Below are 131,617 nucleotides of genomic sequence, written 5' to 3'. Positions count from 1 at the left end.
ATTTCAGTGCCTGGCAGGATGCTGGAGATCCTGGCGTGATTTTCCCCTGCCCTGGCTCACGAGGCCGAGTGTCTCTTGGAGTCTGGGAGTTCCTAAGGAGAGGAAGCACAGAGCACTCAAGGCTCTTGAGGCTCTCTCCAGCATACTCCCTGCAGCCCTTTGACTTTAAAAGACCAGGACTTCTCATGCTGGAGCCTGCTCAGCAGTCTCCCCCAGAGAGGGGCTGGCAGCAGGCAGGCAAAGAGCCCTGTGCAGCTGTGGGGGATGTGTGGAGCTGTCTGATGCCAGCTCCTAACTGGTGTCGGGGGGTCTTTCCAGAATGCCCTGGCTTGGGACACCAGTGCTGCAGGAGCTCTGGGCAGGTACCTGGGCAGTGCCTGCTGTGTATCCCTCGTGTTTGTGTGGATGATCAGCTCCCTGGTGCCGGAGAGTGCTTTCAAAGCAAGCAGCACTCCTCATCCTCAAAGGAGATTCCACTCTTATTGTTCTTCCTAATTTCATTTTTTTTTTTTTGTGAGCGCTCTCATGTCACAGCTCGATCCATATGGTCTTTTCTGGCAGTGAAAGGGAACCATGTTTGTGTCCTGATGGCTCTGTGCCTCCAGCAGCACAGCTGAGGGAAATGGTTTAAATGTGGAACAAGGACAGCATGGTCTACCCTGCTGAGGGAGGATGAGTTTCCAGGCCCTGCCTGTCACATCTGAGGACAGGACAGGCATCACCATATGTGGAACTCTTTTCCCCCTTGCTACATGCTGTGTCTCTAGGGTAACTAAGCTAGGGTCATGCTCAGCATTCCCAAAACTCTGCTTTTCACTCCTAATCCTCCACACTCTGCCTGGCTTTGCCTCCTCTCTAGTCCTGACAGGGTCCTGCTGGGAGTGGGTGCTGTAGACTCCTTCCCAAGGAGCTGAGCAAGCAGCAGGGACAGGAAAAACTTTCTCACACCTTCCTGGTCCCCAGGGCTCCCCCAGCCTGAGGAGGGTACACAGTGGCCTGGGAAGCAATAGCAGCAGCTCATTTCCAGCTGCAGGAATTGTAATTTCGTGAGAGCAGCCGACGCCAAAGGGAGCAGGACAGATCAAGGCAGGGACGGAGCAGTGCAGCCTTGGCTCCCCAAAGGCCTCCTGCCATGCAGGGACTGCCCAGCTGTGGGGAAAGGCAGCACAGAGCAGCTGAGGTCGAGCCGTGGCCTTCCCTGGGGTCCCTGTCGCAATGTCACCTCTGTGCTCACTCCACTGCGGAGGCCAGCTGTGCACCACGTTGGTGGGACTGCTCTGTGGCTGGCCAGCACTGTGCAGCACCCAGGGCACTGCAGGGTCTGAACACCCCCTGTGAGAGTGTGTGTGCCTAGAGGCAGCAGCCCTGACACCAGCTCCCAGTGAGGCCAAGATACGGTCCTACTCCCTCCCTCATCCACTCACCAGCACTCCTCACTACAATTCCATGCCCAAGACTTTCTGTCTAAGCTTTGTGCATCTCCTTTCTCTCCACACAGCCCTGTGGTCCCTGGAAAGGAGCAGGGGCTTTGTGCTTGGAGCCATCTCTGCAGTCACCGCTTGGGAATGCAACGTGGGGGCCACACTCAGCCACCCTGCGTGGCCATGCTGACTCTGCCCTCCTCTCTCTTTTGCAGATGTTCATGAGGGCACAGTTTGACTACGACCCCAAGAAGGACAACCTGATCCCCTGCAAGGAAGCAGGACTGAAGTTTCAGATCGGTGATGTGATTCAGATCATAAACAAGGACGACAGCAACTGGTGGCAGGGCCGGGTGGAGGGCTCCTGCACCGAGTCAGCAGGACTCATCCCTTCTCCAGAGCTGCAGGAGTGGTAGGTCCCTGGATGTGCCCAGAGGGACTGGATCTGGGAGTGGAGGTGGGAGCAGTGACCGTGAGCCATCAGGAGTTTGGGTGTTGGGTAACACCAGTGTCACTGCTGGGACAAGGAGGAAAATGTTCCCTTTGTGTGCTGCAGGGTGAGCCTTTGCCTGTCCCAGCAGCCAGCCCGTTTCTCTTGCGTGTCTGAGGGACAATCCTGCTGCTGTCCCAGGGCTTGGGGTGACAGCTGGGCCATGGTGGTGTCCTCCTCTCTCGGCAGGCGTGTGGCGAGCGTCACCCAGCCCAGCCAGAGTGAATCCCCGAGCTGCAGCCCCTTTGGGAAGAAGAAGAAGTGCAAAGATAAATACCTGGCCAAGCACAGCTCAAGTAAGTGCGAGCAGGGCAGTGGGCTCAATCCCCAGCCCTGGCCATCCCCCTGCCTCCATGGGAGGACACAAAGAGCCCGGCTGCGTCAGCAGTGCAATCTCAGGATACCCCACAGCTGTCAGCTTTTTTTTTGACTCTCTTCTTGATGTTCCTCACGTGGCCACAGCTGTGTCCTCATGTAGGGCACGAGGCCAGGGCTGGCTCAGCACTGAGCTCCTGTGCTCTCCCCTGGTGACAATCCCTTGAACTCCTGGCCCTGTGAGCTCAGACTCCCCAGCCTCAACCCCCCCAGGCTGCTGAACACAGGGCAGGCAGTGGCAGTGCTGCTGCTCAGCAGTCAGGGAGCAGCCTGAACTGCTCTCCACAGCTGCCTGTGCCTGGTGAGGCAGGGGACTGCCCCTCAGCCATCCGTGCAGGCACCCCATGCTAAACTGAGCAAAGAGCTGGCAGAGGTGAGTGCCTGGGGACTGCTGGCTCCTGGCCCGGCCTGCAGCTCCAACCGGCAACAAACAAGGCTGTAAATCACTTTATATAAAGCTCCTCCAGCAGCAAGCTCCCTGCAGCATCCTGCTGTCTCCACCCCGGCTCCCAGGTCCTACTGTCCTGAGCAGAATCACTGAGAAGAAGCAGCTCTGGCTTCTTTGGCAGCTCCCCAGCACCCCCTCTGCCCCTCACCTGCCATTGGATGAGCTCCCAGCCCAGTCCTGAGCACTCCTGCCCATTGCCCTGGCTTTGGACTGACACAAACACACACGTGGGTCATGCTGGTGTGGCCAAGCCACTTCTGACCCCTCCATGTCTTGTTTCTCCTCCACCCCAGTTTTTGACCAGCTGGATGTCGTTTCCTACGAGGAGGTGGTGAGGCTGCCTGCCTTCAAGAGGAAGACTCTGGTGCTCATTGGTAGGTCCTGTGCCAGGCACCCTCTGCAGCACGGGGGCTGTGTGCTGGGAGCCAGGGGGAACAAGAACTTCACAGGGGCAGCACGGCCCTTCAAGACCTAGTAAGGTCTGGGGAGCGTTTCTTCGGCCTGCAGCAGTCATCCCATAGGCTGACCCCCTCCACGCAGCGTTGTGCATGGTCTGGCATCTGTGCTGCAGTGCTGGGGAAGAGTTAATTCAGGCATTTGCAACTCCTGAGTATCTTCATGGAAAATCTCCATTGAAAGCAGCTCTGCAGTTGCACCAAAGCACGCACTCCCACACTGTGGGGACTGCAGGGGCATGGGCAGTCCAGCCAGGCTGGTTGCTCTGTGGCAGCAGTCCTGTCTTCAGCTGGGGCTGGAGATGAGCAGGGCACCAAGGGCCTCTTCCAGGGCTGGAAGACATCACAGACCAGCCCCGAAAGCACATCTTGGGCGGGAACCAGGCCAAGCTCTGCACTTTCTGTCAGACCCAGAGCTGTGGAGGGGCCCCAGCATGTCCCACCAGGCTGCTCTGAGTCCATCTCTCTCTCTCCCCAGGGGCCAGCGGCGTGGGCCGCAGCCACATCAAGAATGCTCTGCTCAGCAACAACCCAGAGAAGTTCATGTACCCACCTCCATGTAAGTACCAGCACAGGCTGCATTTCCTCTCACCTCTTTGATCCAGGACCTTCTGACAGCAGGTGGGAGGTGGGGAGACGTTCCACCCTGAAGTCAGAGGTCCCCACGTGCAGGGCCTCCCTGTCTGCAGTCCCACATGCACCCACCTTTACCCAGAGAGCCTGCAGGGCTGCTGCCACCCTCACACAGACACCTCGCTCTTTTCCATCCGCTGCTTGTCCCCAGCTGGCTGAGGTCTCTGCCTGCCCAGAGCAGGAAGCAGTTAACGGGATTAATACAGCTTAGCCTTGATGCCTGCTCCTCTCTCCCCCTCCCCAGACACCACACGCCCCCAGAAGAAGAATGAGGTGGATGGGAAGGACTATTACTTTGTTTCCACCGAGGAGATGACCCGAGACATCTCAGCCAATGAGTTCTTGGAGTTTGGAAGCTACCAGGGAAACATGTTTGGCACCAAGTTTGAAACAGTGCACAAGATCCACCAGCAGGACAAAGTGGCTATTCTGGACATCGAGCCCCAGGTAGGGAGCAGGGGAAGGGGTGGGGGACAGGGGCTGCCACAGATTGAACTACCTGGCTGCTGGCTGTCCCTGCCTTTTCTCCCCAGAGGAAAAAGACAGCAAGCCCTGGGGTGGCATTTCCATTCCCACCACATGGGAATGTGTCACCAAGGCCATGGCCAGGCTGCTGTGGGAGTGGATTGCAGGGACCCTTTTGCAGGAGTCCACCCAGTGAGCTCACGGCCCCAGAGAGGGGCGTCCCCTCCGGCCCCACCGCACCACGGGCAGCACGGCAGCTGTGCTTGCTCCCAGCCTGGGGAAGGGCCTCTCTGGTAACTGCAGCCCTCTCTCCCCTCTCCACAGACCCTCAAGATCGTGCGCACGGCCGAGCTCTCCCCGTTCATAGTCTTCATCGCCCCCACAGACAAGGCAGAGGAGGTGAGTGGCAGGGTGTCCCCTCCTGTCCCCCTCTGGCTGGGTTTCTCGGTCCCTGGCAGCACCTGCTGCAGCCACCCAGGGCTCCCCATCAGCACACTGCTGTCTGCTTGGCTTTTGGTGGTGCAGAGCTCAGCCCGGACCTGAGAACAGGAGCTGCCAATTCCTGCGGCTGTCAGCGAGCACAGCCTAGCAGTCGGGGCAGGACCATTCATCCTGCCACCAGCTACGAAAATAGACACACAAACAGCTCCTTTCATTCTCTGCCTCATTAGGATGCTGATCCCTTTAACGTGAGGATGGAAGCAGCGCTGATAGCGCAGTTAACTCGTTCAGTGCCGAGCGTGGGCTGGCAGCCACAGGCTGTCACTCCCCTGGAAGCCCCCTGGGTGCAGGGGTGCTGCGTGTCCTGCCCTACACCCCAGCGGGGCAGGGAGGCAGAGGCCAACAAGAAAACCCAGAGCTCTGCTGCTCCTGGATTCAGTGGCAACAAGGCCACCTCTTCCAACCCTACTGAGTTTGTGTTTGTAAAGCTTAAGCTACAGATAATTTTTGGAGAGGATATTTATGCAGCCTTCAGAGCAAGCGTTGTGCGGGTATTAAGAGGCACATTAACTGCCTGATGCAGCAGGCTAGGGAGGGGGGAAGGGGACAGATCTCAGAACAGAAAGGGCCACTCTGTCACCCACAGCTGCCTCCATCCAGAGAGGAATCACATCCTGCTGCAGTGGGCAGGGCTGCCAGGCACTAAATATAACCCTGCAGCTCGGCCCACTCTGAGCAGGGATGCGGCAGAGTTGATGTGACCCCGCAGAGCTCACAGGAGCAAAAACTGCTGCTTGCCCTCCCTCCCCTCTCCACCCCCAACAGCTGCTGGCTTCATCCACAATACAGGAAACATTAATTTTACAAGAATAGATTAATATTGTCAGTAACTTTCAATATGAAGGTAGCTAAGTAGTATCTTTTTTATTTTTTTTTTTTCCTCTAGGGTAATAATTATAATTTGAGTTTTTCAGTGTTGAACTGAGCACCTTAAAGACAGAAGCCCTGAGGGTGGGTGTGGTATTATAAATAATACTGTGCCATCTGTAATATGTTTTTAGTGCTGACCACTAAAGGTATCAGCACTGTGATACAGACCCAGGTGGTCTAACAAAAAAGGCCATAAAGACTGGTCTGATTTAGTCTATTAATATATTTTTAGGTCTGCTTCATCTATTGATAATAGATATAATTATATCATAGACATGATAATTAATATAATCTAATGATACCCGTTTAGGTCTATTAATATCTGCAGAGAGCAGAGCTCAGCGAGCACTGCACCCCAAGCTCTCCCTCCTCCCCTGTCTTTCAAGCTCCATTAGGGGAAGATGTGGAAATGGTCTGGACCTCATTGCCAGGGGCAGAGCTGCCCAGGGATGCACCCCTGGGTGCCCCTACAAGCCACACTGGCACGAGAGAAGAGGCAGCTTTGCTTTTATTGCAGAAGTACAGCACTAAAAACACAGCCAAAACCAGTGCAGAGGCTGGTAAAGCTCTGCCAGCTGGGGCTGTTCTGGTCCAAAGCCAGTGTGAAGGGAGCATCCTGCAGGAATCCACCTCCAGCCCAGCCTGGAGCTGGTGACAATGCCCACCAGAGCACTGAGCAGCTTGCTCTTTGTGAACCTTCTCCCTGGGAGCTGCCACAGAGCATTTTAAAGGTAAAGACGAGAGCCAGCAGGTCTGGCCTCACTCCTGATGCTCCCAGCACCGCACAAAGTCCAGCACCAGCCCCAGACACGAGCCCAGAGATCACACAACAGCTCCCGGCCCATCTGCCAAGCTCCAAGGATTCTCTGTGCTCTGCTGCTTCACGGCCACTGGAGCCGTTTCGGTGTTGTGGGGGCGTTTCCTGGCTGGGGTGTGCTGTGCAGTTCCTCTCCTGAGCGCTGTCCTGTCCCTTGCAGTCGGAGGCTCTGCAGCAGCTGCGCAAGGACTCGGAGAGCATCCGCAGCCGCTACGCGCACTACTTCGACCTGTCCCTGGTCAACAACGGCGTGGAAGAGAGCCTCCAGCTGCTGCAGGAAGCCTTTGAGCAGGCCTGCAGCTCTCCACAGTGGGTGCCTGTCTCCTGGGTCTACTGAGAGGGCACTCTGAGCCCAGCTGCTTCCCATCAACCGTCCTGCAGGCACTGGGAAACACCTCCTCAGCTTCCCCTGCCCCACACAGCACAACTCCCCTCCTCTGCTGCTCCACGGACACCGTCTCGGTTCACAGGCTCTCACAGGGTGCCCACAGCTCCTCTCCTGGGGGAACAGACACACCACAGAGGCTGCCTGGGGGCCAGACAGCTCCTGTGGCACTGCAGGGCAGGGCAGTGGCTACAGCAGAGGCCAGGTTAGCTCAGAGCACAGCTCCCTGCCCTCCCTGGGCAAGGGAAAGCACAATCCTGCTGTAGCAGCCAGCTGATCTTCCCTGCAGCAGTCAGTCCCTAGTGGCAGAACGGGGTTTTTTCCAGGCAGATGTCTCCTGAGATGGCAGGAATGCTCACAGCTCAAACCCTTCCTGGTGTCCACGAGGCCTCAAGGAAGGCCACAGCTTCAGAGGCTTCTCCCAGACCACACCAGAGCTCCTCCATCCAAGGGTTTCCTCTCACAAATGGGGAAGATGATGAATGTGGCATGGAGCAGCCCCAGGCAGGCCTCACCCCACGTTCCCAGGTTGGAGTTTCTCATTCACCCTGTGCAGCCATAGGTGTAAAAACTCACTGTACTGGAATTCTCACCGTGCAGCTTGGATTGTGACCGCCTGAGAAACTGGGCAGCAGCTGAGCCAGTCCCACAGACCAAACCCCAGAGGGATCTTCAACGGGTAAATGACATCCAGCCACAACTCTCTGTTGCATGCAGTAGAAAAGTGTCTACAAAGATCATCCAGGCATGTTTTCCAGTCCAGGGTGTCTCTCACACTGTATGCAAACGTGAAAGCCATGCTCACCCTGGGGTTTGCATCACTATGTCTGGGAAATATCACCACATCCACCGTGTAGGTGAAAAAAAAAAATCTCATTTGTGTGTTCAGTCAGCTACAGGGGCAAGGGAAAGTCTGTTAAAAAGTCTTGTGCAATTTTTTTTTTTTTTTAAGGATGCCAAAAATAAATAATAAAAAAAAAATCTATGTGCAATAGGGACCTTCGTTCTGATCCACTGCAGGGAAACAATGAGCAGCAATAAATGTGCGCTGAAACGTTGCCATGGCTGGTGTTTTACCTCTCAGGCTGGGCACTAAGCAATGACAAAGGCTCTTCTAGTGCTGGTCCTCATCAACACAACCATTTCTCTGCTCCAGCAGCTTCTTCAGGAGAGGAGCAGAGGCTGGGCACGTGGTAAAATCTGCCCCATGAGCGCCACTGACCTTTTGGGAGGAGCCAGAGGAGCAAGAAGATCACCCATTCAAAACCAGTTTTATTTCATTTTTTGTAAAAAAAGAGTAAATAAAAAAGGACCTTTTTTTTTTTTTTTTTTCCCTGCTCAGGTTGTAACACCCACCAGCTGCTGTCCTCAGTGCCTGCATCTGCAGCACTGGAGGGGAGGATAGACCATTAAGACCAAAGCAATGCACGAGGTAAAACCAACAGTTAATAGCATCTCTGCAGGGATGAAGCTCAGAATAAAACAGCCTGAAGTCCTTTCCCATTAAAAAGAGCTAAATCCTGGCTCAGCACTACCCCTGTGACAGAGGAGAGACCTTTTGCCCCCTGATGGGTTAGCAACAAATTCATCTGAAACCGTTCAAGCCCACAGCCGGTGCCCCTTGGCAGAGCTGCCCCTGACCAAGCTTTTCCTCAGCAGGACTCCAGTCCCCAGCAGCACGAAGAACACGTTGGTCAGTCACCTCCTGCCCTCCAGCCTTCAGAGCACATTGGCCATCAGAACCAGGCAAGGCAACCAAAGCTTTGCAGTCCAACAAGTGAGGAGAGAAGAGCGAAGAGCCAGCAGAAGGGACACACTGTGTGCCCAGGGCACCGAGGCATCTGGGCTTGGGAATCGGCACACGGTGAAGAAGCAAGCCCTTTGTGCCGTAAGCAAAGAGGGGGAATTGATTTTCTAATCCTTTCATGATAAAGGTTAAAAAGAGGAGTGAAAGATAATCTGGGTGGACTATTTGTTCTCATTTAACTGAAGGTCAAGCCAAGCATGTGGCCAGGTTAAAACAAAACACAGACCTTCAGAAATTACTGATCTGACTGTCCCCATGCAAACCCATTCACATGGGCTGCGACAAAGCCACTCCTCCAGGCAGCAATACATTCTTCTTTTAACTGTCAGGTAACAGCTTCAGCCTTGGGAGAAAAGGAGCAAAGAGGCAGTACATGAGGGGAGAGAAAGGTTATTCCACCCTCTCTGGGTGAAAACGGACCAAGGAAGAGCCAGAAGCTACAGCTTCCCTGAAGATACCACTTCTGTTGGCATCATGGTGCTCAGCTTTAGAGATCAATCCAGTGCAGGGACAGTGAGGCACCCTGCTCCTCTGGCAACCCTTAAAACAGGATGAAGAGGGGCACCTGAGCAGGGCAAACACCCACTCACTCATATAAACAGCAGAAAAGAACTTGGAACTTGCTGGCTCCTCTGCCATGCAGCCAGTCCTCCTCTTCTCCAGGCCTAAAACTCTTCCCTCCTTACTGATGAGGTTGCCTGCTTTGGACCCAGTTGCTTACTCCGAGCTCTCTTCTACCTCCTTTTGTTTCTTCTTCTTCTTCTTCTTGCTGCTGGTCTCACTGGTCTGTGGAGAGGTTGGAAAGGTCAGGAAGCCACCAAAAAGGAACCCCTCCCTGCTCATTTCAGGAGGAACAGCTCCACCCCAGAAGCAGTGCAGGCTCCCCACGGCACACTCCAGCACCGTCCTCCACGGGGACCCCTGACAGGGCACCAGAGCACAGAGGTGACCTGGCAGGAACCCACCACCTGCCCTATCTCCCACCACCAGTTCAGCGTAAAATGCAGCTCTAACAGATCCCTTTGCTGTGGAAAAGCCTGGCACTCTGTGGACACGCACTGCAGCCTGCTGCTCCCTTAATCCTGGCGGTAATTAGGGACAGACAGCAATCCTACCATGCTGGACCATACCACAGCAGTACCCAGTTACACACCCTCTCTATTTGTTCTTTACACACCCTCTCTATTTGTTCTTTACATACCCTCTCTATTTGTTCTTCTCCACTCTCAGCTGCCTCTTTGGCTTTCTTCTCCTTCTTCCTCTTTTTCTTTTCCTTTTTGCTCAGCTCCTCTGGTGGTGGGGTGGCAGGGGACGGTGGGGTCACAGCTTCCTCGTTTTCACTCTCCGAGTCTCGCTTTCTCTGTTGGGGGAACACATTGTCAGACACACCAACGCCTTCCAACAGAGCTCAGGTGAGGGGAAAACTGATTGCCTGATTAAATATCATTTAATTTAACAACAGGATGGCTTGCAGACTCTCCAGCATACACTGTCTAGGATTTCCTTCTGCCAGAATTACCCCCTGCATTTTTCAGTGTTTCCTGTGTACCAGATATTAGTTTAAAACGTTGCTGCACCTTTCCAAGGGCAGGCAAAAGCCCTGAGTTAGGCAATTTTAGGGGCAACTCTTGCATGGACATTTCTGCAGCTCTCTATAGGCTCCAGAGAGGTTCTCTGGTTCAACACATCTTCATTGTGGCTTCATACAATGTATTTTCTTGTGTTGAATATGGTCAGGACCACGAGCTGCAAATTGTGCCCTGGGTGGTGGGAAATTGCTGGAGCCCCAGGCAAGGAACAGTGAATGGGCACTGACCTTGTGCCTAACAAAAGGCATGGGAAAACCCTGGACTAAAAATCGTCATTGCATCAAAATGCAGGTGTCCAGGTATGTGCAGATAATGGGAATAACAGGGGCATAAAGTAAGAGCCAGACAGCACTGGCAATACTCACTTTTGCAGCTCTGTCCACCTCTGAAACAGCTTGGTGATCAGCAGCTGCTTCTTTCTTGGAAGTATCCCTGGAAGAAGAGATCCCAAGGCTGCACAGGACAGTGGTACAAATCCCTGTCCCCTGACAAGGGCTCTGTCTGTGAGCACCCCAGGAGCTGCCCGGGGCAGTGGGTGTGGGGGAGACCTGCAGCCTGCACAGGGCCAGCTGGGCTGGGCAACAGCACGGCCTCCCCCGTTTACTCTGGCAGACTGACTCCCTCTAGAACCACAGCAGGCTAAAAAGGGATAACTGTCTGCTCCAGGGCCTTTCCTTCCGACACTGCCCAAGAGCAACACACTCCCAAGAAATGAAACTGCATCCCAACAGGTCCGGACAGCTTTGGGCCCAACATGATCCATGCACAAATAGCAGCATCCAGCCCTCGCTGCACAGAGCTCCCCTCTGAACGACCCTGTGGGAGCCACACACCTGTAATCCACGTATTCCTTCTTCCAGGACTCTGGTGTGCTCTCATTGGGCTTTCCATGCTTGTCCAGCAGACCCTTCTGGATCATCATCTTCTTCTGACTGGCCTGCAAGCAAAGTGCAACAAGTCAAACTGCAGCTCCAGGTAGGAAAAATCCTCCCTCAAGCTAAGAGGAGGGAATCCAGCAACAAGCCAAGCCGACAGCATTACCTATTTACCACTGTTCCAAGGACCTTAAAACTAATGAGACAAAACTTCCCCTGCACAGAAGCCTTTATCTCAGCCAGGAGGCATTTTTATCATTAAATAATGGCTAATTTGATGGGGGAGTCACAGCAGTAGTAACACGACTGCACATCATGGAGTCTGGCTCTTTGGGTTATTCCAGCTTAATGACCTGCAGCATTTGAGCTGGACCACTTGTTTGTGAGGTTTTGCAAAGGATTCCAAAATGCTTGAACTGTCCTGCATTACCCCACCTTTGCTGTGAGACAGGTGTGTAGGCAGCCCCAAAGCTTTCCCCTGAACCACAGCAATGGGGTGAGCCACAGGAACTCAGCACTGAGTTCTGAGTCCAACCTGCATCAGGCCAGCCTGGCTGCTGTTGAGCTGCTACCACATGCCAGGGGTGGGAGAGGAACCCAGCACTGTGTGCTCCCACTGCTCCTGTCCTTCAGGCACAGTTGTGTCTCACAGTGTGCATTTAGAGCAGTGTTGCACCAGAAGGAAAAAAACCTCCTGCCCAGCCCCTCCAGAGCCATCAGCATGGGGTGATGGATGAAGGTCATCTTTGCACAGAGTGCTAATGCCATCCACTTCACATCATTTGGCTCTTCACCAGAGGAGGGCTGGTGCTGTACACATCTCAGGAGCCCATGCCTGAACACCAGCATTGGCCCCCAGGCTCTTTGGGGAGGGAAAGCCTCACTCCCACCAGCACTGGGCTGCCACTGGCACTGGGAATTGCCACCAACACAGAATTACAGCAAGGCCCTGAAGAAGATACAGGCACAGCTCTGCTCAAGAGTCCCAGATCCCCGTAGCCGGGCTCCCACCACTGCCCTGGGACTGACCCCAGGCCCACAGCAGCACTCACCTTGGGACCCAGCCCCCATTTCCGGGGATAGGTGTCTCTCTCCATGATCACTCTCTTGATCTTTGCCACGATGCCATGGTCACACGTAGAAATGACTGCTGTGGTCATCAAGGCAATGGCTGCAGAAGCAGGCATGGAGGTCAGTAACTCCTCAAGAGCAGAACTGTGGCAGCCTGTTCTGCCTCTGTCAGCACAAAGGTGACCAACACCTCCCACCAGTGTCACCCCAAGGACTCTGCCTGTCACACAGCTGCTCTGAAGCCCCTGGTGAGAACTGGGCACCCTTTCAAGTCAAGCTGGCAGTTGCTGGAGTCCCTTTGCACTGATCTACCAGGAGGTGTGATGTGCCTGGTGGCAGCACGTGATCAGACACCATGGCTCGTCCCAGTGAGGATGGAGCCCCCAGAGAGGGGCTCCAACCCTGCCAGCATTGCTCCCCTCCTGCAGGCAGCCAGCCACACAGCACAGCAGCCCCCAGCACACACTGGGACACTGCGGGATGTCTGGAGGCTGCACAGCACCCAGACCCTAGAACAGGAGCTGGGGTGCTGCAGGAGGGCAGCTCCACTGCACTCAGAGAATGGATAAACTGTGTCATCACCTCACACACAGCACACCTGAGCATCACACAGCTCCTGAAAACCCCTCACACCTTGCCAGCACTGATGCAGCCACTGCTGCTTGACATCCTGCCCAAAAACAGCTGCCTTGGGCCCACATTCCCTATCAGGGAGCACTAATTAAACCTTCTGCAGACTGGAAATAATTTGTGGTGCCTTTACTGTCACACAGTGTTATTCCTGCAGTTAGCTGGACACAAGGAGAAGGAGGCATTTCCTACCTAGGCAGATGGCTTCTCCTTTCGTGGTGATGACAACAATCTCCTGGTTAAGCTCAATCCCATCCTCATAGCGCAGAACACCTGGCAGCATGATCTTGGCTCCATAGCAAATGGCATTAACCTGAGAATGCAGGCAATGGGAGGGTTTACAAGCTATTATGAGTTACCAGTCTCTAATTTTTAGCTTCCCACTGCCACTACCACCCCAGCAATACCATCCCAAAGTAACTACTGATTTTTGGCCACTACATGAAACTTGGGAGCTTTGGAAGGAGAAAGCAAAGCACCTATCACAGCAAACAAGATTTGAGGCAGATCTCTCATAACCATCAGCATCCTCTGTCATTTAATTCACGGCTCCTGCATCTCAGTGCTGCTCTGGCAGCAGCCCATATGAGGTTCTACATGAACCATCATCAGGACAGCACTGCACATCGCACAGCTCCTGTTCCCCTGTGCATTCTGTCAGCTGCACAAGTCAGGAGGACACTTTGCAGTCTGTCTGTGCCCTGGCACTGCCTCAGGAACTCACAGCGCTGTCTTTCATGACGAGCCTCTTGTGTGAAGTCAGCAGCTTCTCCAGGGGCAGGATGACCCTCCGCAGGTAGCTGTCATCCTTGTTGTTGTCGTACTGCCACTGGGCATCCAGCACGTCGTGCATGGTCACCATGTTGTCCTGCAAAGACAAAACCCTTCGAAACTCTCCCACCAGCCACCAGCTTGAAACAAGCACAACAGCACAGCTGAAGTCCAACAGCAAATAGTGTTTGAGGAAGGGAGTAAAACCAGATGCCCACCATAAGCATGAAAACACAAGAGAGGAAAGGATACTTTCCATCAGCCTGGCTTAAGCTACCAGACTTTGACCTTCCTAATCTCAGACAGCATTTGGATCTACGGTCTAAGGTCTGCCCACATGAAACTTTTAAATATGACCTAACTTAAATTCCTGAGGCTCTTAGACAAAAGGTAGCGACCAGAAGTCTAAATTAACCAGCTCTTTAATCTGTGACATGGAATAAATTCTGAGGCAGCTCTGAGCACCCAACACCCGGAATTCAGAATGACCCAGTGATTATAGCTGTGCTAAGAGCACAGATGGGTGGGGAAGCACTTGCACTCTGATACTGCTGCTTTACAAGAAAAGAAATTAGTTCTGGAGTTTGGACCAACAGCAGGATCTGTCTAAGACCAGAGTGAAAACACTGTATGAGAGTCCAAGATCACACAAGACTATCTCCCAGGCTCATTCCAATGAACCACATTCCCTGAGCTGTGCTGACTCCAGGCAGTCACTTCACACTCCTGACCTCATGGGACACTGGGGTCTGTAGGCTGAGAAACACAGGTGACATAAAACAAACTTTCAGCCACCACAGTGCACTTCCCAGTCACTCACTGTCCCAAAGTTTAATTACCAGAACAGGAGCAACATCCTGAACTGAACTCAACGCTTTGGTTACAAACCACCTACAGCAAGAGCTCTCACTGCCTGGGGGCTATCCACAAAACTCCTCCCAGAGCCTAAACCTGCTCCTAACGCTGTAGAACTCACACAGTCCTAAGAACTCGTGCAACTGTGACTGTTTCAGATGGGCTGTTCTAGTTTGAGGTGCCACTGTACCGTCTCTCCCAGGATGCCGGAGCGGACTCTGCGCAGCTCCTGCATCTGGCCCCCCACGCCCAGCAGCAAGCCCAGGTGAACGCAGAGGGTTCGGATGTAGGTGCCTGCTTCACAGCTCACCCAGAAGATACCTGAGAGGCGTGACAGGATGGAGAGGTTTTAGGCAGACAATAAATAAACCACATCCTTCAAGAGATGCTGTACACCCAGCCCTTCCCAGAGCCATCAGCATGGGGTGATAGATGAAGGTCATCTTTGCCCTGAGAGCTAATGCCATCTAATTGACATCATGTGGCTCTTCTGTGAAGGGTGCAGCAGTACAAGAGATGGGATTTGCTTCCCAGCACACCAAAGCAATTACTGCTGGACAATGGGAGGATTTCGGTCTTACGACATCTGCCCAAAGCAGCCCACTTCACAGAAAATTTTATCAGTTGTCAGTTTTGTAAGAAGAAGGCAGGAAAGCCCTGGTTTACCTAATCTTCTCTCAGGATCATACTCCACCAGCTTGCTCTCGTAGATGGTTCTGACTCGCAGCTGTCGTTTGACAGCAGCAATGAGGGGTGGCCGCTGGAACAGGGCACCTGTCAGGGTTTCTATGGCCTGAGAGGGGAAAGAGAAGTGAGAGTTTACACCTGTGCCCTAACGCAGGAGCACCCTGGAGTCCACAGCAATTGTGTCCACTTCCAGGAGTGAGAAACCACAAGGTTTATCCTGACTTGGTGATGCCAAATAAAGCAAATCCAAGCCAGTGATGTGGCTAAGATGCCAGTGAGCAGAGCCAGGATTTTTCCATGAGATGGCAGCATGTGATCAGACACCACGGCTCGTCCCAGTGAGGATGGAGCCCCCAGAGAGGGGCTCCAACCCTGCCAGCATTGCTCCCCTCCTGCAGGCAGCCAGCCACACAGCACAGCAGCCCCCAGCACACACTGGGACACTGCGGGATGTCTGGAGGCTGCACAGCACCCAGACCCTAGAACAGGAGCTGGGGTGCTGCAGGAGGGCAGCTCCACTGCACTCAGAGAATGGATAAACTGTGTCATCACCTCACACACAGCACACCTGAGCATCACACAGCTCCTGAAAACCCCTCACACCTTGCCAGGACCAGTGCCCAGCACTCTGCATGCCAGATGCCAGCGTGGCTAAGAGCACGTGAGACTTACCCTGGCCAGCTGAGCCTCACTTTCAATGGCATTGTGCAGCCGAACAATTCCCACATACTCTTTGCCTGAAAGAATGACAAGAGCAGTCAGGAGTGGCCGCTTGCATTTGATGTTGACCTCAAGGTCCATCCTGCTTCGTAGGCACACGTCCCCAGAACCCTGAAATCCTACCACCTCTCCTAGGAAATGGGCATGGTTTATTACAGAGTTGGTTATTCTTCCAGGGAAAGGAATCTAAGCTACATTTATTTCTTCTCTGGATGGGTAGAGGCTGAGGCAGTAGGTTCAACTGGTGCATAAAACCACATCAGAGGTGTTTTCACTGACTTACAACAATGAAAAAAACCACCTGAAACAACATGGATGTGGACTCAGCGGCTCGGAATAACCTGCAACCCTTAAAGTCAAGGCACTGAAAAGCAAGATTGGCCTTTTCAAGTTTTAGGAATCTCCATTTTGTCTCCAAAAGCACTTCACACATCCCTACTCGCTGCTAATGGCCCTGGGCATCAAACCAACCTGCGCTCTGCTGGGATTTGACCAGCCGTGTCGCCCTCTCGATGCACACAATGAGGCACCCAGTCACCTTGGGGTCCAGGGTGCCACTGTGCCCCGTCTTCTCCACCCGCAGGATGCGCCGGATCCACGCAACCACCTCGTGAGAGGATGGGTTGGAGGGTTTGTCGAGGTTAATAAAGCCAGACCTGCAGTGCAAAATGGCAGGGAATGGGGGCTAAGCATCAGGGCAGACATGGCAACAGTGCAGTAAGTTTGAAATACTGTCCTGGCTGCAAAGAAATGTATTTTTATACAGCCAGATAAGCAACGAGCCTCCCAGCAGCTCTCAGTGAGCCCATGCTGACCTGCTCCATGCACAGCAGGTGATATAAGCCACAGTCAAGGAATTCTCCCCCGCCTTATGACCACTCTTCACTTTAAAAAAACCCCAAATTCTATAAACTCCAAACACTTTCAAAGCCCAGCAGGCCAAGGGACTTTTCTGAAGACCCCAGAGAATTTTGCACGTTCACCCACAGACCTGCTACAACCTCAGGATAAAGAAAACTTTATAGGGAGAGATCAGTGGATCCTATTTAAATGTTTACTGATTATGGCAAGGCACTGAGTGAAGAAGAAAGGTAAAAGGGGAATCCAGACAGAAGATATTTTGAAGGTATTAACTGTGAAAGAAAAATAAACCCCTATGGCCTGTATTGCACTCACCTAACATAGTCAGAAATCTCTCTCTTCAGGGGATTAGCACCAGAAGGAAGAGGTGTGTAGTGTGCTGTCCTCACATTTAACTTGTCAAAGTGCTACAAAATCCAAGCAGAAGGTACAAGTCTTTTTAAGCTCCCTTGATTTCAGTATTGCTGTGCTGCAGTACATCTCCCCAGATTTACCAGGTGTGATTTGTACATTTAAGTGACAGAGCCGCTTCCAAAATGAAAATGACACGACAATGAAACCACGATAATATTTTTAAAAATCGAGGAAAATAGAAATCCTGGACTGAGAGATGGGAAAGTAGCACAATGCCCTGCATTGACAATGCAGGAAAAACTGAACATTCCCCAGAAACTCAGCAGAACCAACCTGGAAGTCTACACACACCACAGGCCAGGGTCAGACCCAAAAATTAAAAACTCAAGAAATATGGGTGGGATCTTTCCAAGGCACAGGAAACTCACAAAAACGTGGAACTATACTTCAGGGAGAGACTCCGTAACCCGATTTCCGCAGGCAGAGCACCACGTGCGCCGCTCCCCGCAGCGCGGGCTTGTCCTCCAGGGGCAGAGGACAAAAGGAGCGGGAGCACGAGTTGAGCAGAGCCCGCCTCACCTTCAGCAGCAAGGGCCACTGCGACGTGTCCAGCTGGGCCACCCGCGACTCGGGCTTGATGAGGAAGTCCTCGGTGTGCTGAATGTCCTGGGGGGGTGAAGCGAAGCGGGATCATCGAGGGGGAACCGGCGGGCCGCGCTCCCGCCCTCTCCACGTGGCCCGAGAGGCTCCGCTGCCAACCACGCGGTGCGGCCCGGAGCGGGGCGAGCCCGTCCCAGCCCAACCCACGGTGCCCGGAACGCTTCTCCACGGATGGGGCTGGGGGAGCTCACCCGGCACGCCGAGCACGGCCCCGTAACACCCCCCCCGCTCCGCTCTCACCGCTACATCTTCATCGGCGAGCGCCCGCTTCTCCTTCTTCCGCCGCCTCTTAACGCTGGAATCTGCGGGAGCGACACGCCGGGAGTGAGCGCGGCAAAGGCCCGGGGGGGGCAAAGCTGCTCGGGGGGGGCAAAGCTGCTCGGGGGGGGCAAAGCCGCCCGCGGATCCTTCCCCGAACCCTTCCCGCGGATCCTTCCCCCGAACCCTTCCCGCGGACCCTTCCCGCGGATCCTTCCCCCGAACCCTTCCCGCGGATCCTTCCCCGCGGACCCTTCCCGCGGATCCTCCCCCGCGGATCCTTCCCCGAGCCCTTCCCGCCGCCCTCCCCGCGGCCCCGCCGGTCCCCACCGCTGCGCACCGTCCCCGTCCGCCATGGCCGTGCCGCGTGCCGTCCCCGCCGCTCGCAGCGCCCCGTCCCGCCGCGCCCCGCGCCGCCGCGTCACCGGCACCGCCCCGCGCCCCTTCCGCCGCCCTCGGAACGCCCGCCCCCGCCGCGGAGGCACGGTTCTGCTGACCAGTTTCGTCGATTGGAATTGTCAGAAGGACGCGGATCTAAAGGAATTTCGCCGCGTGGGTGTGGTATATTTCTGTTTGTTGTTGTTTTTTTTTTCTTGTCGGTTTTGTTTTTGTCTGCCGGCCTGGCGCATCCACGGCTAACTTAGCTATAAAATAACATCCAGTTCGGGTCCGAGCCTTTCTCAACTATCATTTTTACCTTCTCAAAAAGAGGCTTGTGGTATTTAAGGCTTCTTAAAATTACCGGCTTCTCTTGTTTGCGTTTCAGAGGGGAAAATGGCAACTTCTTCATTATTTGAGTGTGGAAGGTGAAAAACACTTGAAGAACACACTGGAAAAGCCCTTGAAAAAATTGCTGGCTCCAGACACAAATATTAAAATTAGATGCAATACTTCTGTTTAACAGAATTACATTTTACCTCTGGCTTCAGGTGTACGAACGGGATTGCCCTTTTTCCAAAAGCCTCTGCCAGGTCTCTGGAAGTGCTGACTGAGAGTGTTTCACTGACCAGTAGCTGGGTACCTTAGAATTGCTCTTTTTCCACCCAACATGCACATCCTTGGGCCATCTCCAGCTTCCAGGATAAAGCCTGCCCTGCTTGAGGTTGTACACTAGCACTGGAATTTAGCAAGGCCTGTACCCAACAGCTGAGTGCACCAAAGACAGCAGGGTCTTTTCTCCTTTAAAGACCAGCTGCCTTCACCTAAATGTCCCAAGAAGCGGAAAACAAGAGACAGAAGCAGGTGGAAAACAGCTGAAAAGAAATAAGCGAACAGTCCACATTCCAATAACTCCTGTAACTTCACCACCTCCACCATTAATTCCGTTCCCAAATTCCCTCAGCCGAAGTGGACTTGCCGCTGTGCAGGCTCAGTTCTCTGGGTTAACAGCAGCTACAGAGACTGGAGTCAGGCCACCATCACCCCAGGAACCACTTGCAGGTCAGTGACCAACTCCTTTCACCCACCACAAAACTCAGGGCCTCGTGTTAGCTGCAGTGTCAGTTGTTTTCAGGAGGGGGAAAAATGAAAATCTTATTTTTACACGGGGTTTCTGTGTGTTTGGTTGGTTTTTTAGAACAAGCAACTCTAACATTTGATTCCTAGATACCCAAATCCTCCAACACACGCAAATTGCAGCCAGTCTTTTAATGAACAGTTTCCTTCTGCCCTGAAATGGCCTTTCTGCTTTAGGGCTACACTTTTTCCAAGCGTGACAGCTTTCAGTTCATACAGGGAGCAGTTTACCATGACACAAGGCAAACGCGTAGATGAACGCGCTCTCTCATCGACCGCTACTTCACTGCGTTACAGAACTCGTATTAAAAATAAAGAACGGCATAGAGTCTGTGCTGGCACCGGCTGAAGCGACCAGTCCGACCTGTCCCCGCGGGCGGCGGCGCTCAGAGCCCCTGTCCGGCGGGGCTCAGCATCTCCTGCAGCACCAGGTGCAGAAGATGGTTCTGCTCGGCGCTCAGCAGCGGCCACAGCTCGGCCTGCAGCGCCTTCAGCGCCTCCGCGTCCTTCTCCTGGCACGCCAGCACTGCCGACTGCAGCAGCAGGAACAGCTCGGCCGGCAGGTAGCTGGCGGCCGGCGGCAGCCCCCCGCCCGTCCCGGTGCCGCTGCCGGTGCCCGGTCCGCCGTCGGGCGCTTCCCAGCAGTACTGCTCCAGCGTGCGGGCGTGCTCGGGCAGCAGCTTGGCGGGCGGCGGCTGCAGCAGGAGCAGCAGCAGCACCCGCGACACCTCGCAGCGCGCCAGCACGTCCAGGAAGGCGCCGCCGGACGCGGCCCCGATCCCGGCCGCGCCTCCCAGCCCGGCCCCGGCCAGCGCCTGCGCCCGCGTCAGCGTGGCCAGCGCCCCGGCGTAGTCGCGGGCCAGCAGCAGGCAGGACGCGCGCTCGGCCAGGCAGCGCAGAGCCTGCAGCGGCAGCCGCGCCGCCGTCAGCAGCTCCGCCGCCCGCTGCAGGGGCGCGGCGGCGCGGGCGGGCTGTCCCGTGTCGCGGAGCGCCGCCGCCAGCTCCAGGCACGGCCCGGCCGCCAGCGCGGGCTGCCCCCGCTCCAGGTGCAGGCGGGCGGCGAAGGCCCCGCAGCTCTGCGCCGCCGCCACGTGCTCGCCGAAGCCACCGCGCAACCCCAGGCGCTGCCGCAGGTCCCGCTCCTGGCGCAGGAAGAGCCGCGCGGCCTCGGCCAGCGCGGCCGCCTCGGCGGGGCCGTGGAACAGGCTCTGCGCGCACCGCGCCACGGCCAGCTGGCACCAGGCGGCGTAGGGCAGGCTCTCCTGGGCGCGCAGCTCCCGCGCCAGCGCCGCGAACTGCTCCGCCGCCTCCGCCACGTTCGGCTTCCTCAGGAACCGCCGCCGCAGCTTGGCCGACACCAGCCGGTACCGCGACAGGAAATCGCCGTCGCTGCCGAGCCCCGGGCCGGAGCCGCCCGCCCCGCCGGGGCCGGAGCCGCCGCCCGCCGACAGCATCGCGGGCCCAGCGCGGAACTGACGCGCCGCGCCGGCCGGCGCTCCGCCGCGCGCCGCCGCCCAATCGGCGTCCGCCCCGCCTCTCGCCGCCGGCCAATCAGCGTCTCGTGGCAGCGGGGCGTGGCGGGGGCGCGGCTACGGAGCAGCGCATCCCAGGGGTCACCGCCCGCGGTGGGCGTGGCCGTGTGGCACAGGCCTCGCCCATGGCGCGCGGGTAACGGAGGCGAGTCCCGCCTCAGGCACGCAGCGGGCCTGGACCGTGTTGTGCCGCCTTGCGGCGTGGAGGACCTCCGCTCCTGCCCATGCTCCCGCCTCACCGGGACAAGATGGAGCGGGAGCGGGCGGGGAGAGAGCGAAGCTCTGGAGCTCTTGGGGGGAGCCGCAGCAGCTGGGTTCACAGAAGAACAATTCACCCAAAGGGTGAGCCTCTTGGCCAAAGGAAGTTTGGCGGCAGGAATTTTAGGTGACATCAAAGGGTGGCAGGTAAACACTTGGACAAGAGAACTCCTGGGGGTCCCTAAACAGCTAAACCACGTCTGACCTGGAAAAATCTCCAGCGCTGAAAATATTTCGTGATGGAGAGATTAAGTGAGCAGAGGACCACGTGTGCTTGCGTGCTCCTCGCTTTTCCCTGAGCACCTGCTGGAAGCACGGGAGAGGCTGTTCTTGCACTCCTGTCCATACGATCACATGCACCCGCCTGCACCCACCCTGCGTGCCCGGCTGACACGGCAGACAGACCCCCCTGCTGCTCTCTCCGCAGTCCCGAGTACCCCATCGCACCGGCTCGGTGGCAGGCGGCACTGAGCTGTCAGTCTGTCCCAGGCCAGTCCCGCAGCTGCCGTGACACCTCGCCACCCGTGTGTGCTCAGCACGGGGTGAAAGCGCGGCCCTCCGCAGCAGCCGGGGGCGGGGAGCACGGGGCGGGCTCCGCGCTCTCACCGCGCCCCTTCCGCTCGCCGATGCCGCTGCCGGAGCGGGTCCCTGTGGCTGCCCGGAGCGGAGCCGGTTCTCCAGCCCGTGCCCGTGGGCTGGACAGAGCCCCTCGCACCCCGCCATGGCTCTGTCCTGCGTGCTGAGGCCACCGCGCTGCCACCTCCGCCCTCCGCCGCTCGCCCTGCCCTGCCTGCCCGCTCCGCACCGCAGCCTGGTCACGGCCACAGCAGCGACCCGGGGAGGGAGGAGAAAGGCCAGGGTGAGCTGCAGCCTGCCTGAGCCTTCCTGGGAGGAGAGGTACGGCTTTTTGAAAATGACCAAGCGTTCTTTCAAAGCAGCGAGCGCCTAAAGCTGTGAACGTGGTGGCTTGGGGGTTTACTTCCACGCAGTAGGAATAGACGAGACAGGGCTCGGAATGTTTCCCTGGAGGCTGGGCTCGGGGATAGTGGAGGAGACAAATGAAAAGTTCTGAGAGGAAAGGAGCAGATAAGTTGCCATATTGGCAAGCAAAAGGTCTGATTTGCAGTCCTGGGCCTCAGAGTAGTTGGCACTGGGTTCTTTGGAAGCAATTCCAAAAATCCTAGGTGAGCAATAGCTGCAACTTACCCAGCTGCAGGGTGGTGTTCCCCATGGGCTCAGGGAATCAATTATGAGTGCTTGAATCATGTCAGACTCACCTCTTTTTTGGGTGTCTTTTTAGGGTGTATATATATATATATATGTATATATATTTATATATATATTTATATATATATATATATTTTTTTTTTTTTTTAATCACCTTTTATGTGTTTTGTTCTTGCTTGTTCTGCTTTGGCTGTGAGTAGTGGCAAGTTCTGAGGTTTATCTCTAAACTACTTCTGTGCGGGTGGCTGGGTCAGTGAAAATGGGCAGCCTGAAATTCCCTCCTTCTACACACAAGCTGTGCATTTCCCTGTGGTTCCCTGGGAGTCTGGGTGTTCACAGGCAGCCCTGGTGCAGAGCCCACACCAGAACAGTCCTGCCCATGAAGGAACTGACAGGATGACACAGGAATCAGGAGTCAAGTCGCTCTGGGCACTGCCTTGCTGTTGTGCTTTCCAGGTTAGCAAATGCAGTGACGCCACTGTGGAGACTTCCCTACCAAGAGCAGCTGCAGGTAAGATGTGTTTACACAGACTTTTCTCTGCTGTGTCGCCCCAGCTGTCCCTCCTATGCCCTTAGCATCTTAATGCAGCAAACTGTTCATTTACTGCTGTTTTAATCCTGTGAAGGATGGAACTGGGAGGTTCCTTGTACAGAGGATGGGCATTTGCACAGTGATCCTGTCCTCTGTGGGACTGCTTCAGCTTAGACAAAGTGTTCCAGGCCAGCATTTGGGGACCACAGACACAGGATTTTTCTTTCTTGCTGTTTCTCCAGGCAGCTGTAGTTAGGAAAAGGGCAGAGTTCCTCTGGGGCTATATTTTCACTTGCAGTTTTTCCTCCTGTTGGACTCCTCAGAGGTGGGTGATGAAGATCTGCCCACCATCGTGTGGTCCTGTGAGAGTGTTTCTGCCTTGGAACTCCTCTGCAGGTAAAGTATGAAAGCCAGAGGAAGGTTTTGCAGACACTGGCATCTCGTCTTGAGGAGCTGGGCATAGATGCACAGAAACCTGGTGGGCTCTGCTGTCCTCTGCAGCCTGTAGTCCCTTCGGTGAGTGTCCCATGGGAATTCTCTCCCCTCTGAGCCATGAACAGTCTCTCACTCAACAGCTCTAGAGTCTCATGGGGGGCATCATTTGGTTGCAGAGAGTATGTCTGATTCAGTCCTTGCTAACTTGTGCTTTGCGGCTTGTGGCTGCCCAAGAGTGAAATAAGCCCAGTGCTTAGGAATCCTTTTTTTGTGCCTAAGGCCTCCCTGTTAAACCTGTCACCATTCTGTCACAGAGAGCCACTTCTTGTCCCCAAGGGGCAGAACTGGGGTTCTTGTGCACAAGCTCTGTTTCTGTGTTTTGCCCATTCACATACATCTTCCCATGTTGGCAGCAGAATAACCAGGCTGGGGTTTGGCTTTCCTCCATTGCTTTTTCTTCCAGTCCAAGGCTTTGCTTTCCCTTCTTTTCTCCCTCAGCCCATCATTAATGGCTACCGAAACAAATCGACTTTCTCTGTGAACCGAGGACCAGATGGGAACCCCAAAACTGTGGGGTTGTATGTAGGAACAGGCAAAGGTGAGTGCAGGACAAGAAATTCATAGAAAACTGCTGGCATGGGCTGTGGAAATGGGGAAAGGACTCCACAGTTTATCATGTCAGATGCTACAGTGCTACACGCCCTGAACCAGAGCAATTCAATTCCTGCCCATCTCTCTGCAGGAAGAAATATTGTCTGTGTGAAAGCCAACCATGTGGAGAACATACCCTCAAAACACAAACAAGTAGCCCAGGTAAATAAATAAGTCATGTCTGTCCCTTCACTGTTGAATAGAGAGACTGGGAGAGCACTGTAATTTTAATTATGCTGTGTTTTCAAGTCCATTTTCATGTTCTGAAAATTTTCATGCCCGATTCTTGTTGGTGGAGAAATACTTTTGTAAAAAACTCACGTGTTAATATTGCAGCCCATAAATTAATGTCCCGAGTAATGAAGTTAAACAAGCGACAATCAATTCCTGCCAATCTATGAAAATGCATAAGAACTGCAAATTGAAATTATTACAATGTGTTGTCTTTCAAGAGCCTGGAGGGAGCTTTCACCCAGGGTATTGAAATCAAACAGAAAAAGCAGACCACAGTGGTGGAAGGGCTGCCTGTCTTGGGGGGCTAAGAGCAGGGCAGTTGTCTTCATGGTACTAAAGGTGCCCCTTCCCCTCCCCTCAGTGCTATGAGGAGTTCATCTGTCGCTCCCCCCTGGACTCCTGCATCCTCTTCCATGAGGGCGGGCACTGGCGAGAGCTCGTGGTTCGTACCACCAGCCATGGCCACACCATGGCTATCATCACCTTCCACCCCCAGCAGCTGGGCCAGGTGAGGACAGGGCGAGGGCACAGCAGGTATCTGGCTGAGCTGAGCCTGCTGGGCGTGTTGCTGGGGAGAGGGGTCTCATCAGGTTACCCAGAGAGGCAGCTTTTCCTTTCTCACCCTTCACAGGAGGCACTGGCTACTCAGAAAGCGTTGCTGAAGGAGTTCTTCACATGTGGGCCCGGAGCAGTCTGTGCCTTGACTTCACTTTATTTCCAAGAGAGGTAAATGCCTCGACAGGGGGAATGAGTGGAAACAAAGCTGGCTCCTTCTTCTACCCCCTTTCTGACCAAATTCAAATTCCACCAGTTCAGGGAGTGCTGGAAGAGAATGACAGATGTTTGGATCCCTCTTGAAGATGTGGCTTTAGGATGGCCCCGCCTTTTATTTTTCCAGACTCATTTGAACACACTATGGCCCTACTTCATGGGTATTATGAGTCTAGGAAACTTGAAAAACTTCCAGTGACTGTCCCAAGACAGTAAATCACATTAGCAGCAAAACTGGGGAATAGACCTGAGGAATGCTGCCTTCTGCTAAGTCATTTTGATCTTTTTAATGATATTTAGGCTGTGCAAGTCACAGATCCCTTACAAAGAATCAAAATGCTTCAACCTTGTTGAAAGGCTCACACGAAATATAAGTTCCTGGGGGGAAGAACCATCTTCCACTGCCTGGAAACCACTGGAATGGAAACCAGCTCCTCTGGAGTAGAACCATCTTCCACTGGAATGGAAACCAGTTCTTCCCTGCTGCCTTCTAACAGCTGTTTTTTGTGTGGTCTTCCAGCACGATGACACGCTGCTCCCACGAGCAGTCCCCTTACCAGCTCCTCCACGGAGCACCGCACATCTTCGAGGAACTGCTCGGCCTGAAGTTCCGCATCTCCCCAGACGCCTTTTTCCAAGTCAACACGGCTGGAGCAGAAGTTCTGTACCAGGCAGTCGGGGAGCTCTGCCAGGCTACTGGGGACACTGTCCTCCTTGACATCTGCTGCGGAACAGGTGGGTTCCTGGGCTCCCAGAGCTCTGCATTCCAGAGCTGATCCTCGCTGTGTAAAGGTCTGTTTCTTCAGCATGAGTGCTTGGAGCAGTTTTGTTTCCTGTGTTTCCAGGCACAATCGGTCTCTCTCTGGCTCACCGAGTGTCCAAGGTTATTGGTGTCGAGGTGGTGGAGAAGGCAATAGAGGATGCTGAGTGGAATGCAGCATCCAATGGTGAGTTCAAACTCGCTGTGGCAAAAAGTTTCGAACTAAATGCCGAAAAATCGGAGTAGGAGTGAGCAGATGGACCCTAACCAGTTACCTTCACACAGCAAAGGGTGGTTCACGTTATACCCAGCTCTTGGTGAGACTCGGTTCATGTGGTTCCTTTTTTGTTTCACAGGGATCTCAAACTGTGAGTTTCACAGTGGAAAGGCAGAGGCTGTGTTACCACAGCTCTGGCATCGTGGGAGGATGCCCGACCGCTTGTTGCTGTGGTGAACCCTTCTCGGGCTGGCCTACGTGAGAGAAAATGCTATTTATTTTCATCTTGTAAACAGAGAGTTTTGAAAAAGTTCTGTGAGACCTGTTATACTGGCTCCAAACCCTTACCTCGCTTAGTCTCTTGTTTCTTGTTGCTGACAGCAGCTAAAATCCCATAAAATCTGCTGTTTTCAGTGCCTTCATCATGCCTTCTCTTTATCTCTGATCTTTTGTCCATCTTTCACAGGCTCACACAATTATTTAAGAGAAAATGGACTATAAAGCCTAGCTGAGTTTTGAATGCGTCCAAGGGTGTATCCCCTCTCCTGACAATATTTTCCCTAACATATTTAATCAGAATTTTCCCTTGCTGGCATACATCTATTGCTTCTCATCCTCTTCCAATGCCCCTCTGAGAAGATTCTGCTATCTGTAATCTCTCAAGAGGTCCCTGGAGATAGCAGATGGATCCTTGCTTACCTTCTCTTTCCCAGGATGAACAGCCCAGCCCTCAAACTGTCTCAGTGGTCTCCCCTGGAGTGTGTACTGGGAAGTCACACACTGGTCCTGGTGCCCAGATGTGCTCTCACAAATGTGTGTGGAAGGTTTTGCCTTTGCTTAATTGAGTAACATTTTTTCTCTTCCTTCCTCCATCCCCCTGGGAAGCAGAGGGACTTCTCCCATTGCCCTGTGCCCTGCCTGCCAAATTGGCTAAGCTGTCAGCAGCGTGGGTTCACACCCTTGGCCTCCTGAGAGACTGCATCTGAGAGAGAACGTGGCAAAATACACAGCTGTATTTTTGACAGTTCTGTGATGCCGTGCAGTCATTCCTTCTGGAGAGCTCAGGGGGGTGGTGGGAAAGCAGGCTGTCTGTTTTTTGCAGATTACAGGGTTGTGCGAGCCATCCGGAACTGCCGGTCCATCCGCAGGCTGCTCTACATCTCCTGCAAGCCAGAGGGTGAAGCCATGAGGAACTTCCTTGAGTGAGCACTCTCCTCCTTTCTGTTGTGACAGACCCTGCTAAGCCCAGACAAGGCATCAGTGAGGAATAGAAAACAATTCAAATGTTGCACAATGACATTGTGCATCCCTCTAAAAAAAAAAAAAAAAAAAAAGTGCATCAGGATGTGAGGTAGAGTCCATCGAGTTCAGTGCAGGAAGGTTGGCCCCTCCCAGGAAAGTGAAGCCAAGGGGATTTGTCACCTGCTTAGGGGTTAAGCATGTAGCTTTATCTGGACAGCCTTTAGCTGGGGTAGACCCAGGTGATAAATCTGTCTGCAGGCAGCCATGAGGGCAGTGCAGAACTGAAACTGAGCTCAGTTCAGCTGGGATGGCTTCTGAGAAAAGCAGCTTTAAACTTGCCACTGACTGCTCAGCTTGTCCCTGAGGCTGTCAGAGCTGGTTTGGGGTTCAGTATTGATGGTTCCACACCTCAGCCAGTGTCAGGTGCAGACTCTGAGGAATGTTAGCCAAACACATGATACCTCCTTTGTGGGCCCCCCTTGGATTGTGATACCAGTGGTGGGAAGGCTTCTGCTACTGCTCTGAAGGATGTTCTTTGCTTTCCACAGGCTGTGCTGCCCACCTGACCCACGGAAGAAGCTGGCAGGGGAGCCATTTACCCCTGTGTTGGCTGTTCCTTTTGACATGTTTCCTCACACTGTTCATTGTGAGCTGGTGCTGCTCTTCACCCGCTGACAAGGAGGCAAGGATGAGCTCTGAGAGCCTGGGAAGCAACCTCCTCCTGTCCCAAAGAGCCAACGTAGTTAGGATTTTAACTTATTTTCTATGAAGTTGTATAAAAATAAATAATTTTGCTTTTTCTCTTACTTTGGGTTGCCTAGCAATACCGTTCCGTAAAGAACTTCTTGGATTTCTGGGGTGAAAAGGTTCTCTGTAGCATTTCATCACCCTTCCTTCCCCTGCAAACCTTGGGTTGCTCGTTATAGCAGCCTGGAAAAGTCTCTCTCCCTGTGCTGAGGAATATGAAGCTCGATGTTCAGGGCTCAAGCCATGGAGGCTCAAAATACATGTGTTTAGGACTTGAAAATTACTACACCATAAAGGGAGTGATGATGAGATTCCTGACAGGCATAGGAAATATCACTCTTGCACTCTCCTGTGAGTGCAGGTTTTTACGCACAGTTGCAGCCTCTTGTTTTCATTTTATACCAAAGGATGCAATATTCCAGCAGCTCTGTTTCGTGTAATTATACCTTGGTTTCTCACTGCGAGATCTGAATAGATTTCTGCTAGGTTTTGGTCAAAAGGAAATTTGTTGCATTAATTGTAGGGGAAACAATGACTTTAAATCAGAAAATACCAGAGGATCATAAAACTTTTCCCCTAGCCTCTGGCGAGCTGAACATGCAGGATAGGTTTTATATCTGCAGTGGGGGCGGGTTACACAAGTGGCCTCACATTCCCTTTTGGGCATCAGGTTCCAGGACAGCCACGGGGGCAAAACATTTCTTTTTCTTTCCTGCCGCAAATAAATGAAGCAATATATTGTTTGCTATGTACGAGCGTCTGAAGATCTGAAACAGAGCTCTCTATGTACGAGAGACCCCTGCGCACTTCTCCTCCACAGCACGTTACTCCTGTACCCTCTGCTAACGTGTCCTTGTTTTCCCACTAATGAATAACTGTGCTCTGCCTTTGGCTGCCATCCCGCATCCCTAAAATTGACTCCGTTTCGGCTTTCCGTGGGCGATTTACGGGACACGCAAGGTAACCAGAGGATGCGCTCGAGTGCCGGAGCTGCCAGGCTCTGGCTGCAGGGCTTTAGGACCCAGGGGTTGCCGAGTGGAGGAGGCTGAATCCCCTCCCGCTGTCATCCTCCTGCCTCTGCAGCTTTATTCCTACAGCCTTCAATGGTGACGGGCTCCCTCCCGCCCGGGCTGGCAGCCAGAGCCACAAGGCCTCGCTAGGAGCGGATCCCCGCGGCCCTATGGCATCCCCCAGGACCATCACCATCGTCGCCCTCTCCGTGGCCCTGGGGCTCTTCTTCGTCTTTATGGGGACCATCAAACTGACCCCCCGGCTCAGCAGGGATGCCTACAATGAGATGGTGAGTCTCGGGCAGCACGGAGGGAGGTGCTTTAGGGCTCTCCCTCCCTGCAGCAGGAGCGGTGCGGGATGCAGGGGGTGACTGCCCCGGAGCCCCGAGCGAGCGGCAGGAGAGGGAAGAAGCCGATCCGACTCCTCACTTGATAGGCACGGAGAGAAGCCAATAATACGCAGTGCCCAGGGTATCCTGGCAGCCCTCTCCTGGGCTCCAGCTGAGCCTATCCACGGAGAAACCTCTGGTGGATAAGGATGGGGAGGGGAGGCGAGGAGGACGGGGTGGCACAGCACACACAGCCTGCAGAAGATGGGGACACAAAGGTCTGGAAAAGCCAGGCCTGCAGAAGTGCCAGACACGCAGCAGGCAGGGACAGCTGATCCCCGAGGGGAAATCTAGCCACTGGATGGGGGTAGGAAGAGCAGATGCCTGCTCTGGCAGATGTTCATCCTCAAAATTCGATGCTTTAAAGCAAGGATAATTATACTGACTGTCCCTACTTCACCAGACTTGTGCAGGGATTAATTAATGCTTGTGAAATGCTTTGAGATTCTTAGCTGGCAGAGGAAGGTATTATTAATAGTCTTCTTATTATTCTCTTTGGCCTGGGAAATGAGGCTCTCCCCCTGTTGCCTGGAGAGGAAAGGGGTGAGGAGAGGACGGAGGAGTCGCTGTGTGCATTTCTCACCTGGTGGACTGGTTTATCTCTCTGCTCAGGGCCAGCCCTGCTGCAGAGCTTTGTGAGCTGCAGGCAGGTGGGGGACTGGCTGCCACATTTTGCTTCCTCATCTGTGTTTATTTATTCTCCTGCCCCTTCCCCCCCCTGCTTCCCAGTTATTTATTGTGGTGGTTGAAAAGATTAGTATGATTTTTGTGCCCCTAAAAAAAAAAAAAAAAAAAAAAAAAAAAAAAAAAGAAAAAGTGCTGGAAGTTTCCAGCACATTCTGTTCTCTCCCTTTGCTCCACCTGCCCAGCTGCTTTTCCTTAGCTCTCAAATAACATCTGAATTGCAGTGCTTAGTCTGCAGCCCAGCACAGGGATCTCACAGAGGAAAATCCCCGAGAAGTAAGTCGTGGGCAAGAGACACATGAGGTAAAACCCCTAGAAAACAAAGCTCTTAAGCTTCTGCTACAGGAAAAAAAAAAAAAAAAAAAAGACACAGAGACTTTAGGAGCATTGCAAAATGCTTGCTCTCTAAAATATTTCACTTCTGTGTCCCCTTCTGCTTTATCAAGAGTCAGGCCTACAGGTAGGAATGATCTCTGGTTTTATCATTATTTTTCATAGTCCATCTTGTTACATATTCATGGCTCATTAGGCTCTCCTGCCGTTGCTGTGCTATGTACTGTGGTGGTCTGTCAGGTCATGCAGACAGGAAAATCCTGACCTTGCTAATCCATAACGAAGGCTTTTTGCCCCCCGCAAACAGAGTTATCTACCTAAAACACCAAACTTGTAGTTTTTCATTCAACAAAAACCACATTAGCTTGCCTATTAAAATACCTAAAATACCAGAGTACTCTAGGAAATGCTTATAGTACATTTCTTAAAAATGTACTTTTCACAGCTGTTTAAAAATACTCTGCTCTGAGGTTTTAGTCACTGAAGGTTTAAAATACATCCTTACAATGCAAACACTTGGAGTAAATGTGTCATAATCTTCAATTATTTTTGTAGCAAAAATGACAATGCTGGATATTCTTTAACCACCTGTGAAGCGTCAGATCCTCTCAGAAGGAAGCATCAAAATCCATGGAGATGTGGGAAAGTTCTGTATGCCTATAATGTAGGTTTCCAAAATTGTGTGGAAGCAAATCCACAGTCTGATCAGTGCATGTGGGAGCTGAACAATCCTGTACCTGAGATTTGGCTTCCATTTCCCTCACGCTGATTGGAAAACAGAGAACACAGTGGCAAGAATGTCTTCAGGGGTATTATTCTCAAGTATAAGTGGAAATAATTTCAGTGTCTCGCATGGAATGTAGGAGCCTTATTAATATATATATATGAAAGGAAATATTTGATTGCAAAACAAAAAGAAGAAAAAACCACAAACAAAACAGTAAGGCCACCAGCACCTAATGTTCAAATGCAAGAACCTGGACATGTGTAAGGACAAAGGTGGTTTCTTTCCCCAAAAGAATGAGGCAGCTGTATGAGCAGGCTGAGTCTTGCAACTTGCACTGCTTCTAAATACAGCATAAACCAAGGAGAAAATAATGTCAAATGTCAGCTTGATTTCACCTGAGGAAAGAAAGAATCATAAAAGTATACAAGCACAGGATAAGACTGGTGATTTTCAGCTTTTATGTTTAGTCCCACCCTAAGCCTGCACTGCCTGTAACTACTCTAAGTTGTTTTGGAGTATTGTAAGATGCTTTGGAGTAGAAAGAGACTTGTATTTACTTGCTGTGCTTTGGCTTTGCAGGGATTGGGTGTATTAGTCAATTTTAAAGCACAAGGTACTCTTAGAAAGAGGTTTGTTTGTTTTAACATGGTTCTGCACTGCCAGTTCCAGCAATCACAACCTCAGATTGCAGGGTAAGGTACACCTGGCCTGGTTGTAGTTCCAAAGATGGATGGGAGGTTGCAGAGCTGTTTTCCAGTGAAGAGACAACAGCTTAGAAAGGGAAAATTGCAGATTGATGGTTTAATATATCCCCAAACAGAAGCTTTACAGATTGGGTAATTTGCCAGAGGGGTCTGTGACAATTGAAACAATTTTTAGGTAGTGTTGCACATCAGTCCATTTCAATGGAAGTCGCCTTTGCCTTCAGTTTCTCACACGATGTCCTTGGCTGCTTGGTTCCAGAAACGAGCATACAAAAGCTACGTGCGGGCCCTGCCCATGCTCAAGAAGATGGGAGTCAGCTCCATCCTCCTCCGCAAGAGCATCGGCGCCCTGGAAGTGGCGTGCGGCATTGTCATGACACTGGTGCCCGGTCGCCCCAAGGACGTGGCCAACTTCCTGCTCCTGCTCCTCGTGCTGGCTGTGCTCTTTTTCCACCAGCTCGTGGGGGACCCCCTCAAGCGTTACGCCCACGCCCTGGTCTTTGGGATCCTGCTCACCTGCCGCCTGCTGATCGCTCGCCAGCCCGAGGAGCTGCCGCCGGAGAAGAGGATGCTGTCGGTGAACGGGGATGAGCAGCCGCTCATCCATGAAGCAGCTCCCGAGAAAGGCAAAATGAAGGTATCCTAGCTGAGTGCATGTGAGGAAACACGGACCCTCGAGGCAGCTCTCTCCAAAATCACCCAGAAAATTTGGTTTTTATTTACCTACTTGCATTTCTTTTTTTTCTTTTTTTTTTTTTTTAATTGGTCTGTCTAAATAAAGTTGCACTTGGGGTCTGAGAGATACAAGGTATGTCTACACTGTAGTCTTGCTTTTGCTGCTGCCCTGTAATGTAGAAAAACACAAGCTAGCTTCCACAGGGACAGCTTGGAGGCAGTCAGCAACCCAGCTGGAGCAGTGCTGGCCTCAGCAGGAGCTGCAAAACCAGCCTGAGACCCTGGGCAGGGACCTGGGTGGGCAGGGAGGCCACCCTGGCACTGCTGCAGTGGGGAGATCGGTCCTGAGCACCAGCCCTGAGCACCACGACAGCAGAGCTGGCCTGGGTGCGCTGCTGCTGCCTGGAACAGGGGCTGGGCAGGACATGGCCAGTGTCCCTGTGCAGCCCCACACACACCTCTGCATTTCCCTTTCCATGGTCGAGAGGTAAAAGGGACCCCGTTACCAAAAAAGTGCTGTCTGTTGTGCTGGAGAGAGGGATTCCTTGGGCTTTGCTGCCTCTGGGCCCTGTCCTTTCTGTGGAATGGCTATCCAGAGAAAACGTGGGGTGCTCTGTTTACATCTTCTTTGATTTCGGTGCAGAGGCTCCAAAACTGGGACAATGGCCTGATAACAGCAGTTTTTTGCCTGCTTCACATGAGGCAGTGGCATCTCTTTACCCTTCTTGGTGGAGAGTAAGGGTGCCTGGAGAGGGGATGGGGAGCAGAACTGCCCAAAGAACTCCAAAATATCTCTCTGATGTTCACAAGTAGCATTGTGCTCCCCAGTTCCCTGCAAGTTCCATTTTTTTTTTTTTTTTGTCCCTCCCAAAGCTACTGTGACTTTATAGAATTGTTGTTTATTTCTGGTAGATGAGGGTCTGAACAATTGCAGGTACCTCACTGCTCATCCCACACACAGCCTCAGTGGGCTGGGATAAGTCCTGTTACCAGAGCCTGAATCCCTGTGTTGTATCTGAAATCCTAGAGTGTCATTAAGGAGCATGTGTTACCTCTGAAATTTGTCTGGTTTTCTTAATGTTTGTCTGTTTTCAGTTTTTCCTTCTTTTTTATTTTATTTTTTTTTAATTAGTCACAAAAATAAACTTTTTGAAATTTGGAGAAAAATGTCTTTACAGAAACAAATTTCTTATTTGAGAGACGTGTTGGAAAACATTTCCCTCTGGTCAAACACTCCACCTAAAATGGGCAGAATCATGTCAGGCAACTTGAGAGTGGAAGGTAGATAAACTCTACTTGGTTATATATTAATAACCACAGATATTTAAAAGAGACATTTGAGTATTTTACTGAAACAGTCTCAAATTTCTGCTACAATCCAATGTAGCAGTGAGAAAAGGGAACTCCAGTAAACTGTCAGCTTGTATCTCTATAAAAATTAATGATGGATGTGCATATGAAGTTTTCTCCTGAAGTTTGCTTCTAAAACAGATGCAGCCCTGTATATATGTATACATATATATATATTGAAAAAGCCTCCTCCCAGAGCTCCAGATGGACTAAATCTCTCTCATCAGATGTGCACCCTGAGCAAAGGAACCAGCAGGTCACCTCTGTTAGACAATCTCATCTTCACAGACTATCTCAAGGTCATCCAAAAGACAGAGTTCCCTTTACTTCTCGAAAGACACTTTAACTACCATGCCTCAACTGGGGTTATTAATTGTGTTTTAATTCAAAACCAAATAAAAATACCACCAACTCAAACCCGCACCATGCTGTGCATTCCTGCACAACTGAACTGCTGCAGCCCTTTCACCTGGGCATCCAACCCAGGAAACCTTTGGGAACAATTGTTGTGTGTATCTTTTGTACCATTCCTCACCGAAGCTTGTAGAGATATTAGTAATAAAGCATCCCGTGGAGCAAAGCCTGTCTCTGTAAAAGCTTCAGACTGTTCAGTGAACACTAAAAAAACCCCCGTTTTTTCACATTTGCAGGGATATGAACAACTGACCCGCAGCGGTGGTTGCGTGTTCTTTATTACAGAGCGAGACAACTCATCTTGGAGCCCAGAAACAAGAATTCTGTATTTATCTTAGTGGGCTGACCTCTATCACTTCCCCCCAGCGTTAAACAGCTAATTTTGGACACTTCCAGCCATCTGTGCTCGCTGGAAGTGACAAGAACAGATCCACTCCTTCTGTAAGACCTCGATGCTAATTTACTCTTCCTTTTGAAGATCTTTAATTCATCCTATTTTTTCCCCCGTGCGCTTTTCTATTTTATCTCCACGCCCCTCATTCCATTCCGGTCGGCCTCAGGCTTACTGCCTCGCTGTATATGTGCCTTTTTTCCCCTGTCCATTCTCTTTTTTTACAAGGTAATTTTATGCCGCCGTTCCCAGCCCCATAGACAAGGAAACACCTGAGGGGAGGGAATTGTTCCCCTCACGGGGAATTCCCGCCCAGCACAGACCGCGCATGCGCAGCAGCGCCCGGCGCAGGGAGGGCGGAAGCGCCGCCGTCATTCCCGCCCGCGGCGCGCTGTGGCGGCGCTGCGCATGCGCGGCTGGGAGGGCGGGAGGGACACGCCTGTCACGCGGAGGGGCAGGGTGCGGCCAGTGCGCATGCGCGGGGCGGTGGCGGCGGGGTTTGAACGCGGGGACGGTTGGAGGCGGCGGGTGGCGATCGTTGAGCGGTCAGTGGCCGTGGCAGGGTCAGTTGTCCCGGAATGGTCAGTGGCCGTGGGAAGGGGGTGGACAGTGACTCCCTCCTTCCCCCAGCTCGCCTCCCCACTGAGGGCCGGGGGGTCCCGCCGCCTCTCTGAGGACCCCGGGGCCTCCGTGCTGGGCTGGGCCTGGAAGCCCTCACCCCCTCCGTCCCCTCGGGATGCTCCCCTCGGGGGAGTCGCGGTGGGGGCTGCAGGGGAAGGGGTTGTGGGGAGCAGGGTGAGGAGTGCTGGTGCCACGCTCCCCGTGTCGGCACCGAGGGGATGCGCAGGGCTGGGCTCGCTGTCAGCCAGAGCTGCCCTTCCAGCTGCTCTCTTCTTCACCAAACCCTTCTGGAAGAGCTCCTGTAGGACAAAAGGAAACAAAACACGTCTAGAGAAAGTGCTGAGGGAGCTGGGAGAAAGCTGTTGCTGTACTTCGGAGTGTGGTCACTGAGATTTGTTGCACTGGCAAGCAACAAACAAGCCTATAGAGAAATAGTGATGATTTTAACCTTGTGAGGAAGTGGGAGGTGGAGAGGGAGTATGAATTGAATGTAATTCTCTTTATTGTGTCAGGAAAGACAGGTTCCAGCAATCCAGGAACAGGGGTGCTCACTCTACCAAGTTCAGGAAACTGTAGCAAAATTTCCTATTTTGTGGGTAAAAGGTTGATCTCTCCAGCATACTGAGGAGAAAATGCCGCTTTTTGTGGCTGTGTTTCACACACTGCTGTGCAGTTTGGCACTGTTGGTAGCTCTTGTGCCTCATTTGGAAGTTTACCCAAGTTTCTCAATTTTTCCAATCCAAGATGGTTGGTAGGAAGGCTGCAGAAGAATCTGATTTTTGTGGAATAGGAGGAAAAGCATTGTCATGATCCTCTAACATCTGTACATAACCTTGCAGAGAGTCGTGACTTGTTGGCTGGCTGTATTGGCATATGCAATACAAGGAAAAGAATTGTGTACAAAAGTAGCTCAGCAGAAAACTTGGTTGTGTTTTGTTAACTTTCTTGTTACGTTGATTTTTTTTTATCAAAATGCTATGTAAGATTGTATCAGATAATGTTTAACTTGAAAGGAGCTCATGGTAATTTTTACTCTAAGATTTTTTTCTTTTTTAATGTAAGATGAGAGTTTTGATATGCTGTTGTCTGTGCATCTTTGAGGATCTTGACTGATCTTTTGGGGAGCAGTCAGCCCTAAACTATTCCTTCTGAATTTACTCTCGTGTTATGCAGTATGCCTCGAAAAAGCTGCTTGTCAGGAAAATGCACGTTTCTTTTCCTTGCAGGGAACCAGCTCTCCGACGTTCCTCAGCTGATCTCTTTTCTTGCCTAATGAAGGACTGGCTCTCTCGTGACAAATGAATAGAATTCTCCAGTCTCAGCTGGGAGTGTGAAAAGATGCAGCGAACGCGGGGTTCCAGGATCCCAAAGCAGCCTCGGCACGCTGACCAAACAAGCCAAACTGATCTCTCTGCCTGGCGAAAAGGAGGGAGAGTTGACTCTGAAAAAAGTCTGCAGAATCATCAGTCTGTTGATAATGATCAGAAATATGATAGCCAGGAGGGGTCTCTAGAGGAAGCTTTGAGCTACTTGGAGGAAAGTAAGAGGATTTTTGGGTGGCTGTCTAGGATTGGGAAGATAATAACTATATTCTTAATTAAGAAAAAAAAAAGAATTTTTATCTGTTTTCCCTCTTTAATGCCTGAGCTATACATTATTTCTTTAATGTTTTGGAAGCTTTGTGTTACTACTGTATTAAAAAAAAAAAGAGGAATAGCACAGAATGGTTTGGACTGGAAGGACCAAACCCCTCTGCCATGGGCAGGGACACCTTCCAGTAGATCAAATTGCTCAGGGCCCCATCCAGCCTGGCTTTGGACACTTCCAGGGGATGGGGCAGCCTGTGCCAGGGCCTCACTGCTCTCTCTGTTGCTGTACTCCAGAGTATATCAAATTTTATTCCAATATCCCATCTAAACCTCCTTCAGTTTGAAGCCATTCCTCTCCTCCTGTCACTATGTGCTCTTTTAAGATGTCTCTCTACATATTTATTTAATATTAATAATTATAGAATAATTTTACTTCTGTGTTCCCTCTTTAATGCCTGAGCTATGTAATGTTTCTTTAACGTCTTAAAAGTTTTTCTGCCGTTACTATGTCAGAAAAAGGAATATGTACAGGAACATACAAGCTTTAAGTTAATTTCTGTTCATATAATGAAGTTGTTTCATCCTGTGCTTGTCCTGTTTGTTTTTCTTAGTTCAAGACGATGCTGCACTGAAGAAGAACAGTGTTCTGCAGAAACACTTGGATGCTGTGGAAAGCACTGCCCTGAAACAAGGGCTGCCCCCTGAAGTGTTTGAGACACTGCTGAACGTGGCGCTCAGTGGCAAATTTGGTACAGCATTTCTCTTCTGCTGGTGTATCTTCTGTGAATGTGCCCTTCCCCTCTACTCAAACCTGCTGAGATAATGTGTTTGTGGTACTGTAGCATAAAATTAACTTTTCTGGCATGCTTCAGTGTAGTTTCCATTTTCTTTTGTTAAGCTGGAATGAATTATTTGTCATCATTTTTAGTCATTGGTAGGTCCTTACTAAATTCTTATGCACCATTACTTTGAGCAAAGAAGCTCTACATAATTTTGTTGAGGGAATTTTGACCTAAGCTGCAAAACAATACTGAAGAACCTGATACATGAGTGCCATCTTAATTGAAATAGGGTTTTTTTTTCCCAGCTGATACAGTGAATACTCGTATATTGAAGAGCCTGATTCCTGCCTCAGTGGTACCAGAAAGTTCAGTGGTTACAGCTGTGTCTTGGCTCTGTGTTGGTCAATGCTCAGGCAACGTCCAGGTAACGTAGTAAATGTTTACAGTAGTTATTGCTTCTGCACAGGAACCATAAGAACAGGGTATTTTGAGGAGTCAAAAATCCGGAAGTTTTAATGTACAAGCTGTCACACAAGACACTGTCATTTACCAAGACTGGCAGAGATGCCCATTGCTGGAATGGCAAAACACATTAAAGAAACACATTGGAAGTGTCAGTGGAGATTTGGTTCCTGCTTGTCTTGTGTCTCTGGACTCCTCAGGAATGGTGTCTCCACCAACATTTCTGTGAAATACGTCTGCTGTGTGAGGCATCCTTTAATTTCAGTGAGGTATCCCATAGGTTATGTGCACCTTGGTTGTGGCAACATGACTTAACATTAGGAAAAGAGTCTTTTTTTATGTTCACGTGGTCTGCTCAAAGGTTTTGGTGATAGAATCATTAAGACCACAGAATCCAGCCATTAACCTACTGCTGCCAAGCCAGCCATGTCCCCAAGAGCCACAGCTGCACATCTTTTAAATCCCTCCAGGGATGGTGATTCAGCCACTTCCCTGGGCAGTCTGTTCCAGTGCTTGACACCTCTTTCAGTAATGAAATTTCTCCTATTATCCAATCTCAACCTCCCTGGCAGAACTTGTTCCTTATTTCTTCTTGACCTATCGCTTTTGTACTTGGGAGAGGAGAGCGGCCCCTGCCTTGCCTCAGCCTCCTTTCAGGGAGCTGTACAGAGTGGGAAGGTCCCCCTGAGCCTCCTTTTCTCCAGGCTGAGCCCACGTGTGTCCCATTTCTTGGATTCCCTCTCTCTCAGTCACCACTGCTACACAAATAGGATCCCATGGTTATGGAAACAAAAACCCAGTTGCCAACAGCAGTGATGGGGCCAGTTGTTTACCTGGTGAATCCCTTGTCAGACTTTCTTCATCTGAATTACCCCTGAGCTGTTTGTCTGCGCCTCTCCTTGAGAAGGGTGTGTATCCTTACTGATCATGTCTCTGGAGCTAGCTTCTGATTCCTCTGCCTTGCTTTTGCCCATCTCTTAAAGTAATGTGTTGGGTTTTTTTTTCCCCTGTCTGCAGCTGCTTTTTTTAAAGTGGCTGATCACAGTGTTTGACCTCATCGATCAAAAGGAACAACTTAATGCCCTCTATGGTTTCTTCTTCTCCTTCCTGCAAGATGAGAAGGTGGTAAGTAGAGCTGAAGAACATACGGAACTGACAAAAGAAACCTAAATGTTCATTAGTATGCATATTAATGCTAGAATTAGTCTGGAGTGGGTGTTGGTTAGAGATCATTTTCCGATGGTTGGATTTCCTTTTTTATTTTCTCTTTGCATTACAAGATTGCTGGGTAATTAAGATCCATAAACAGGCAAGTACTGTAAGATTGCTGTGCTCTGTCTGATTAAGCATGCTTCCAAGAATTGCTGTGCTGTATCACAGAGAGTGTGACCATTTATTCCAAATTCCCAAGAGTGTCAGTGATCTCTGGGATTGTCAGACATCAGCAGGTAAAATCTCCGGCTCCTGGGCAGAAACTGACTTGTATACCTTGGGCAAAAAGAAAAAAACATCCAACATTTTAGAGCAGTGTTTATATAAGATGAGAAACTAATTGCTGTTCTACTTAATTAATTTGAAATATGGCTTAAAAGAGAACAAGCATTCAGGCAATTTCTGCCATATGGCATCTGTAAAATCAAGGCATTTCAAAGTGTTTGGATGCAGAGTAGATCTTGGCAGTCATGCTAGATATGAAATTTTGTTAATCTTCTTTCAGTTTAGGATATTTTATGGCTAAAACAAGTTCCCAAAGCTCTGAGTTATATTTCTTGTGATGTTTTTAATGGTTTTAGATTAACTTTAGTTATAAACTTTCCATAAAACTGGATTTCTTAATGTTTAAATAGCTTTTTTCAGACATGATGGGTCAGTTGGAAAGTGCACCAGAGTTGGTTTGAAACTAATTTAAGACGCTTTACAGCCTCAACTGCGGTTAAAAGCTCTGAAAAAGTCTGTTGGTTCAAAGGTGCCTTTCCTTTTGAAAATGTAATTGCACTTTCACTGCTGACTCTTGTAATTCCTAGACCACTTTCCAAAAAGAAACGATCCAAGTTAATTAAATAGTTTGGTTCCTGTCAGGACTGCTCACAGTGCAGATGAAGTTTTAGATGAAGTTGATACACGGGGCTGTCTCCTGTGCTGCTTTTTTGTGTGGCTGCAGCGGCAGGACAGCTCATGGCTGCCTTTGCTTTGCAGTGCCCCTACGTCTGCCACCTGCTCTACCTGCTGACCAGGAAAGAAAATGGTGAGTCTCATCTCTGGGAGCTGAAACACCATTTTATGTTTTTTTAAATTCTGTTTGCTGATACTGCCTTTTCTTCCAATGCAGCTGATACAATGATTAGCCAATATTGTGCTTTTAGTGCAAGGAAGAATGAGTGGTAGTTCAGGCAAAACTTTGTGTAACACTTGCTGAATTGGAAACCTCTCTATTACCCTAGAAATAAGAATTATTGGTTCTGCTCCTTTCGTCATGATTTTATAATAAAAATGTTGCTTATATAACTTTTGCTTAAATGACTGATACTTTTTTTTTTTTAAATCCTTTATGTTCTTAATTGTATTTCCAGTCAAGCCTTTTCGGATTAGGAGACTGCTTGACCTCCAAGCAAAAATGGTGAGTTTATTTCAGATCTTGTAGGGTTTGAACTGTGGTTGATTATGCACTTTGTAAGACTAATGTCCTTATGGAGTGGAGAAGAGTGGCTGGACTTGGAATTTTAAGTTTTACTCTTTGTAGCATCAAAGTTTCCCTCTTGCACGTGCATCCCTAATTTTCAGGTGTGTTTTGTGAGCACATGCAGGGACACATGCAAAGCTGAATGTTTTGTGACCAGATATGGTGAAATCTCTGAAGCAAGGGACAGCTTCATTTATCTATTACAGTCTTTAATTTTCTATTCATCCTCCTTTTTCAAGTGGTACCAAAAATGACTGAAAAATGTATGATTGTAGAGGACCTTGCTCCCTTTTTTTAAAGAAAAACTCGTTGCTATAATAATATATTTTTTAAACAGCAGAAGACTATTTTTTATCACTTTGACTGTTAAATTCCTTTTTATCAGTTATGACATCATAAAGGTCTTCACTCCTCTTCCTACAGTTATTTCATTGACCCAGTTTCTGTTGTTTCTGTCACTGTTACTTGGTGAGGTGTAGATCCAGAAATTTTGCTTTTGCTGCTCACTGGGGTTTTTTGCTTCTAAAATGCAGCATTCAGTTTCTATATTAAAAACACACCCTGTATGTTTTCCCTCTTGTTTTGTTATTTGACAGGGAGTGCAGTCTCATCTGCAAGCTCTGCTGTCACTTTACAAGCTTTTCTGCCCAGAACAGGTGTCCATAACCCTTCCTGGGAAAACAAAGGTAAGGAATTAGATTTAGTCAATTCAAAACCAGGATTTACTGCAGTATTTGTATGGAGCTTTCTATCTAAGCTATAGTAGATTTACTGGTGAAGATTAATTCTATTTTCTCTTTTCACTGAGTAAAATCAGGTTTAGATGAGGATTCCTTGCCTTGTTTCCTTTTCAGCATAATGAGATGGTTTGGTAAGGAATGACATCTACCTTTTTATTTTAAGGATTACTTTAATCCTTCTTTTGGTGTTCCTGCTGGGTTTGACTAGTTTCGCACAATATTAGAGTCTGCAGGAAACAAGCTGTCTAATTTGTCAAGGCTTTGTTCTAATTGCTGCCAGTCTCAAGTACACATGATGGTGGAAGTCAATAAGTAGCTCTGCACTTGGAAAGTCTGTGTCATAGGAGAGGGGAAAAAAGCAGGTAAAAAACACAGGGAACTGATTTGTCAGAGCTGTGAGGAACAGCAGAAAATTATTCCCCTTTTTGAGAGGCCTGTGTGTGTGCTCAGCCCTTTGACCAAGTAGAAACACGTAGCAGAACCAGATCTATAAGAGAAAACAGCAGCTGGTGAGACCTAAATTGTGCAACAAAATTTTCTTTCGGTGGGATAGACTTAAACGTTTAATATTTTTGTTGTTTTTTTTAGAACAGACATTTTAATTTATATGCAGGCAAGTTGACTTTCTATAAAATAAAACTTGTTTTATTTCAATCTGCTTATATATTTACATTGTTCTCTAAATTTATACTTTGCATTGTGCTGCACAGTCATCTGTTGAAAAAAGATTTTTGTGCAGAAAAGGTGTTAGCTTTTCCAATTTCCTATAGGAATATCTACATTAATTTGAGTATTTGGCATTGTTCTGTTATTTGGGTGTCACTGATGCTGAATTCAGGAAACTAACTGCATGAGCATACCTCAGTCATGTTTAATTTAAATGTATACTTGAGATTTAATCTAAGAACTGATGATTGGTTTGAATTAAGATAAGATAGAAGTGTTGGAGATCCCTTCTGAAAAGGGGGATATTTTTTCCCACAGGAAATAAAAGCCCAGCTGTTGAATTGTAGACCAAAGATGATGAAACTGAGGAAGGATGAGAATTCTGTGCTGTGGGAATCTGTCAAGTAGAGTTTAGTGTCTCTACATGATTGTGATGTTTATCAGAATAGAAACCGATCTTTCTGTTGCTTTGTCTTAGCTTGGCTTCTTGCATGGATGTCTGATTTCTGTTTCCAGACTTACTTCAAGAATTCAGAGGGCCCATGGAAAGCAGCAATCACTGCAGTAAGGCAGAGAAACCAGGGAATCTCTCCCCTGTCCCAGGCAAAGTTTTTAGGCACACTTCAACCTCGGTCGAAACCTACCCGAAAAAGGGTATGTTATGGGCCTAAGGCACACCCTAGGAGGTGCCAAGTAGTGGTTTTCATAGTGAATATTGGCAAATAATGGGACTATGGCTTTATTTTGGCACTGGAAAGGGGGGAGAAACTACAGAGAAATGCAACAATCCATTATAATGAAAGCCTGGATACCTTTTTTGTAAAACTGGGTCTTTCTGGGAATGCTGTTTATGAGTGCAGCCAGTTACATTGGAAGCTGAGTCACTTGTGTTTCCTTTCTACAGAAATGGAACGCCCAGTTGGTTATACCTGCAAGCAGTTCAAACACAAGTAATTTAGAAGAGGCTGGGGAAGAGGACAGTGTTTGTTTGTACAGTACAGATGTGTCTCTTCCAGTGGAGCAGCTGCAGACCTTCCCTCAGCTCCTACAAAATATCCACCGGCTAGAGGTGAGTTTCAGGAAGGTCTTGGTGGATGTTTTGGGAGAGCAAAGGATGTTCCCTTATGCCCTGTTTATATCTGAGTAGTGTGTGGGCTATCTAATTCTAGCAGAGCATCTAGTCCTAACTGAGGATGCTGGATGAGTCCTGGCAGTGATCTTGTTGCTGGTAAAAAGATTGGATGTGAGATCCTCTGGCAGTTTATTGATGTAAATACTGAATAACTCTTTCTGTTCTTTTTTTCTTGCAGTTTCCTGCCCAGATGGGTTCAGTGCTAACAAGCCCCTTATTGCTTCATTACATGAATTGTGCACAAGAGGAATCTATTTACCTGAGGCTCTACTATTGGATGGGCCAGATGCTCCAGGAAGGTAGGAACTTTAGTGTTACCTTGTGAGGTAGGGAGCTAAAGGATTTCTGAGGCTTTTCACTTTTCAGTAATGGTACTTTGCTATTCAGATTTACAGTGATAACCACAGAGTGTTAAAACAGCTACTGGAGGAGAACTGAATTTGGTTTCTCATTGTGCTCATTCTTGCTGTGCTCATATTCAAGTACATTATTCTCTCCTGTTCAGAATGCACCTGGTGTGTGGTTGATAACCCAAATGAAGAAGAATTCAAGAGCTTCCTGGAAACTATCTACAAGGCAGAATGTTTCTTGCAGGTAAGTGCATGTTTTTTCACAAAGTCTTCCCTTAACTTCTGGCGCTTACCTATTTCCTGTAGTATTTCTGAGACAATGACCCAAGTGATAAAAATACCTTTACCGGTGGCAAGTCTGGAAATGGCCTTACTTTCTGCAGGAAAAATAATGTAAGAAAGATAATTTGAATATCCTGGCAAGGATGGCAGGAAGGATATGTAAGCCTCTTGCTTTCTCCAGAGTGATGTGAGCGTGCCAAGCTGCAGTCAGATGAATTTTTGAATGCTTCTCTTCCGCCTCTGCAGGAGGGATTTTCTGCCTGTGAAGAGTTCCTGTATAAGACCCTTCCTCTCTGGGATGGCTTCTGCTGCCGCTCAGAAATCCTCAGACTCGTGAGCTGGATCCCCCTCAGCAGTTTCTCTGGTATGTGCTGCTGATCCTTTGGCTGAGCTTGGACAGTGGGGGTATCTTGGGGCATAGAATTTGTGCACTGATATCATGCTGCTTTCTCATTTTTTTTTAGATATTAAGTCATATCTCTATGATCCCCTGGCACAGCTCTTTTTCACATCATCTATTTACTTTAAGGTAATTTAAATGAATACAATGGCTGTTAACTTCTAGCTGATACTGCTCTCTGTACTTGTGTTGGGTGTAGCAGTCTGAGGGGTTGTATAAGAAACATCTTTTTGAGAAGTCTGTGCCCAAACAGGACAAAATATATACTTACAGTTCAACTTCTTTAGGAAACTGGTGCCTTTAAGATATCTTCCTTTTTTTTAGTAAAAGCTTAATTTTTTATTAAATTAAGCTGGGGCACTGGACTTAAAAAGAACTGATAGCACACAACAGTTCATTTGTTTTATTGCAGTTTCAACTACTTGTTAAAACTGTTTGATTAAAATTCACATTCTCCAGGAAAGGCTATATACACCACATTCATTCAGCTCTAGGGGCCATGCAACTATGTCACTGCCCCTGAGAAACTCCTGGTACCTTTCCTTGGATATGCCAATTCTCCGGGCGTTCTTTGTTCTGAATTATTAATTTGTATAAACTGTCATCAACCTGATTTCTTTTTGCCTATTGCAGTGCAGTGTTCTTGAGTGCCTGAAAGAGCTGTTGCAGAACTGGTTAAATTGCAATGTGATTCAAGTGGATTCGGAGTTTTCTTCTTCGTAAGTTTGTCTTTAAAGGATGTCAGCCATGTTCTGTGCACTGCTCTCCAGTGTATTTAGATCTATAGTCTAGCCCTAACAGCCAGCTTAAAGACCAACCAGAAGCTTGATAATGCTGTTATGATTCTGCTATATTGTAAGCTACCTTGTCAGGCCTGTTCTTTGTCTTTCTTTAGAGGTGTTTCTGCTGACACTGGAAATTAAAGTGTCCAGAATTCAAAATCCTCCTAACACTGACATCTGGCTGTTTATAATGGTGCTGATAACTGTCTTACTGGCTGCATTGAAGAACAAGTGTCTGTTGTTGAGGATTTGCCGGGGCAAAAGCATAAACTTCAATTTCGCTTTACCGTTTTCCACGCTGCTGTTTGCAAAGAGGTGTCTGTAACATTGTGCCGTGTCATTGCTGCAGGAGCACCACCCTCTCTGGACTAGTGAACATGGTGGCTGAACTGGTTCACTTTGTGGGGTGGATCTCCACTGTTGCACTGCGTTTGGAGAACAATTCCACGTTCTTGCTGTACTTCATTCTGAATTTCTATGGGACGGTGTGTATCCCGGTCATCTTGTCTTTCTTTGCAAGTACTCCTAAGGCTGTTGGCATTTTTAAGCTAGAGCACCAGAACTTTGTGATTAAGTGCCAGAATATTCCAAATACTTGGTAGATCTACAGGTGGAAGCTGCTGTTGTTGCATCCACAGGCAGGACTAAATATGCTGCTAGAAAGTGGTTGCTCTAAATTCAGAGGTGAGCTGAGGAAGAAGTAACATTAGGCCATAGCCTGCTTTTTAATGTGGACTTAAAAGAGCAGTGATCAGTTCAATTTCAAACAACATACTTTATTTTTTTTTTTCCTTAAATGCTTCCTTAGAAATGTGGGTTTTTTTCCTAGTTTGTGCTGTAGGCAATCTAAACAGCATCAAATAGCCTTAAGTCTGTTCTCCATCCTCCTCATGTCCTCTCTGTAGTTGTGCTTATTGTGAATTCCAGCCATGCTGTAACAACAGCAACAGCTCCTACAATTTAGGCTGGGAATAGCTGAAAAAACAATGATACTTCTGGGATCTATTTGTAAGTGAATTGTCCATTAAAAACTCACAAAACTAATGGATAACAACATTTGCATAAGACACCCTGGCCTTCCCTTCTGGGTGAAGTTGGTGGATCAGGCTGGAATTCAGTGTTGTGCTCTCTGTTGCTCTTACCTCCTTGGGAGTTTGTAATAATGATTACTTTGGCAGTAATAATCAGCCTGGATGTGCTCCGCTCCTGCAGGTGTGTGACATGTACCTGAAGTACAACCTGCCTTTGCTGATAATGCCTCCTGCTGGGGTTTTCTACCCAGCACTGCTCAGCATGGATTCTGTCAACTTGAATAAGCTCTGCCACATCATGTACAGGTACTACAACAGCTGTGGGCTGCAGGGACTCCTTGTCTTGTCTTTTAGTCTTTTGGAAATGAAATGACTTTGTTGTAAGAACCTGGGATCTGCTTCTTGCTGTGCAAGGGAAAGGTGAAAATTCCACTTGTGTCCAGCTTTCATGATAAAGGATTTTATAACTGTAGTTCCTACTCTTTTTTTTTTTTTTCAGTCTGTTATCCAAAACAGCAGGTTTCTGACCTCTTTCCTGGTATTATTTCCATCTCTTTGATATGTGAAGGGAGAAGTTCCCTTGTTGTTTTGAGAGAACTAAAGTCAGCCAGCTGGAATTAACAGTAGCAACTATACAACTTCTCACTCCTCCTGTACTTTGGCTACGACACTTGAGCTTTTCCTTACAAATCCTGTCATGTACTGAGTAGGAAGCAATTCTTCCACCTCCAAACTCCAGGAATTTGGGACTGCCTCGTGCTGCTGGTGAGGCCAAGACAGCACCGGTTATTGCTCTGCAGGATCCACCACCAGCACTTCTTGGCCTTGTTAGTTCCAGTGGCTGCATCTGAGGAGAAGAGGGGCCAATTGCTGACAGCTGGTGCAGGGCTCTCCATGTGGCTTTTTCTCTAAGGAGTCTGCAGGGTAATTAACATGACAGGAAGGTCTCTAGGAAATAAGAGGAGCTAGTGCTTATTATATAGAACAACTGTCAAGTTGCATTACTTCCAGTGGCTTCTGTTTCTTTTCTTACTGAATGAAAGTCTCCCTTCTTAAAAACACACTGAATTTCTCTGCTGATTTGAAGGCTGGATGTCCATTCTTGTGTGTTGCATTTATGAGGGTGACTTGTCCCAGGCAAACTGGTCATGTGTGAATCATTTAAGAGTAATATTAGATATGTCCTTACTCTGCCAAGTGATAAAATCCCTTTGGATTCTTTTTCATGCCTCTTTCCTTCACCAATAAAGCTCGATGATCTTTCTCATGGCAGAAATAAGTTTTCTTGATACATTCCTCCAGCTTTTTTCAACACAGGCATGTAGTAAAAATTTACAGGCCTCTAACTTTCTTTTGTTTTTCTTTTCCTCAGGTATCGAACCAACTTGGTGGCTGCAAAAGAAAATGAGCTGAGTAAAAAGGTATTGTGGACACATCTGTCATGTGCTGGAACAGACTTTAGCAAGGAATTGGGTTGAGTGGAGGGGAGTTGTACTAATGGGCATCTTTGAGGATGTTTTTTATTGATTTTTCTTTCCTCCGCTCAGAATATACTGCAGTTCAAGTTCAGCAACCAGACATACCAAGAGTACAACCAGTACATAATAGCCATGGTGGGCTGCCTGTGGACATCCAGTGCATTCCAGAAGGATATTCATCCTCAAGGTCTTTGTATGGATGATAAACTGCTGCGTAAAACTGCGGTGAAGGAATTAAAAAACAGCTTTAACATTGTCTATCATCCAGCCATGATGGGCTACTCTGTTCAATTCCTGCAGCAGGTAATGGTGTAGGGCCAAGATTTGGATCTTTCATGGCAGTTAAATGTATGAATGTAGCAGGTTAGGATGTGAATTTGTGCTTATGACAGTTACAAGACAGAACTAAAATAGCTGAATAATGAAATAAGTGACACTTCAGTAAAACCTTACCAAAGGTGCATTCTGCCCCACGAAATGGGCAGTGTGATTTAAATATGTAAACTCTAAAAAGTCAAGAAATACGTGGTTAAACGATATACAGCTGTTCATGATGGAATTTGTCAGCAGTGCTTTCTGGCTCTTGTGGTAGCTTTTTTGGCTTATTAAAATAGAAATACACATAGCTGCTTCAAGCACAGAGGTAAGATAACACGGAGCTGTCCTGTCTGGTGTGAGTTCTGCCAGCAGTTCTCTTGAACTGTGGGTGCCCTCATGTGTTCAGTGCAGCTGCTGAAGAACAGAAGGAGCAGTTTGCCCGAGCTGTTACTGTCCCAGGATGTGTGTGCTGCTCCAAGAAGCCAGGTTTTGTAGGCTCTCCAAGGGCTGCACAAAGATGTTTGTTGTGAGAAACCCTGGCAGGCTTGAGGCCAAGCGTAGGTGTGACTCCTGGAATGCAGCAAGGGGCAACCTGAGAAGTTGAAGCAAAGAATTCTGGTTAGGAACACTTGGCAAATTTGCCTTTGTTAGGTGCTAGGTGCCCTGAATCAAGCTAGTTTGTGTCTTACTGCTGATTAAACTCAGGTTTTGTCTTTGCTCAAGAAAGATTGGTTTTGTTAGGCCAAGGAAAGAAGTTGTATGTATCTCATATTTTGTCCACGTAATTTTTGTTCTGAGGCTTCCTAAAATCATGGAATGTCCTGCAGTGGAAGTGACCCACAGAAATCAAAGTCTGACTCCTGCCTCTGCAGAGGACAGCCCAAGACTCCCACCCTGTGCCTGGGAGTGTTTTCCAGACACTTCTTGTGTTCTGTCTGCCTAGGTGCTGTCACCACTTCCATGGGGAGCCTGTTCCAGTGCCCAATCCCTCAGTGGGAAGAAACTTTTCCTAATATCCAGCCTAAACTTTCCCTGACACAGGTTCCTCATTCTTTGTAGGTTTTGCACCTTTAAAAAACACCCCAAACTACAAACCAACCACCATAACAACAACAAAAAAACAAACATCAAAGCCCAACCTCAAAATCCCTTTAAAAAAAACCCCAAAACCTCATGGGGAATTCTTGCATTCTCTCCCTGCTGTAGAACTAGGAGAAATTTTGCTTAGCAGCTATGACAGATGTGTTTTAAGGCAGGAGGATGTAATGCTGAGCTGCAGGGACACGTTTTCCTCAGCAGTGCTGAGCACCAGAGGGCACTGCTCTGCAGCACTGGGGGAACACAAGTATTGATCTCAGTGTCAGTTCTCTCCTCTTGCTCTTGTTGTGAATTTCTAACGTTTTGGAAGGGAAACTTTTACACTGTGGAGAGACAGTGGTAAAGATAGCTGTGAATATTTCCTGTTGCTATCCTGTAATGCTGCAGCACAGGGCCCAGATGTTACCAGCAACCCTGGACACACTTTTTATCTGACTTGATATTGTTTTGTTCCCTTTCCTTAAGATTCGTCCTGATGATGTCACCTTCAACTTCAAATCAATTAAGGTAAGATTTCTTGTTTTAGTAAATAAAGCAGGCAGTTTTCAGCAGCTGTGTGGAAGAGGATGAGGTTATAATATTCAACAAAGTCACAAATGCTCTAGAAAAAATTTGGAAGGGGAAAAATTCCAGCTGTAAGTTTTGATTCAGTCTCTTAACGGGGCCAAACAAGAGGACATCAGCACCTGAGAAATCCTGTATCCGGCTAGTGGCTTGAGATTTTATGTATTTCCTCCATGAGTCAGTGCAGTGTCGGGACAAGGCTGTTCATTGTTCTCTGCAGCTCCAGAAAAAGTTACATTCTTGGTGCACTTAGAGCTCATCGATAATAGAAATTCTGCCTGATAATATATTTCTGAGACAGATGTGTAGCTTTGAACAGGAATCCTCCACTGAGCAAATGCAGTGGCAGTTGGTTTCCTTCCTATATCACAGTGCACTTCAAACCTGATCTGGAGGAATCACCACCAGTGATGGAAGGAAGCCTTTAATATCCATCTTCATTTAGCTCCTGACATATTCCCTGGTGATCCAATAGACTTTTCTTTTTCTAGAGGTGGGGTTTATAAAAAACTTTCAGTATTAAAGACCATGATTCAGTCTAAGAGTGTGTATTGTGTGATTGTGGGCATTTGGGAACAGCAGGTGACCCAGTGCACCTGTGGGTATTTACAGATGTCACACAACGTGTGGATGTTGTCCCACAGGAAGGCAGAGCTGGCAGATCTTTTCAAATTGGCTTTGGAAAGGTAAAGCTTTGTTCTGCACTCCTGACCCTTCTTTCTGGTTTGCAGGGGAAGAAGTGGGACTGGTACCTGGAATATCTCTACTCCCAAGGTTTGAAGGGGCTGAAGGTCTTTATTGAGAGCAGCATCAGCCGTGTTTCCCAGGCCTCCCGCAGCAAAGCAGGGAATGTGGAAACGTGACCCTGGCACTCACTGGGATTCTTCTGTCATCTGGAGCAGACTGGCAGACTCTAAAGGACTGTGTCACTAATTCTTCCTTCCTTAGAAGAGAGGAACAGAGCAATATACTCTTACCTGCACTTTTGTACTGACATCTCTCTGATGGAAGTGAAGACGCAGATGTTGAGGCTGGCTTCACTAACACTGAGCCCCCTCTTGTCCCTGCTAAACTTCTCTGGCCTGAAGCTAGTGAGCTCCATGTTATGTAGCATCCACATTTTTCACCCTGGTGTTTCTCTTTTGATTGAGAAACAAACGTTTTCCATCTCAAAACCACAGTGAGCAGCAGTGGTGGTTCATTTATAAGTAATGTTGACCCCTGACCTGCTCTGCCTTCCTCAGCAGCAGGTAACAAGAAGAAACTTCCTCAGCCTTTCAGAGGTGCTGTGTGTGTCTTGGATTGGAGCAATGTGAGTTTCCCAGTCCCCTGTTGTACCCTGTATGATTTTTAACGGGCTGACCAAGCTGACCTTCCTGAAATGGATTTTCATTTTGAGGCCTACAGAACGGGGGGTTTTTCTATGCCAGCTTTGGGTATAATGATCTAGTACAGCTGGAAATCTTGGTGTTCAGTTGATGGTTTATTGATTTGAGCACTTATACAGTTACACAGTTGCCACCAGCTCACAGTTTTCTATATTGATAATAAGTGCAAATGTAATTTTCCTTTGTCTGTAGGTGCTGTATATTATTTGCGTACATATGTATAATTTATGTTCTGTAAAATATTCCTAATGTGTTATTTTTTTGAAAATCTCTTTTACAAAATGTATCTTCTCCAGTCATTTTGCTTTAAGTCTGAGTAGAAGCTGAGCTGTTTCCAAAATCTGAATGAACTTTCTTTTTCTGCTGTAAAACAAGATTGTAACCACTCAAGAGTTGGGTTAGATAATGTTGAATTTTGCATTGTGAATCTGTACTTTGATTCAGTAAAGGAATCAGTCCTGAGAGCGACTCTGGAGCCACTCAAGATGTTTGCTTTCTTCATCCCCTCAAAATCAGATTGGTTGAGTACCACAGTTCTCAGCTCAAGTACCTCTGGTTAATATGTCTAAAGTGTTGCCCTTCTCATTCATTTGTGTTATCTCGAGTAGTGTAAGTGCTGCTTGCTAATTTTTGTCAAGAGAAACAGATCTTCAAAACCCTGATTATATTTTTTTTCAACAGGAGCAACTCCACATATTAAAAATTCCTCCAAGTGTGTGTACTTAAAGATGTGACCCTAACATCTAACGAATTTTATAATTTCTCTGCAAAGCTACCTTCAAAAAGATGTCGAAAATATTATTTCCACTCATGCTGGAAAGTACTGCAGCCCCTAAGGACACCTTAACCCTTAGCTGTTGTCCTTACAGCATGCAGGTGTCTTCAGATGCTGACCAGACTTGTACGTCCCCTCTGGGGTTGTGTACAGGAGCAGGGCTGGAGTGATTCCCTGGGCTCACTGGCAGATGTGTGCGTGGCAGTGGGGAAAGGAGCAGGTGCAGAACATCTCAAAGAAGCAATAGCCAGGAGGACAAAGCTTCCTGCTGCCTGGGTGCTGTTTGGAGTCTGTGGAAGGTGCGTTCCTGTCAGGCTGGAGGTGCTGCTGGAGGATTCCTTTCACTTGTGATAAAACACCAAGTTCTTAAGGGTGTGTGTGACGTGTGTAAATGTATTTAAAGGAGCTTATAGCAAAATCCTTTAGGATGGACTGATTGTTTTACAGTTACTGATCCCTGAGATCAGGTATCCCTTGGTGTTGGTGTTAGGTTGAGAAAACACAGAGTCGTGTTATGGAAGATTTGCAGCATCACAGGTCTTTATTATACCCTGTGTTGTGAAAATATTTAAGCAGACTGTGCAGTTTTGACATTCAAGTGAACGGGCTGGGCACTTAGAGGTGCAGAACTACAGCAACAGGACAGATAATTTGATTTTAATGTCAGGTTTGGGGTTTTTTTAAAATTTTTGTTGGACAAGATGCCTGTTTGAAACCGATCCCATGCACCAAAAATGTGCCTGGTATTATTGGGCACTAGAGATGGCTTTTACCCTCTTCATGCTGTGGTAACTCATCTTTTTTGGCATTTGGACATTTTCCTTCTCTTTTTTCCCCTCTAACTATCTGAGTAGCATTGCACTTGAGTGGAAGAATGGCCCTTTTAGGGAGGAATGTGCTCCTGTACCTTTTCTATTTTCTTATCTTGTTTCCCCTGCTTGCTCTTTACATTTGAATCATCACAGCAAATTTTTCAGACCATTTTCTGTTAAAAGCATGTGCTCAAAGACTTGGCTGACCACAGCTGCTCTGAGGATTAAAATGGACATAGTCAAGACCCATCCATTTCCTGGTAAGTGACAAATGAGTGATTTACCTCTCATGCCTGTTTCTGCCCATGGTAAGGTAGGTGGACACAAATTGTAGGAGAAACAACTGTGCTGGGGTGTGATTTGTCACAAGGCTTCTACAGGCTTTTGATTTAGGGGTTCTGTGATATCATAAGCAGGCCATGGCAGCGGCCATCTCAATTTAATTTCATCCTGTAGCATTGCTAGTAGCTTTTTAGCTGATTTCAAAAAGTGAGGCCTCTCCCTTTGGAAAAAATCTGAGGGGATGTTAAATAGGATTTCAAAGTACTGGGCCAGAATCCTGTCTGGGGTAAGCAGCCAGAGCTCCACTGATTTCTAATGGATCTGTGTTGAGTTGCACCAGCTGAACATCTGGCCCCCAGTTCACCCAACCATTAACCCCTCCCTGTCAGACACAGCATTATCCATCTGGAAATCCAAATGCCTTGGGCTAGAGTTAATCCCAATTCTTCTGAAGCCACGTTTGCTTTGTGTTTGTGTTCATTTTTATTTTCTGGTGGGAGACTCATTTGTGCATCTCTATGCATGAGAGTCTACTGCCCTTTCAGAGGGAGCTTGCTCTGAAAGAGTTAATAATTTCAACCTGTTTTCAGCTGGAATGAAGAAACTGGTTCCTCTGTATCCCTGCTTGCTATTCTTTTGTTGGCCTACTTCCCTCTGCTTGCATTTTGCATTCCTAATGCCATGAATAAATCAGGACCCAAGGATTTAGAAGGTGGTACAGCTGTAACCACTCAGAAAATTGAATCTGTGAGGCTTGTACTGCAGCTCTAACCACTGCCAATATGGGTGCTCCTGGACTCCTCTGATAACATTTCACTGCTTCCAAAATACAATTCCCTTTTTTTTCATGTGCTTGAGGTTTTTGTGCTTCTACCCAGTGTCTCCCCACTTCGTCACCTGTGTGTTTCAGGCAAAGCTCAGTGGTGAGGCCTCTAGAGCAGGGTAAATCACCTCCTGGCTGCTGTGACAAAAGGGCTTAAAACAAATCTGTGCACAGTGGAGACAGGGACGAGGGAAACTGGGGGATCTGCCCTGGCCAAGGGTTCATTTTCTCCACAGAATCACAGCACAGTGAAACTCCTGCCTGGCTGTTGTCCTAGATCTTCTGATAACTTGTCATTAATAATACACACTGGGCTGATTTGTAGCTCCGTGGCTCCTGAGAGAGTATGAGGGGGAGCTCTTTAGTCAGAGGATGCATCGAGTCTGGATGAAAAACAGCAGAGATTGGTAAAAAGCATGTTCAGGATGACGAATACCTTGAAAGAACAAAGCCTTCAGGTATTTTCTTCCAGGAAAGATGATTTATGTTGTACTGATGGGTTTCCCTCATTATGGCTCTGCTTTTTAAAATGGAAGCAACAATTACAGTCGGATGGAGGTTGGATGCCACCAAACCTTGCTGTTGCTTTGATGTCCTTAGCATTTGGTGATGTGGCTTTGGGCACAGGACTCCTGAGGGAGCTGTATGGAGCTGTTAGACCTGTCCAAGTAGTTATAGTGGGCAAGGGAGGTGTTGAAGTACATAAATAACCTTCTGCAAGGTGCATACCTTGTGAGGATGCCTCTCTGCCTCTCAGCTTCCTGTCTTGTAGGAGTAGAGTCTGCAAAACAGAGGGTAAAGACCTTTTTTTAAAAAAGGCTTTAATCTCCAGGCTCGCCCTTGCACAAATGTAGAAACCGAAACAGCTGATCTTCAAAAATAAAAATAAAGCTGCAGGTACCTACACAGCCTCTAAATACCATTTTAACCTTGACAGTGTTTAGAAATCTGTAGGCTGAGGCGTGATCCCGTTGTGCAGTATAATGAGGGAGCGTGCATCAGGCAAAGCCTGACACCTGCCAGAAACGTGACACAGGATGGGCTGTTCCAGCACAGCCTCAGTTATGGGATATTTAACTGTGAGATGGGCTGTTCCAGCACAGCCTCAGTTATGGGATATTTAACTGTGACACAGGATGGGCTGTTCCAGCACAGCCTCAGCCATGGGATATTTAACTGTGACAGGATGGGCTGTTCCAGCACAGCCTCAGTCATGGGATATTTAACTGTGACACAGGATGGGCTGTTCCAGCACAGCCTCAGTCATGGGATATTTAACTGTGACAGGATGGGCTGTTCCAGCACAGCCTCTGTCATGGGATATTTAACTGTGAGATGGGCTGTTCCAGCACAGCCTCAGTTATGGGATATTTGACTGTGTGATGGGCTGTTCCAGCACAGCCTCAGTTATGGGATATTTAACTGTGACACAGGATGGGCTGTTCCAGCACAGCCTCAGTCATGGGATATTTAACTGTGACACAGGATGGGCTGTTCCAGCACAGCCTCAGTTATGGGATATTTAACTGTGACAGGATGGGCTGTTCCAGCACAGCCTCAGTCATGGGATATTTAACTGTGACAGGATGGGCTGTTCCAGCACAGCCTCAGTCATGGGATATTTAACTGTGACACAGGATGGGCTGTTCCAGCACAGCCTCTGTCATGGGATATTTAACTGTGACACAGGATGGGCTGTTCCAGCACAGCCTCTGTCATGGGATATTGAACTGTGACATGGGCTGTTCCAGCACAGCCTCAATCATGGGATATTTAACTGTGAGATGGGCTGTTCCAGCACAGCCTCAGTTATGGGATATTTAACTGTGACACAGGATGGGCTGTTCCAGCACAGCCTCAGTCATGGGATATTTAACTGTGACAGGATGGGCTGTTCCAGCACAGCCTCTGTCATGGGATATTGAACTGTGACACAGGATGGGCTGTTCCAGCACAGCCTCAGCCATGGGATATTTAACTGTGAGATGGGCTGTTCCAGCACAGCCTCTGTCATGGGATATTTAACTGTGACACAGGATGGGCTGTTCCAGCACAGCCTCAGTTATGGGATATTTAACTGTGACAGGATGGGCTGTTCCAGCACAGCCTCAGTTATGGGATATTTAACTGTGACAGGATGGGCTGTTCCAGCACAGCCTCAGTTATGGGATATTTAACTGTGACACAGGATGGGCTGTTCCAGCACAGCCTCAGTTATGGGATATTTAACTGTGACACAGGATGGGCTGTTCCAGCACATCCTCTGTCATGGGATATTTAACTGTGACAGGATGGGCTGTTCCAGCACAGCCTCAGTTGTGGGATATTTAACTGTGGGATGGGCTGTTCCAGCACAGCCTCAGCCATGGGATATTTAACTGTGAGATGGGCTGTTCCAGCACAGCCTCAGCCATGGGATATTTAACTGTGACAGGATGGGCTGTTCCAGCACAGCCTCAGTCATGGGATATTTAACTGTGACACAGGATGGGCTGTTCCAGCACAGCCTCAGCCATGGGATATTTAACTGTGACAGGATGGGCTGTTCCAGCACAGCCTCAGTCATGGGATATTTAACTGTGACACAGGATGGGCTGTTCCAGCACAGCCTCAGCCATGGGATATTTAACTGTGACACAGGATGGGCTGTTCCAGCACAGCCTCAGTCATGGGATATTTAACTCACTGTAACGTGGCTGAGCTCCCGAGCTTCAGGCACTGCGTTCAGGCTGCAAATTGCGACAGATGCTTTGAAGAATTTTTACTCTCTGCCCAAATCCTTTGGGCTCTTCATTTGAAGAACTCAGGGCTAAGCTTTTCCTGTGGAGGTGTATTTTTATGTGCAGCTGTATCCCCGTGCAGTCTGACTTGCTCTGCTCTGGTGTCTGTGCTGCCTGTGAGTGTGATCCCTGCAGGAGGAGGCTGCTCTCTGCAGGTTTCCTCCCAGCTCTCTCTCTCTCCAGTCTCTGGGCCTGTAACATCCCCACCGTGGTTTGCTGTGCATGGATCACTAAGCAGTTTCCTTTCTCTTAGGGCACCTCTGTTCTGTGTCCAAGTGAATCTTCAGCAGCTCCTGTGTGGTTGCTTTCCTGCTCCTTTGAGTGCACAGCCCAGTGAATAAGGAGGGGGATGGAAAACACATTGTGAACGTGTTGGCAGCCTTTGAAGAGCAAAACAGCCCCTGAAATCTGCCTTGTCTGCCTCACCCTCCTCTCCTGCACGCTTTTGCTTTCTTTTCTACCATGTTTCTCCTTTCTCTTTTCTTTCTCCATCTCTTTCCCCGAATTCTTTTTGATGCCCACCACTATTTGTTTTGGCACTTGCTGCTCTGAGAAGATTTCCTTCCTCCCCTATAGCCTCTATTTCTCATTTGGGGGAATGGTTTGGTTTCAAGGCCTGTGTGGGAACAATTGGAAAGGGGGATTCATTCTGTTTGAGTGCACGGCAGCTGTCTGCTTGTATCAGTTCTCTGCCCATTCTTCTCTCTCACCCCAGGTACTACGTGTTTAGAAAGTACCCTGCTGTTTTTCTAAATGCTTTCAGCGGGGTAGAATCTGCTCCGGGAAGGTTTTTGTGCTTATTGATGCCAGCAAAAGAGGTACAGTTAGTTATTTGATATCAGTCATTTAAACGAACAAAAAAAGCCCCCCCCCAGGACTGTACAATATCCAGTCAAGGAAATTATTTTCGTAGGGCCTTAATTGTAGTTTTGTTTCTTGGTGTTGAAGAGAGGCTCTTTGTGCTCTGCTCCCAAGCCTGCTGGCCTGTCTAATGTACTGGAATTGATGGGCAGGTCTGCTCCTTTGTGCCAGGTCTGCTCCTCTGGCGTCCCCTCCCCAGGTAGGGACAGCACAAGCACTGAGATCAGCGATCCCAAACCAAAACAGAGCTGCAGCTGTTTGGATGTGAGCAGCTGTGAGAGAACCCAGTCCTGCCTGATGCTTTAATTAGGAGGAGACCCCGGTGAGGGAGCCCCGTGCCTCTGGAAAACAGGGATTTGCAGGCTCTTGGGGGAGAAAATGGATTTCATCAAGGTGTAAGGGACCTTGTCCTGGCTCCCAAGCCTTTCACCAAACTCTTCTTCAGCAGATGGATCCACAAGGACTGTGGGTGTATGGCTCTGGGGAAAGTGCTCTTCTTGGTGCCTGCCCGTACTCTCTTTTTAACAAGGATAAGTCTACATTCTGTTCCTGGGTAAAGCACCGTTCTCTAAAACACTTCAGTTGGGATAAATGGATAAATTTGAGCTTTACTCTGAATGGGAAAGAATGTCCCAAAGTTTCCAAAGGATGGTAACAATACTTCCTCTTCTGTACCAGAGAAATGAACCTTCTTTCAGGAGATGTGATATTTCAAAGGAAGAAGGAGAGGCTGCACATTTTGGGAACCAATTCCCTGTGACAAGGACTATTTTAGAAGATAAAGTTAATTGGTGGGAACTTATGGGAAGAAAAATGTAAAAGCAATAGCCTTTAATTATATCGAACCCTGAAGTTTTATGTTGTAAATGTGAATGCCAGGGTTTTAGGTAATGTTTTTATTTAGCTGGTAAGGCAAGAATAATTAGTGTCATGGATATTTCAGCTAACTGGTGATTAATAATAATGGCTTTGTACCATGGAGAATGCAATACAGAATTTAGGCTGAAAGCAAGCACAGCTCTTATTTCTAGCTTTTAAAACTTTCAAACTAAAAATACTGTCAGTGTGTGTGTGTGTCTCTCTCTTATATATCAGTTTTATGCTCAAGCCTTATAAAACCTATCCCAATTCTTACCTATTGTATGATTGTACTCTGTATTTAGCACTGTGCATATGGAGATGTCCCTGTTGGGAGGGTGGGATGCTGTTAGTTTTCCTAACAAGGCACATATTTGCTGTTTCATAAAACATAAAATGTCTGAAATGTTTCATTAGGGGAATACATAAAGTAAGTACCACAGTATCTTCTGGAAGCTCAGCTTTTGGAGTTCCTTGGGAGATTTTTTTTTTGGCTTAAGTTCTCTTCAGAACTCAAAACACACCAAATTTAGCCTCTCATCTCAGAAACCTTCCCATACACTTAAAAAAGTTGTGGTGCTTATGTGAAAGCTGCAATTATGACACATCCGAGATGGTCTCCCTCGTTCCCTTTGAGTTCTGAATTTCTCCTCTCTTTGCCCTAATTATATCCTTAAAACAGAAAGAACTGGAGGACTTGGGAAAACATTCCCAGCCCTGGAAGCAACTCTCCCAGCAGAGATTCTGGTTTGCCTCATAATTTAAACTAAACAGCCACAAGAGAATTTTTTTTTTTTTCCTCTACTGCATTTAAACGATCAATAATTTAGGATGCTTGTACTGCAAAGCGCCTTGTTTTTGTGGTTCGTGCTGTCTGTTCATATCTCTGTGCTGATGTCTGTCTTGTGTGCATGTGTAACTTGGCTCGATGTGTTCATCCATGTTGTCATGTCCCTTGCAGGTGCTGGTGGTGACAGACACATGCTGCCATCGGATTTGGTCGTGTCTCTCTGGAGAATGCTGTCTTTGGAGCTGCCTGGACAGCCCTTCCAGGCTCTGCTGTTATTTCCCCCCTCGCTCTCCTTATTTAACCCAAGATTTATTATTTGTGTGTGAGCACAAAAATAGCCCAGCCGAGCCTCTGCTCATTTTTGTCTTCTGATCCATATCTGGGTTGGTTTTTTTTTTTTTTTTGGTCTAAATACAGCTTTCCAGGAGGGATTTTCTTGCATCAGTACAGCTGTTGTGGAAGCAGAAGCTGTTGAAGAAGCTTTTAAGAGCAGAAGGTGTGGAGTGGATAAGTATTCCTGGGTCGGCACTCGAGGTATTCAGTGTTGCTCCTTTTGGAACCAACTCTAAGGAGGTTCCTATTTCAAAATCTCCTTTCAGTGCTGTTTCACGAGTTTTCTGTGCCTCGCTGTGCTCTGCTCCCAGCTCCTGCACTCATCTAGGATAAAGGGAGAACTTCCTCAGGTTCAGCCTCCCCCCTGCTGCAGGCTCTAGCTGCTACCGTCACGAGGAGCTCACTGCTTCCTTGAGCACTCTCTCAAACATATTTTACACAAAATCAACAATATGTTGAGTTTTAAACCTTCTCCCTGTTTAAACTGGTGACCTAGAAAAGCTTTTGATCCGTTCACATCCCCAAGGTGTGGGATTAAAGTTTTGCTCTGCGAGGTGCCCAAAGGGGCTGTAAGGTGGCGGGGGGCTCCCCATCCTGCTGGGCACAGCCCTGGGGTGGGTTGGGCACTGTTCCTCTGTGCAGCACCATCTCCTGACCCTCCTCAAACCCACAGGATGCCTCCTGGTGCTGCAGACAGTTTGCCAGTTGTTATTTCCATTGCTGGCTTGGCCAGAAGTGATTTCTCAGGAATGTAGTGGAGTTGTGAAGCTGTTACGTTTGCTGGGTCTGAGTGAGCCAAAGTGAACCTGGATTTTGGGTTACACCTGAGATGGGGAATAAATGGAGAATGTTTACCACCAGCACTGATATTTCTGGATAACATGTCTGTGTCAACAGAAAATTAACATCTTTAGTCTGTCAGCTCTGGAGGAAAAATGACTAAGACTCATTAAGTTCTGACAAGGACCAGGAAGATTGTATTTCCCGACTTTCAATTTTCCCATGGAGAGGCTGAGACAGTCTAGTGCTTAATACAGAGAGCTGGGATTACGTTTGAATCCCCTTTCTCACCAAGTAATTTAATTCTGTTTCTTTTTGCGTTATATGAAAATAACATCACTGGGTGACTTGAGCGGTTTGAAATCCTTGGGTGGAATGATCTGAAGAACTGTAAACTGTTATCTGTGTACCAAAACCCCAACTCTGTGTCTGTTTGTGTCCTCATCCAAGCTAGCAGCTCAAACCCTCCTGTTTCTTGTGAGCTGAGACAAGCTACCCTGACATTTAAAAGCTCTCCCCAGCCTGGAGAACTGCCTCCTTCCTTTACTAATTTTTCTTTTCCAAGAAGAATAGGCAGCACACCCCAAATTAAGCACTAAATCCTATTTTGTGCTCCTTAACTTTAACTTTAAACCGGGCTATTCTTAAATTATAAAACCTTGTGTCACATTCGGGTAAGGAAGGAGGCGAACGCGTCTGGCATTTTCCAGCACACGCGCGGCCGCATCCAACCTAAAATGAGAGGCGGTGAGAGATGTCGGCGAGCAGCTCCTGAGCCCAGCAGCCCGTGTCAGGTCTCCAGAGGTCAGAGTGTGTTTGTACACCTCCCCTCCTCCCTTTTCTTTCCCCGTCTCCATGTGGATTTTTGTCTCCTCCTCCTCCCGTGCGTGCCTGCCTTTGCCATCCCCGCCGCTCTCCCTCCCCTCCTCCGGATCCATCGCCGGCCGAGCTCCGCCGAGGGCCGGGCGCTCCGCCGGGCTCTCCCCCGCTCCCCGCAGCCTTTTGCCGAGCCAGGGCTATCTTTTCGGAGGCTCGGCGAGATGCCCTTGGCGGCGATGCGATCGCATAGCAACCCAGCAGCCGGGGCGGCGGCGGAGGAGAGGCGGCGGTGCTGAGCATCATCAGCATCAGCATGCATCCCTGTCACACGGGCTCCCGTGCTGATTCACACGCAGCCCCCCGCGCCTCAGACCCGCCGGACACGGAAGGTAGGCCGTGGCAAAATTTGTTACCCAGCTGGGATGCTGGCTGGGCAGGAAAAGGGGGAGGGTTCGGACGGGTTGGTTTAAAGGTGGGGAAAAGCGCTCTTTGGGGGGTGTGCGTGTGTTGTGTGTGTGTCCCTTCGCAGCAACAGCGCTGCTTGTGCGGGTGAGCAAACTTGCGGGGAAGGAAAGAAGGGTGTCAGGGTGAGAGCAAGACCGCTTCACACAAGGGAGAGGCTCGGGGCCAGCTGGGGATGCGGATTCCCGAGGAGAACAACAGCCTCCGGCAGCCCGGTTTCGGCGGCTGTGATGCTCTGCACATTGAAGGTTTATTTACCCTGGCGGTGTTTCCGCCCGGGCTGAAGGGGTGCTCCGGGCAGGGTGCATGGTGGCCTTCTAGCATCTTCCTGGCGGGATCAGGCTGCAGGGCAAGGCAGTGGGACCCAGATATTCCCAGCGCGGTGGGCAAGGATCAGCCCACAGTCCCAGCTCTGCCCTTCCCATTCACCACCTTGCACGGTCCAGCCTCGCTCCTTTATGTGTCCGCCCTCCCCTCCCCCAGCTTCTCCCCGGCTCCTTTCACTCATCCTTCCTCTTCCTCCTCCTCTCTCCAGGGTTTATATCGCCACCACTGACCTTCCCTCGGATGCGGGCAGCCCTGACCGACCCCAGGGAGCACAGGACCCTTCCTGCTCCCCAGGGCTCGGCACTCTGCCTCCCTCTCCCTGCCAGACAGCACAGCCTGGGCTGTGGTTTCCCAAGATTTAGTGCCACGGATTATTACAGGTCACCAGTCCAGCCTTGTTTCCTTCAGCCTTCCCTCCAGCACAGCGTGACAGCCGTGGAGGCTCCGCTGGTGGAAGTGCCAGCATTGTATTTGGGGGGTTTCAATGCTGAAATTGCCCATGTGCAGCGACAGGGGTGGGGAGCAATTACTCCCACACCCGTAAATGCCACGCTTTCTCAGGGAGAAACCAATGTTTGTTTGTATTTTGGGGTTTAGTGCTGGGAAAAAAAAAAAAAAAAAGTCTAGTCAATTTTTTGTCAGTTTTCTTTGTGCCCTAACCCAAGGTCCCTCACACCGCTCTGTCTTGGACCTGTGAGAGTTCTTGCTTGATTATTCTCTTACTCTCACCAATGGCCTTTGCTGCCTGACCACAGTGCCCTTGTTGAGGAAGCTGTGTGAGGTCCCAGGCACGAGGTTCAGCTGAGCTGGGAGGGTTTCCATTTGTTTCCATTCTCCTGGCACCCACGTGTGGCTTGCGTGCCCGCCGCGGCTCTGGTGCCATCTCCCAGCCTCCCCTGCCAGCTGCCCGTGCTGAAAGCTGCTTTCTCTGCCGCTGTGGGACTCGTCCAGGCAGGGTTGTGGGGACAGCAAGGATGTGGTGGCACTCTGGGGGGTGTCACAGTCCCGTTTTGCAGCAGTGTCCAGGAGCGCGGGTGCCTGGAGCGCTGGCAGGGGAAGCACTGGAGTGGGAGCTGGGATGTGACGCTGTGTTCAGGTGCTCTCTGTCAGCTGAAGGAGATGGGATGAGGACCACGTCTCTGGATTAACACTTGAGACAGATCAAATGCTGCTCTCTAAAACCGGCCAGGACTAACTGTGAATGGGGCTGCTCAGGTTGGAGTGGCTCTTGGCAAAACTAAACAAAGTGAGGCAGGGAAGGGTTTAAATGAATGGGTTCAAACAAAAGTCCTGAGTTGTGGAGACATAAAGTGGATTTCTGAATATGATCATGTTTTGAGAAATATATTCAAAGCTTCCACTTTAGCCTGGATGTCTATGATAAAAGCATAAAAGGGGAATTAGAAGTCTCATGAAATAAGACATATGGACCAGAAAGAATTCAGTCTTCAAAAAGCACTCATTTTCATAGGTGTATAAAGATGAAACCAGTCTTAGAATTGAGCCAAAACAGCTCCATCCCATTTTCCTTTGCTGTTTCCCTTTGCAGGAGAGTAACGTCACTCTGCTACCTCTCAGGTAGGGACAGGAAATGTGACTCCACGGTGGCACACAGCCTGGTCACACAATTCATGGCCTCAGAAGGCCAGAGAACCTTGTGCTTTGGCCAGGAGTTCATTATAAAGGCACCCTTGGGGGCAAGGCAGAGCGTTGAGTTCAGGGAAGCAGGTGCCAGCTTTACAGTGAGCGTGAGAAGCAAAGTGCCGAGGGGAGCAGGGGTCAGCAGCGTTACCTTGGCCGTCGTACCCGAGCGTGGCTGTGCTCTTCCCACCGCTGCTGATGGGTTACACAGCGTGGCAAACGGGCGATGTGCTTTTCACAATGCAGCAAAACCTGCTTCCAGCAGCAGCGAAGGGGAAGTTCGGGCGCTTAGAGGAGAAAGGCGAAGACAAATCTTGGGGTTTTTACTGGTTTAAATTGGCAGCTTTCAAGGCTCCAGCAGCCACGTTTCTGAAGGAATGTGCTCCGTTTTTGTGCTTGGTGCAACCTTCTCTCAGCCATGAAGCAAGTGATCTCCCCCCTGTGCTGCTGTCCCTTTTGGGAGGGTGCTGCTTGCCCTTCTCCGGCTCCTGTCAGGTCTCTCAGCAGCAGTTTCTCAGTGTCCAGCGCAGCCCTGTGGGCTCACAGCTGGATCCTCTGCCTGCCTGAGTCGTTATTTCAGTACTTTAATCGGCTAAGAGACGGGAAGAGTTCCTAGGAAAAGTGAGCTTTAGAGAGAGCAACTTAAAACCCAGCTGGGAGTCTGAAATGACACGCAAGAGAAATTTCGGTTTTTCTGTCTCCCTGAAAAGAAATCCCGTAGGTTATTTTTGGGCAGAGAGAGGGGTAGTCAGTTCTGCATGACCACGTTGTGGGCATGCACCCACGCTCACCTGGTGAGGTGGGGACATCGTCATCATCACAGTCTCCTAGAGCAAAGCCAGCGGGTGAAATTTTTCACTTTGAGGTTGTGTGAGTGTGTATGTGCTGCTGCTTGGGGAAATGGAGAATGAGCGAGCCAGGGGAAAGGATGCTGCTTCCTCATTAAGATGTGTGGCTCCTGGTTCACCATTGAATTAAAATAACATTTTGGCTATGAGCTCAAAGTCCAAGTGACCATTTAAGAAAGGAGCTCATTAGATGTGAGTGTCCCCTCTTTACCCACCCTCAGTGAATAACACATCTTCTGTGCTGCTTGCTCACTGCCACACACAGCAAAGGTTTTATGTTACTCCTTATGGACAGGTGCTTAATTGAAGCCCCCTTCATTTTAATTAATAAAGGGAACCTGGTTCTTTGGTGGAAGTGCAGTGTGAAGCCCAGTGGTAGCTTTGGTCTCTGGGATTTTGTGCCCTCAGATGATGGGGTTGGAAATGCTTCCACCCGTGGAAGATTGCTGATAATCCCCTTTCAGGATCCACGGGAGCACAGAACACCCAGGAGAATGTTGGGATGATTTTTTGTGGGAGTGTGTTTGGGTATCTATTCTGGGTTTGTAAAGAGATGGAGATTGGGGGCCCACGCTCTGAGAGGGAGCTGAGTTGTTTTTACGCTGATCCCAGTGGGACAAAGGTTGCTTCTCTCTCACCAAACCTTGACCAGTGGGGTCTTGGGAAGTAGGTCATCTGGCCCTCAACCTCAGGCTTCAATTATTTACTTACCAGTGCAGAAAATAATTTTTTGCTGAAACAGGATGTGTTGTTAAGCTGTCGAGGGAGTCCTGCTGTCTGTCAGCCTGGGAATGCTGCCTTTGTTAGCATCTGCATGGGAGCTGAACTCTGAAATATCCACAAGCCTCCCACCTTTCCCCTTAAAGGACACTGAACATGCTGAGCTGAAATGTTATTACTTCTCCTTTCAGTAAGTTAAACAACAACAAAGTCATTAACATTTCCAGCAGCAGGGAACGTGTTTGTATTTCCACTCTCCTCGTGGGACAGGGGCTGAGCTGAGCTGCCTTGCCTCGAGATGTTCCCATATTTTTTCCCCCTTACAGGCCAAGATCTGAAGTGGAAAGTTTCAGGAAAGAATGTTTAGGAGGAAATTAGGAATTCAAAGCATAAACTGTGTGATTGAGAGACCTCTTGACCTACATGCCGTGTTTGCTGCTGTTATATGTGCTAGGGAGCTGGAAATTCAACATCTGACATTACACTCTGCCTCCTGTGACAGGTTTCTAATCCTGGGGGTTGCCTGGGGGTCAGCTGCAGCGTGAATAACGTTTGTGAGAGTTTGGATGTGGGTTTGTACCAGGAGGGTTTTAAACAAATGCAGCAAAATCGGAGAATGCTGTGCACCACGTGCCCTGGTGGTGAGCTGTCACCTTCCTTTTGGGCTGGGATGGGCAAGGGGTGCAGCAGGAGCTGGGACACAGCCCCCAGGCAGGCAGGGATGCTGCTGCTGCAGCTCTGTAAAGCAGAGAGCACAGAGATCCCTGAGTGGAGCAGTGAGCTGTGTGACAGAGCTGAGCAAAGGCTGCCTTTGTCAGACTGCCTGGAAAGCAGTGAGTGGGACAGGCTCTCCAGTGCTGAGTTTGTAACAGGTACAGTTCATGTAGGAAGAGAAAAAAAGGCAATTATTTTGGTTTTCATACACTTTAATGCCCAAGCAGTCAACTGTTGAAATGTAACATCCAGATTTTCGGCTTTCTCATTTTTTCAGCTAGAGGATCATCCAGGTCTTTTCTTGGGTCCTAAAGTGTTTGGAGGCTGTAACACAGCCCTGTGGAACATGTGGTGCCTCATTTCTTCAGGTGTGCTGAGGGCAGAGGCAAGTGTTGGGCGCATTTCATGGGGGGAGGATGCAGAACAGTGCCGGGCAATGAGGATGTACCTGATCCTTCAAGGGCTGATCTCTCACCTTTGTGGTGAGAGGCACCAGTGGAGGAGGTTTCCCTCCTTGCTGTCTGCACTGTGTGAGTGCAGTGCCCCAGTGCCTGCTCCATGGTGACTCTACAACTGCTTCTTGTGGTGTCCACCTCTGGAAATTCTCACCTGCCTCTGCTCACCTCAGCCTTGATGTTTGTTCTGCTGGCACAGAGATGTGCCCAGGGGACCAAGCTCTCTTTATATGTGAGCAGTCTGACCACGTTGTTCCCTGAGTCTTCCAAAAGAGGGTCTCTCAACTCCTTTTCAACTGGGGGCTGCGGGGATGATAATTTTTGTTGTCAGCGCTTAAATCTGCTTTGTATGATGTTGAACCTTGGCTGTCGTGTGCTGGGTCTCCAGCACCAACCTAAAGCAGAGCGCAGAAGGTGAATGGTGGTGTGGGAGAGGCAAAGTGGCTCAGGTTTGGCTCTTGACAGGCATCAGGCAATAGGAATTTAGCCAGGAAGCATCCACAGAATCTCTGCTCCACACGCTGCGGCGCCCAGACACAGAGCTGTACGGAAGCACTGAAGTAGGAGTGCCAGAACTGGAGCTGTTTTGTGCTCCTCGGCAGAGAAGCAGAGCAGATCAAGAGCATTTCTTCTTGCCTGGTTCCAGTAATAGCAGGGAATTTGGCAAGGGGTCACATGGAGCTGCTGCCTTGCCTGCAGACGTGCCTCCCCATCTGGTCGTGCCTCTCTCCCCCTGAATGTCCTCCTTTGTGCTGGCTGCCGTGCAGCTCAGTCGGTTCCACGTTCTCTGGGTTCTCCACCTCCGGGCTTTGTCTTTGCTGCTGCAGAGCGGCAAAGGGCAGCTGAGCCACTGCCCTCCCACCTGCTCCGGTGTTTGTGGCACCAAGGTATTGCCCGGGGTATTGCCCTTTGCTTGGCACTCGGCTCGTGCTGTGGCTGCTGCCTCGGGCAGGCTTTAGCTCCCTGTGCCCCCCGTGTCCTGGAGGGCTTTGTCATCCCTGGAGGAGCCCGAGGAGCTCGGGAGGTGCAGCCACGGCTGTCCTTATTTCCGTGATGCTGGCAGGGAGCGTGGAACCCCTCCATGGCAGGGGTTACCCAGCCCTGTCTGAGAGCTGCACCTGCCCTGTGCATGCAGATCCGCCACTCGGCAGGACGCAGGCAGGGCAGAGCTCGTGTCCTTCCCGGTACTGCTCCTGTCCTGCAGTGCTGGTGGCAGGAGCAAGGGGCCAGGCTGTGCTGGGAGGAGCAGGAGCAGAGAGCCCCTGGGTGTGTGGTGTTGAGGGGCTGGCTGAACCCTCTGGCCAGCGCACATCGCTGCAGTTTCACTGTGCCACAGAGAAACCGCAGCGAGACATCACAGAACCTCACTGGCAAAAGCCATGGATCTCCCAGTCCTGGGGAAGAGCTCAGGGGCGTTCCTCTGTCAGAGGAAAAATAACTTTCCACACCCTGAGAGTTGTATCTTGGCTAGATTGAGCGTCATTCACTGCAGGAAAAGGAGGTGGTGTTACCTTCTGTCAGAAATCTTCTGTACCCTTGGACTTGGGTGTTGGTGAATTTGCCCCAAGAGGCTGGGGGGCTCTGAAGGCCCTGGAATTTATAATTAATAACGTGGGTCTCATAATCCCCTCATAGTCCCCTGCCTGCATGGGGAAAGGAGCAGGGATTCACAGCCTGCGGTGTTCATTGGTGCTAATGGGCAGCAGAAGGAGAGGACGAGACCTTGGGTTGTCAGCCTGCTGGAGAGCTCAGCACAGGCAGTTCTGCTGGGAGGGGAGAGAATTACGGCTGTAAAAATCACTAAGAGATTAAAAAAAAAATAATAAAAATCATGACAGGATAATCTCTTAATGTGTGTAATTGAGGGGAGAGAGGCAGTGGAAGCTCAGGCAGGGGAGTGAGGGATGTGACAGTGCCAGAGATGGGCAGTGTGCGCAGGGCCGGGGGGATTTCTCCTCACCCGTCTGTGCAGAGTGGCTGCTGTCAGTGCAGGATGTGCTGCCTGCTCCTGCCCTGCCAGGGCCAAGAGGGAAATTCCTCCAGCTGTCCAACTGAGCTGCGTGTGAAGGAGCCAACAACCTTCTTCCATCGTCAGCATCACCCACTCCCCTGAAAGCAGCCCCGTCTCCACGCAGACACGAGCTCTCTCTGCTGGAACAGGTGATTTTTACCTTCTAGAAGCAGGAGAGCAGTCACCAGGTTTTCTCTGAGCTTTATTTCTAGTGGCTTCTCGTAAAGCTGAGATGAAATAAATCCCTATTTTAGCTCGTGTAGAGTCCAAAGAGCAAACCCCAGCAGCACTATGACCAGAGGTGGCATTTCTGATCTATGGAACAGTCAAGGGGCCACTGCTAAGTGGCTTTACAGGTCCTGCAGTTCAAAATTGGGGATAGTGAAGGGAGTTTTGTGGCTCATAATGAGCAAAAACTCATAAAAAGCTGGCTCACAGTGTGAGATACATGAAGCTGGGGCTCTAGGCAATTTGCCTTGTGAATATAAAACGAAAAAAATACGTTTGAAGATGTTGTCTGTTACGAGGGTATGTCTGTTCTGTCTAAACATAAGTTGCTCTGGATTAAAAACCCTACTGTACCACCTGCTAGGAAGAAAGCGAATGTTATCTCGACCAAAACTAGAACAGTGGGCACGACAGCGAGATCCTCTCTCCCTTCCTTTAAACCGTGGGCATCTCGTACAGTTCCGGAAACCCAACCCTTTCTGAGAGTGCAAGCGTAACCTGCGGGGCTTAACAGCTTATCAGTACAGCAAATTGCATCGCCGGGTGCAACGAAATTAAAAAAATTAAATTTAAAAAATCAAATTTTAAAAAAATTAAATATTAAAAAATTAAAATTAAAAAATTAAATTAAAAAAATTAAATTAAAAACTTCTTCCTTTTAGTCTCCGGCTGCCGCGCTCCGGGCGGCTGGGAGGGGGCTCAGCTCCGTGAAGGAGGTGCAGGCTGACCCAGGGACTGTGACGCTGCTTTTCCAGGTGCTCCATCCCCATGACCATCGGTGCTGATGCAGCCCCTGGTGATGCAGGAATGGCTGCGTGCGCTCCCGCCGTGTCCTGAGTGGCGCATCCCGGAGCAGGCGCAGCGCAGCAGCTCTGCCCGCCCGCCGGCTCAGGTAAGAGCTCTCCCGTGGCAGCTCCCTGCGGAGCTCGCACGTTCCTGGGGGGCAAACCAGCCTGTTCCCCGTGGCACGGAAGGCTGCACTTCACGGGAGCCTGTGCTCTCCTCTCTGTCTAAGAAGTGTTTCCCAAAGCAGGGGACGAGAGACAACCTGCAGAGCCTCTTTCACCGTAAGGAGCGGGAGGCCACTGTTAACAGCTCTTGTGTGTTTGGTTGGGATTTTTATTTTTTTTTTCCCCCCCCCTAGAAAGTTGGAAGGATGTCAGCTTTTGGTGAAAATGTAGGTTTTCTACTCTTCCTGGTTGCAGGGAAGAACTTGGAAATAAGCCCTTGGTGGATGCTGAAAGGCGGAGGAGGAATCTGACCTCTCATTAATCTCGTTATTTTGAGGAAGGGATCTTGGTCTCCCTCTTCCATCCCGCAGGGTCTCTGAGCCCCAGGCTCCTCACCAGAGGGGCAGGAAGGTCTCTGGGGACAGAGTGAAGAACAGAAAGTTGTTCTGACTCTGCAAAGCTGCCAGCTCTGTGCACTGAGCTGTCGTGAGCTGGTTTAACACCTCTGGTGCAGGGAAACGCTGCCTGGGCTCTGCCAGGCTCTGGATCCCTCTTTGCCTCTTGGTCCCAGGGTACCTCTCACCTGACTGGGCACTGATGGACGGTGCCAAAGGTTCCCTTGGGCACTGGCAGTGCTCTTCCCAGGACAAATGAGGACCCAGCTCTGCCTTTTTCTTTTTTTGTCATGCTCCAAGCATGAAAAGTGAGGGCTGAGCCTGAGGTTTCTCCCCACTGTGGCTGACCCGTTCTGCCTCAGGGAGCTGGGATGTGCAGGAGAAAGGCAGAGCTGTTTCTGGAGAGGCTCCAGCATGCGAGAATGAGGCAGGGGAACAGCTCTTGGTGGCTGAGTCGGGGTTTCTTGGCCCCGGGGTGGCTGTTACAGCGCTGCTGCAGGGCCAGCGCACGGGTGGTTGATGAAAAGCCCGGCTAACCAAGTGAGGAGGGAGAGGGATAGAGCAAGATGAGCAGGGAAAAGCCTTCCTGACCTGCCTGAGCAGTCCAAGCCTCTGTCAGGGGATCAGAGCCCTGTGGGATTTGCTGGGAGAGAGGAGGGGAGCAGGAGCAGTGTTAATGACAGCTCCCTTTTTGAAGGGGCTGCTGTTGCCACCCAGGAAACTGCTTCCCTCTCTTGTCCTTGCTGGCCCTGAGAGCTCCTGGCAGGCTGCACACAGCCCGTCCTTAGCTGTGTGCTGGCCTCACCAAAGCCCCCTCCTCCAGGCTGGGAGCTGCTCTCCCATCTCTTGGGCCCGAGAGGTGCTGAGGAGAGGAGCTGGCTGTGCTGGTCCCACGGGGAGGGATGTGCAGGAGGGGAAGAGAGGGAGAGATACTGGGAGCTTTTCTTTCCCTCCCTGTAGGTGGAGGAGAGCACGATAAAAATTCTGGGCGTCAGGACTGTGGGGGACACAAGAAGCCAGCCCAGAGCTTTTTGGCAAAAAGAAACTATTTGCACTTGGTCCAGGCTGGCATGAACATCTGCTGGTACCCAGCACTGTGCCGGGGGACAACAAGGGCACCTTTGACTTTTTTTTTTTGGGGATTAGATCTCAAGACCTATTTACCTTCTGGGTCACTGAGGCTCGACGGGATGATTTCCTGGATAAATCCCTTCCCTGGCAAACACCCCTGCCTGCTCTCTACGTGCCGAGGTCTCTGCTGCCCATCCCAACGCCTCCCCTTTGCCCTGCCCGCCCAGGGATGGATCTTCCCCATCCCCTGGAGCAACGACCCTGCGCACACCTGGCGCCCCACATCCCAAATCTGCGCCCTCCTCGCGCCTCCAGGGCTGCCAGGGGGTTAAGGCAGGTTGGTGGCCGCTGGAATGCCGCCGGACAAAGCTGGGATTGAGGCTGGCTGTGAGGCGCTGCCGCCCCCCTGCACATTCCTGGGGGGTCAGTGCCCGGCTCTGCCGGGCTCCCCTGCCTGCCCTGCTGGGTGCCCCGCTGGGACGCTGCTCCTGCGGCGGAGCTCGGCGCCGAGCGCAGGGAGATGCGCTTGCCGCCGCCCGCGTGAGTGCTCTGCGCCCCGAAATAAACCTGCTCCGGGGTGGAGGGGGAGAGAGGGCCCCGGCTGCCGCTGCTGGGGCTCTGGGGAAGGGATGCTCAGAGGGAAAGCTCTTATTTCTGGGGGTTTTGTCCCAGGGAAGCAGATGTTCAGCACCTGCTCTCTGCCTGGTGACTGCTGCGTGATTATCCGCGGGAGGTGTTATTATTGTGTTGTGGTTATTGGGAGTGGTGGGCTTTTAACTTACTAAATAACGCTGGGAGGACTGTGCTGTGTGCAGAGCTGTGCTGCAGTTGCACCCAGGTAGGGTTGATCCCTTCCTTTGGTATCCCCTGGGATAGAGGGGAGGGCTGGAGCATCCCCCGGCAGTGCCGTGGGACTGAGCTGCTTCAGTGCCACGAGCACCTGCACACACAGGGTATTGGTTTTCATACGTGCAAGCAGCAGTTTTAGCTTGAGTGGATCATTATCCGTGGCCCCAAGAATCCTGTGAACTCGGTGGGTGATGGGTTTCTCTGTTTTCTTGGCGTTTCTGGAGTGGCAGGATGGGGAGGCAGAGAACAGCCTGTTAGATGTTTTTAGATGAATCAAACTTAGCACCAGTCTTGGCGATCGTTTGATTTTTCTCCGAGAACTGGTGTGGAGGGGGTATTTTTAGCCGTGCAGCCAAATTCCTCGGCTGGTTGTTTTCTCCTCCCTGTTGTTTTCCTCGGCTTGGCTGAACCTCTTCTCCAGGCACCTCCACGAGCCCTTGGACAGCACAAGCGACAAGTACCTACACATTCCCCTTGGAAGAGCGGCTGCTTTTCCCCCGAGGCAGCTGCCCTTATCTGGCCTGTTGTATGCTGTTTAGGAAGTACTAACACATTTAATTATGGCTGATTAAGCCCCGGGGGATAATTATCTCAAGCGAGCTCCGATATCAAAGCAGCATTCGATCGAAATGCTGCCATTTCTCCAGCACAGCTCATTGATGTCTCACTTATGGGAAAGCGTCCATGTGTTTTGCTCAACAATCTGTGGCTTTTGGAGAGAAAATCCCTTCTCACTCACCGAGTCCTGTGTGCTGCTGTCACCAGCACGTGCAGCGGAGTGCATTGTGAGCAGGGGCACGATGCAGGGCTCAGGAGAGGAGTCCAACAAGGATTTGTTGTCCAGGGATCAGAACCCAGTTTTTCCAGCTGGATGTGCTTCCCGTGTGTGGCTGGGTTGGGATTTGCTCTCTTCTCTCCATGGCCTTTTGCAGCACCCTTCCCACGGCTGCTCATTCTGGAGAGCTGCGGAGGAGAAGCAGCATCTGTGGAGGAGAAGTGGCTCCTCGGATTTGTCATGCAGGCAGGGAATATCCTGGAGCCTCTGTAGAGGAGCAGGTGGCAAGTCCCAGTATCGGGGATGGCAAAAAGGATGTTGGCAGATCCCCTTGGTCCCTAGGAACAGCAGGATCAGCCTCCTCTCGAAGCACAGCAGCTCTGTATAACGTGGGAAAAATCATCATTAGCCCTGCAGGCACTGTGACACATAAGGACCAGCTCTGGCTTAACAGCTCTCAGTGAGATAAGCTCACTGCTGGATGACTGAGGAGAGCAGGAGATGTGCAGCAAACCCTCCCTTCAACCTTTGCTCTTAGTGCTGCTGGAGCCAGCGCTGCATCCTTCTTCCAGAGACAGCCAGGAGATTCTAGCAGACCCCTTGAGGAACAGAGCAGCCCCCTGGAGAGCTGGAAAACCAGTCAGGGTTCGGGCAGAGTGGGGTGGGTGTCCCCAGGCAGGTTCCCAAAGCCCCAGACAGCAATCTCTGGATGCAGCCTGGTTCTGTTTGTGCCCAGGTTGAAGCCTCGCAGGATGGTGCAGGACCTTCGTGTGTGACCCCCCGGGCTCTGAGCAGCGCTGCCGGGCTCCAGGCCCCTCTGGAGATGAATCTTTGCTGGAACGAGATCAAAAAAAAATCCCACAGCCTTCGGTAAGAGTCCTGCCTGGAGCAAGCTCCGGGCTGGCCTGGCCTCCCAGCCTTGCCTGCTGCTTGTGATTGTCGGGAGGTTTTGGAACTTTTTTGCTTGATGAGCCGCATGAATTCACAGTGACCTTGGCTCAGCTCCCCCTCTGGTCCAAAGACTTTTGAATCTCCTTTTGCTGGAAAGCATCTCCTCCATTTCTACCCATCCCATCCCATCCTCCCTCCCCTCCTTCTCTGCTGCTCTCTCTATCCTCTGCCACCTCTGCAGTTGTGTCTTTTTGCCCCACAGCTCTGCCTCCACCTCCTCTGTGCCTGTCCCTTCGCTGGGAGCCCTCTCCCCTGCATGAGCCTTCCAGGCTGTCAGAGTTTGCAGCTCCACAGCCAGCATGACAGGGAGCTTAACTGGGGCGTGTTAATTGTCTCCTGCCTCAATCCAAGGCTCCTGGAAGCTGCCCAGGCATGTAAAAGCCATTCCAAGCCCCCCTTTGCTGGCCAGAGGAGTTCTGACCCACAGGCAAAGGCAGAATGACTTTCCTCTACTCTGGGCTCCAGGGTGAGGAACAGCTTGGGTTTCTCATGCTCGGTGCCTCCGTGGCTCACCCCACCTGGCAGTGCAGCCTCTGCTGCTGGGGGTCACGCACAGCCCCCGCTAAGCTGTGCTGCCAGTCCCTGAGGAGGTCCTGGGGCTCAGCACCCAGCCGTGGTGCTTCGCTTCCCCTCCTCGGGGAACCTGCTCCTCTCCTGTCTGTCTGTCTGTCTGTCTGTCTCACTGCCCTTGCTCTCCTGCCAGGGCTCGGCTGGAGGCCTTCTCTGACCACAGTGGGAAGCTGCAGGTGCCTCTCCAGGAGATCATCGACTGGCTGGGGCAGAAGGATGAGGAGCTGTCGGCGCAGCTGCCCCTGCGGGGCGACGTTCTCCTGGTGCAGCAGGAGAAGGAGACACACGCCGTGCGTTCCTCCTGTTCCCCGGGGCTCTGGGTGGGCAGCCCTGCTGGGGACCCCTGCCTCGTGTCACCGCGCCACAGCCTGTGGCTGCACCACTCCTTGAGTGTCTCCATCTCTGCCTCCTGAGAAGAGGCAGAGCCCGTCTGGTTTTAGACAATAAACCCCCACGTTACAGCCTCGGGTCACCTGCAGTGAGCCCTGTCATTTGTAGCGGCTTCCCCATGTCCTACCTCTCACTGGCCTCTGCTTTTGGGGTCCTGAGAAGGCTGATTGTTCTAGGGGCGATCCTTTGATGCCTGCAGGAGCACATTATCATCATATCTGAAACTGGGGGACGCCCAGACACATCAGAGTTTCCCGCTCCCATGTTCGCAGCCTTCTCTTCTCATTGCCAGTGGCTGTTTGTCACCGAGACACACAAAGCAGTCACACGCAGACAAGAGATTTTCGCAAGGCAGAGGTCCTTCTGAACCAGCTCCCAGCTGAGAGAGCCGAGAGAAGGAAGAGACCCCTTTGTTTATTTTTTACCCTTTATACAATTATGGGTCTAGCAGAAGATTGGCTTTTTGGGGTTTCCACCCCTCAGCCTCAGCGGCCAGACCAATTGTCAGTTACAATTGTTTTCAGGTTAGAAATATGCAAACAAAGGACAGAGAATGAAAAACAAAGGATTTGTTTATGTTACATCTGTGGGAAAGGCAGAAAACTGCTCTTAATATTGTACAATAACTAAAAAGATCTGACTCCATTTAAGAAAATCAAAAGGCTCAGAAAAACCAGGGTAACAGCTGTTGGGCTTTAGTTGTTCTCACCTCGAAAACAAAATTAAAATGTTTATTGCTGCTCTCCCTCATCCTTGCTGGAGCTCCCCCGGTGCACAAACGGCCCATGCAGCAGGCAGCGCTGCTGTGGGAGCTGCGCTTGCAGGGGAGGAGAGGACACGCTGCACCAGCGTGCCCCTGAAGTCTTCCCTGGCAGATGTGCTGCTTTGGAGCATCCTGCTGTTCCTCTCCTTGCTGCTGCAGCAGCTGGACCTGTTGCTGAGCAGCTGCTGGAAGGGTTGTTAGCGTGGCCCTGCTCTCGCTGCACGGGTGAGGAGCGTCCCCAAGCAGTGCCTCTGAAAGCACCATCAATAAAACAGCTCCTCTTGTGCAGCGCTGGCTCAGCACACCCCTCCGGGCTTGCTGCTCTGTCTCCCCACTCCAGCAAAGCTCCAGCAAACCTCTGCAGGAGCCACCTTCAGGCAGGTGGTCATTCCTTCCCTGAGCTGCAAAAATATTTCTCTTACCCCTGACTTCTCTCTGTGCCTCCAGCGAGGTTTGGGCGTTGGGGTGAATAAATCACAGCTGCATTTGGCAAGGGGGCAGCCAGGGCACAACTTTCTGGCTCAGCCTTTTGTCTCATCTCTGTGCTCTACTCCCCAGGCTTTCATGGAAGAAGTGAAGTCTCGGGGGCCGTACATTTACTCTGTCCTGGAGTCAGCACAGGCTTTCCTTTCCCAGCACCCGTTTGAGGAATTAGAAGAGCCGACTTTGGAAAGCAAAGGTCTGTGGAGCTCCCCCTTTTTTTTGCTCTCTGGTTTCACAGCTCCTCCCAGGCTGGCCCGGAGAGGCTGGGATGGAGGTGGCTGCTGTGGCACGAGGCAGCCTCACACCGCTGTGCCCAGTTTGTGCCCAGTCCTTCGGCCAAAGGTCAGACTGGCACGGAGCAGCGTCGCTGCCCCAGGAAAAGGCAGAGGCTCCCAGTGCAGCCCACGATGGGGGCACCTGATGAGGCAGCACCAGATGTGCTCTGGGGTTGGTTTTTAAAAGGGCAGCACAGCTTCTGCCTGTGAGTATGGAGAGCCTGGATACCTAGAGGAGCTGCTGCAGAGATGGATACTATTATTACCTGTTCTCCTTCCCTTTTTCCAGTTTTCCCTAGATTTTTTTTTTTTAATCTCTCATTTCCCTGTCCTCCCTCCATCCCTCACCCCCCTCTCCTCTGGGCTGGGCTCTCATTTGTGCTCGCTGTTGCCCTCCTGCCGTGCCTGCCCAGATGTGTCTCCCCGGCACCGCATCCAGAACATCAGCCGCTTTGTGTGGAAGCAGGCGAACGTGGCCAGCGAGCTGTGGGAGAAGCTCACGGCCCGCTGCGTGGACCAGCACCGCCACATTGAGCGGACCCTGGAGCAGCTGCTGGAGATCAAAGGGGCTATGGAAGAGCTCAGCACCACCCTGGACCAGGCTGAAAGCGTGAGGGAGACCTGGGAGCCCATCGGGGATCTCTTCATTGACTCCTTGCCCGAGCACATCCAGTCGACCAAGGTACTTGCTGAGTCGTTGTCCCCTTTCCACCTGTCAGGAGTAATCTGCAGCCTGGTTGGCTTGGCTGGGTGTTTTCCCCCATGCTAAGGTACCCTGTGGGGGGGTTATTCAGCAGTGGCTTGGCAGCCACTGACCCACCCTAGCTTGTAGCAAAGGAAAAAGATCCGAGTCCTGGATCTACTCATCTGCTTCTTTTCCTTTTCCCCCTGCTCTGTGCCTGTGTCCCTGGCCGCCGGACTCCAGCTGTTCAAAGAGGAGCTCTCCCCCATGAAGGACGGGGTGAAGGTGGTCAATGATCTCGCACACCAGCTCGCCATCTCAGATGTCCACCTGTGCATGGAGAATTCCCGCGCCCTGGAGCAGATCAACACCCGCTGGAAACAGCTGCAGGTGGGAAGGAGGCAGGAGCAGGCACTGCAAATAAACCACGGGCAGGGGGATGGGAAGGGCTGCCACTGCTGAGCTTCGAGGATGGTAAAGCGAGGTTTGGCAGAAGGATGATAAAGGGAGGTTTGGTTTGGATGTTGTAGCTGGTGTTCCTGGAAGAGAAGAGCATCAGTTTGGTGTGAGGAAGGAGTCTGGTAAATCTGCAGAGCTCTTGGTCGGGAAGAGGCAGTGTGAGGAACAAAGGGAGAATCGGGATGTGTTGGTGGAGGGGGTCAGTACCAGCTGTGACTGCTTTGATGTCTGTGAGAGTATGGACACGGGAGAGCTGGAGAGGTGGCTGTGCTGCCTCAGCCTGTGGGAGGATTTAGCAGGCTGCAGGAGGACACAAACACCAAGATAGGAGAGGAAAGGAGAGCATCTCTGTGCTGGGGCACGTCTGAGTCCATCCACAAGCCTTCCTGAAAGGGTCATCCATCCAAAATACCTGTGGGACTGCCAGTGAATTATTTTTCAATTCTCCAGGCCTCCATAAACGAACGGCTGAAGCAGCTCCAGGATGCCCACCGGGACTTTGGACCAGGCTCCCAGCACTTCCTCTCCTGTACGTGAGTGGGTTCCCCTGGCTTCTGCCACGAGCTTGCCTCTGCAGAGCAGCCTGGGCTGTGGCACAGGAAAACGGGGTGCAAAGTGCTGCTGCTGAGCCCAGAGCTGTGCACGAGGCTGGAAAAGGGCCCAGGCTGGCTCACGGTGCTCGGAAGCCAAAGCAGGAGGCACCTCCAAAGCTGGAATTGCGCTGCCTCACCTCGTGGGACCAAGGATGGGACGGGAGTGTGGTTTCCCTTCAGAGCACAGAGCTGTGACACTCGCAGCAGCAGCAGCTCCCAGGGACACTGGGACTGTCAGCCCCAGAGCAGGACAACAGATGGCAGGAAAAGGCAGCCCCTCATATCCCCTGTTAGTTACTCAGAGGCTGAAAATGTGCCTTTTCAGGTTTTTGTTCATGTGGCGAGGCAGAGGGATGCTGTTTTTAGAGATCAGAGCTGTTGGCTGACAGCTCTCAGGCCTGCAAAGGGTGGGCAGCAGGTTGTGCTCCAGAGCCTGGGGTCCATCCTTGGAAATGCTGAGCCCTTTAGAGTCTCTGGATATCAGTGGGGTTTGTTGGCCTGAGCTCCTCTGCAGGCTGTGTGCTCCTGTCTGAAGGGAAGAATGACTTTTCCAGTTGCTGGAATTTCAATGCACAATTGAAAAATTGCTGCCTGTGGAAAAGGAAGATATCTGAGGGTCATGCCCTGGCTGCCAGGCTCTGTATAACACAGGGTAGCAGGCAGCTGGAATGGGATGAATCCTCCTCTTCCCAGGACACTGCAGCTGGCACCCAGAGCAGGAACAACAGCAACAACAGATGCTTTGGGTGGCTGAGCCTGGTCATAACAGGCACTGCTGTGTCTGTGTGCCCAAATCTCATCTGCTGTGAGCCCTGCCCACTGGTGGCCACAAGGTTGCCTTGGGCATCGTCAGAAGCATCAGGAAATGTCTCCTCCTGAGTCCTGAGCTCAGCCAGGTACAAAGCCCCTGCCTCCAGAGATGTCTCTAACAAGACCTGAGCCTTTTTTACAGGCAGCATCCCCTTGCCTGCACCAACACCTCCAGCTGGTAATTTGGGAAGATGCAGCATTTTCAGAGGCACCCACCTGCTGGCACGGTCCTGCTGGGCTGGCACCAGAAACAGCATCAGCTCAGAGGAGCATTTGGTGTTGATGTGACGCGTGTCTCTCTCCTTGCAGCCTCTGTCCAGGTGCCCTGGGAGCGAGCCATCTCCCCCAACAAAGTGCCATACTACATCAAGTGAGTGTGATCCCTGGTGGGGTCAGGAGCTGGGCACCCGTGAGGAGAGGGGGGCAGTGAACAGACTGGAGTGAGAACTCACCTCCAGTGAGGCAGGTCTTGCTCAGCCTGGCAGATCCAGGCGTTCCCTGCCCGCTGGGATGCCCAGGATGAGGGCAAAGCCCAGCTGGAAGGAGAGGGGGCTGGCAGCAAGTGGGGATATCCTGCTGTGGGCATCCTTCCTGCTGCTGTGGCTGGGCAGTGTGCTCAGTGGGGTGCAGCAGTGTCTGCAGACACTGGAACACTTGCTCCCAGCACTGCCCAGGTCCTTTTTTTTTTTTTTTTTTTTTTTTAATCTCTCATGGCAGCTTTTGGTCACTCTTGGTCTCCATCTATTTTGCTTCCAGCCACCAAGCCCAGACGACGTGCTGGGACCACCCAAAGATGACAGAGTTGTACCAGACGCTGGGTAAGGAGGCTCTCACAGAACCGTTGGAGTAGTCCTTGCCTTTTTTGCAGCATGTGGTGCCTGTGAGGTCCCCCCAGGCTGCTCCCCTCTGGGGCACAGTGTCCCCCAAAGCAGTGGGGTGTGTGACCCCTGCCAGGCTCTGCTCCTCCCTCTCCTGCATGTGCTCAGCTCCTGCTGGTTGAGGCTGGGGTCTGAGAGCTGCCACTGCTGCTTCCTGCCCTGGAGATAAGGATGCTGAGCTGTGGTTTTGCTCTTGTTTCCCCGTGCGGCTGCAGCGGATCTGAACAACATCAAGTTCTCGGCGTATCGGACGGCCATGAAACTCCGGCGGGTGCAAAAAGCCCTTCGATGTGAGTGTGGGAAGGGATTCCCTCCTGCTGGGCCTCCCTCAGCCAAGGCATTAAACTGACACAAGCTTTTATCAGCACATCAAAGGCAGGAGGCACCCGGGGGACAGGTAGCTGAGGCGAGAAAGCAGGAAGAGCAGCCTGGGGAGCTGAGCAAATCCAGCAGTGTGTGTCAGCGCCTTTCTTTACAGGCTTGGGGTGGAAATGACTCAAGGGCAGGTGTTATCCAGAGGGATACGAGTACAAAGCGGTCCAGCTCGGGGTTACAAAGCTGTGGGATCAGGCAGGAGCTCACCAAGCAGCTCCAAAGGAGCATGGAGAGGGTGTGGATGTAACTGAGGGATGAAACCAGCCTCACTGGCAGGGGCAGAGAGGTTTTCACTGCTTAAAGAGGAGGAGGGGAGCCAATAAACCTGACTTGTGCATTCTTGGTGAAAACTGGAGGATTAATAGCCGGGTGAATATGATACGACAGGAGTTCAAACATCTCTGCAAGAGGTAGCTGCTCCCTGGAAACTGCTGAGGAGTTTCTGGTGGAACTGGCAAGCAGGCAGATGGGAATCTGATAGATGCAGCATCGCTGGCTGCTCAGAGCTTTTGACAAAGCCTCTCACCTAAGGCTCTGTCAAAATTGTGCAGCAGCAGCCTGAGGGAAATCCTCCTCCTGAATTAACTGTCCCTGAAGGGCAGGAGGTGCAGCCAGGCAGCAGTGGGGTCCCAGGCAGAGCTGTGCTCCTTGACACCCTGTGGAAGGGCTGGGAGAAGACAACGAGTCGGGGTAAAGAGGAGGTTGGGTTCTCAAGGAATTCAAACCCTGGCTGTGGAGTATTTCCATAACACCGTGGTGATCGAGCTGTCCTGTACCCAGGGCCATTCAGGGCTGATGTAATGCAAGTGGAAGAAAGCAGCAGCTGGCTTTTGCCACCCTGGTAGGGCGTCCATGCAGCAGCAGGCAAGGTGTGGAGGGGAAACCAGGGCAAAGAGCAGAGGAGAGCACTCCCGTGTGCTGCTGGTGCATCTTTGGCTGTGCACCTCTTGCATCTCACATGCTGCGCTGTCGCCTTCTTTCCACCCCAGAAATGACTCGAATGAGTGCTCTTTATTCAAGACACACTTGAGAAAAGGGCAAGGAGGTTGCCAAGGCAGCTTTCCCGTGATGAGGAGTTTGGTGGAGTGGCTGTGTAGGGAAGAGGCAGTGAGGGATAGATCAGAGCCATATGCAGTCGTGGGCAGTGTGGACACGAGGGTGGGCAGGAGTGATACTCCCTGGCACAAAAACTGGGGCTTCCCAGTGCAAGTGTAGCAGCTTTGACAGGAGAAGGGAGGACTTTTCCACAGAGTGAAGTTACAGTGTGGAAAAGGCACACAGTCCCCTGGGCGCTGTGAATATAAATGGTCTCAAAGATGGAAAGACTTTCAGGAGAGAAATACTGCTGGTTACTGGCACCTGCAGCTGTAGAAATCTGAAAGCAAAGCAACCAGGGCAGCTGACCCTGTCCTAGCCCTGTGTTTGGGTTTGTGCCTTAACTCCTTCACCCTGTCAGAGCTGGAGACAGGACTGATCCATCTCCGGGCAGCTGCTTGTAGGGTCTGTGTGGGTCTGTGCCCCCACACCAGCCCCTGGGACCTGGCACTGTAGAGAGGCCAGCACTGGTCTCTGCACAGAACCTTCCATGGGTGGCATTTTCATGGCCGTGGCTGGACACAGCAGTGAGGAAGGGAGGGTCATGGAGAAGGGTGGCTCAAGGGTGGAGATGTGGTATTTTGGGTATTTTACAGGCAGGAGAGAAATTCTAGGAGCTCCACCCATCCTACCAGCATCTTTCCCAACACTGCCCCAGGTTAGGGCAGGACTGCATCTCTCTCCTCTTGGTCCTCACCTCTCCCATTCCCCCTCCGCTCCCTCTGCCCGTGCTTTCTGTGCAGTGGACATGGTCACCCTGGCCACGGCTTTGGAAATCTTCAACGAGCACGACCTGCAGCCCAGCGACCGGGCCATGGACGTGGTGGAGGTCATCCACTGCCTGACCGCCCTCTACGAGCGGCTGGAGGAGGAGAGGGGCATCCTGGTCAATGTGCCCCTCTGCGTGGACATGAGCCTCAACTGGCTGCTGAACGTCTTTGACAGGTACCCGTCCCTCTGTCCCTCGGGCTCTGGGGCTGCCGTGCTTGGCAGGAAACCTCCGTGCTGCTCTTCCAGCTGCTACCGAGGGAGGCTGCCCGCTGTGTGCTTGCCTCGATGACCCACCCCCCGCCCAAAAAAACCCCACACTGTGGAGCATTTGCCAGGCTGTGCAATATCTCGTCCTGCAGTGGCCGCAGCGGGAAGATGAGGGCTCTGTCCTTCAAGACGGGCATCGCGTGTCTGTGCGGGACAGAGGTCAAGGAGAAGTTCCAGTGTGAGTCCCTCGTCTCCCTCCCCAAGAACCCGGCGTGAATTCACCTCGGGGAGAGCAGGAGTGGTTTTGTTTCCTGGCTTAGACCTTCTTTAGCCCAGGAAGAGCGAAGGAACAGCTCTCTTGCAGTGACTAAGCTGCTTGCATCATCACCTCTCCCTCCTTCCCTGGGCCTACGCCACCAAAATTAGGAGGCGTTTTTGTAGAGACTGACTGGTGCTGCAGTGATCTCGCTTGCACGGCGCTGTGAGGAGCAGTGCAGAGAAGGCACACAGAAAAGTTACCCAATGCTTTCCAGAAGGAAAATACCAGGGGGTGCATGGCTGGGGGGAAGTAGGTTTCAGGCAAATTGCTTTGCTCACTGCATTTTAACCATGGAATATTGTGAAGGGGAATTAACTCCTTGATAACCATGGAATATTGTGTTGTGTAGCATAGGCAGCACCAAGGGGTTAAATAAAGGGATTGGGCTGATTCATGGAGGGCAGGCCAGCTGGTGCTGTTTAATAAATGATGTATGTAACCCCTGTCCGAAGAGGACACTAAACTGCTTATTGGGAGCTGGATAAAGGATGCTGGCAGAAGTTATTTAATCACAGCTCAGGTTTTTCCTCTTCCTTGAGCTCTCTGCTGGAGGGGGTCAGTGGGTGTCACCCACGCCCCTCTCCCCCGTGCCTGCCCGCTGTTGGGGTGCCAGCTGTGTGTCCGCCGTGCCCGCAGATCTCTTCAGCCAAGTGGCCAACGCCGGGGGACTGTGCGACCAGCGGCACCTCGGCGTCCTGCTCCACGAGGCCATCCAGGTCCCTCGCCAGCTGGGGGAGGTGGCAGCTTTCGGGGGCAGCAACGTGGAGCCCAGCATCCGCAGCTGCTTCCGCTTCGTGAGTGCGGGGCCACGGCGCGTCTGCGGGCTCTGCGCTGGGGACGGGGGACTGCACCCCACCGCGGCTGGGCCCCGGCTCTGAGCAGCCCCTTCCTTGCTCCTCGTCCCCAGAGTAACGGGAAGTCTGCCATTGAGGCGTCCCAGTTCCTGGAGTGGGCCAACCTGGAGCCGCAGTCCATGGTGTGGCTGGCGGTGCTGCACCGCGTGGCCGTGGCCGAGCAGGTGAAGCACCAGACCAAGTGCTCCGTGTGCCGGCAGTGCCCCATCAAGGGCTTCAGGTGAGGGATGTGGTACGGGACCCTGGCCCCAAGGGGGGTGCGTGGTGTGCTGCAGGAGAGGGCTGAGTCTGCTCTGTGCCCTCCAGAGAGCCTGGAGCTCTGCAGCCAGCAGTGTGTCGGCTACGGGGAAGGAGCAGAGCGCTTCCCTGGGGACTTCAGCCATCAGCACTGTTATAAATGAGGCTCCATATGTGTAATTTAATAAGCAACAAAGTCGAGTTTAGCAGCAATGCAATTTTATTTGAGTAGCATTTTATAGTGAAGCATGCACAAAAATTTGGCAGTGATTGATTAAATATAAGTAACGTTCAGATAAAGCATAACCAAACCCGACCGGGGTACGGAGGGTGTTTCTCACCCTACCTCACGTATGAGACAAAGTAATCCAATTAAACTTATAAACTGTATGCTAATACATATTCATTAATATTTCTTGTAAATCTCCTCCTATTTTCAATTCATAAATTCTACGTCACTATACTTACTACATAGCTCATGCTCCACTTGTTGTTAGGGCGTCTTCTTGGCTTTTCGGTGGTCTTCTTCAGATGAAGGCTCATCATCTTCCTCCTGTCCTCTGAATAACCTTACTGTTGCATGTGTACTCTAAGTTTTATGTTATATATAACTAGGCATTATGTTCCAAAAAGCAATTATTTCATGGATCAAACCACCACCCAAACTCCCTACCTTGGAACAGTCCCAGCTTTGTCCATCTCAAGGCCAGTTCTATCTAAAGACATCCTGTATCCCACAACATCTGCACAGGGCCCATCTCCCTACCTTGGAGTAGTCCCAGCTTTGGCCAATCCAGCTTTGAGACTCTTGCTTATCTCAAACTGCATCCTGTATCTTTTCTCATGTAGCATCTGCCAAGGGGCCCATCTGCTTTGTAAAGCTAATCACATTTTTCCTTTACTACTTTATAACAAATATTTCCTAAAATAGATATTTCTAGAATATTGATACAGTTACAATTAACATGAATCATTTTCATTTATTACAGCACTGTGGGTTCACTGTGGTGTTAGAGTAACACAGGCCACCTCTGTCCCTTCCCCACTGATTTCTCCTTGGGCTTTAAACGCGTGCTTTGATGACTCCCAGTGCTTCCCTCTGGCCTGTTGACCCCTGCAGGTATCGGAGCCTGAAGCAGTTCAATGTGGATATCTGCCAGACCTGCTTCCTCACCGGGAGAGCCAGCAAGGGCAACAAGCTGCACTACCCCATCATGGAGTACTACACCCCGGTACGGAGCTGGCCCCACTGATGGCAGCAGCCTTGTGATGTTTGGGCTGCTGCAGCCCCACAAGTGGATCTCTTGTGTAGTTTTGTACCCTCTGCATGCCGGAGGCTGGCTGTGTCCTTGCTGTTCTGGGGTTTGTGGTGAGCAGGGTGCCTGGCCCGCAGTGCTCAGCCTGGCCCGTGGCAGGCTCACAGAGCTGCTGCGTGCCCTCCTTGCTTCCTCGGTTTTACCTGCCTCTTCCCCCATGGAGCTCATGCCCAGCCTGAGGGGACTCCTCTCCTGTGGTCCCCCACTTCTCATTAAACAGGCGCCTTTCTCATCCCTGTGTCCCTGCAGACCACATCCAGTGAGAACATGAGAGACTTTGCCACGACTCTGAAGAACAAGTTTCGGTCCAAGCAGTACTTCAGCAAGCACCCCCAGAGAGGTTACCTGCCCGTCCAGTCCGTGCTCGAGGCTGACTTCTCTGAGACGTGAGTTGGCCCTGTGCCCTGGGTGACGTCTTCTGGCCCAGAACCAGACGTGGGTTCTGGGGATGGAAAGAGCATCTCAGCTCATACGGGGCTCCTGGGGGAGGGCTGATACGACGCCTTGCTCTGGAAGGCGCAGAGATTTCAGTCTCTGTCCAGCCCATCCCTGGCTCCTCTCAGCCAGGTGAGATCAGCCTCTCCCAAGCCCTGCTGATTCCTGTGTGTCTCCTGCAGCCCAGCCTCCTCCCCGATGCTGCCGCACGCTGACACGCACTCCCGGATCGAGCACTTTGCCAGCAGGTACCACGCTGGGCTCTGCTGTCCTGCCTGGTGGGTGTGGGGGGTCTTTGGGGCAGATGTACGGCCACACACCCCTCCATCTGCCTGGGGCATGGCTGATGCTGTGTAAATTGTCAGCAAAGGCCGTGCATTTGGCAGCAGGAGCCTCCGTGTGCTGTCCTGCTCTTCCCAGAGCGAGCTGCTGGATGGATTCTCAGCAGACACACCCCTCGGTGTCTCGTCCTGCTCTGTGTCCTCACCAGAGCTGTTTGCCAGCTTCCCACTGCTGCTGCCTTGTGGTTTGTAGTGCCTCTGCCCTGCTGTGGGGACCCAAGGGAGCCTGCACTTTGTAGGTCCCAGGCTGGAGCTGGAATTCTTACACCCTTTTCCTCTGCTTGTGAGAGAGGAGGCTGAGCCGACTGCACAGCAGCAGCTCTTTATTCCAGAGACTTACACCTGGAGCAGCAGTGTATTTTGGTTTTTGAAAAGGCAGAACTCTCTAGAACCTGTGCAGGGAGGCAGACTGGTGCAGGCCAGGTGGGAGACCCTGCCAGAGAGGAGTCTTGCAGGGGCTGCTGCAAGTAGGGTATGCTGAGCAGACCTTTAGGGTGTCTCTGACCACATCTCAAACTTCTTCTTTTCCTTCCAGGCTTGCAGAGATGGAAAGCCAGAGTTGTTCCTTCTTCAGTGATAGCCTGTCCCCTGATGACAGCCTGTGAGTTCTCCTTTCCCTTCTCCTCACCTCAGGGCTCCTGTGGCTCTATCCATGCCCTAGCCAGGGTACAGGAGTGCATTTCCTTCCCAGCCCCACTGAGTGAGAGGCTCTTGGGCAGCCCCAGCTGCCAGGGTTGCTGAGCCCCTTCTGAGCTCTGGAGCAGCCAGGAGCTCCCCTACGGACCTGCCCCCCTCCATGCTGTCCTTCCCCAAGGGCACACAAATCCCACGATTTTCCCAACTGAGGTGTCTCTCCACCTGCTGGAACAGGGATGAGGACCAGTACCTGCTGCGCCATTCCAGCCCCATCACCGACAGAGAGCCTGGGGGCAGCCAGCAGGTCCCAGGAAGCCTCACCATGGATGACAAGGGAGAGCTGGAGAGAGTCCTGGCCCACTTAGAGGATGAAAACAGGTAGAGACATGAGCAACTGTGAAAGTGGGGATTACACCTGCGAGGGGAGACGGGGCTGGAGAAGCCTTGTGGAGCTCAGAGTGGAGCCAGGGGATGCTGCTGGGTCTGGAGGTGAGGATTGCAGACCCTGAGGGGGCAGTTTTGGAGGGTGTCTAAGCTGAGCACTAAATTCAGTGAGGGTATGCTCTCCAAGGATGATGGAGATGACTCTGTTCCCCAAAATATTCCCTCCTCCATCCACAGAACCTGTTCCCTCCTGAACCCCAAATGGGTTGAAGTGAGCCTGGGGCACTCTTGTCCCTCATGAGCAGTGGGTGAGGCTCTAGGCAGTGCACAGCAGCTCAGGAGGAGGTGATGCTTTCCCTACCCTTGCTTTCAGCCTCCTGGGAAGTGGTTGAATATCTGTGATCCCCCTGTGTGGGATCCACAGCCAGGCCACTCTGCAGTGCAGCATCCTGGCCCTTAAATGTCACAAATGGCAAAGCTTTGAGCCGTGGGCCATCTCCAGGGTGCAGCTCCCGGGTGTTTCCAGCACTCTCTCGGAAGGACTGAGGGGATGCTGACCTGGACTGTCCTGCAGGATCCTCCAGGGAGAGCTGAGACGTTTGAAATGGCAGCACGATGAGGCAGTGGAGTCTCCGACCTTGGCGACAAGCTCTCCTGACTCGGTGCAAGACGCGCGTAACGACGAGCTCCTGGCCGAAGCGCGAATCCTCCGGCAGCACAAGAGCCGCCTGGAGACACGGATGCAGATCCTGGAGGACCACAACAAGCAGCTGGAGTCACAGCTGCACAGGCTGAGGGAGCTGCTGCTGCAGGTAAGCTCAGAGCGAGGACGGGGTGGGCTTTGGCACGGCAGAGCCAAAGGGGATGGGCAGAGCAGGGGAAGCCAAGGACAGAGGATCGTGACAAGCTTCTCTCAACAACTCTTCTCGCCCCAGCCTCCAGCAGAGTCAGAAGGCAATGGTTCAGCAGCCTCTTCCTTGGCTTCGTCTCCACATCAGTCAGAAGGCAGCCAGGCCAGGGACAAAGAGCACAGCACCCCTGACACTGAAACCGCAGGTGAGGTTTGGGCTTGGGCTGAGCTCCCGGCCCTGCTCGCCTGTTTCCAGGCTGCAGGAAGCTGCCTGCGCCCTGCCATCCTGCAGAGATGCTGGCAGCCAGGTGGATGTCCAGAGAGCCTTTTCATACCCACCTGCCCTCCTTCCCACTGCAGATGAGGTGGAAGCCAAAACCCAGGAGGTCAGCATGTGCCTGGAAGACATAATGGAGAAGCTGCGGAGCGCCTTCCCCAGCTCCCGAGGTACTTGAGTGAAATCCTCCTCTTCCCACTGCTCCCTCAGGTGAGGTTTTTCCCCACAGAGCCCCGTCCCCATCCCAGCTTCCCTGCGACAGCTGATGACCTGCAGTGCTTCAGCCAAGAGCTTTGCTGCTGCAGTGCTGCTGGGACGGGTGCATGGGCTGGGAATGGAGGAGGAGGAGGATGAGGAGGATGCTTCACACCTGCAAGGAGAAGCCAAAAGAGCTGCCAAGAGCACAGACCAAACAGATCCCTGTGATGAGCTGCAAGGCAGCCCCCTGCCCTGCTCAGGAGCCTGCTGCACCCCAGGGGGCTCCCACCGTGAGGATGGACAGATCTGGCAGCACCACCTGCAGCGACAGCTCTGAGCCAGCTCCTGGCTTCAATCCTGTCCAGACCCCTCTGCAGGAGAGGTCGAGGCCCCAGTAGTGTGGTGAGATGGAAGCAGTGGTGCAGGCTCTCCTGGCTGCTCATGGACAGCTCTTCCCAGCAGGGATGGGGACTGGGGGATGTGTGTGTGGTTGGCATTCCGCTCACTCAGTGGGCTTTGGTGTTGGTCATTCTGCTCTTTCCCTCTGTGCTCCAGTGCAGGAGCAGCACCTGGTCTCTCGCCCAGGCTGCCAGAGGGTGACATTGCTAGGTGCCAGCACTACCATGAGGTGGTGGTCTGCCCATGCAGACCCTTGCCCTGTTTCTGCCATCCCTGAGCAGGATCCTCCTGGCTCTGCAGCAGCCCCCTTCTAACCAGGCGGCTCTGGGTCCTGTTTTCCTGACCTCTTTATTTCTCTTTCAGGTATGACCTCCCTTATCTAACACCTCCTGTGAGCCAGAGGCTTTTCCTAACCGGCTACCTGGCTGCTTTCCTCCCCCTCTCTCCCTGCCATGCTCCCTGTGCTGCAGCAGACCTCACACAGACTCCCTCCGAGCTGGTGGTGCAGGATGCTTGCCAGCTCCAGAAGAACTCAGGGGAACATAGGTCATGCAGGAGTGGGACTGTGGGCTCCCCAGGAGGTTTGGTCACTCAGCCACGGTGTCCAAGCCCGGGTGGGATGGTTCAGAAGAAAGAACTGAAGCCATGAAAACTGCCTGTCTCCCCTGGCACCCACGGGCTGCTGCCTTGGCCTGTAGCCCTTCGGGGGATGCAGAGCTCAGCATCCCACTCTTCATTCGTGCCCAGGAGCCTCCAGGTGTGTGGGCGCCAAAACACTCCTGGAGCAGCAGAATTTTTAAAATAACTCTTTATAACAGTAACCAGCTGCCAGCCTTATGGTTTGAGCTCTGCCCCCCAAGGCTCTGCAGCCAGCCAGGCACATACCACCAGGAGAGAGTCTGTGAGGTTTATGGAGTAGGGATTGAGTCCATGTTAGAGCTTCAGCCCAGCTAGTAGCCTTATATCGAGAGGGTCTTTATAACAGAGCCTTATTGTTTAATTTGCATATATTTCTATATATATTATATATATATTCTGTACTTAAATACTCTCATGGACTCACTCTATTAAACTCTAATACCTTGAGTGTAGCTGCCCTTCACTTTCAGACCAGCCCGGCTCCTGCTCCCAGGGGAACCAGCACCTTCCCTTGTTGCTGGTGTTGCCTTGCAGGGCTGCTGAGGGAGCTCAGTGGGGGCTGGACCCACAGCAGGTACTTCATCCTGCCCGCTTTCCCGGGGATCTGTGCCTTTGCCGTGGCGCAGAGAGCCTGTCCTGCACAGAGCCTCCATCCCTCAGCTCCCGCAGGCAGGGCTTTCTCCAGCCCTGAGCCCACCTTGGGCTGATGCAGGCGCATGGCAGGCTGGGTGGATCCCACCTCGCTGTCCCCAGGGAGCAGCTGCCCTGCTGCTGTCCCCAAATCTGAGTTGAGCTGCGGGGCTGGAGGCCCTCGTTGGGAGCGGGTCCCCGTGGGGCTGTCCTGCCAGCTTGGGGGGGGTGGCTCCTGGTCCCCAGGGTCCCTCGGGCCGGCTGTCTTGGGCTGTGTCATGTCGAGAAAGGCAGAGTCAGGTGCTGCAGGGTAACCCAGAGCCGGGGCTGAGATGGCCCCAGTGCTCTGGAGAGGCTGTGGAGAGATGAGAGGCTTGAGCCATCGGGGCAGGGCAGGGCAGGGCTGCACGCCGGGGTGGGACATCCGATGGGAACAGGGCTTGCGAGGACAGAGCCAGGGCTGTTGCTGCTGGCTGGGACAGGACAGGGTGCTGCCCTGTGCGGGGAGGTTGTGACCAGGGCAGGGTGCCAGGGCTGTGGGCAGAGGTGAGGAGCGGTGCCCACACCGAGGACAAGCGATGTGAGCCTCGCAGCCAGGGCTGTTCAGTGTCCCTGCTGTCCCCTGTCCAGTGTGGTGGCCGTAGGGTGGCTTTGGGTGTGCCGTGTGGGGCTGCAGTGAGAGGGAGGGACCACAGGCCAGCCTGTGAGACCCAGCTGGACCCCTCTGTTACCCCAGGGGTGGGATGGCAGCAGAGTGAGGCTCGGCCTGAGGGTGTGGTCAGGGGTATCCAGCCTTGGGGGGCACCGGAGGAAGAAAAAGGGGCAGGATGAGGACAGAGCTGCTGGCCCCAGTGCTGGGTGTGGGGAGCAGAGGTGGCCAGGTTGGGTGCTTGGGCTGTGTCAGGGAGGGGAGCAGGCTGGCTAATGCTCTGGTAACCATGTACCGTGGTGCTGCTGTCCTCACTGCTTTGTGGCATCTCTGCTCTGGAAAGAGAATAAATTTGTATTTATACTGAGACCTGGATCAGTGCTCTGGCCTCTTCTGTCCGTGCCCCTCGGCTGAGTGGGCTCCTGTTGCTGTGCCATCCTGGCGCTGCTCCTGCTGGGACAGCCTGCACTGCCTCACCCTGGCTCTCCACACGGCTGTGAGCAGAGCCCCAGGATCCCCAGACACAGGTGTGTGTCCCCCATCTTCATCCTCTCCCAACAAGGTCTGTTCAGCCCATGTGGCTGCCTGAGGTGGGGGACAGGGGCTGTGTGGGGACAGTCCCTCTTCCTCACCCAGGAGCTTTGGCTGTAGGAAACCCTTGAGCCCCAGGCAGGAGGGAGAGAGCAGTGGGATGCTGGGCAGGCAAGGCAGGCCTCTCCCTCCCTTCTCTCTGGAGCTCCATGAAGTTTTCAGTGCCCGGAGGTGTCTGGGTGCCTCAGTCCCGAGTTTGCTGTGCCTTTGTGGCACAATACAGGGTTCAGATTAAGAACAGCTCAGGGTTACGGGCTCTTGGGCTCTCTCCGCTGCCCAGACTTGGCTGATGGTGAAGTCTGCCCAGGACAGACAATTTTTAGGCTGGACCTGCTCTCACGGCTGCTGGAAGGGCTGGCAGTGCCAGGAAATGGCCTGACACGGTGCCACTGCAGGGAACTTTGGGGGACACCCACACAGGAGAGGTTCAGGAGGTTAAGGGTGGATGAAATGCAGCCTCCTACACCACCCTGCCAAGAGCAGCACAAACCCTGCCCCGTCCCTTTGCTGCGGGCTCCGGGGCAAGGCTGGAGGTGTGGAATGTGCTCAGGGACGCCGGTCACGTTCAGCAACAGACCCAGGCCAGGGTGCCAGGGAAGAGCTTTTATTTCTCAGCCAGCAAAAGCTCGGTGGCGCCCGGCTGAAAGGCGCTGGAGCCGATGGGCCGGGGCAGGGCTGGGAGCCCGGCGGTGGCAGGGTGAGGACAGCATTGTCCCCGTGTCACTGCTGGGCCAGTCCCCAGCCCTGGGAGTCCCTCTCGGGGTACAGGAGCCCTGCTGCCTGTGCTGAGCCTCTCTGTCAGTGGCCTGGCAGCTGTTCCCCCAGGCAGGGGTAGTGACCCTGCTCTTTGCTGCACTGCTCCAGGGGTGCAGCACCCCCTTCTCTAGCTGCTGTTTTTGCCCCTCCAGCCAGCTGCTCACCTTCCCCAGGGGTGAAGCTCTCTGCGGGGATCTTGCCTTCCCCAGCGTTTTCTTGTCCGCTGCCTCCTCCCTGCTCCCTGCAGCTCACCTCTTCCACAGCCTCTCCATTTGTTTTACCCTCCAAATATGGGGCATCTCCCTTGCTGGCAGGCCCCAGATGTGGGGCTCTCTTTGGCTGAGCCTGGGCCTCACTCCCTGTGCCAGCTGCCTCTGCTCCCCCGGCTCCTTGCTCCATCCCCTGCACTAGCCCTGCTGCCTTTGTCTCCCCTGTTGTTCCACATTGCCCTGCTTCAGGCTTTTCTGGTTCTGCTGGTAGACACTCTTTATCCTTCTCCACTTTCCCTTTTGCTACTGCCTCCTCCTCCCTCTCCTTTTTTCCTTCCTTTTTTCCTTCCTTTTTTTCTTCCTTTTTTTCTTCCTTTTTTCCTTCCTTTTTTCCTTCCTTTTTTTCTTCCTTTTTTTCTTCCTTTTCTTCTTCCTTCTTTGCTCCCTTCTTTGCTCTCTTCTTTGCTCCCTTCTTTGCTCCCTTTTCTGCTCCCTTTTCTGCTCTCTTCCCTGCTCCCTTCTCTACTCCCTTCCCTACTCCCTTCTCTACTCCCTTCTCTACACCTTCACTCTCTTTTAATTTCTCATCTTCTTCTGCTCCCCTCTCCACCTTCTCCTCCCTCTCCCCTTTGTCTTCCTTTTCTTCCTCGTCTACCTCCTCCTTCTCCTCCTCCAATTTTCCATCTACTTCCTCTGCCGCCCTCTCCACCTTTTCCTCTTCGCTCTCTTTTTCTTCCTTTTCTTCCTCTTTCTTTTCCTCTTCCCTCTCCTCCTCTTTCTCATCCTCCTCCTCTGTCCCCAGGCTCTCTGGCTTTGCCCCACAGGTGCCCAGGTTTACTTCTTCCCCCACTGCTGTCCGATCCCTCCCTTCCACCTCTTGTCCCACAGGCTCTCCCCGGGTTTCTCCTCCTCCTGGTGCTGCTCCTTCACCCCCAGCCCTGGGGGTCCCTTGTTCTGCCTGGGGAGCCCTGGGTTGTTCTCTCCCTTCAGTCTCAGCACCCTGCCCGGTCTCCCGGACCCCAGGCTCCCCCTGAGGTGCCCCATCACCCCCCTCCCTGCTCTCCCGGCCCTTCAGACCCTGGGATGACTGGAAGAGACCCTGGTAGCGCTTCCGATCCTCCACGTGCTTCTTCCTCATCCTCTCCCCCAGCTGCTTCAGCTCCTTCTTCACGGCGGCCGCCATGGAGGGGTCGAGGTGAGCCACGCGCTGGAAATCCTCCCGCGCCTCCCTCTCGTTCCACACAGCAGCGTGGGCCTTTGCCCGCTTGAAATAGGCCTTGGCATTGTCTGCCAGGAGAGGAGAGCCCTCAGGGAGGGTCCTGCAGCTCGGGGCCACCAGCCACGGGAGCTGGGGACCCTGGGGAGCAGGGGACACGGAGCACACGGGGTGGTGGGGTGGGCACAGCTGTAGGGAGGGCAGGGAGACCTGGGCTGGGCGCTGCCACTGCGGGCAGTGGGGCACAAGGGTCATCACAGAAAGGGGAGCTATGGTGTGGTGGGACACTGTGGGCAGGGGAAACCAGTGCCATGAGCGCTGTCACGGGCAGGGCAAAGCGGGATATGGGGCACAGGTAATATCACAGGCACAGGGACATATCACAGGCAGATCATATCACAGGTAATATCACAGATGGCACAGGTAATATCACAGGCAGAGGGACACGGGATGAGGGATGAGCATTGCCAAGGGTGGGGGTTCAGAGGAGGGAGTCCCTGGGCACAGGTACCCTTGTGCTTCTGGAGAAGCTCCGTGGTGTGCTCCAGCACCTCGTAGTACTCGCCGAGCTCCAGCTGGCACTGGCAGTAGTTGAGCACCAGCGGCGTGACCAGGTTCTCCAGCTTCAGCCAGCCATCCTCCCACGGCTTCTCCTGCCCCGCGAGCAACCCCGGGACGGCTGAGCCCATCCCCTCCCGGCCACCCCGGGCACTCAGGGGAGCGCTTTGAGGTGTGACCCAGGCAGGGATGGGGAGGTGTTGGCCCAGCTCACCTTGGCCTGGAGGTTCCTGAGGCAGATGACAGCCTCCTGGTACTTGGCCGCCGCCTGCGCGAACTCCCTGCGCAGGACCAGGCGGTTGCCCTCGCTGTGCAGCACGGGCACCGCCGCCAGCTTCTCCTCCTTGCTCATGGCCCAGGTGTCACGTTTGTACGCCGAGGGGTCCTCCACCTGCGCCAGCAGCATGAGCTGAGCGGCCTGTGCCAGCTGTTCCCGCTCCGGCAGCCATCCGTCCCCGCCACGGCCCTTACCCGGAACAGCTCCATGATGAAGATGAGGGGCTGCGGCGTCCGCTGCAGCTCGTCCAGGTCGTCGTAGCCCGTGCTGTGGTAGTCAAACATGTTGCCCATGCCGCAGCGGTGCTTCTGGCCTTCCAGGGGGTCCCGTCCCTCCGCGATCCTCCGCATGCCCCTGGAGACCAGGGCATACATGCCTGTGTGCTGCAAGGAGGGGAGCACCCCGCTCAGCCCCGGGGGGCCCCTCTGCACCCCCTTGTCTGGGGCAGCCCCCGTGGCGCTGAGGCCAAGCACCAGACAAGGCCAGAGCACCTTGGAGTCTCCTGTGTCCTGGCTCTGCAGGAAGGAGGGAAGCGGGCATCCCTGGGCCCCCCACTCACAATGGCGTCGCACCAGAACTCCGCCACCTCCCCGATCCTCATGGAGCTGAGCAGCGTCTCCCAGATCTCCAGCTTGAACATCTTGCCCATGATGATCTCCATGGGCATGCCGGCCTCCCGGCTGTCGTCGATCACCGTCCGCTCAAAGTCGTCCTTCAGCGTCTGGAAGTGGAAGGTGAACTGCCCCAGAGAGAGCCCAGTGGTGAGACCGCCCTGGGCAGCCACCATGACCTCAGCTTGGGGTCAGGCCTGCTCCCAGCACTGCGCTGATCTGACTGGCAGCTCTCCCTCCGCAGCAGGGGATTGTGCCTCTTGCCCACTTGAGACAGCAAGCAGATGGTCGAGTGCCTTTACATCCAGCCATGCCATAGCTTGCTTCTCCCCAGGGATCCCCCTGTACAACCCAGGGCAGAGAGTGCTCTCACGGAGTGCACCAGGACCTGGCGGAACCCACAGTGACCAGAGGCTGGGGAATCTCCCAGGAACAACCCATCGGCACAGCTCAGTCCTGCTTGGCACGTGGCAGCAAAGGCAGTTTTCAGCTGCCCACCGGGGCTGCTGAGCTCTAACGGCGCCAGGGGGAGGAGGTGTCACAGTGCAAGGTGGGGCTGTGGGCACTGCCAGCTGTCCCTGTGAGAAATGTGTCTGCCTGTGCCCCAACCAGCCCCTCCTGCACCCCTGTTGTGAGGGGTCTCACTCTTCCCCAGACCTGGAGCTGGGCTTGTGAAGCATAACAGGCACGGATGTCAGACCCACTCCCTCTCCCAGGGCTCTGGAGGAACAACCCAGACAAATTTACCTTGCTCCCATCCTGCAGCTTCGGCAGCTCCCCTCGGCCTCCGTGCAGAATCTTCTTTTTGACCCCTTCCACATTCAGCAGGTAGGTTTCTTCCATGGCTGCTCACGGATCACACGCACCCCAGCACGCTCTGGCCCTTCTCGAGCTCCACGTCTTCCTCAGGTGTCTCTTTCTTGACTATCTGGACACACACATTGTCTTCCAGGGTTCCTGCTGACTTTTTCCTTTCTGTGCTGAGGGCAGAGCCTTCTCCCCCTGCCCTGGGGTTGTGAGAGGGGCGTCCCCTCCTAGCACACGCTCGCTGAAGCCCCCGGTGTCCTCTGCTGCTTTTTGTAACCGCCCTTCTAATCCTCTTCCCACCCTGTCAGGTTAATCTGGGATTTGCTTGCACAGTCTATGAGGAATTACAGGAACTCCCTGATCAGGAGGGCCTCGTTCCTTCCACCGAGTGACAGCACTTTTGACCCAGCTCCACCGAGAGCACTTTGGGGAAGGAGCCCGGCAGTGCCCCACCAGAGGTGCCCAGGCATGGTTCCCTGCCAGGGGCTGTGTGGTTGGGAGACCACAAAGGAACAGACCAGGGCTGAAAAGGAAACTTTATTGAGTTTGGTTTGCAGATATAAGCATTCCTCAAACACAAGAACAAACTGTTCCCAGACCACAGCCCATCAAGCCCAAGACTCAGTAAGAAACCAGCACTGTGCTGTCCTGGGGAAGCCAGTGCTGACTATTTACAGTAAATCTGTTGTTTTGGCTGCTCTCACAGGCACAGTCCAATTCTTTAGCTCCACCAGCCAAACCCAGCACAGTGGATGTGAAATCAGCTCTGGACATGGACCCTCTACCACTGCCCACATGTGGCAGCAGAAGCGCGAGACTGAAGCAAAGACCTCAGAGTGGCAGGTGACCACCACCCCCAGCTCTGCTCAGGAAGACCCAGGCCCACTCCTCACTTCTCCATGAGGGACTCCAACTGCTCCTGCAGGGACGCCATCTGGGAAGAAGGAATGAGACATTACAGTAAGGCACAACTGGGAGCGCGGGCAGCCGCAGCACTTCCGTGTTCTTGCCCATCTTCCACCCACTCCGGTGGCTGCTCTCCCTGTGTACTGCCTGGAGCTGTGCTTGGGCTCCTCTGGGACAGAACTGGCACTGCCCACAGGGATCTGAGAGTCAGAACCTGGCTGGAACAGAGCTGCCCACAACCCTACAGCTACTGCCTTCCTTGTACATGGGTGCTAACAGTTTGTGTACCGTGTTTTACCCCAGGCAGAAATCCTGGCAGCTCTGGACTGCTGACTGGACGTGTTTTGGCTCCTCTAGAAGGGAGGCCGCAGTCAACCCTGCTCCTTGTATTTCCTTCTGCCTTGGGAGGCTCCATGCAACCAGAGGTGAGGTACAACCCCACCTGACCTGGGACACTGCAGTTCACAGCAGCTGCTGTGGTAGAAGACTCGAGGAACTCCGTCAGACCAAGCCTAGAACGGCGCTGTGCCCCAGTGCCTCCCACTCCACTCTGGGAGTTTCCTCACCTGCTGCTTCTCTCGCTCTTCCTGCTGCTTGAACTCATCCAGCACGGCCTGGAGACGGGTCTGCAGATACAAACGTGGAGAGCACAGTCACCAGTGTGTTCTCAACAGAACGGGTGCTGCTGCAGCGTGTCAAATGGTGCACTGACAGCCACTCCCTTGTCTCCTCCAGCTTCACAGGCTACTTTGCCTCCAAGGGGAAATTCTGGAGGGTGTACAGCACACCACAGCTATTTTTAACCCAGCAGGAAAAAGCTCCTGGCTTCTCCAAATCAGCCTGCTGGATCTAATGGTGAGCCAGTGTCAAGAAGGTTTGAGGAGACCCCAGGTGAGCTCTCACCTTGAGGGCAAGGTTCTCCACTTTCATGATGAGATCTTCCTGGCGCTTCCTCCTATCTTGAGTCTCCTGGAGTTTACTTTTCAGGTTGTCAATCTGTTTCTGGATGCCCATGGCTGGAAGGGAGAGTGAGCTCAGACCCAGAGCAGCAGCAGAGTGGGAAGCACAGCCTGCCTGGCGTCCCAATAACTCTGCCCTGCTCTGCTGCCCACTCACCGATCTGGTTGGAGCCCTCATTCTCCTGCTGCTGCCCATCAGACTCATTCAGCTTGTCCTGCAGCTGTCTCTCCAGGTCTTCCTCAGTGTCCATGATGTTCAGGTCTTCATCATCGTGATGATCCCGCTCATCTTCATCCTCGCTGCTGCTGCTGATATCATTAAATATCTCCCGCAGTTCATCGTGTTCTAAACAGGAGCAAAAGAGTTAAAACACTGCTGTGTCAGTGCCCTTTGCCTGCCAGGGACCACAGCTAGAAATAAAACACCTTCCCCACTGCACCTGAGGAGCCATGGCCTTGCTTATGCCCCGACATCCCTGGGGAGGAGATGTCCAGGCTGGTGAGTGAACCATGGTTGTCCACTTCTTTTGTTTCATCTTCAGCAATGACTTCCCAGCCTGACAGCAGCAACAGGTGAGTCAAGGGAAAAAGAGGAGCTTCAGAGATGCAGTTGTGATGGAAGAGGCTAAAAATGCCAGATCCTTGCCACTCCAACCAGTCTGGCTTTGCACCTATGGATACCCAGAACGAAACATCCCAGACCCCTTCTCTGATGACTTCTCTTCTGCTATTTCCGTTCCTTCTCAGTGCAGCTGCACAGTCCACAAGAAAGATCACCTTGAGGAAACAATAAGCTTTGAACAAGGCAAAGATGAAGCTCCAAAACCTCAGTGCCTCTGGTGTGTTTATCTCCCAGTGTCCCACACCCACGCAGAGCTCAGCTCGTTCTTTCCAGAGCCACCAGGTCACACACACATCCTGACCTACTCTTGAGCTTATTTTCCCTGTAAAAGGATACGGACACTGACAGCCTCAGCATCGGTGCTCAGGAGACGCTTCACCTCTTTTTCCACATCAGGAGATTCGATATACTGTGTCACAGAGGGGAAAGAGAACACAGACACTGTTAAATGCAGCTGCTGGTGCTGGCCAACTACAAGCCTTCACCTCTGGACAGAGTGCTGTTTCAAGGCTTTCTTATCTTCTGCTTTCTGCTCAGAATTTGCTCATATTTAACTGTGAAGTAATTTATGCAACCCCCCAAAACCAATCCATCTTTTTTGTACCTTGGTAGGTTGGGTCCTCTCACTTTTCTGCTTATACTTCATATTTTGTAACACTTCCTGTGTTTATGCAGAAAGTCCTTGAGGTGATGATGGTCAACTGAACTGAACTCAACTCAACTCAACTCCTTCCCATCCCACTCCAAAGAAGGCTTCATTTTACATTTTTAAATTAGTCAGGAATTTTACTGCAGTGGTATCAAACCTCTCCTGTGGGCTACAAGAACGTCTCAAGTAATTTGTTTCCCAAATGTCATGCAAAAATCACACTCAACCCTGTTCTCAGAAACTGCAAAGGAGAGAAGAACAAGTCTTCCCAGCCTCAGGGTGCTGCATCTCCCCAACACCTTGCCTGGCTTGTGCATATGCACAGAGACAGTCTCTGAGCTCCATCTGTTGTCACTCCCCCGGCTGAAGTGACAGTGGTACTATTTGGGGAAGGGAATGGGCCATGCATACAGAGAAGATTTAAGCTGGGAAAGCAGGAATGAGTGAAGCCTCATTTCCATGCGAGTCTTTCTTCCTTTCTTCTCTATGAGCAGGAAGAGATGTGGTGTGGCAAGGCAGCCGCAGGAATGAGGCCCAGCGGTACTCTGCACAGAGGATTTTCCCCTCAGGAGCATCTTGGAAAACACAGAGGAACCACCCAAAGAAGTGTTTAAATCTACTAATCTACCCTCACCCTCATCTCAGGCAAGGAAGAATGAACAAATGTTAAGAAAACATAGGACTTTGGACCAATCACAGTTACAGCTCTAATGTCTCTGCCCTCCTAGCCCTTGGATATTTCATCTGCCTCTGGGTGAGAAGCAACTCACCTTCTTCTTAGCTGTCTTCCGGAATCGCCGCTTGCGTACATTTTTCAGGGGAAGAGTGACTGTGACAGAGGAAGCAGATTTGATGTGTCAGGCAGATGGCCCAGTGAGAGAAGCACGTGCCAGAAGGGAGAAGATCCCTTCTGCACCAGAGAGAGCCATGGAAAGGAGCAGCAGCACCACCAGTACCCGGCAGCTGTGAGCACCCTGCTCAGACACGGGGTACTGGGGTGGAGGGGATTGGCACAGCCTCTACTCACTGCCATGGTTCCATATGAACTTCTTCTCTCTGTCCTTGTCCTTCTTCTTGTTTGCCTTGGGGTCAGCGGTCACAGTTTGCTCTTCCAAAGGCGGGTAGAGATCACCATCCACAGTGCAGACGAGCATCTGGAATCCCCACATGAACACAAGGATGTGAAGGAACAGTGACTGCCTGCTGCGTACTGTGAGTCAAAGGGATTCAGGGGCACGAGGTGTGGGAGACACAGCTGCATCCCCAGCTCAGCTGGATACAGCAGCAGTTAAGCTGTCACAAGGACCATTCACATCTCACACTTCAGGAATGAGGTTTCTAAACAAGTGGAACAGGGAATTTTAAACTGCTAATACTGTGAGATACAGGAATTAGGTACGTTATAATGGGTGTCCAGTTGCCAAAGTGTACCAGGGTTTTCCTGGAGAGGGGAGCAATGAATTAAGCTGTTGGTGCAGGCAAGGACAGCTCATACCTGGCAGATATCCGCTGTCTTGTAGAAGGTTTTCTTGTCAATGGTTTTTAAGCTCTCGATGATGCAGGGCAGATCCACCAGCTTGGCTGCCAGCGGCACCCGGTCCACACGGACAATGCCATGGCGCCCGTCCGCTGGGGAGAACCGGGCACAGCTCAGTGCCGTGGCTCAACAGCCACCCTGGGCGATACAGCCCCGGGCAGCAGGAACCTCACAGGACAACACACGCAAGGGGCACAGCTTCACCTGTGCACAGGCAGGGGTGCCTGCACCAGATGGCCTGGCCGTGCTCACTCACCGTGCAGCTCGATGGTGAGCCTGTCCTTCAGGTTGACATTCCCAGACTGGACTGCTCGCCGCACAGTCGAGGCATATTCCTGAGGAGGGAATTCTTCAGGAGCGGGTGTGCTTCCTCCAACAATTACCAAAGGCTTCTGCCCAACCTACCCAGCTTTAAACACCTGCCATCCACGTGCTGGACAGCAACTGCAAAGAGCCACGGTGAGCTGCACCCTCCTCCCAACAACACATTAACGCCGGGGCTCTGCGATTCCCAGTGCTCTCCATAGCCCTGGCACAACACAGCTGTGACAGTGATGTGAGGTCCCTGGCAGAGACACCTTCACAGCACTGTGGGCACTAGAGCTGCCCTCACCAAGCCCTCATAGTCTCAGCAGGACACAGCCTTACAGAATCCCAGAATAACCGGGGTTGGAAGAGATCATCCAGTCCAACCCCTCTGCCAAGGCAGGGTCACCTGAAGCAGGTGATACACGTACACATCCAGGTAGGTTGGGGATGCCTCCAGAGAGGGCGATTCCACAACCCCCATGGGCAGCTCTTTCCGTGCTCTGCCACTCTCAGTGGAAAGTTCTTCCTCATGGTGAGGTCGAACTTGTGCTTTGGTTTATCATCCTGTCATCCCACTTTCCTGGGCACCAGAAAAAGAGAGTCTCAGCTTTAAGCAACAAGGGTACTTATAGCCACTGCTACTAAAGAGCCGGTACTTGTTAAACCTCTACCCTTACAGAAAGATCCTCCCAAACCCTCTAGGCTGCCTCTGATCCTCCTGCTCTGAGTGTCAGGAGCACCTCTCAAAAGGATGGGAATGGGCCAGCCATGCCCCAAAGCACCCGGCCTGCTTCCACATCCCTTCCCAGACCCGCAGCTTCCCCAGCGCCCTGCTGCGGCCTCCCGCAGGCTGAGCTCGCTGTGACCGGCCGGGCCCGGCCTCTTACCGGCGGCAGCCGCAGCACGAACTGGCTCTCGAGTTCGTGCGGAGCATCGTCCTTGCCCTTGCTCATCCCTGCTCCTCCTCCCGCTCTGCCACAAACGCGCCGGCACCTCGCCCTGGGGAAGGCTCCTGCACCGAGAGCCCGGCCCGGCCCGGCCCGGCCGCCAGAGCCCCCGCAGCCCGGTTCCGGGCCTGTAAACGGGCCCGGCCCCGCTCCCGGCTCCGCCCGCCCCGCGGAAGCTGCGCCCGGTGCACCGCCCCTTCCGCTCCTTGCCTGTTCCTGTCCCGTTCTGTCGCGGTACTTCTCTGTTCCTGTCCCGTTCCAGTCCTGCTCCTTCCCTGTTCCTGTCCCGCTTCTGTCCCGGTCCTTCCCTGTTCCTGTCCCCTTCCATCCCCGTTCCAGTCCCGCTCCATCCCTGTTCCTGTCCCGTTCCATCCCCGTTCCAGTCCCGCTCCTTCCCTGTTCCTGTCCCGTTCCATCCCCGCTCCGTACCTGTTCCTGTCCCGCTCCTTCCCTGTTCCTGTCCCGTTCCTGTCTCGTGCCTGTCCCGCTCCGTCCCCACTCCTTCCCTGTTCCTGTCCCGTTCCAGTCCCACTCCATCCCCATTCTAGTCCCGCTCTATCCCCTCTCCGTCCCCTCTCCCTCCCCTCTCCGTCCCCGCTCCGTCCCCTCTCCATCCCCGCTCCGTCCCCGCTCCTCCGGGGAGGTGCCGGTGCCCATGGGGGCCGGGTTCGGCGCGGGGCTGGGGCTGGCCCTGGCCTCCAGCGCCTTCATCGGTGGCAGCTTCGTGCTGAAGAAGAAGGGGCTGCTCCGGCTGTGCGGCCGCGCCAGGGCAGGTACGGCCGCTCCCGGGGCGCTGCTGCCGCTGCTTCCCCCGAGGCTCCTGACGAGTTTGTTTGGCTTCATCGGAGGTTTTTGCTTGTTCCCTCCACTCAGGGCAAGGAGGGCACGCGTACCTGCGAGAGTGGCTTTGGTGGGCAGGGCTGCTGTGCAGTAAGTACCGCGCTCGGACTGTGGCAAGGAACACTTACCGTGGGATCACGGAGCGCTTTGGGTTGGTGGAGACCTTAAAGATCATCTCGTTCCAACCCCCTCCCACAGGAACACCCGCTATCCCAGGTTGATCCGAGCCCTGTCCAACCTGGCATTGGACACTTCCTGGGATGGGGCAGCCACAGCTTTTCTAGGCACCCTGTGCCAGGGCCTCACCATCCTCAAAGGGAAGAATTTCTTCCTGGTATCTTATCTAAACCTACTCGCTTTCAGTTTCAGCCCATTCCCCCTTGTCCTGTCGCTACATGCCCTTGTAAAAAGTCTCTCTCCCTTTCTTGGAGGCTCCCTTTGCATACTGGAAATCCACAATTAGGTCACTCCAGAGCCTTCCCTTGTGCAAATGTGGTCGATTGTGGTTGTTTCCAGTCAATTTCATGTTTCGTTACTGCCATTTTTGTTTGACTGCTTGAGTTTTATCCAAGTTTCTGATGATGATGTTGATCTCATTGTAACTAAACTATTCTAAAGTCTTGTGCATTATCAGGTTTCTCTGCTAAGCAGGAGTTGAGGAGCTGGTTTAGCTGGGTTGGGTTGAGTGCTTCTGAAGTGGCCTGCCCTGAGGATGTAGGATAATGGCACACCCAGCACCGTGTACAACAATTTCAGCAGCTTTACTTTATACTTTTCAATGTTAAGAACCAACTGTAACCGATTTACCCTTTAAAAAGCTGCTCCAGGAAAAGGACAGATGTCTTTCAGCTTTGTGGAAATTACAAAACTGCTTTCCTGTGGTTGCTGCTCACTGTCAAGGCACACGTGACTAAGGATCACTGTGCATAACACTGAGCCTTCTCCTCCCAAGAAAACCTGTGTGGGGTTTCTGCTTGTTCTTGCCGGTGCTGTTCTTCCCTGGTTGCTCAACCTGCCTCAGGGAAACAGGATGCTCAGGAGGAAACTCAGGCTTTTCTGACTACACTCAAACTTGTATTATGGCAGATTGCTCCCACTTTAACGCTCACAGGAGTTTCCCTTGCAGTGGGAGTCGGAGAAGCCGCGAATTTTGCCGCCTATGCCTTTGCCCCTGCAACACTGGTAACTCCACTGGGTGCTCTGAGTGTCCTTGTTAGGTAAGCAGCCTCAGAAAACAGCCTCACTTCACCTACCAGCCCTTCGTGACGAAATCAGTTGCTCTGCTCTCTTCCCTCAGGTATCCATTTCTTGTCCTAATTGTTTTTTTGGATTTTTTTTTTTTTTTCCTTTTCAGTGCAGTTCTGTCTTCCATCTTCCTGAATGAGCAGCTGAATGTTCACGGGAAGATTGGCTGCATGCTGAGTATCCTGGGCTCCACTGTGATGGTGATCCACGCTCCACAGGAAGAAGAGGTTTCCAGCCTGGAGTCGATGGCAGAGAAGCTGAAGGATCCAGGTACTAAAATAAAAGGATTCCTGTTGACTTCAGGTTAACGACAGTAAAGGTTGGGATACAACTAGGATAGATTGGGAAGGACTGAACTAAATGGTAATTGAGCTGTTTCTTGTTCTGCACACCCCACTGGAATCATTCATAATTACCCAGTGGGATGGGTTTTGGGGTTTTTTTTTGGTTTTTTTACTGTCTGTGAGGTATAGATGCAAAAAGTGAGGAGCAGGGATTGGCCTGTGGCAGTGCCAGGAACGGCAGAGGGAATTCCTGTACATAAGGGTGGTAGTGGTGAGGCTGAGAGAAGACAGGGGAGGAGATTCAGGCGGAAGAATTCAAGGCAAAAGAATTCAAGGAGTTATGCCCAAGATGAGGCAGTCCTGGTATTTATGTTAGAGGGTGAATCCAGTCTCAAGGATATGATGTAGGCAATAGCACAAATGGCAGAATAAGCCAAAAGAGCTGGAGGAAGGGAGCATAAGGAGAAGAGCAAAGCAGAGTAACAGGCAGATGTTGCTGCTCATTAGGGGGAGCACTGGCAGGGCATTCCTGTGATATGGCACTTTCCTTTTTATCCCACCAGTCTGCAGAGTTCAGCCACAGCTTCCAAAGCCTTCTGTCACCTTCCTGGGCCTCCTGCTGGACTGGTCAAAACCCCCCAGCTCTGTTAGTGCTGTGGAGCCTGACTGTGCCCCTGCCTCTCCCAGCAGACTGTATCCCCCACAGCCTGACTTGTGATCACACTGTAATGAGCTGTTGTTCTCTGCAGCTTTGCTCAGGCTTTCCAGCCCTGTTCCCTTCAGATGGAGAACAGAAAGGCTGAGGGGGGCAGTTACCTGCCTGTCCTCCATCTCTGCTTGCTGTTCAGTCATATCTGTCACTGGTGCTGCTGTGTTCTGATGGGAGTTCTTCAATTTTTCTTTCCCCAAGGATTCATTGTGTTCGCTGTGTGTGTCCTGGTGAGCTCCCTTCTGCTCATCTTTGTGGCTGGACCCCGATATGGACAGAGCAACGTCCTGGTTTATGTTTTGGTCTGCTCTGCCATTGGCTCTCTGTCCGTATCCTGTGTCAAAGGCCTGGGGATTGCCCTGAAGGAATTGTTCTCTGGGAAGCCAGTCCTGAAGGAACCCCTGGGCTGGGTGCTCCTGGTGTGCCTGGTGATCTGCATCAGCATCCAGATCAACTACCTGAACAAAGCCCTGGACATTTTCAGCACCTCCGTGGTCACACCCGTTTACTACGTGCTCTTCACCACAGCAGTCATGATGTGCTCAGCCATCCTCTTCAAGGAGTGGCAGCACATGGTGCTGGACAACATCATCGGCTCCATCAGCGGCTTCCTCACCATCGTGTCCGGCATCTTCCTCCTGCACGCCTTCAGGGACATGCCCTTCACCCCCAGCCTCCTGCCCCTCTTCCTGCAGCCAGGCAGGGCAGAGCCACACCCGCCCTGGGGCGGTGCAGACAGACATCAGTCCTGTCAGCACCCGCCTCTGCTGCCCACCGAGGACAAGGGCTCTCGGAGTGAAGAGGAGGAGGAGGAGGAGAAGTGAAAGCAGGTGAGGAAGCGTTTGAACTGCTGGCTTCCTGCTCCCACTGCCAGGACTGTACATACAGCTCCAGGAGCTGTGAGTTACCCTCTGCCTGCCCCAGGCACCACCACGCTGACAGGAGGCTGACAGGGCCAGCAGCCTCCTGTGGCTACGGACAGGAGCCCCGGGAACTGCCCAGTTCCTGGCACCCTGAGCTTCTTCACTGTTCTTTCATGTGAAGAACTGATCAGCCCTCGTCAGGACTCAGACCTCAGCCGTGCAGAGAGGCCTGTGGCACTAACACAGTGCTAACCCTGACTCCGTGGCAGATCACGCATTTGGGGAGGCTCACGCTCAGAATTAACAGTTACAAAATGATTTAACCTGGTGCTAAGGTTACAGAGAGAGAAAATGGACGTCTGGCTTTAAAGGTGACATACAGAGAGTATTAATGCAAAAATTCCTCTGTCAACTACTTGGTTTTGCTCACTCTGCTAGAATTTATTTACAGATTCACATCCAAAAACAGATCACAGCCCGAACTGGGAACTTCAGTGGTGCTGCCACATGCTGCTGTGGCTCTTACAGAGGGACCAACCTCTTCATGCAACATCTGCCGTGCAGGTTGATGAAGCTTCCTGTATCCTATTAAAATCTGATCTGCTCAGTTACCAAGTGCTGAGTGGTATGCTTACACCAAGAGCTGGGAGAACACTGGAAGGCATGGAGGATCACAGGGGTAGGAAGAACTCTGTGAGTGCTCCAGAGAAACTCAAGTTAGGACAGGAGAGGGGATCACCTACTTTGGGAAGCTAGTCCTTAGCTATTGAGGTAAGTTTCTGACAGATAACTAGACAGCAGTGTGCTCACTGCCATGGGTTTACATCTGCATGGCTGCTGAACACACCCTGAGTCTGTTCCCGGGAAGGCTGCTGGCTACAAACCACCCTCCTTAGGAGCTCACACGCTCTGTCCAGCAGCCCCTGTGGTGGGTTGTGTGCAGAACTGCTTTACCAAGCTTTACCAAGCTCCTGGCCATTGTCAGTGTCACTCCAGGCTTCCCAGAGCCCTGCAGCACACGAGCACTGCTGAAATGCTGCTGCCTTCCCAGCAGTTGGTTGTTTTTCCAGTTTGAAGCTCCTCTTTGTGTCCTGGGGGCAGAAGTCCAGAAGACACACCCACAGGCCTCCTGCCAGAGACCTCCACAGGCGAAGGTGCACGAGGTTATGAAGCAGCTGGTTGGTTATTCCCTGCATTTACCATCTCTAAAGAAATGACTCTCCAGGACAGCAGGAGCTGTTAACCTTTTGGGGAAGAAGAGGAAAGGCCACAGCCTCTCCCAGAGACAAGTCTGATTCACGAGACCGAATTAGTTGAGCAACAAATCAGAATTCAGAAAAGGCCTTCTCTAGCCAAAAGACAGTTATGCCCCCTTCCTACTAATTTTGCCCTAAGTAGGATCACTGGGAAGGAGGGGGAGTGATAAGAAGGCCAGATTTTCCATTCTCAGCAGGGATTTATCTGAAAAAAGGAGAGTCTCATATTAAAAATTGACCCAGTTAATATTTATTACATTTACCCAGGGAAAGCAGTTAATGGAGCAAATCAGCATCGACAGAGTTGTGCTGCAGTGTGAAAATTGGTCACTTGGCCATACGAATGATTTACCTATGGAAGCCTGGAAGTATTTTCCAGCAGTGGCACTGCCTGGGATGATCACTGTTCCCAACACGCTCTTCTTGCTCAAGGGAGCCCGTCCCAGCCTGCAGCCACGGTGCCCGGGGGCAGCTGAGGATGTGCCCAGCGGGGCTGGTTTGTGCAGCACTGTTTAAGGCAGCGACCCAGAGCCCAGCTTCCCATCAGCGCCGGGAGCATCCGTGAAACCAGCAGCAGCAGCAGCCCCTGTGCTCAGCCAAGGGGACGCGTTCCCAACGCTCCCCGCACGGCACCGGGAGCAGCACATCACCCCGACGCGGAGCGTCCCCGTGTCTGTCGTGGGCTCTCATCTGGCTGCAACTTCCCCGAGACTGGCGTTTAATTAAATCCTAACCGCCCCCCCCCCCGGCCCCGAGCCGGTCCTGGCTCCTTCGGGCAGCGGAGCGGGCACGGGCGAGGGGCTGGGTCCAGCTCAGTCGGACAGGCTCTCCGAAAAGGCCGACTTGGACTTCTGCGTCTGCTCCAGCCGGTTCAGGATGAACTGGCTCGTGTCGATGAAGCGCTCCACGCAGTTCACGAAGCACGTCTCGGCCCGGCTGTCCAGCTTGGGGCCCGGCTTGTCCATGCACTTCTCCTGCACACAGCGGGGTCCCGTCGGTCCCGGGGGCACCGCAGCCAGCCCCACCCGCCCCGGGACCCCCGATCCTCCCGGGACCCGAGCCCTCCCCACGCGGGGCTCTCCCCGCCCCCTCCCGCTCACCGGAGCCGGGGCTGCTCCCACGGCGGCTCCGTTTTGGCTCCATTAGCCTCCTTCCTCCCTCCCCCCGCCTCCTCCCGGGGGACAAAGGTCCGCGCAGCCTCCCAGCCCGCCTCGCCCCACCATCGCCACCGGGTCACCGGAGCCGGCCGCCCGTACCCAGCAGAGCTCGGTCATCTGGTGCACCAGCTGCTGGAAGCGCTGCTTCTGCGTCTCCACCTCGATGAAGCGCTGGAGCTGGGGGTCGGCCCCGCCCAGCCCGGCGGCGGAGGGCGCGTCCATGGCGCTCCCGGTGCGCGCCGCTCCCTTCCCGGTGCCGCCGCGCCGCGACCTTCACGTGCCGCCGGTGCCGCGCCCGCCCCTTCCGCCCGCGCCTGCGCATGCGCGCCCGCCCGCCGCGCGCCCCCTGCCGGCCGGGCGGAGCGGAGCGCCCGCAGCCCGCGAGGCCGTGGAACCCGTTTATTGTCCGGGAGCGCACCGGGAGAGAGAGCGGGGCGGAGAGAGGAGAGGAGAGGAGCGGGGTGGAGCCCCGGGGCCGTGGTGGGGCTCCGGGGTGCGATGGAGCTCCTGGGGTGTGATGGGGCTCAGAGCATGTGATGGAGCTCCAGGCATGTGGTGGAGCTCCGGGGCAGTGATGGAGCTTTCGGGAGGTGATGGAGCTCCAGGGATGCAATGGAGTTCCAGGCATGTGATGGAGCTCTGGGGTGGTGATGGAGTTCCAGGGATGCAATGGAGTTCCAGGCATGTGATGGAGCTCTGGGGTGGTGATGGAGCTCTCGGGAGGTGATGGAGCTCCAGGGATGCAATGGAGTTCCAGGCATGTGATGGAGCTCTGGGGTGGTGATGGAGCTCCAGGGATGCAGTGGAGTTCCAGGCATGTGATGGAGCTCCGGGGCGCTGATGGAGTTCTGGGGATGTGATGGAGCTCCAGGGCGGTGATGAAGCTCCAGGGGTGTGATGGAACTCCGGAGATGTGACAGAGCTCTGAGCAGTGACGGAGCTCTGAGCATGTGACTGAGCTCCAGGGCGCTGATGGAGCTCCGGGAATGCAATGGAGCTCTGAGAACGCAATGGAGCTCTGAGCATGGAGCTGTGATGGAGCTGTGGGCGCATCCATGGGGGTCCCCAGGCTCCTGCCCACCGGTGCCGTGTCCGTGACAGCCGTGCCGCCCGGCGTGTGGCCGTGTCCCGCCGGGCAGTGGCGGCGCTGGGCAGGGCTCAGCGGGCAGTGCCCGCGGTCAGCACTCCTCGTCGGCGATGTCCAGGATGCCGCCCAGCAGCGCGGTGAAGGTGGGGCGCTCCTCAGGCTTCTGTGGGGTGAGAGGGGAGCCTGGCTGGAGCCTGTGGCCGCACCCTGGGGAGCCCCGACACCCCTCCAGGATGGCCGGAGGTGTCACCGGGGGTGAAAGGCACTGACCTCGTGCCAGCAGCTGTACATGATGGCGTAGACCCGCTCCGAGGCCGCCTGCGGCCGGTACAGGCGCAGCCCTTGGATGACGTGCTCGGTTGTCTCGTTGTTGTTAAACCTCTCATAAGGCATCTTCCCCAGCGAGTAAACTTCCCACATCAGGACTCCTGTGGTGGGGAGAACAGCAGGGAGAGCTCATGGCATTGGAGCACCTGTGCCTGCACCTGGTTTGCAGAGGAGTTCCTGGCCTCCAAATCATCGATGCCGTGCCCTTACCGAAGGACCAGACGTCAGACTTGCTGCTGAACTTGCTGTACAGCAGCACTTCAGGAGGAGACCACCGCACTGGAAACTTGGAGCCCATGGAGCTTGTGTACTCGTCGTCTAGCACGTACCTGCAGCAGGGAAATGGACCAGGGTGCCTCACTTGGATTTTGCACTTTGCTCCTCCGCACAACTGACCAAGCCCGAAAGGAATGGGCGGCTCAGAACGACCAGAGGCTGCAGCTCTGTGTGGGGTTCTGCAGTGAGTGTGTGTTAGTCGGGATTGCAGAAGGGATCGGCTGACAGGGAAGCACAGCAGAATGCGGATGAGGAGAGAAAGCTGCAGCCAGGGGACTGGAGGTGGGGGAAACTAGATGCAAAGAGATGGGGGGAACAGGCCAGGGGAAGTAAGAAAGGGATGGTGCAAAGTGGAGAGGCAGAAAGTTGAGCCAGGCTGATGAAATGAGAAGACAATGGGAAAGCAGAGCTGGAGGGTGACGGGGGAAAAGACTAAAGTGTAGAATTGCTGGAAGGAGGAGCTGGGGTACTGAGACAGGAGAGTGACACAGACACATCTACCAGACCTGGAAAGACCAAAATCTGACACTTTCACAATTCCTTGGTCGTTCACCAAACAGTTTCGAGCAGCCTGTGAACAGAGAGGTGGAGGCAGTTACTTCTACCCGCTCTTGCCCCTCCCATCCTCCTGCAGCAGGTGAGCTTCATCTCACCCCCACCCATAAAACACCTCACTTTGTCCTGCAAGTTCTCCTGGACTGGGGCAAGCTAGAAAGTCCTCAGCAGAGAGCAACTGAGGCCTCCAAGCATCCTATTTATCTATGTAGGGGCGACTTCCCTGGTGGGATTTTGCCTGAACAAAGCAGCCACAGCCCTACCAGGTCTCTGTGCAGGAACTGCTTGGATTCCAGGTACTCCATAGCTTCACAGACATCCTTGCACATCTCCAGCAGCTCGGCAGGCTGGAACCGCTGCCGTGTTTCCCTCAGGAAGTTCAGGAGGCAGCCGTTGGCCATGTACTCGGTGATGATGAAGATGGGACGCTGCTTGGTGCAGACCCCGTAGAGCTGCACCAGCTTCTCGTGAGACAGGTTCCTGTGTTGGGGACAAAGGCAATTCTGAGCATCTGGAAAGCCAGGCAGCAAAGGAAGTACCCGTGAATAAGGAGAGCTTGGGAAGGGAAGGTGCTTCTGAAAACCTCACCAAGAAACCAGCACAAAATCAGCGGGATCTTGGATGCAGGATTGCAGCCATTTGGGCAAGGAGCATCTAGCACTGACCTGCGTGGTGCTCGCCACTTACATCATGACTTTGGCTTCATCAATAAACTCGTCCTCTGACATGGAGCCCTCCCTGATCATCTTGATGGCGACGTTGTACTGGCCTCTCCACTTCCCGTACTTCACCACGCCGAACTGCCCCGTCCCGAGTTCCTTCAGGAAGGTCAGATCCTTGGGGTCGATCTCCCACGACCCTGTAGGGCACAGAGTGTGGGTGTAGTGTGGGTGCAGGTCACCTCCCTGCACGGTGCTCCCAGCCACCCGGTCTAGCAAGCCTGAGAAAAGCTGACAAGGGTTTGCTGCCAGAAAAATTATCCACGGTATCCACAAAATCGGAGAGCTGTTCCTCCAGGGGATGGGAGCAAGGCAGCTTGTGGAGCCTTTTGGTCAATACAGTCACCAGAGGGCAGTTGGGAAGCGGTTCCTGGGAAGGCTGTGAGCCATGGGACAGCCAGGACCCCAGCCCGGGACAGTTGCTGCCGGCAGGAGCAAACCCTGCCACCAGGGAAGTGCGAGGTGGCCCAGGCTGGCTTACCATAGCCAAGGCCAGCTGTGGAAGGAGCGCTTTTCTTGTGCTGGGACACGGGGTACTTCAGTCTGGATATGAGCCCTGAAACACAGCAGCGGAGATTGCCACTCTAAGGCTTACCTGCCACATTCCAGCAGGGAACACAGCTCAGGGCTCAGGAGGGTGAGGAGACCGCGGTGCCAGTGCAGACACGGCTGGCTTGGCTGTGTCTCCAGAGCACTGACCTGCAGAGTTGTGCTGGTGGTACGTGATCAGCTCTGGGATGCTGTTGAACAGGTGCTTTTCTGCCAGGTAATACTGATTCTGGGGGGTGCAGCAGACGACGTAGTGGCGGATCATGCCTTGGGGGTCTCTGGGGAGGGAGAACGTCAGGTCAGTGCCATGGGGAGGAGAGGCAGAGGGTGAGGGGTGCCTGGAGGGGATCTCTGAGGGAGGAACAGGCTGTCCTTAGAGCCACTTACGCAGAGGACTTGGCGTAGACAGAGACAGTGTATTTCCCCGTCTTGCTGGTGGAATCTCGGACAATGAAGCCCCCCTCCTTACCCTAAAACAGAAAGGGGAAAGGGCACTGGGTGTTTGTGGGGACTGTGTGCGACTGTAGCAGGCAAAACTTAAAGTGAGTGAAGATCAGAGCATGGCTGGAGAGGATGCAGAGAGCAGAGGGATCCTACTTCCAGCCCCTGCATGGGGGGCCACCTCCTGAAGTGGCTGCCTGGAGGAGCTCACACTGGGATTGGGAAGGCTCCTGGGGCTGTCGGGGCAGCAATTCCCTCCCAGAAAAGCCAGGGTTGCTGGACATAATGTGAGAACAGCCCGTGGAAGGCTGGTGTGTAGAACAGACCCAGCCTCGGGAGGCAAGACTTACCTCCTGTTTCAGCAGCTGCTCTGCTTGGCTCCGAGTGATATTCTTTGAGTACCACCTGGAACGGGGACACAACCATCAGGGACATCTCCAGAGGCACCTCTGTCCCCAGCCAGGACAGGCGGTGCAGAGAGCAGGGCAAGGACAGCTGCCAGGGGATGTGCGAGAGGGAGAACGACCCAGCCAGGCTGGGCTCACGGGCTGCGTAGGGTTACAACCAAATGGAAAATGTCTCCAACCAAGTGCAACTCGCCAGGTCTCTGTGCCCTCCCTTACTCAAAGATCTCCAGGGAATTTCTGGTTTCAGTGACGTAGTTGCTGGGGATGTATCCTTCTCTCCTGCAGGAAGAAAGGAGCTGGTCACACTCCGATGGAGGAGGCCAAGGGGAAAGGATATTCCTGTCTCAGGAGGCTGAGTAGAAACGGGCTCAAAAACTTTGGTGCAAACCCATCTGGGGAGGGCTGACCCCAGAGCTGGTGTGAGCCTCCTCCCCAGGGCAGCCCAAAGGCGGGCAGGCAGCCTGTGCTCAGCCTCGGGTGCCGAAGGGCTGCGTTTGCCCACCGGTGCCTGAGCACCGGGGCAGGGCAGCGCTGCAGAGCCACAGCCACGGGCACTGAGAGCCCTCACCCGCTCTTGTCGAGGGCTTTCCACCAGGGCAGGTGGCTCTCCTCCAGGATGAAGTACTCCTCGCCCTTCTGCAGCTGCAGGTCCTGCGCGTTCATGGGCTCGTAGTTGTAGAGGGCCACCACCTTCTTCATCTCCCCTGCTGTGCTGGGGGCTGGCTCAGGAGGCAGAGGCTTCATCACCATCTTCCTCGTCACAGGGAGAGAGAGGGAGAGCGTGGGACATGGTCAGGCTTGCACACACACCACGTGAAACCCTTCCCAAGCCTGGCAGGGCAGTGGTCTCAGCACGGTGTTTCTCTCAGCTCCCACACGTATCTCTAGCAGAACACCAATTTCGTCTCCCTGCACTTTTTATCAAAACATTTTTTCCCATCTCCACTAAAGGTAAGTGTTTTCTCTTTACCTTTTGGCTTAGCCTGTGACTCCTTCAGCCTACATCAGGGCTTTAATCTCTCAGCTGCCCTGGGAAACCTCAGAGCTGAGATAATTTGACTTTCCTACTGGCCTTTGGGCTCCATCCCCTGCTTCAAGCTCCTTCTCCCTTAGCTCACCATCACTGCCCTCCCTCCCCAGAGCAGAGTCCTGGCCTGTACACCTCTGAGCAGCCACTGAACACGTTGGCTTTCTCCAGGCAGACCTCTTCTCCAGCCCCTTGGAGCAAACCCCGACATTGGCCTTTACCTGGTCCTCCTCAGGAGTTGGGGGCAGGGGCTTCTTCGTCTTGCGATGCGACCGCCCGACTTTTAAACCTTGGGGACAGAGGAGGGGCTAAGGTGAGAAAAGATCCCTGGCTCTGTGCTGTGGTGGTCCCCAGGGCAGGGGGATGAGGCCGTGGGAGGGTTCCTGGTGTCTTACTGCCGTTCCTGCTCTCCAGAATCTGGCAGCCCATGGCGTTCTTGGCTGTCTGGGAGCAGCACAGGTACTGGCCGTCGATCCAGAAGCAGGGGTGGTACTTCTGGACCAGGTCGCTGTTGTACCGAATCACTGTGGCACAGGAGGGGAGATGTGTGTGACCCAGGGCTGTGTCCCCAGCCTGCTGCAAGAGCTCTCTGCTCCCTGAATCTGAGGTCAGCTGCATTAAATCGTTCCCTCTCAGCTGTGCTGCTGTCCCCCGTGCCCTGATGCTTCCCTCAGCTTGCTGTCTTGTTTCAGTGCTGTGGCAATGCGAGGGAAGGGCCAGGCTTGGCTCTCAGGTCTGATTCGAGCTCTTGAGCAGCTCTGCAGAGGGGCATGAGCACGCTGGGAGCCAGTCACAGAATGACCTGGCCCTCCTGCCAGCCAAAATATCCAACAACCCCCAGGCTGCTCTGGCCCATGGTTCACAGCTCCTTTGAGCTCTTTTTTTTTTCCAGAAGTGCCAGTGCTGTGCCTGGCTTTTCCATGAGGAGAGGAGGGCACTGCCACCGCCCTGTGCCTGCTCAGGCACTTCCCTTGCACGGAGAATATTCCCTGGCCAGGCAGGCTGGCCAGCTTCCTCATGTTCTCCCCAGGCTAGAGGCACAACTGGATGTGCCAAAACCCTGCCAACAGCCTGGGGCTGGCCCACAGCCCGTTCTCGGGTGGAGTAAGAGGAGGACACCCTGTCAGCAAAAAAGCAGCATTTTCTCTCCTTTCCCTGTGCATTCTACACTGGCTCGAGCTGCCGGAGCAACCCCCCTCCCTCAGCAGGGAAGTGGGGAGAGTGCTGGCTGCTCTGCTGGGGCTCTTGTGAGATAACCGACTTCCCCGTTATCAGCCTGCCCCTCTTCCGCCTCGCTCGAGCCAACTTCCCCGTGTCAACTCAGGCAGCTAATCCCACCCTGCCAGCACAAAGCCACAGAGAGGCACGCACACACGCTCCAGCAGGCACACGCAGGCGGCTCCAGCAGGCTTTGGGTGGTCGGAGCCCCTTGTTGCTGCTGCAACACGCTCACAGCTCGAGGAGGGAGCACCCACGCAGCTGAGCATTAGCTCAGCATCGCCCAGAGAGGCTCGGGGTGCTTTGGGATTGATGCTCCCCGGCTCCCCAGCAGCCTTGTGGTGCATGTTTCCTGAAGAACTGGGCACTCAGCCCTCACATGCCAAGAAGAGCAGCTGAGCTGCACGGCCGCATCTGCTATTTCCTCTTGCCCTCGACGATTTCTGAGCCTGCTCTGGCACAGATAACCCAGGAGCCAGCGAGCCCCTGGCAGCCTGGCACCGCGGGGCAGGTGCAGGCACAGCTGAGCGCCCAAGGGAGCTGCAGAGCCCCAGCACTCACCGCTCTTCAGCTGATGGATCCAGCGCTTGCGCAGCTCCTCCGTGGGGGAGAAGATGTAGAGGGGCCCTTCGTCGTAGACCACCTGCGGGACCAGCGCGGGCAGGGCTCTCAGGGTGGGCACGGGGCCAGCCCAGCTTGGTGGCCGCCCCGAGCAGGCCCTGCCCGTGTCTGCCCTGCACAGTGCTCGCGGGACCGTGACCAAGAGGTTAAAAATAAGCCCCCTCCCCCGAGACTTTCCACTTCCTTCTCTGACTTTCGGGTGCGCCGGGGGTGCGTTGGGTGCCGGCAGGGCAGGCAGCTGGGCTGGGGGGCTGAGTGTGCAGCCAGCACCCCTCCAGCGTCAGCCAGGGGCAGGACAGAGCTCAGGAGCAGGTTTGCATCTCAAACAGCTGGCTTGCAGCTCAAAGAGGCTCGCCTGGCTGCCCCGAGCAGTGTGGACAGCAGCAGAGTGTCTCCGAGCAGCTGAGTGACACCTGACGCTGGGGCAGTGATGCCAAGTGTGACCCCAGGCCCCTGTGGGGTCCTCCTCTCAGGATCTGCCGCCAGGCAGAGTGGACCAGCAAAGAAAGCTCACCTGGAAGGGGTAGGGGAACCGTTCGATGATGGAGATCTGCTCCATGTTGTTGTAATCCTCCCCTTTCCTCTGGAAGAGAGAGGCACAGATGGATGCTGGCATCCTGTTGCTCGGCTGCTGGCATCTCCTCTGGAGCAGACCCACGGCTTTTGGCATCCCCCAGCTCTGCATCAGGCTGGACCCCTGGTTTGGGATGGACAGAGCCCCTCCACGCCAAGCAGGGCTGTCCCCCACTGCCACCACCCCAGGGACTCTCCCTGCTCCCCCAGCGAGGGGACGGATGCAGGGACCCGGGGACCCTCCTCACCGGGGCCTGCCGCTCAGGGGGAGGGTTGTTTTCAGGTGCCACTGTCTCCACACAAGTGATCTTCTCAACGTCCACGGAGCCCTTCTTACTGCCCCGGCGCTGCAAGAGACAGCCTCGGTTCGAACGGTCACCGAGTGGAGAACCTGGAGAGACTCAAAGCCCTCTCCCCGTCCAACCACCCCGGCAAGGGACAGCTGGTGACACTGGCGCAGCCCCCGTGGCTGCAGACTCACCCCCCTCTCAAAGTCATACTCGTAGTAGGACAGCTTGCTCTCCGTCAGCAGGAACAGGCGCTTCTTGAAGTTGAGGGGAGATGTTTTCTTCTTCTGCTGCGAGCGCTTCAGGAAGATGCTCTCCAGGATGACGCTGGCCATGTCAACCCCCCCGGGCTCCCCCGTGCTGCGGGGCAAGACAAAGCTGACACGGCGCTTGCTCAGCCCGAAACCTGCCGGACCTCACTCAGGTGCACTCTCCCCCTTGCCCCCAGGGCAGACAGAGGGTGCTGAGACCCCCACAGGGGTGTGAGGCCAGGGCAGCGTGGCTTGTTTGTGATGTGACCTCTCCCAGCCCCTCTCCCACACCGGGCTGCAGACCAAGCCACCACCCGGGTGGCTCCTTCTGCTGAAGAGGCGCCCAGGATCCGCAAGATGGACAGAGAGCTGGAGAAAGAGGGAAAGGGGGGGAAGCTTGGAGCCCCAGGGAGGAGCGCGGGGCCGGCCGTGACACCGCGGGCGCTCCTCCCCTCCGGCTCTGTGCATGTGAGCCTGTGTGGGCTGTTTCCTCCTGCCCCACCGCAGCCACTTGGTGCTGGGGACCTGCTGACTTGGCAGCGTGCGAGGGGTGGTCACGGGAGACCAGTCCCTCAAAAGCCCTGGCCCTGAAAAGTCACAGTGCAGTGCTGCCAGGAGCACGGAGCAGCTCCGAAGTCACCCTTGCCCTGTGTGTCCATGGAGCCTGCAGGAGCGCAGGGATGGAGCTCAGTCCCCTCGCTTCCTCTCCTGTGAGCAGCATCTGTCAGTGGCCAGGCTTGAAGGGCTGCCTCCAGCCAGCAGGCAGAGGGGTTAAATCCTGCCCAGCCATCAGCAAAGCTCCCCTGAGCCTCTCCAGGGAAGGGCAGGGCAGGAAAGGGCTCACGGAGCCCTGCATCTCACTGCTGCCTGGCCTTTAGGGGCTGGGAATTGCCCTGGCTCAGCTCTTGGAGCAGCCTGTGCATCTCACCCCATGCTGTACCCAGGAACTGTGACCCCCAGGTGGGCCCAGCACCCCCAGAGCCACGAGGCTGGAGCTGTGGGCTGTGACCAGCACCTGACTGCAGTCTGGGGAGCTGTGAGTGAGCTGTGTGAGGCACTGCTGCTCTGTGATCCCCTGGAGCCTGGCTCCGTGTCTCCTGCCTGACCACCTACTGTCCCTGCTTCCCCTTCACCCTCACCTCGTTCCCTTTTCTCCTCCCATAAGCACAGCTTAGGAAAGCAACCTGAGAGAAGCGGGTTTTCTCCTCTGCTCCCCACAGCCCATCTCCTGGGGGGGAGGCTCAGAGGTGAGCCAGAGTTGGGGGTTCAGCTCCCCATTCCCCAGCTGAGTACTCCATCCGCTCTCCCCACACAAGAGATGGACATTGCCTTACTCCCAACGGCGGGGATAAAAGATGCCAGGGTCCAGTCCCATACACTGTGCCTCTCTCCAGGGCAAGCCCCAGCTTGGGGACAAGGAGCAGAGGTGTCCTCCCATCAGCTGGCAAATTCCAGAGCCTCCCAGCACAGCCCCTGCCCTGCAGTCCCCAGGGAGGCTGGGAACAAGCAGGATTCCCTCTGCCAGGCTTCCCTCTTCCCTCCTTGTGGCTCTTATGGCTCGGACGTTCCCAGCTTGTTTGGGTGGTCAAAAAAGCCCAGCTTAAAGAATTAGTCATCAGAGTCTTTTGGGAAAAAAACCCAGCAGCCTGAGTGTGCTGATTGAGGCCTCAGGAGGGGGGATCTGGGGTCCCTGCAGGTGGCTGGTGTGGCCCCTGACCCCCAGACTGCTGGCAGGGTGCTGGATGAGCCCAGAGTGATCCCAGGACCACCCTGCAGCCCTGTGCCTCATTTTCCCTACATAGAAAGCGTGGCTGCGTCCCAAGAGCAGGAGGGCTCCCAGTGCCACAGGGGCTGAGCAGAGGGGCCCTGGGCTCCAGGTCCTGCGGCGCCGGGTCCCTGGAGCTTTACCTGGAGTCACAGCAGCGGGGTCATGGCCAGCAGTGCCAGGCAGGAGGGACACGTCCTCACCGTGTCCTCCGGGTGGAACTGCCAGAGGGGAAAGGACAATGAGGGTCTGTTTGTGCCCCATCGTGGCACAGCCTCCCTGTGCCCAGCACTGCCACCAGACCCGCTCTGTCCCTGCCTGTCCTCGGCAGGGCTCACCCCCGCAGCCACCGCTGCTGTGCTGTGACAGCAGAGCGACGAGTTGGGGGGGGTGGAAGCGTGTCCTGTGTCCCCCCCTGCAGCTAGTGTGACTTCCTGCCGTGCTCACACCTCGGCCCAGCGTGCTGGGTGACCACCAGGACCAGCACACGCTGCTGGCCTCATGCCACTGCACGCTGTGTCCCACCAGGGTCCCCGGGCCATCCCTCCTCCACAGCCAAGCTCTGGCCGCTGCCGGTTGATGTGGGGCTGGCAGGGACCTGCCGTGCCTGGGACAAGAGGGGAGGGTGACAGAGAGTGAGTGACAAACGTCACAGCCCCCATGTTTCACGTTGGGCCCCGAGGGTGACAAAAATGATGGGTGGGGGGGGACAGAGGGGGAAACCTCCTGCATGGGAGAGGGTCGTGAGCAGACCCAGAGCTGCAGCCCAGCAGTGCCCACTGCAAAAAGCACGGCTGAAGGATGGCCAAAGACGCTGGCAGAGCACCAACCCCTGCTCTCGGCCACCCCTGGGGTCCCCGGTGTCCACACCCCTGTGATTCCCTGCTCCAGCACAGCCTGCCCCACTGCACCCCACAGCCCCACGGCCAGGTGACCGGGGTCGCATGCCACCTGCTTGGAACCGCTCAGAGGGACAAGGCAGAGCCCTCCCAGCTCGGCTCCCTGCACCACGCGTCCTGTGCCCAGCGTGGCTCTCCTGCCCCCGAGGAGCCCAGCGGAGGCGTGAGGCCACCAGCACAGGCCACATGGAGCCTCCCACCACCCCGGCTGTCCCACAGCCACTTCAGCAGGGTTCCCGCTGGTTCCCAGGAGCCCAGCACTGCCCCGTGCCCTGGCTCCAGGGGCTCCACACTCACCGAGCCCTCCCGCCGCCGCTCCGGCCAGCCGGGGGTCCCACCGCGCGCCCACCCCGGCGGCTTGGGGTGGCTGTGGCAGCAGGGACGAGGAGAGGCGGCAGGGTGCGCAGGGAGGAAGGACGGGGCTGGCCAACCCCACCCTTTCGGTTCCCCTTTTTTAGTTTTCTGACTCAAAGGCAGCATTTGTGTTTCCTCCTGCAGACAGCTGGGCCATTGCTGCGGGGTCACCGGGACGCCGGCCGTGGCCGGAGCCTGCCCCGGGCTGTGGGCAGTGCCAGGTGTTTGCTGACCATCCCTCTGTTGTCCCAAAATGGGTTCTTTCACCCCGTGTGCACGAGGCTGATCCCCACACAGAACCGAGGTGTTTGGTTTATTTACGGCTCTGTGCAGAAAGAGGTCTTTTGGTGGCAAAGTCACAAAGCCAGCAGAGTGAGTATCAAAACTTTTCACTGTTTATGCGTTTTAGCAAATGAAAACATTAATCTTCATTGGCTACAGACTATGTAATTCATTAGTGTTTTATCTTGTAGTGTTAAATGATTTCCTCATTTATTATGTCAGTTAGGCTACATGTTCAGTCTTTCTCTTTGGGTCAGCGTGTTTCTGGGGTCGGTGGTCTGTGAGTTGGTGTTGTGATCTCCCCATGCTGGAATCTCTTTTATCCACTCCGACCTCATTCAGCACAGCTGTTGAGTTCGCTTTGCTAGTTACATCCTTGTCTTTAGAGTTCTGCCAACTGTTCCTGTGCTCCCAAATTCTGCATTCTCTGCGCCCAGTGTCAGTGGTAAGCCCTTCTTCCCAAGCCTTGTCGACTTCCACCCAGGTCTGAGACCACTGAAAAACATCAAGCCCTAAACCTTAACAAGGCAACTCTATTGACACATAATTTGCCTTTCAAACACCTGGACGTCACCTGCACCCGGCAGATCCCACAGGTCCCCACCCCGGTCACCCCCAGTCACAGACCCCCATGGCTGCCGCCCTGCGCTCCTCCCCCCGGCCAGGGGGCGCCGTGCCCTGTGCCCTCCCTGCCCTCTCCTCTCTATGGTCTCCAGCTCACAATCACTTCCGCCTCCGGTAGCGCCTTCTCTTCGGGCCGCCGCCGCCGAGATGGTGAGTGCGGGGCCTGGGCCGGGCTCCATCCGCCGGCATCCGCCCCGCGGCTGCTCGGGCCGGGCTCCCTCCGCTGCGCTGGCTGCGTGCTGGGCGGCCAGGCCGCTGCGGGGGCTTCCCCCTCCCCAGATGGCAGCGCAGGGCCCGGGGGAAGGGGAAGGGCGGGAGCGGGGCCTTGGGAGCGGGATGTGGCGTACGCGCAGCGGCCGTGACCGGCTTCTGTCCTTCTCCTCCAGGTGAACGTGCCGAAAACCCGCCGGACCTACTGCAAGAAATGCGGGAAGCACCAGCCGCACAAGGTCACGCAGTACAAGAAGGGGAAGGACTCGCTGTACGCGCAGGGTGAGCACGGGCTCGCTGCGTGCGGGCCGGGTGTCGTGTGCCCTGCACGGGTGGTGTAGATTGGGAACATTTCTGTGGCTGGGGAGGACAGCCTGACCGAAAGGATGTGCTGTACTCTAAAGGGAACTAAAAAAAATAAGACAAAGGGAGAAAGGCTAAGGACGTGTCAGTTTCGGATGGTTGTATAGAAATGTTTAAGTGATTGGGGATTGTGCTGTGGGTGATCCTAGCTGGCTGTGAAGGCACGACTGGAGCCCAGGCTGCCCCACCCGAGGGAGAGCCCTGCCTGCTGGCATGGGCTGTGAGTTTAAAATGTGCTGGGCCTTCCCATCGAGGTGAAAGGAAGTGAATCCCGTGGTAGCTCTGCCAGTAGTGATGTGGATTAATTACGCAAATATCACCTGAGCAGGGCTTTGTAATTGTTTTTGGCCCTGTGTGTGCTGGCTTTGAGGATTTACCATGCAGCACCCTTCTCTGCACGGAACCCTGAATAAATTGAATCCCTTGACCCTGTGTGTTTGTGAGGGAAAGGTTCCACTTTTAGGGACAGCACAAGAGCTGTGGCCTTGGCCTGAGCTGCAGGAGGGAGGCAGTGGCTCTGCTGGGCTGTGCAGGGCCAGGCTGAGCTCTGCTGGGCTGTGCAGGGCCAGGCTGAGCTCTGCTGGGCTGTGCAGGGCCAGGCTGAGCTCTGCTGGGATTTAGGAAGTGCCAGTTGTGCTTGTAGCATCTCGTAGGTGGTTGCCTGACCAGAGGCATTTTCCCCGCAGGTAAAAGGCGCTACGATCGGAAGCAGAGTGGCTATGGGGGCCAGACAAAGCCCATCTTCCGTAAAAAGGTGAGAGTGTTGCTCCCCTGGAACAGGAAACTTCCTTGGCAGCCCACATGCCCAGCTGAGGGAGGAGTCCTCAGTGCTCTGCTCTGGCTGTGTGAGGGCAGTGCAGGTGTCCTCTCCTCATCCGACAGTGGGTTCGGGTGGAAGGGACCTTAAAGGGACCTTGTTCCACCCCCTGCCATGGGCAGGAACACCTTCCACTATCCTAGGTTGTTCCAAGGCTCCTCCAGCTTGGCCCTGGACACTTCCAGGGATGGAGCGGCCACAGCTTCTCTGGGAAACCTGTGCCAGGACCTCCCCATCTTTACAGGGAAGAATTTCTTCCTACTCTAATCTGAATCTCTGTCAATGTGAAGCCATCTCCCACTGTCCTGTCACTCTCTGCTCTTGTAAAAAGTCCTTCTCCCTCGTCAGCTCCCATCTAATACATGGCTCATCTCCTTGCTGTCCTGTCTCAAGGAGATGCTCCTCATTTGCAGGGTGACTCGAGCTGTGTTTGCAGAGCAGGTGCTCAGCTTTGATGCTGCAGCAGAGTGAGGTCTTTCTGGGAGGGATGTTTGCAGTGAAAGGAATGTTTCCTTCACTGCCTGCCCACGGGGAAGGGCTTGGCAAAGGGAAAGGAGCTGTCTGCTTGCTTGGTGTAGTGTTCACAGCAGGGAAGCAAACCCCAGTGGGTGGATTTGTTACTTTGTGTGAATTGTGTAGTTACGCTCACAGAGCTGCTTGGCTTGTAGCTGGGAAGCCCTGGTGTGCTGCTGGAGGTGTACAGGGAGCCCTCCAGCAAGGAGGAAAAAATGAGGCAGCGGGTTTTCAAGTTGACTTCATGCCAGGAAGTGGGGAGACCTCACAGAAAATGCTTCTGCAAGCAGGGTGCATCAAACAGCTGCATTGCTGGCACTCTGTACCTATACATTGCAACCCCCATTTCTGTTTTTCCCCAGTCAGCATTGTCTGGGTGATTGGCTGAGGTTTTTAGCTGGTGGTTACAGCCCTGTCCAGCTGCTACAGCAGCCTCCCAGCTTTGGATTCTTCCCTCTGCAGTCTTTCAGGTTTCATCCAACTTCTGAGTAGCTGCAGGCCTGCATTGAGCCCGTTGTGTCACTGTTCCTTCCAGAGGTTTACCAGTCATGTTGCTTCCAGGTGTTTCTTTTGCTCAGTTTTCTTCTGGATTTTTCCTGAGCACTGCTGTGCTCCCACACTGTAAAAGCGTGAATTTCTTGCTCTGTTCAGTGGAACTGACTTCTCCAGCATGGCTGATCCATGCAGGAACCAGCCCTGCCCCACTGAATGCTTTTGCCCAGTGCCCTTTTTGTGAAGATACAGATCCACTCCTCTCCTGATCCTTAAAGTGCCTTCTTGTTTTCAGTGGAGGGAGCCTGTGTTTGCACTCTCTCTCTAGACTTGGGGAGCAAACTGAATGTTGAGGGGTGCAGAGAACAAGCTCTCCCTGAGAGCAGCAGTTTGTATGCTTGGGGATGTGTGGTTCATCGAAACACCCTGCTCCTCCTCCTCCCAGGCCAAGACCACCAAGAAGATCGTGCTGAGGCTGGAGTGTGTGGAGCCCAACTGCAGGTCGAAGAGGATGCTGGCAATCAAGAGGTGCAAGCACTTTGAGCTGGGAGGAGACAAGAAGAGAAAGGTGAGTTTGTATTCTGTGAGTGGCTGAGAAGGGAGGGCAGTACACAGTGGTGAATAAACTCACTCTTGTCTCTTGCTTCTTACAGGGCCAGGTGATCCAGTTCTGAGCATCATCCCACTCAGCGTTACGGACCATATTAAAGTAATTAGATCGATCCCTTGCTTTTTTAAATGTGTTTTCTCTTGGAGTGGGAGCTGTGAGTACATCAACTCAGCAGGGGGTGTTGCACAACCATTTAACAGAACAGTTTTTAACCTGGCTTTTGAAAAATCCCTGCCAATGGCTGGGATCTCTTTACTGTGTCTCCAGGAGGTGTTTTGTAGTGGGTGCCAGTGACTTCTCTGCGTGAACATGGTGCAGGCTCGTTTATGAACTCCCCTGAAGAGCCCCTGTGCTTGATTGTAGACCCTTTTTTACAAACAGCTGTTCTGACCTAAGGGGCAAAGGCCTTGGAGCAGCCAGTGGGTTTGGTACCTGCACTATTAGGAAGGTGGCTAATTAGATAATTGAGCAGGTGCCATTAGCTGAGAGAGGTGAGGGACAGCTCCATGCCTGTGTTTGTTTGCTCCTGGCACATGGTGTAACAGCCCTCAGCTGCCTTCCCCTGTGCCAACTGCTGTTAGCTCCTCTTAGCGTTTTCCTTGAAGGAAGAAGGCCAAGCACAACAGTGAAGTTTCAAATGGGCAACAACCAGAGTGTGGTAGATTGTGGGGACAGCTTCCCCTTAGAGAGGAGCATTTCTGTGAGTAGGAAGTTGCTGTTAGCAGGTGCTGGGAATGCAGCGCAGAGTTCACCCTTCAGGGCCGCTTTCTTGTAGTGGAAATGGAGCTGGAGGATGGAGAGATGCCTCTTCACATCTTCATGATGATTGAGAGCACTCAGTGAGGGAATCTGTGTTTTTTGGTTATTAAATATTGGCTGATGTGATGGCCTTTTCAGATTTGTGTAGGCTTTGGCCTGTGGGGTGGACTGTATGGCTGCATTACATCAGCTTCACTGAGTGCTGTTTCTAGTAATCCTAACAAATTTCACAAAAACTAACAAATAGGCCTGTTTTCTAAACGATGATTTAATTTCAGTTACCATGCTGAAGAAAAAGCGCAGCCTTTTAAAGGGATTTTAATCAAAGTGCTTAATCACAGAAGAACAAATCAAGAAATCCTGATTGTATTGTAGTCAGAAGAGAATATACTCGCACATGATTGTTGCTTAAGTGATTATCCATCTCCTGTCTTGGAGAGCCCACGTTATTTAACCTAAAGGCTGCTGCCAGCAGTGGGAAGCGAGCACACCCGGATTTCTGGGAGGCAGGATTCATGGAGAAAGGGCACTCCAGTGGCCATATGAAGGGTGGAGAGGGACTTGTCATCTAAAGAGAAGTGACAGCCACTGGTGAGAGATTTCCTGGAGTAAGGGGAAACCCTCAAAAACTTGAGTCCTAAGGCATGATAGCAGCTGTCAAGAAAGTTGCTAGGACGTGCAATGGTTCGTGTCAGTCCCTGAGTTGTCAGAAGATGCATGTCCATGCTCTGAAGTGTTGGGTTCCTCAGCAGGGGTGTGAGCAGCTTTTCTTGGACTGTGTGCCCTGGTCTGGAAGAGAGCAAGGTGGCCAGGGTGTGTTTCCCTGCTGTCCCTGAACTGCTCAAGGACAGCTGTAAGATGTTGCCTGTGCATCCCTTGCCTTTCCTTGCTTGGTAGTGGCAGTGGCTGTAAGCAGGAGTTGCTTCCCTGCTGGAGTCCTTCCAGCCCCTTGGAGGAGGAGTTGGGCAAGATGCCAGGGAAAGGGGCACTGCTCTGCTGTTCACCCTTTGTTACCTCTTGATGATGGACTGATGGCTATTGGTCACATTAGGCTGAAGGTTCAGATAATGAATGCCTGAGGAAAAAAAGGCACCTGCAAGAAGGAGATGAGTTTCCTGCCACAAGTTCAGACAAGAGCCCAAAGCTTAGGAAAAGACTGTCTTTGTGCTGCCTATAGCGGCAGGACTTTGAGCAGCACGGTGCCCGTGGGGTTCACCTCCACGCTCAGGGAGGAGATCCAGCTGTAAACGCCCCAGTCCCTGCTGGCTGGCAGCACCTGTCGGATGGAGCAGGCCGGGTTGCAGGCCAGCCCGTTGCCCAGGAAGGTCAGGGAGAAGGTGAAGTTCTGGGGTCCTCCGATCTCCTGATGGTTCAGCACTGCCACGGCGTAGGCTCGGCCGGACAGGGGCCGCTCCCACAGCTGAAAGTTCTTGTCCTGCCAAGGAGAAAACAAACCCAGGGCTTAGGCTGTGGGAGGTTGAAGTGGTGGTCGTCATTCCTGTCTGTTCCAGCAGGCTTCAGGAACAAATGGGCTCCTGTTCCCGAACCCCGAGCACCTCTCCATCCCTCCTGTGCCCCGCTGTGCAAGCCCAGCCCTCTGCTGCTGTACCTTGGCAATCTGGTATCCCTGCTTGCCCAGGGGGTCCTGGTTGATGGCGATCACCTCTTTGTTCTGGAGCAGACGCTTGGCCTCAGGACTGATGTGCCGCAGGTCGTTGGACATGAACAGGGGAGCGGCCATAATGGCCCACATGGCCATCTGAGTCACCGACTGGTCCCAGCTCAGCCCAAAGTTTCCAATCACCAGCTATGACAAGCAAACAAAAAGTGCCTGGGTAACGCTGCTTGCTTGAGGAGAAATGGGGCCACCAGTACCAGGAAATCACAGGGTGGGACCTCTCTCTGGAACCTGGCTAGATAGGCCGGGTGCCAGGAGCAGGACCAGCTTGTTGGGAAAAGCAAGGCATGACTGCGTGGCAGTTTAGGATGAGTCCTCGGTGGAAGTGCGCAAAGCTCTTTTAAGTGGCTAGGCAGTGTTTAGGAATGCTTTTGGACTCGGATCCTTGCAATGCTGGCAACCCAGGGGTTTTCACTCTGGTGGGACACCAGCACTCTGGAGACTGCTCCCCAATGCCACACCTGTGTTGTGAGCTGGTACTGCTTGTGGAGGCTGCATGACACAAAGATGGTGCTTCCTTGGTACTATCCGTAGCTGCCGTTCTCTTTCTACCCTGGACCTTCTCATCAAAGTCCTAATCCTAGGGTCCCATCAGAGCCCTTCCCCTCAATGTTTCTCCACCAGTGCTCTCCCTTCCCATTCTTAGCCAGCAGCTGAGGGCAGGTTTTTTTCCCTGATGTGTCAGGTGGGGTGGGTGTTGCTGTACTTGCCATGTCAGGATCATTCCAGCCCCCTGGCCCAGCTATCTTCACAATGGTGTCCTGGTGAAGTGCTGTCCAGTCTAAGATACTCTTGATGCTGCTCCAGGAGTCATAGACATCATAGAAGTTCCTCCAGTGATTGCAGTACTGTTTGATCTCTGTGTAATTGGGCTGCCAGAACAATGAGTGTGATTAGACAGAGCACCTGGCTGTACAAGAATGTCAACAAGGCTGGACTGGACCAAAGGTGGCTTGGGGGAGAACCAAGATAACACCTTCCATCACCAGCTGTCTGGGTGATCTAGTGCACGTTGATTCCCTTGAATGCTTTGTGCCCAGTAACTCCACTCTGACACGTTCCAGACAAAACTATTGCTCCCCTTGGGAGAACAGTTGTGACCACTGGCTCTGTTGCAAAATTCCCTCACAATTTTACTGAAGGTGTGACAAGGCCAGTGGGATTAAACTGTAATGTCCCAGTAATTACTGCTATTTCTTGGGTTTACACCCTTTGGTGAGTAATGCATTTAATTCCAGTGGGAGGCAATGGCACCATCCTGTCACGGTGGCACGGGGGAAGCCAGCTGTGGGTGGAGGGCAATGTGTCAGTCACAGACCCTGGCTGGCAGAAATCTGTCACTGAACAATGTGGAGGATGTCACAAAGGCTCTCTCGTGGTGCGCAGAGCTGTGCCTGCAGCACTGTGTGTCCAGGAGGAATTACACTGAGCTATCTGCTAGGCTGTGTGTCTGCACTGCTAATGGTTTTTGCTGCTTGGCTCCTCAGAGAGAGGAAGCAGATGGATGCTGTGGTTTTTTTGGCACACTCCATCTGGGCTGTGCCTTCATGCTGCAGGATCCTATTGAATCTGTTTCAGCAGAGCAATGGTTCAGGAAGGCTTCAGGGCTCTGGAAGAAAGTTTTTTTCCTCCATCTTACAGCCTTGTTCCCTGTCAGAATGGAGAGTTTCTCAGGATGCTGTTTTGCAATCTTAAATGTTTTTCCCTTCTTCCCACTTGAGCCCCAGGGTAAGCCTTGGGAGGCACTTCTTACCTGCTGCACAGGCCTCAGGTAGAAAGGCCACTCACAGGAGTACACAATGCTCCTTCCAGTCCTGTTCAGGGCCAGAGACATGCGCCTGTATCCTGAAGGAAGAGGACAGACAGAGGTTACACAACCTCCTTGGTCACACAGCAGAACTAATCCAATGTCACAGGTTCAGGTTTCAGTTCAACTCTTGCAAGATTAGGATTGAACACATTTTTGTGGTTGAGACACCACAGGGAGGCCAGGGGAATTTAAAGTCTGCACCTGCCTCCCAAGGACAGGAGCTTTGCTTGGGCAGGCTGTCGCTCCAAGACTGCTGATCCCTTTGTACATCCAGCCAGGGGAACAGGTTAAAAGCTTTCCTGTATGGCATTTTTCCTCTAGATACCCAAGAAACACAAATCAGTATCTATCAAGCAGGGCAGCTTTGCTGGGTGACGTAGGAATACGTTCTCATGAGGCAGTTGCGCCATATGGACTGGGCAGGAATGCAAAAGCTCTAGTTTTTCCTGTCCTTGTCCCCAAACAGCCCTGTTAAGTCCCTTCCAATTGGCAGAGAGGGAATGAAAAGTCTGTTCTCTCCTCTGGAACTGCTTCAGTACAGCTGGGTGGTATCTGGGTTACACATACAACCCAAGAGGAGCTCTCAGCTCAGCTGTCACTCAGGGTGCTGAGCTGTGCTCCTGTCTCTGGCAGTTGGCATATGCCTCACCATCTGGCTTCGATGGCGTTGTCACTTGGGCAGGTTCTCCCTGCCAGGCAGAGACAGGGCTTTGCAGGACTCCTGCTGCCAAACACAGTGGTGCCAGCAGCCAGAGAGCCCAGTCAACAGGAAAAAGCTTTCCCAGTTAAAGTGCTCTTCCCACAAATCTACTCCTGTGGCACTGGGATTTGCCTGTGCTTCGAAAGAGTCTGTAGCCAAGTCCCCTCAGTGCAGGGAGCTGCTGAGCTTTCAGCTGCTAGCTTGCCAGCTTTTGTGCAAATAACTTCTGAAGTGGTATTTATACTGGTGTGCTTTAAAAGGAAAACCCTAGTAGGATTTTTATACCGTAATTGCCTTCATTTTTATGTTAAAAGCCCTCCTAACTGCTCCTTTCACGGCTGACAAAGCTGTTCTAGCTTCGGGCTGATCCACGATGACAAGGCCCCACCAAAGGGATTAAGGGTTAAGTGTGTGAAAGGCTTTGGACTCTCCAGTACAGGCACTGCAGAAGGGCAAAGCCTGTGCTGAGTTAACAGCTGAGGGGGCAGCCTGCACAGCTTCCCCCAGAGCACACAGCTGATGTGTCTGTGCTCAGCGTGATCCACGCTCTGGGCTGACAAAACTCCTCTTCCAAGCTGTCCTTGAAGGAGGAGAGCCCCAGGAGACTGAGCAGGTAAAAACGCTTAACACAGCAACACTCAACACCTTGGGCTTGAGAACAGAGCCTCAGATTTGCTTTTGTAAGCAAGTCCCTTAAATGGGTATGCTCAGGGAAAAGCGAGTCCCTGGAGCCTGATGCTGGGCCTAGAACTGCTGCTGCCTGCAGAATATTCCCAGCCATGGGAATGGCTGCCTTGAGCCCATGCCTACCTTCTGCCAGCAGGTCCAGTGAGTCAGAGTTGCAGCCATCAAACTTGAGCAGGTCCACACCCCAGGAAGCAAATGTCTGGGCATCCAGGTCATAGTGGTCGTAGCTGCCAGGGAAGCCAGCACAAGTCTTCTTGCCAACATCGCTGTAGATCCCCAGCTTCAGACCCTTGGAGTGGACCTGTGCGTGCAGACACAAACAGACCCTGGGATGGGGCAGCCACAAGGCAGGAGGATTTTGGGCAGCAAGGGAATCAAAGCCGCGGCGTGGCAGGCAGGGCCTTATCTCAGCAGCGGTGCGGCCGTACCCACCCAGCCGTGCTGCCCTCCCCTGCTCCCGGGCTGGCCGTGGTGGCACTCACGTAGTCGGCCAACGCGCGGATGCCACTGGGGAACCGTTTTGGGTCCGCCCGCAGCCTGCCCTGCTCGTCCCGCGTCGGGGCCATCCAGCAGTCATCAATGCAGACGAACTCGTAGCCGGCGTCCCTCCAGCCGTCGGCGGCCATCCTGTCAGCCATCTCCACGAACAGCTGCTCGCTGGGCACGGGCAGGGCGCACCAGCGGGAAAGAAAGCGGAGAACGTCTCATGTCCACCACGGGTACGGCCGCGGAGGCCGGGCGGGCAGGGGGCCCGCGGGGGAGGCACAGCCGGTACCACAGCACCGGGGCCCCCAGGATACCCGTGCGGTACCTGACGCAGCGGCGCGGCTCGGCGGCGCAGTCGGTGCCGCAGAGGAAGCGCTCCCAGTGCAGCCAGCCCATGGGCGGTGTCCGCGCCAGGCCGTTGTCCAGCGCCAGCGCCGCCGCCACCGCGGCCGCCGCCGCCACAACCCAGCGCAGCATCCTCCGCGCGGCCGCCATCGCCCCGCCGCGCCGCGGGACCGCCGCGTGATTGACGGCCCCGCTGCCCACTCCTCGGGGAGCCGGCTGGCGGGGCTGAGCTTCAAACCAATCAGCGCGCGGCAACGCCCGCCGCCGCCGCCAATCCCGGGCAGCGAGGAGCGCGTCGGCCCGCCCCCGGCGCGTCACGTGGGGCGGCGTCACGTGACTGAGGCGGCCGGGCCCATGGCGGCGGGGCCGGGAGAGCCGTGGCCGGGGCGGGCTCGTCCGTGTGACCGCCTGCAGCGGGCCCGGCTGGCCGAGACAGCAGCGGCACCTGGCCGCTACAGCGATAGTGTGGCCAGCACGACCAGGGCAGTGGTTGTCCCCCTGTGCCCAGGTCACAGCTCGAGTCCCGTGTCCGGTTCTGGGCCCCTCAGCTCAGGAAGGACGTTGAGGTGCTGGAGCAATAAAGCTGGGGAAGGGTCTGGAGCACAAGCGCCGTGAGGAGAGGCTGAGGGAGGTGTGGGGGGCTCAGCCTGGAGAAAAGGAGGCTCGGGGGTGTCCTTATCGTTCTGCACAGCTCCCTGACAGGAGGGTGCGGCCAGGGGGGGTCAGGCTGCGCTCCAGGGAACAAGGGACAGCATCGGGGGACACGGGCTGTGCCAGGGGAGGTTTAGGTCGCATATCAGGAGTGATTTCTTCACAGAAAGGGTGATTAGATGCCGGGATGGGCTGCCCAGCAAAGTGGAGTCACAGTCCCTGAGGTGTTCAAGGACTGGACATGGCAATCAGCGCCCATCAGCGCCGTGGTCTGGTTGGCAAGGTGGTGACTGCTCCTAGGTGAGACTCGATCTCAGAGATCTTTTCTGACCCTCAAGATTCTCTGTGCTCACCAGTGCCAATGTGCTGTGAGTGCAGGGTGTGTGTCTGTGTGTGTTCTGTGTGTCAGCACAGGGTCCTGGGGAAGAGGGGATTGTACCCCATGGGCTCAGGACTTGGTTTTGGCCCTGGGCTTTCAGCTCTGCCTCAAAAACTCTGTGAGAAACTCCTGAGTGAGCCTCCCGAGCACCTCTCCCTGTGCTCTTGTGTCAGATCCATCCTCATCCAGAGTGTGGATTATGTTTGCCGTCTCTCTGCCTGCCTGTGTGGACTCCGTGATGTTGGATCCAGCCTGTCTCTGCTTGGGTTGCTTGGGCCCATCCAGATCTTTGCACTCGAAGATTTTGGGCTCTCTTCAACAAGCTCAGCCACAAGGATAAGTCCTGGTCACTGGGCATCGCCCCATTTGCACCAGTTCCACCTGACTGGCAGTGAGATGAGAACCTCTGGAGATGGGCAGTGCTGGTGTCAGCAGGACCTGGAGAGCTGTAAAGGGCACCTGCATGTCAGCCAGCACGCCTGGATTCAATCCCTGTTTTTGCAGGAGCAGCACAGCTGCGAGCAGCATTGTGTGGCCTGTCGAGGAGACTTGGAGGCTCCCAGTGCCAAGGCAGCGGTGGGAAATGGGATGTGAGGAGCCAATTCCCCCCTGTGCCTCTGGGGCTGGACCGGCCCCACAGCCCCACTGGAGCTCCTGTGAGCCCCACCACGGCAGGATGGAACCGCGGCAGGGCTGTGGCCATCGAGGCACAGAGCACTGGGTGCCATCGAGGCGTCTCGCTAGGTGTCCCCCCATCCCTGCTCTGCACATCCAGGGAACAAAAGCTCTTCAGAGCCCGGGGGCTGATAATCACTCCTTGTTTCAGTGCCGGCATTCCTCCCCCTGTCCCTTGGGGAGCTGAAGCGCAGAGATTTCTCAAAGCTGGACAAAACAAGACGCTCTGGAGGCTGGAAAACCTCATGGCTTTGTTTTCCCTTGTGCAAAGCGACGTTCCAGAGCTGGGCAGTTCTCCCCTATTCCCGGCGTTTGGGAGTGCTGCAGGGCTGATCCCTGCTTGTGTCTGTGTTCCAGCACTCCCAGGTGTCCTGCCTGTCCCCAGGAGAACCTGGCACCCCCAGACCCCTTGGGATGGGGAGATGTGGGCTGCATGAACTGGCTGGTGTCCCCAGGGTGGTGCAGGCTGGTCCCCAGGCCATGCTGTGGGGTGGATGTGGCCCTGGTGCAGCGTCTCTGAGCAGGTGGAGGTGACAGGCTGTGCTGTGATGCCACAGCTTGAGTGGCAGGGGCTGCACTGGGACTCCTGTTGTGGGGACAGCTCTTGCAGGGCTGTGCTGAGGGCTGGGGTGCTGGCCCAGCCACGCTGCCAGAGCACCCTGCACCTTCCCTGTGCCAGAAGGATCCTGTCCCCATGGGGGCTGTGGTCCTGTGAGGGCTCTGTGCCTGTGGCACGGCCGATCCCAGCAGGGCACACTGCCAGCCCAGCTCCCGGTGCTTTCCTCTTGTGTCCATTTTCCCACTTGGAAAGGGGCAGTCCTGGCCGGCTCAGGACTGCTGGGCTGACTTTTGGAGCTAGATACTTTCTTTAAAAGGATTCTATGCTCA

At 53.0% G+C, this 131,617-nt stretch overlaps 14 protein-coding genes and 5 non-coding genes across 24 annotated transcripts in view; 7 read left to right on the top strand and 12 right to left on the bottom strand.

Annotated features, from left to right (window-relative positions):
• The window catches only part of MPP1 (MAGUK p55 scaffold protein 1), an 18,051-nt gene extending 10,133 nt beyond the window's left edge, over positions 1-7,918 (top strand). The window contains exons 6-12 of the mRNA XM_040083741.2: positions 1,637-1,833; positions 2,101-2,207; positions 3,028-3,108; positions 3,668-3,748; positions 4,067-4,269; positions 4,612-4,686; positions 6,636-7,918. Coding sequence (XP_039939675.1) covers positions 1,637-1,833; positions 2,101-2,207; positions 3,028-3,108; positions 3,668-3,748; positions 4,067-4,269; positions 4,612-4,686; positions 6,636-6,812 — 921 coding nt within the window. The 3' untranslated portion in view covers positions 6,813-7,918. The remainder of the gene's footprint in view (positions 1-1,636; positions 1,834-2,100; positions 2,208-3,027; positions 3,109-3,667; positions 3,749-4,066; positions 4,270-4,611; positions 4,687-6,635) is intronic.
• Positions 7,919-8,114: 196 nt separating this feature from the next.
• Positions 8,115-18,401, bottom strand: DKC1 (dyskerin pseudouridine synthase 1). Its single transcript, XM_040083740.2, has 15 exons — positions 18,339-18,401; positions 17,981-18,042; positions 17,660-17,746; positions 17,042-17,133; positions 16,337-16,521; positions 15,818-15,882; positions 15,125-15,251; positions 14,649-14,779; positions 13,557-13,700; positions 13,025-13,145; positions 12,184-12,302; positions 11,090-11,193; positions 10,622-10,688; positions 9,869-10,027; positions 8,115-9,453 (listed from the first exon to the last, which is right to left on the bottom strand). Exons 1-15 carry the CDS (start codon positions 18,352-18,354, stop codon positions 9,385-9,387), a joined length of 1,548 nt encoding a protein of 515 aa, XP_039939674.1. The 5' UTR covers positions 18,355-18,401; the 3' UTR covers positions 8,115-9,384.
• On the bottom strand, positions 11,843-11,918 carry LOC120762180 (small nucleolar RNA SNORD83). The gene has a single exon (XR_005703858.1). It is a non-coding gene; the product is annotated as a small nucleolar RNA SNORD83 (small nucleolar RNA).
• On the bottom strand, positions 12,545-12,789 carry LOC120762184 (small nucleolar RNA SNORD17). The gene has a single exon (XR_005703862.1). It is a non-coding gene; the product is annotated as a small nucleolar RNA SNORD17 (small nucleolar RNA).
• Positions 14,351-14,485, bottom strand: LOC120762182 (small nucleolar RNA SNORA36 family). The gene has a single exon (XR_005703860.1). It is a non-coding gene; the product is annotated as a small nucleolar RNA SNORA36 family (small nucleolar RNA).
• Positions 14,869-14,944, bottom strand: LOC120762181 (small nucleolar RNA SNORD83). Its single transcript, XR_005703859.1, has one exon. It is a non-coding gene; the product is annotated as a small nucleolar RNA SNORD83 (small nucleolar RNA).
• On the bottom strand, positions 15,458-15,702 carry LOC120762183 (small nucleolar RNA SNORD17). The gene has a single exon (XR_005703861.1). It is a non-coding gene; the product is annotated as a small nucleolar RNA SNORD17 (small nucleolar RNA).
• Positions 18,402-19,630: 1,229 nt separating the features above from the next.
• On the bottom strand, positions 19,631-20,967 carry LOC120761947 (40-kDa huntingtin-associated protein-like). Its single transcript, XM_040083739.2, has one exon. The coding sequence runs from the start codon at positions 20,965-20,967 to the stop codon at positions 19,900-19,902; it is 1,068 nt and encodes a 355-aa protein (XP_039939673.1). The 3' UTR covers positions 19,631-19,899.
• A 993-nt stretch (positions 20,968-21,960) lies between these two features.
• On the top strand, positions 21,961-28,356 carry TRMT2B (tRNA methyltransferase 2 homolog B). The gene is given in 13 exon segments (XM_040084018.2): positions 21,961-22,200; positions 22,987-23,041; positions 23,459-23,578; positions 23,996-24,095; positions 24,240-24,310; positions 24,744-24,890; positions 25,014-25,108; positions 25,674-25,888; positions 25,999-26,100; positions 26,270-26,317; positions 26,320-26,388; positions 27,233-27,332; positions 27,921-28,356. Coding segments are annotated over 13 exon segments (1,425 nt in total). The 5' UTR covers positions 21,961-22,024; the 3' UTR covers positions 28,048-28,356.
• A 728-nt stretch (positions 28,357-29,084) lies between these two features.
• TMEM35A (transmembrane protein 35A) lies at positions 29,085-32,773 on the top strand. The gene is made up of 2 exons (XM_040084028.2): positions 29,085-29,419; positions 32,226-32,773. Exons 1-2 carry the CDS (start codon positions 29,300-29,302, stop codon positions 32,610-32,612), a joined length of 507 nt encoding a protein of 168 aa, XP_039939962.1. The 5' UTR covers positions 29,085-29,299; the 3' UTR covers positions 32,613-32,773.
• Positions 32,774-35,230: 2,457 nt separating this feature from the next.
• On the top strand, positions 35,231-51,856 carry CENPI (centromere protein I). 3 transcript variants are annotated; one of them, XM_040084001.2, is made up of 21 exons: positions 35,231-35,341; positions 36,644-36,957; positions 37,618-37,755; positions 38,094-38,212; positions 39,268-39,375; positions 40,447-40,495; positions 40,821-40,867; positions 41,527-41,616; positions 42,853-42,990; positions 43,241-43,405; positions 43,647-43,767; positions 43,974-44,062; positions 44,347-44,464; positions 44,565-44,629; positions 45,134-45,219; positions 45,632-45,767; positions 46,495-46,619; positions 47,686-47,734; positions 47,861-48,094; positions 49,673-49,714; positions 50,503-51,793. In XM_040084001.2, the coding sequence occupies exons 2-21, from the start codon at positions 36,756-36,758 to the stop codon at positions 50,632-50,634; spliced, it is 2,253 nt and encodes a 750-aa protein (XP_039939935.1). In that variant the 5' UTR covers positions 35,231-35,341; positions 36,644-36,755; the 3' UTR covers positions 50,635-51,793. The 3 variants fall into 3 exon arrangements, with proteins under 3 accessions (XP_039939935.1, XP_039939933.1, XP_039939934.1); XM_040083999.2 differs by having other exon boundaries at positions 35,280-35,359; positions 50,503-51,856; XM_040084000.2 differs by having other exon boundaries at positions 35,288-35,377; positions 50,503-51,856.
• Positions 51,857-61,140: 9,284 nt separating this feature from the next.
• DRP2 (dystrophin related protein 2) lies at positions 61,141-90,351 on the top strand. Of its 3 annotated transcripts, none has more exons than XM_040084163.2 (24): positions 61,141-61,461; positions 69,234-69,370; positions 73,255-73,388; positions 74,173-74,329; positions 75,751-75,871; positions 76,364-76,632; positions 76,876-77,022; positions 77,542-77,620; positions 78,804-78,864; positions 79,251-79,312; positions 79,588-79,662; positions 81,586-81,787; positions 81,973-82,058; positions 82,776-82,933; positions 83,047-83,213; positions 84,351-84,462; positions 84,796-84,932; positions 85,164-85,229; positions 85,858-85,923; positions 86,193-86,336; positions 86,917-87,154; positions 87,278-87,398; positions 87,553-87,639; positions 87,775-88,419. In XM_040084163.2, the coding sequence occupies exons 2-24, from the start codon at positions 69,263-69,265 to the stop codon at positions 88,002-88,004; spliced, it is 3,027 nt and encodes a 1,008-aa protein (XP_039940097.1). In that variant the 5' UTR covers positions 61,141-61,461; positions 69,234-69,262; the 3' UTR covers positions 88,005-88,419. The 3 variants fall into 3 exon arrangements, with proteins under 3 accessions (XP_039940097.1, XP_039940094.1, XP_039940095.1); XM_040084160.2 differs by lacking the exon at positions 87,775-88,419 and adding an exon at positions 88,430-90,351 and having other exon boundaries at positions 61,146-61,461; XM_040084161.2 differs by lacking the exon at positions 87,775-88,419 and adding an exon at positions 88,430-90,351 and having other exon boundaries at positions 61,146-61,461; positions 87,553-87,679.
• LOC120761943 (aryl-hydrocarbon-interacting protein-like 1) lies at positions 89,172-95,045 on the bottom strand. The gene is made up of 7 exons (XM_040083735.1): positions 94,950-95,045; positions 94,151-94,330; positions 93,786-93,974; positions 93,529-93,705; positions 93,268-93,409; positions 92,588-92,827; positions 89,172-89,638 (listed from the first exon to the last, which is right to left on the bottom strand). The coding sequence occupies exons 1-7, from the start codon at positions 95,043-95,045 to the stop codon at positions 89,172-89,174; spliced, it is 1,491 nt and encodes a 496-aa protein (XP_039939669.1).
• A 488-nt stretch (positions 95,046-95,533) lies between these two features.
• Positions 95,534-101,104, bottom strand: TAF7L (TATA-box binding protein associated factor 7 like). Its single transcript, XM_040084142.2, has 11 exons — positions 100,879-101,104; positions 99,939-100,017; positions 99,641-99,774; positions 99,173-99,299; positions 98,916-98,974; positions 97,833-97,905; positions 97,315-97,431; positions 97,032-97,220; positions 96,819-96,931; positions 96,482-96,541; positions 95,534-95,943 (listed from the first exon to the last, which is right to left on the bottom strand). Exons 1-11 carry the CDS (start codon positions 100,942-100,944, stop codon positions 95,899-95,901), a joined length of 1,062 nt encoding a protein of 353 aa, XP_039940076.1. The 5' UTR covers positions 100,945-101,104; the 3' UTR covers positions 95,534-95,898.
• A 52-nt stretch (positions 101,105-101,156) lies between these two features.
• LOC120762105 (magnesium transporter NIPA2-like) lies at positions 101,157-106,060 on the top strand. Of its 2 annotated transcripts, XM_040084143.2 has the most exons (5): positions 101,157-101,711; positions 101,812-101,868; positions 102,905-102,995; positions 103,133-103,293; positions 104,218-106,060. In XM_040084143.2, exons 1-5 carry the CDS (start codon positions 101,594-101,596, stop codon positions 104,838-104,840), a joined length of 1,050 nt encoding a protein of 349 aa, XP_039940077.1. In that variant the 5' UTR covers positions 101,157-101,593; the 3' UTR covers positions 104,841-106,060. The 2 variants fall into 2 exon arrangements, with proteins under 2 accessions (XP_039940077.1, XP_039940078.1); XM_040084144.2 differs by lacking the exon at positions 101,812-101,868.
• A 302-nt stretch (positions 106,061-106,362) lies between these two features.
• On the bottom strand, positions 106,363-107,564 carry TIMM8A (translocase of inner mitochondrial membrane 8A). The gene is made up of 2 exons (XM_040084145.2): positions 107,392-107,564; positions 106,363-107,109 (listed from the first exon to the last, which is right to left on the bottom strand). Exons 1-2 carry the CDS (start codon positions 107,512-107,514, stop codon positions 106,948-106,950), a joined length of 285 nt encoding a protein of 94 aa, XP_039940079.1. The 5' UTR covers positions 107,515-107,564; the 3' UTR covers positions 106,363-106,947.
• Positions 107,565-108,421: 857 nt separating this feature from the next.
• BTK (Bruton tyrosine kinase) lies at positions 108,422-118,651 on the bottom strand. Its single transcript, XM_040084141.1, has 19 exons — positions 118,592-118,651; positions 115,574-115,739; positions 115,341-115,439; positions 115,034-115,102; positions 114,460-114,541; positions 113,076-113,204; positions 112,902-112,969; positions 112,222-112,403; positions 111,870-111,932; positions 111,597-111,651; positions 111,193-111,275; positions 110,956-111,083; positions 110,738-110,812; positions 110,225-110,396; positions 109,801-110,017; positions 109,489-109,553; positions 108,917-109,035; positions 108,650-108,807; positions 108,422-108,542 (listed from the first exon to the last, which is right to left on the bottom strand). Exons 2-19 carry the CDS (start codon positions 115,712-115,714, stop codon positions 108,471-108,473), a joined length of 1,977 nt encoding a protein of 658 aa, XP_039940075.1. The 5' UTR covers positions 115,715-115,739; positions 118,592-118,651; the 3' UTR covers positions 108,422-108,470.
• A 990-nt stretch (positions 118,652-119,641) lies between these two features.
• Positions 119,642-122,671, top strand: RPL36A (ribosomal protein L36a). Its single transcript, XM_040084140.2, has 5 exons — positions 119,642-119,704; positions 119,941-120,046; positions 120,814-120,881; positions 122,395-122,517; positions 122,603-122,671. Exons 1-5 carry the CDS (start codon positions 119,702-119,704, stop codon positions 122,621-122,623), a joined length of 321 nt encoding a protein of 106 aa, XP_039940074.1. The 5' UTR covers positions 119,642-119,701; the 3' UTR covers positions 122,624-122,671.
• Positions 122,672-123,623: 952 nt separating this feature from the next.
• GLA (galactosidase alpha) lies at positions 123,624-129,186 on the bottom strand. The gene is made up of 7 exons (XM_040084139.1): positions 129,005-129,186; positions 128,676-128,850; positions 128,317-128,494; positions 126,750-126,841; positions 125,707-125,868; positions 124,928-125,125; positions 123,624-124,753 (listed from the first exon to the last, which is right to left on the bottom strand). Exons 1-7 carry the CDS (start codon positions 129,172-129,174, stop codon positions 124,490-124,492), a joined length of 1,239 nt encoding a protein of 412 aa, XP_039940073.1. The 5' UTR covers positions 129,175-129,186; the 3' UTR covers positions 123,624-124,489.
• Between the last annotated feature and the right edge of the window lie 2,431 nt (positions 129,187-131,617).

This window comes from Hirundo rustica, chromosome 21 (genome assembly GCF_015227805.2).
Source record: "Hirundo rustica isolate bHirRus1 chromosome 21, bHirRus1.pri.v3, whole genome shotgun sequence".
NCBI lineage: Eukaryota > Metazoa > Chordata > Aves > Passeriformes > Hirundinidae > Hirundo > Hirundo rustica.
The sequence above is the reverse complement of the archived record's forward strand: the minus strand, read 5'-3'. Positions and strand labels throughout refer to the sequence as shown.

Bases quoted from the DNA above. Each gene is read 5' to 3' on its own strand.
- DKC1 (XM_040083740.2), bottom strand. The intron at 14,780-15,124 runs GTAAACCAGGGC...CACGCCTCTCAG, and splicing joins TGATCCTGAGAGAAGATTAG to GTATCTTCTGGGTGAGCTGT. The intron at 10,689-11,089 runs GTGTGTGGCTCC...CTCTTCTTCCAG, and splicing joins AAGGAATACGTGGATTACAG to GGATACTTCCAAGAAAGAAG.
- LOC120761947 (XM_040083739.2), bottom strand. From the start codon at position 20,967: ATGCTGTCGGCGGGCGGCGGCTCCGGCCCCGGCGGGGCGGGCGGCTCC.
- TMEM35A (XM_040084028.2), top strand. From the start codon at position 29,300: ATGGCATCCCCCAGGACCATCACCATCGTCGCCCTCTCCGTGGCCCTG. The intron at 29,420-32,225 runs GTGAGTCTCGGG...GCTTGGTTCCAG, and splicing joins GGGATGCCTACAATGAGATG to AAACGAGCATACAAAAGCTA.
- CENPI (XM_040083999.2), top strand. From the start codon at position 36,756: ATGCAGCGAACGCGGGGTTCCAGGATCCCAAAGCAGCCTCGGCACGCT. The intron at 43,768-43,973 runs GTAGGAACTTTA...TCTCCTGTTCAG, and splicing joins GGGCCAGATGCTCCAGGAAG to AATGCACCTGGTGTGTGGTT. The intron at 46,620-47,685 runs GTACTACAACAG...TCTTTTCCTCAG, and splicing joins CTCTGCCACATCATGTACAG to GTATCGAACCAACTTGGTGG.
- DRP2 (XM_040084163.2), top strand. From the start codon at position 69,263: ATGCAGCCCCTGGTGATGCAGGAATGGCTGCGTGCGCTCCCGCCGTGT. The intron at 73,389-74,172 runs GTAAGAGTCCTG...CTCTCCTGCCAG, and splicing joins AAAAAATCCCACAGCCTTCG to GGCTCGGCTGGAGGCCTTCT. The intron at 87,399-87,552 runs GTGAGGTTTGGG...TTCCCACTGCAG, and splicing joins CCCTGACACTGAAACCGCAG to ATGAGGTGGAAGCCAAAACC.
- LOC120761943 (XM_040083735.1), bottom strand. From the start codon at position 95,045: ATGGAAGAAACCTACCTGCTGAATGTGGAAGGGGTCAAAAAGAAGATT. The intron at 92,828-93,267 runs GTACCTGTGCCC...CTCTCCTGGCAG, and splicing joins GCTTCTCCAGAAGCACAAGG to ACAATGCCAAGGCCTATTTC. The intron at 89,639-92,587 runs GTGATGGGGCAC...GTTACCCTGCAG, and splicing joins CCGGGAGAGCAGGGAGGGGG to CACCTGACTCTGCCTTTCTC.
- TAF7L (XM_040084142.2), bottom strand. From the start codon at position 100,944: ATGAGCAAGGGCAAGGACGATGCTCCGCACGAACTCGAGAGCCAGTTC. The intron at 98,975-99,172 runs GTGAGTAGAGGC...CCTCTGTCACAG, and splicing joins GTTCATATGGAACCATGGCA to TCACTCTTCCCCTGAAAAAT. The intron at 97,432-97,832 runs GTATCCTTTTAC...TGCTGCTGTCAG, and splicing joins TGCTGAGGCTGTCAGTGTCC to GCTGGGAAGTCATTGCTGAA.
- LOC120762105 (XM_040084143.2), top strand. From the start codon at position 101,594: ATGGGGGCCGGGTTCGGCGCGGGGCTGGGGCTGGCCCTGGCCTCCAGC. The intron at 101,712-101,811 runs GTACGGCCGCTC...CCCTCCACTCAG, and splicing joins GTGCGGCCGCGCCAGGGCAG to GGCAAGGAGGGCACGCGTAC. The intron at 102,996-103,132 runs GTAAGCAGCCTC...TTTCCTTTTCAG, and splicing joins GCTCTGAGTGTCCTTGTTAG to TGCAGTTCTGTCTTCCATCT.
- TIMM8A (XM_040084145.2), bottom strand. From the start codon at position 107,514: ATGGACGCGCCCTCCGCCGCCGGGCTGGGCGGGGCCGACCCCCAGCTC. The intron at 107,110-107,391 runs GTACGGGCGGCC...CGCTGTGTGCAG, and splicing joins AGATGACCGAGCTCTGCTGG to GAGAAGTGCATGGACAAGCC.
- BTK (XM_040084141.1), bottom strand. From the start codon at position 115,714: ATGGCCAGCGTCATCCTGGAGAGCATCTTCCTGAAGCGCTCGCAGCAG. The intron at 113,205-114,459 runs GTGAGTGCTGGG...CCTGTGCCACAG, and splicing joins GATCCATCAGCTGAAGAGCG to TGATTCGGTACAACAGCGAC. The intron at 112,970-113,075 runs GTAAGACACCAG...TCTGTCCCCAAG, and splicing joins TCTGGAGAGCAGGAACGGCA to GTTTAAAAGTCGGGCGGTCG.
- RPL36A (XM_040084140.2), top strand. The intron at 120,882-122,394 runs GTGAGAGTGTTG...TCCTCCTCCCAG, and splicing joins AGCCCATCTTCCGTAAAAAG to GCCAAGACCACCAAGAAGAT. The intron at 122,518-122,602 runs GTGAGTTTGTAT...TGCTTCTTACAG, and splicing joins GAGGAGACAAGAAGAGAAAG to GGCCAGGTGATCCAGTTCTG.
- GLA (XM_040084139.1), bottom strand. From the start codon at position 129,174: ATGGCGGCCGCGCGGAGGATGCTGCGCTGGGTTGTGGCGGCGGCGGCC. The intron at 128,851-129,004 runs GTACCGCACGGG...GCCCGTGCCCAG, and splicing joins GAGCCGCGCCGCTGCGTCAG to CGAGCAGCTGTTCGTGGAGA. The intron at 126,842-128,316 runs GTAGGCATGGGC...CTCTTCCTTCAG, and splicing joins ACTGGACCTGCTGGCAGAAG to GATACAGGCGCATGTCTCTG.